At 42.4% G+C, this 125450-nt stretch overlaps 5 protein-coding genes across 7 annotated transcripts; 2 read left to right on the forward strand and 3 right to left on the reverse strand.

Annotated features, from left to right (window-relative positions):
• Positions 1–2486: 2486 nt before the first annotated feature.
• On the reverse strand, positions 2487–6992 carry LOC113034033 (AT-rich interactive domain-containing protein 3A-like). Of its 2 annotated transcripts, none has more exons than XM_026188317.2 (3): positions 6369–6992; positions 5586–6170; positions 2487–2855 (listed from the first exon to the last, which is right to left on the reverse strand). In XM_026188317.2, the coding sequence occupies exons 1-3, from the start codon at positions 6405–6407 to the stop codon at positions 2850–2852; spliced, it is 630 nt and encodes a 209-aa protein (XP_026044102.2). In that variant the 5' UTR covers positions 6408–6992; the 3' UTR covers positions 2487–2849. The 2 variants fall into 2 exon arrangements, with proteins under 2 accessions (XP_026044102.2, XP_026044101.2); XM_026188316.2 differs by having other exon boundaries at positions 2487–3602.
• An 11254-nt stretch (positions 6993–18246) lies between these two features.
• ptar1 (protein prenyltransferase alpha subunit repeat containing 1) lies at positions 18247–29700 on the forward strand. Its single transcript, XM_026188096.2, has 7 exons — positions 18247–18402; positions 23863–24032; positions 24257–24323; positions 26040–26144; positions 26553–26796; positions 28221–28576; positions 28890–29700. The coding sequence occupies exons 1-7, from the start codon at positions 18317–18319 to the stop codon at positions 29266–29268; spliced, it is 1407 nt and encodes a 468-aa protein (XP_026043881.2). The 5' UTR covers positions 18247–18316; the 3' UTR covers positions 29269–29700.
• A 7649-nt stretch (positions 29701–37349) lies between these two features.
• On the forward strand, positions 37350–81896 carry apba1a (amyloid beta (A4) precursor protein-binding, family A, member 1a). The gene is made up of 13 exons (XM_026186996.2): positions 37350–37471; positions 40989–42605; positions 52976–53074; positions 53156–53195; positions 56831–56976; positions 62420–62452; positions 65855–65941; positions 66377–66562; positions 66636–66815; positions 67060–67272; positions 73515–73634; positions 73737–73877; positions 81637–81896. The coding sequence occupies exons 2-13, from the start codon at positions 41067–41069 to the stop codon at positions 81706–81708; spliced, it is 2856 nt and encodes a 951-aa protein (XP_026042781.2). The 5' UTR covers positions 37350–37471; positions 40989–41066; the 3' UTR covers positions 81709–81896.
• A 9368-nt stretch (positions 81897–91264) lies between these two features.
• fxn (frataxin) lies at positions 91265–100962 on the reverse strand. Of its 2 annotated transcripts, XM_026188287.2 has the most exons (6): positions 100775–100962; positions 100613–100693; positions 99171–99262; positions 98956–99076; positions 97154–97251; positions 91265–91652 (listed from the first exon to the last, which is right to left on the reverse strand). In XM_026188287.2, the coding sequence occupies exons 1-6, from the start codon at positions 100865–100867 to the stop codon at positions 91514–91516; spliced, it is 624 nt and encodes a 207-aa protein (XP_026044072.1). In that variant the 5' UTR covers positions 100868–100962; the 3' UTR covers positions 91265–91513. The 2 variants fall into 2 exon arrangements, with proteins under 2 accessions (XP_026044072.1, XP_026044073.1); XM_026188288.2 differs by lacking the exon at positions 100613–100693 and having other exon boundaries at positions 100775–100952.
• Positions 100963–104924: 3962 nt separating this feature from the next.
• Positions 104925–115621, reverse strand: hmgcra (3-hydroxy-3-methylglutaryl-CoA reductase a). Its single transcript, XM_026186498.2, has 20 exons — positions 115364–115621; positions 114892–115065; positions 114702–114813; positions 114535–114622; positions 114367–114451; positions 114180–114285; positions 113548–113654; positions 113346–113462; positions 113106–113266; positions 112580–112833; positions 112345–112505; positions 110815–111009; positions 109731–109889; positions 109389–109546; positions 109194–109299; positions 108558–108728; positions 107315–107455; positions 106991–107149; positions 105929–106083; positions 104925–105216 (listed from the first exon to the last, which is right to left on the reverse strand). The coding sequence occupies exons 2-20, from the start codon at positions 115051–115053 to the stop codon at positions 105165–105167; spliced, it is 2649 nt and encodes an 882-aa protein (XP_026042283.2). The 5' UTR covers positions 115054–115065; positions 115364–115621; the 3' UTR covers positions 104925–105164.
• Between the last annotated feature and the right edge of the window lie 9829 nt (positions 115622–125450).

A 125450-nucleotide genomic window follows, 5' to 3' on the forward strand; every position in this document is an offset into this window, starting at 1 on the left:
ATGGACAGTTTTATGGTTGATTTAAATGCCAGGAAGAGGGGATTGAAATGATACTACAGACGGAGCTCGTTCCACAACCACTATCCTGCAGCAGGGGCAGATCTAGAAGGGTGGCATGGGGTGGCAAGTGCCACCCTAAAATGATCCCTTGCCACCCCAGTTTTGCATATGACAGTGTTGTTTATTAAAATAAGACAGCATTAACAGTTTGAGCGTAGTTACAGTCAACAGTGAATATAAATGCTAAAACTGAATATATTGCATAGTGTCCCCCCCCCCACCATCAACAAATGGTTCAGCCCATAGCAGGACGGCTTTTTTCTTGTTTTCAGTAGCAAGCGATGCTTATGATCGTGCCAGAGCACATTCTGAACAACACCATGGGAAATTAGGATTTTACACAGGTGGGTGGATGTTACACTCTGGAAAAGGAAGGAAGGTGAGTGTTATTAACCCTCTGTGGTCCACAGACACGCTGCACCTCCAGATCACATGACTGATCTAAGCTGGCATAAGCTGCAGCCACGCTGAGTCTCTGTTTCAGCCACATTGAAAGTTCGGACTTCAAAGTTTTTAAATTTTAATTACAGGCCAGTAAATCCAGAGTTATGATAAAATATATCAGCCACGCTTTTTTCTAAACACTGCCATCACGTTTGTGTGTGTGTGTTTTAAGCGTTTTCTAAGGACAGCACGAAAACAGTAAAGAAAGGAAAAAAGCCACATGTTTCCTATCGGTGGAAAAATGCACCATGTCGACCAATTTGAAAAAACAAAGTCAACATGTGGGATTTGGTTGTTTAGGAAGAGGGAAAAGTTTTAGGAGTGACGGTAACGGCAGCGAGACAGAGCGAGAGAGCGAGAGAGAGGGAGTGTGAGTTTAGATGTGGCAGATTTGTGACGTTTAGTGTGGAGTGTTTACTTAGTGTGTTGTGTTGTGTAGTCGTTTTGTTTAGTGTGTCAGTGAGGGCACTAATGAATGTCACAGAGGCACATTTGTAAACACTGTCACTAAGTAGAAAACCAGCGGAGTGATACAGCTGCTGTTATCAGGCCTGCAGGTTTGTCCCTGTGCTCTTCTATCTTTTGGTGGACAAACTTTTTTTTTACTGGCACACATCATTTGTGGGGCATCTTACTGCGACAACTGATTGTTCTCTTATTTTAGTTTTAGTAATATTTTTAAATGGTTGTACAAAATGAAAGAAACGGCAGGTGTATTGGCTGCATTTTTAGATAAATAGTTGTTTATATATATGGGGGGCGATCGTGGCTCAAGAGTTGGGAGTTCACCTTGTAATCGGAAGGTTGCCGGTTCGAGCCCCGGCTTGGACAGTCTCGGTCGTTGTGTCCTTGGGCAAGACACTTCACCCGTTGCCTACTGGTGGTGGTCAGAGGGCCCGGTGGCGCCAGTGTCCGGCAGCCTCGCCAGTGCGCCCCAGGGTGGCTGTGGCTACAATGTAGCTGCCATCACCAGTGTGTGAATGGGTGGATGACTGGATATGTAAAGCGCTTTGGGGTCCTTAGGGACTAGTAAAGCGCTATATAAATACAGGCCATTTACCATGTTTACAAAAATTTATATTTGCATTTACTCAACATGTCTGTGGGGGTTTTTTTACCGTAAAAAAATACTACTAGGATTTTAAGTTCTTTGTGTGATTTCAGATCAGTAACAGTATGTCAGTGAAAAAAAACAACTAAATTCAGTTGAGCTGAAAAAAATGACACCAAACAAGGCAAGGGGAAAAATAAAATGAAACAATCTGAGGGTGAAACACAAACATAAACTCAAAAGGAGTCAAAAATGTCCGGTTGTATTTCAGACCTCAGTGGGTTCATCCAACAAATCATGAAAAATTAGGTTTACATGTTTGTTCATGACGGTGCAGATTTCTGACATTTTGTGTCATTTAAGCTGCAACAATGTGACTGTTTTCTAACAAAAACAGTGAAACTTAAGTTAGACTTGTGTTTGTAAATGAAGCGCCCCATGTTGTGTAGCTTTCTGGATTTTATACTTATTGGGCTACATGTTCATTTATTATACATGCTATACAGAAACTCACATGTTTCATGTAACTAAAGTGTGTAATTATGTGGGCTACAGACAATAATTAAGTTATAGACTATATTTATATGAAAAACGTGTATACTTACTGCATTTGAATTATTTTAACCATATGTAACCACCTACATATGTGTGTGTGTGTGTGTGGGGGGGGGGGGGGGGGGAGGCTTTGATTTTGCCACCCCATTTGATTTCTTTGCCACCCTCATGTCACCCCAAGAAAATTTCTCTAGATCCGCCCCTGCCCTGCAGCTGTTTAGTTATTTATTTTTAACCAGGAACCTGAGGAGGAGCTCTCCAAGCATAAACTAATACATAGTCATTATTCACTTGTTATTCTTAATTGAATTAATGCTTTTTGTACATGTAAAGATTTTGAGCAGTCGAGTATTAAAAGAAAGGAGAAAAGATTGTGTTGCATTTTATCGTTTCCTGTGAAAAAATCAATGATCAGTTTATTAAATCAGATATTAAAACAAGTCCCGAACAGTAAACAAATGACTTTTAAAAATCTACGACAAACGCATTAGATATTATGATGAATACACAAATAAACACAAAGATTTTTAAAAATGCAGAGATTCCAGAGATGCACCGAGAAACTTCAACACAAGCTTTCTGTCCTCCGCTGGTGCACGTGGCACAAAACTCCAGATCCAAGTAAACTGGGAAATACGGTTCTTATCTCACGGTGCATCCTGCAGCATCCTGTGAAGTTTTGGTTTTCGAGTGCGCTGCGTACGTGTTTCTTCTTCAGGTCTTTAGGTTTTCGCGCCCCTCAGCACTAGATGGAGATTGAAAGAAACTACAGGAAGATGTGCTCTGCTGGTTCAGTCATCATCAGAAGTTCCTTTTTCAGAACAAAAGGAGTGTTTTTAACATCTCTGTGTGTGACATGCTGTGAAGCATCTATTTGAAACCAAATAATTCAAATATTTTTTTAAAAAAATAAACAATTTTTGTATTACACATACAAAAAAGTAATTTATTGATGTTTCTGCATGTGTAATACAAAAAGTAATGATTACACTTTACTTGTTATTTTTATTGAAATAATGCAGCCTTTTGAGCCACAGTGGTTACGCCCACTCTTCACTGTGTGCCTTCTCCCACTGTCACACTGCACACGTTCCCGTCCACTGTCTCATAGAGTCAAATGTCTGGAAACATAATATGTCAGAATGGATGCAGTGAGTTGTATACGTGACAGAGATGGTTGTTAGAGTACTTTGATCTACTCTGTAAAGTGATGTGAAAATGCCCTGTGACATAATCACTGGTCAACATCAGGCTACAGCTGCACAGCAACACTTGACTGATGAGCGGCTCTTCCTCTCACAGTTTATGACACACGCAGAGTCCGACTGCTGTTACCTGCTCGGCTGCGATCAGCACGCACTCGGCTTTAACAGCATTCTCGCTTCTTGACTAGATGTGTGCGTCTGTGCTGATGCTTTTGCACGATAATCGTACACTCCTCCAGAGCTGTGCTCCATCACGCTCCACCTCCGAGCACGTGACCTGACATCACCTGGTTGTAGCCAAAGGAAGAAATGTTTTGTTCTGTTTGTGTCAGCGTGCAGAACTGTGACGGTTCATGACTGACTTCAGTGCAGTAACACAGCACGACTCTGCTGTGTTATTAAAAATGTGTTTATATTAGCACATATACAAATGTAGTTGTTGCAAACAACACAAGTTTTAGGATTATGACAGGATCACCAGGCAAAAACATCATGTCTCACAATTTTTTCAACTGAGACTGATTCTGAGGCCGCACGCTGTTTAAGACTGTGAGAGCATTTAGAAGAGAAAGCCCAGAGTGTGGTGGGATTTCTGTTGTGTAATAGTGTGGCAGTGACTCGACTTCCAGACGGGGAAATCCCAGAACTCTTGTGTGGGCGCCAGACGGGAAAACTCCACAGTGCAGCTTCTGGCACGTCTGAGTTTCTGCCTAAACTTTGTGCGACATCTCTCTTTCTGCCTCACATCTTTTTATTTCAGCACTGCTCAGCAACTTCTTGTATCTCAGGAATTTCTTTTATTTTTCTGACTCATCTCTATAGAATCTGCTTCATGTCGTCTGCTGTTGTGTAATTAAGAGTTAAAATAAGCTTGAACAGCTGCCCGTCAGCATCGTTTGTGCTAAACACTATTCAAAGTAAAACAGTACAAATATAAGTGACGTTGACCTTTCTCTCCTCAGCGAGCCGTTATATTCATCCCACATCTCGTTCCTATTTTCAAAGACTCATTTACCGCCTGTGGTTCTGATTTGCGGCTTTGAGCACACTGAATATGTCGGCTCCACTCTGCTCGGCAGACACAACCATCGGTTGATTGTCCCATAACTGAAAGATTGCACACGAATAACCTCCACAATAATGAAACAACATACACATGGAACACGCAGGCTGTGGCCACACGTGCATGAATTTACAGAAAACAAAGAATTACTTCATAACAAATGAATGTGTTTCTTAAATGACCTGATTGAAGATTTACTCTATATGTGATCTGAAACATCAATATTATTATTCTGTGATATTAAAATAAAATCTGTAGTCACATAAACAAATCCTAGAAAAGAAAAAACTGAATAATGAGTGTCAGGTCACCGTCCTCCGCACACAGCTGTCTTCATACAGACGCTCTGGTTTCTCGTCCTTTAATGTGAAGCATAATGCAGTCACTATGTACGCGTCATGTTTAGGCGAAGCTGTGGATGATCCATCGTAAGCAAAAGATGACCTGAAACATCCACAATCAATCAGTCCATGACTGGGAGAGTATAGATGTGACTGAAGCAACTGGGAAACATAACGACTCACCTGTAACTGCTAACGAAGCGTAAACACACTCTGATGTCTTACATCTAACAAGACCGGATTTGTTAGTTACTTACTAAAAAAATTTTTCAAAAATTCTGCAGAATCAACTCATTTAACAAAATCTGAGGACTTAGAATCACTGTGGTTACAAACCCACCAGTTATGTTGTTTTCAGACATTATGCTGATGCAGCCTTTTCTCTGACAAGCTTAATGGTTGGATATTATTCATATTATATAATATTAATATTTTCAAAGTCACTAAATGTAAACGTAATAAATCCTGTGACCATCCAAAACTGTGGGTTACTTCCAGCCGTGGTTCAGAACAAACTGTGTGTAAAACACCTCAGCAGGTACGTGTGCTCTGTAGGAGCTTTTACAGCGTAAACTGTGAAGTTTGAAGCTCTGTCTGCAAAACAGCAGCAGCACACTACAGAGTGGAACATGTTCTGAGCCCAAACAACCACACACACACACACACACACACACACACACACACACACACACACACACACACACACACACACACACACACACACACACACATTAAAGTCTTCTATTTCCATACAAAACCAAACGTGTGTTCGTTTCAATAAATGAAAACGTGAAATGAAAGCTCCACAGAGGCAGAGCGAGCTCCGACAGGAGGGCGATGCGTTCAGTGGGTCAGTGCTGGCTTACCTGTTTGAACTGCTCCTCATAGGTCCACTCGTGGTTCTGCGACGCGGCGTGCAACGATGGAGAGTCTGCGTGACCGTGGGGAGCGAAGACTCTGAGATGCTGAGACACGCACGCTTCCTGCAGAGAGGACTGGTTTAACCCAACATCGTCCCCGACCTCGTCTTGGTCCATGAGATCCTGTTCTTCCGTGTCATCTCCCTCCCCGTCCCGGTCTTTAACGCAGATACCGGGGTTGGAGTTCCCGTCTTCGGCGCATATATGGACTTCCATGTGAGGAGGGGTCACTCCTGGGGGTGAGCTTTCAGCTCCGGCGGAGAGGGCGCCTGGCATCGCCAGCTGATAGTGGCGGAAAGCCAGAGCTTGTTGGTGGATCTGGGACTCCACCATACAGCGGAGCTCCTTCTCTTTCTCCGCCTGCCGGAGCTTCTCCTCCAGGGCGAGGCGCGCTGCCTGCTGGCGCTGCAGGTTTTCCATGACAGCCTCGAGTTTCATGCCGCCGCTGCCGAGCTGGTGAGACTGTGCGCCGGGATACGGGCTGTGGGGTGTTTGGCGTGGAAGGCTGCTGCCAGAGGAGAAACAGCTTTGCTGCAAGGGAAAAGCGGTTGGTCGTAAATATTATCACATCAAATGCTTCCTTCAGTAAGCCACGTGGTCGGATATCAGATTGTCATAAAGAGCATAGCAAGCGACACATGTTAGCCGCAGGTGAAAAGTTCTGTGAGCGCAGAAAACATGGACGGAACTGGATGTAAAGACAAAATAACATAAAGTCCGGACGCTTACCAACACAGACTTAGCAGTTACACGTGAGTTATCAACCATGTTGCCGAAACAGCCCAATCACGAGTCTTCTTTCAGGCGCAACACGAACATGCTCAGGAATAAATGCGTAAAGCGGCTCAGTCATAAATGCCGGAGCGCCCGCTTTCTTTAGGCAACAAGTGGCAAATGTAGTGAGAATGAAGCCTGGAGGTAGAGATCAGCGCGCCTGGTCCACCTGCAGCAGCAGCGCGTCAGCACTGAGAGCTGACCGCACGCTGTGATGCAACCACTGACACCTCTGCTCAAGTAACGCCAGGTTATTTATTTAAGCAGACATCCTGAAGTATGTTTACAAACTGGTTTGTGCAGTTTTGTTTTGTATTTTTTGTAAAGCTGAACTTCAACATGACAAAAAACGACTCAAGTCACGTGTACAGGCATTTAAAACCCAGATGTGTCAGTTTTACTGGGATCATAATACGCCTGTAATTTCCATATGATTAAGAGACAATAATATTGTTTTGATATTTTACAACAGATATTCATGTTTGAATATGTATTTCTGTGACGCGTTTTCCGCTCGCACCTGTGAAACCGAGCCTTAAATTTACTTCGTCACATGAATCCAATAAAAAGTCACGTGAAATAAAATCTCATGACTGTTTCCATAAACCTTTTTGTATTCAGAATTATTAATATTTATGTTGTACCAACGGGACATTTGTTTGTTTGTTTGTTTTTGCTTTACACAAACAAACAAACAAACGAACAAACAAAATAAAGTACAAAAAAAAAGATGTTGAGTTTCTGGATATTTCTTTTTGTATTTAAAAACTAAGGTGATTGAAAAATAATGAAATTTAAATAATTCTTTTTCAGTTATTTTTACAGTTACATTAAAGTTATGTTTTCATTAAGCCCTCTGTTTAATTGCATTTACCCAGATGGACTAAACCTTCAGCGCACCGCAGAGACAGACACTACAGACAACACAAGCTTCCTCTTAACATGTTACTGTGTATGAACGAGTGCTTTTACACACTCATACAGAAACACGGAGCTACAGCTTTAAAATAAAAATCCACCGTGTTGTGATTCACTGAGTCCTCCACTCAGTTTAAAGAGTTTGTCTGTAATTTATATTTTTACTGTTAGACGTTGACTGTTACACTCATTTTATGATTGCGATCATTAATCCTGTGGGATATTGCAAATATCCAATAAAGACAACCATCAACCTGAGAAAGGTGCCGTTAACGTCACAGTTACAGGATTTTCAGTTTTCTATTTAGAATCACTTATTTTTCTTAGTCATTTATTTAAATGTATCTTTTTCTCTTCACTTTGCTTTGAGCTCAGAAAGACTTTACAAGTCCATATAAGGTAAAGCTGTCACTGTATTAACTCTAAAATAATATATTGACACATTTCTCTAACAGAAAAAAGATGCAGACTTTTTCTCTTGATTTAATGCACATTTCTATCATAGTGATAAATTAACTCTATTTGAGTAAAATCCCACTGATTTTTAACACTGAATTGAGTTATTTGAAATTAACACTGGAGGTTCAAAAACTCTGATGGGAGTTGATGTTACTCTATACTGTGTTATTCATACACTCATCTCTAGTGAAAATTAGCTCTCATAGAGTAAAATTTGTAATTAATTTTACACAAAGTAGTGTTACTAAAACTCTTCCTGTAGTTTTACCTTTACGGTCAATTCACTGTTTTGCAGCATGAAAACCTGGTTTTTAATAATGCTTTTACATATAAAACAAGTGAGCAAAAACCACATTTAACAGCTTTATTTTTATGTCAGGCTCAAAATATAAAAACATCTCATGTAGTGTATAAAACACTTTAAAACAATGAATTTAGTTCGGCATAAAACGGCAATACAGAACGACATACAGGGAGGAATCTGAAATGCCATACTTGATTTGAAGAAGCAACACAGCTCATTTATGTTCAACACCTTCAGCACCATGTTGGGATGCAGTCTGACCCTAAATGCATGATAATGGTCATCAACAGGGTTTCCATCAGTTTTCTGCAGAGCAACACAATGTCATCTTTCACAACAATACTTTTGATCTTACAAAAAACGGAATCTCAGACACTACATCTGTACAGATGGTAAAGTCAGGGCGGTACTCTGTACCGTGTGTTATTATCCACTTAGCTGAAAACAAACTGGTAGACAACACAGCTCCAAGCAATTTCTGGACCTTCTTCCAGTGTCACCATCTTTCCTGGCTAAAGGACTCTAAATGCTTTATTTTATTACTATTATATTTATTTTTACTTGTGGTGTCCTGTAAAGGTACGCTCTGTAAGGCTGCATCTTTAGCCTGAGTATGAATCTCAAAAAACACTTCCTCCATTGAGGAGACAAAACTATTCACAGTAGGCTTAATCCAGCTGCCCTGAGCTGTGCAACAGCAGAGGCACACATATCCAAAGACTCTTATTTGACCTTTTCAGATGTTGTGGGTGTTTCTTCTACATTAGTTGACATCACCTCCCCTGTAGTACAAACTTCTTTAACTGCCACATCATGCTGTAGATTAACATCAGTGTCAGCCTGTTGGTCAAAATAGTTAAGGTGTTTGGTATTTAAATGTTTTCTAAAACCTGTGGTTTGGATGAACGTGTACATGTTGTGAAGCATGGTGTTCTAAGATGTGCCAAACACAAAATGGGCTTTAAACAGTTCATCAAAAGCACCAAGTGAAGAGGTAGACTTGCATGGTATGGCATTCTTGTCAAGAATAATGAAGAACCGGTGGATGTCATTCTTCTTCACCCCAACAGCAGGTAGCGTTGAGTGCTGGTAGTGACGGCATCAAGGTGCTCTTGGATATTTGTTCCAGTCTGAAAAGACAAATACAGACGGGCAATAAGAATCAAATGTTTCTTAAACTGGTAATTCACACCATAAAAATAGAAAAGAAACAAAGCTTCTTGAAGAGCACAAGACGTCTTTCTGCTTGAGAAGCTGACACCTTTCCTGGTCTCTAGCGGCCCTGACCAGATGTTGGAATCAGATGTAAAAGCAATGCTGAGAGGTCAAAAATATTTGTTTTTAATAAAGTTGAATCATCATCAACAACACATTTCAATGCATTGACAAAATGTTTGAGTAGACCCAAAATACAAAAGGACAGCTGTTCTGTGACAAACATTATATATGCTGTGAATGTGCTAATCAAAGAAACAACAGCTCACCAATGTCAGCATTAACTTCAGTGGCATCCTCAGGAGAGTCAGCAAGAGTTCTTCCAGGTCAGTGGTAGAAGGAAGCTTCCTGCCTTGTTGGATAATCTTTCTTTTGAATGTTGTTGGCCACCTCTCCAGCAACCTGCCTGATACATCCTCACCAAACATCAGTACAAAATCCTGTTCGATCTGTAACAGGGATAGAGAACAGAGAATCATATCTGCTTTCTGTAAAATATTCAAGTGTGTTTACATTGTCAAAGTAATGACAAATATTCACCAAGCCTTCGATATCTTTGAAACGTGGAGAAACAGACAGTATGTTGCTTGACAGCAGGAGGTCAAGGACCATGTTGTGACTGTGTCTTCATCAGCTGAATGTTCCATCAGAGCGATTGCTTCCTTACACTCATCCTCACTCAGCATCTTCTCTGTAACAAACTGCAACTCTCGTCTGACAGTCGGTCCACCACACTGGTTTTCACTCGATGCTCCATCTCCTGGTGCTACACAATATGAAACACAGCTTTATCAAAACTAATAACAACATTTAATAACCATTAATAATAAAGAACCACAGTTTGGAACTGTATTATGTATTTCCAGTGAATTATAAATGTTACCTCCAGATGATAATCGCCTCCCTTTAGCAGTGCATCTCTGTATGGCTTTAATCCTCCAGGCCAAGTACCCAGTGCCACCCTCGCCATCATAATAATGTTCCTTGGAGAGTGACATGTACAGACACTGATAAATGAATAAACAAAATAAGTTATGTAACAATGAACAGTTGATAAGGACATACATTTTAGCAGGATTTAAAATGTTTCAATGCGATTGTGGTTGTATCAGTTATTACTATGAGCTACTCACATAGCCATTTTTGGAGTACGGGCCACTGAGTTAAGGGAAAAAGGTTACAATTCCTCTGGCGTATATTTCTTTTACCTGCCGTGGTGGTGATGTCCTGCAAGATCAAAAGGAAAAGAACTAGTCAGCTTCCCTGGAATTCATAGAGATGAAGTTAAATCATATGGAGGCAGGTAGATGCTTGTATTTTGTCAGCAGATGCTTTATCTGTGGTCGTGTGTTTTTCGCTAGAACAATGTTATTCTCCCAGTGTAATGGAACATGTCTTCATTGTGTATTTTGTATTCCTTTTCTTTGTACAGTTTTACAAAAAAGAGAGAGAGAGAATTAATTTTCATCATTAAATCCTGCCAAACACAACAAGCGGCCTGTTTCTTGGAGGATGAAGTGCTGGGAATAAAGATTGTTAAGCTAGCTGTATAGCTGAAATTACGTTGCCTGCAACAAACTTTAGTGAGGACAGCATAACCCCACAGTGTAAGTTAGCTTTTGTAATGTAAACCAGAAGAGTGGCTTAGAAATATTTTAAGTAATTTGAACATATTTAATTTTTTGTGATAAACTTTGTGTTTTAATTTAATCATGCTGTACTTTACAGTTTACGACCTAGTTAGGGCTTTGTTTGAAATTTAATTTAAAGAATCCCAGAAACCCGTATTTGTTTTTTAAATGAACATAGAAATCACACTGGTCCTGTTGCAGGTTGTTGAGCTGTGTTGCTGCCATCAAATTCACAAAAACTAATGTTTTTCTTCAAATCATACATTTGTTTTTGTTGAAACAACAATATGTTTACTATGTTATACAGTAAATAAAATATGAGTTCATGGTGCAGTGGTTAGCACTGTTGCCTCACAGCAACAGAGTTCTGGGTTTGAATCCACCTTCAGGCCGGGGTCTTTCTGTGTGGAGCGTGCATGTTGTCTGCGTGGGTTCTCTCCGGGTACTCGGGTTTCCTCCCACAGTGAACAGGCAGTTAGTGGGGTTGGGTTAACTGGTGATTCTAAATGAGCCATAGTTGTGAATGTGAGTGTAAATGGTTGTGTGTCTCTTTGTGTGTTAGGCCTGCAACAGACTGACGACCTGTCCACTCTCCCAATGACAGCTGGGATAGGCTCCAGCCCCCCATCCTGAACTGGATGAATGAATGAGAACTATTTAACCTCCTAGGACCTGCGTCCACATATGTGGACATCACATTTTGGGTTATTTAGACCAAAATACTCAATTTTGCTCTACAGGAGCCTGATATCCACTCACGAGGACGTTATGCTGCTACTGTTCTATCGACATTTTAAACGAATATCCTCATATGTGGATCTCATCTTTCTTAGAAACAAAAATAAGTTAAAAAAGAAAAAACATCTGGTAATTCTTTGTTTCTACATTCATCGGGTCCCAATCAGCCCAAATATCAAAGAGAAATGAAAAATGCTGCCGTGGAAGAGTTCAGGTCTTCGGAGGTTAAGGTTGTGGCTCTGAGCAGCTCATCGCTGGGACGTTAAACACCCTGAGTTCGTGCTCTCGGCTCACTTTCTAAGTTAATAAGTGGAAGAGAAGGAATGGAGGGAGATCTACATTAATTGCATATACCAGGTCAGTTATTGTCCAACAGTACAAAGTAGGAAAGAGTGCAAATATACAGCTACAAATGCATGACTTGCAATTCAAAAGAGAAATTTGTATTCAGGCAGCAGATATAAATCAAAGTCAGACACTTGTAAGATGGCGAACATTTCGTCACTTGAGCGAGTGACCAAACATTTCTTCCACTGAAAACGTCCAGATGAACAGAATCAACTTTTGGAGATTTACTGACCTGGATGATTGAACGTGCATCAAGACCATATACATCAGGGGTGTCAAACTCAAATACACAGTGGGCCAAAATTCAAAACTGGAACAAAGTCGCGGGCTAACGTTAATATTTATTGGAAAAAAAATCTTCCTCCAGATTTAAGAATGAATCTTTTCTTATGGACTCAAACAAGTTTTTCTGAAAAACTGAATGTGGAACAAGCAAAGCTTAATACTAAACAATATATATATTAGCTGTATGATACCAGTAGGCCAGCTCTAATAATAATTTGGTATGGCGAAGCCATACCATGTAATTAGGCTGTACCATACCATGTAATGTAATTAGGCTGCGGGCCAAAGTTGGCCCGCGGGCCAGAGTTTGACACCTATGATATACATGGATCTCCCTTTGGTTAGAAAACCACAGTTTTCTGTAGCCAGCTACCGGCACAGAGATCCCTCTACCTTAGTGGTACCCATACTTAGAAAAGAGAATGTGCATCTATCTGATTGGTCAAAAACTGTTGAGAAGGGGGCGTGGTTTAGACTTAGCCACACACACACACCTTGACCTGTTACCCACTTTCATGAGTCTGAGGCAGCATCTCTGTGAGAGCTATTGTTTCGTGACCTTGCTCCGGTTCACTACCACATTCCTGCACAAACACAAACAACCGTCGATCATGGGAATGTATTTTATTCTGAGAGCGCAGTAGTGCAATTAACTATTAAAGTGATCTAAAATTAATTATAAGATATATAATAATTATAATATAAATATATACATATATATTATATAGAGAGAGACAAACAGAAGAAGACGGCCGTAGTGATCGATGTAGCGGTTCTGAATGACAGCAATATCAGGAAGAAGGAACACGAGAAGCTGGAGAAATACCAAGGGCTCAGAGAAGAGCTCGAGAGGATGTGGAGGGTGAAGGTAACGGTGGTCCCCGTGGTAATCGGAGCACTAGGTGCGGTGACTCCCAAGCTAGGCGAGTGGCTCCAGCAGATCCCGGGAACAACATCGGAGATCTCTGTCCAGAAGAGCGCAGTCCTGGGAACAGCTAAGATACTGCGCAGGACCCTCAAGCTCCCAGGCCTCTGGTAGAGGACCCGAGCTTGAAGGATAAACCGCCCGCAGGGGTGTGCTGGGAATTTTTAATTTTTTTAATATATACAAATATCTTAAGTTTAACTTACATATACACTGTATTTATTACTACTTGTATTCATTTGTTAATATAAATAATTACGTTTCTCCAAATGTAATTTTTATTAAAAAAAAAAAGCCCCAAAGCAAAACCTTAAAACAAAGCTGGAAGAAAAGTAATAAAACATTAATGTTCAGAAAAGACACATTCATTTTACAAAATAGTGAAACATAACATTGTGCAGTCTTGCAGTTTGGCACAAACCCTGTTTCGACTCCATAAAAATGAACAACATTTACAACATATCTGTAATATCCTGAACATTCAACACATCCACACGTGCATTTCAAGAAGCATCCTGACCTTCCAAGTCCCATTATTCATCCAACCCCAAACCAGTAACCAGGCAGACCTACACAACTGTGTCACTGGTAGCTGAAGACCAGTCAAATGTGGCTTGTGTGTGCATTTGTTCACAGAACATGACTTCTAAATATTCAAACTAAACCTTTGACATTAAATAGTAACACACATGTAACACGCGTCTGAAACGTGTCTTTTTAAAACAATTCCAAAGAGCACCTCTGACAAGCAGTGATGAATCCAAGAAGCACTCCTTTACAAACCCTGTGTTCAAGTTACACTTTCACAAAATGTTGAATCAAAGCTGATAGTCTAAAGTTTTTAGTCAGATGTTGTTTGTTTGATTGAAAGTCCAGTGTGGTGATACACTGAGGCAAATGGCAAAATAATGTTTAATGTTTAAAACACTTTTGAACTTGACTGTGCCCCGAGATCAGAGGCAGCAACCAGCCAATGATGCAAAAGCACAAATGTAAAATGAATACTACAGACCACTGTTATATAGTTATTTTAAAGGCTGATGTTGTGATATCAGCCTATCAGCCTGGCTTCATCGGGTGAGGGCCTCCAGCTCGCACTGGAGCGGTTCGCAGCCGAGTGTGAAGCAGCGGGAATGAGGATCAGCACCTCCAAATCTGAGGCCATGGTTCTCAGCCGGAAAAGGGTGGAGCGCCCACTCCGGGTCGGGGATGAGTTCCTGCCCCAAGTGGAGGAGTTCAAGTATCTCGGGGTCTTGTTCGCGAGTGATGGGAGAAGGGAGCCGGAGATCGACAGACGGATTGGGGCTGCAGCTGCAGTAATGCGGACGCTGCACCGGTCCATCGTGGTGAAGAGGGAGCTGAGTGTAAAAGCGAAGCTCTCAATTTACCGGTCGATCTACGTCCCTACCCTCACCTATGGCCACGAGCTGTGGGTAGTGACCGAAAGAACGAGATCGCGGATACAAGCGGCAGAAATGAGCTTCCTCCGAAGGGTGGCTGGCCTCTCCCTTAGAGATAGGGTGAGAAGTTCGGCCATCCGGGAGGGGCTCAGAGTAGAGCAGCTGCTGCTCCACATCGAAAGGAGCCAGCTGAGGTGGTTCGGGCGTCTGACAAGGATGCCCCCTGGGCGCCTCCTGGGTGAGGTGTTCCAGGCATGTCCCACCGGGAGGAGGCCCCGGGGCAGACCCAGGACACGCTGGAGAGATTATATCTCTCGGCTGGCCTGGGAACGCCTTGGTATTCCCCCGGATAAGCTGGAGGAGGTGGCTGGGGAGAGGGAGGTCTGGGCCTCTTTGCTTAGGCTGCTGCCCCCGCGACCCGGTCCCGGATAAAGCGGATGAAGATGGATGGATGGATGGATGGATGGATGTTGTGATACTGTTAGACCTGAAGCCATAGGTCTGGGGCACTTGGGCAAAGAAATGAGATAAGCTGTCACCACATCACCACCTAGTGGTGAGGCGGGAATGATGAACAGATGTGGTGTGCAGCAGCTGTCACAGTCTGGTCTGTGGTGGTCTGTGAGATCTTCAATCCGTTCATAATGCTGAACTGCACATAAAGCTGTAATATGTCTGGTTTATTCCAGCCTTGCAAAGCAAGCGCTTGTGTTTCACCAATAGAAACATGTGACTTCCTTTTTTAGTTTTCATGAAAAGAAAGATCAACATTCTTATCTGAATGAGTTGTGTAGTTGTAGTTGTGTAGTTTTTACAAATGAACTGTATTCATTGTGGAGGAAGTGGAGTCTTCACAGTGTCCAGTGTGAACATATATGAGGAGACTGTTGGCACCCAGGGAAAGCATGCAGGAGGTGGAACTCATGACCCTCGTTTCTATCAGCAAGCTTGCAAATTAAACACAGTTTAGTGTCCACTCTGACTGATCTGAACATTTTAATTATCACATAAAACTCTGCAGGGCAATGCATGGACAGCAGTGTGTGTAACAAAAGTGTGTTTCCTTTAACCAGGTTAAGCCCGTGGTAATTCTGAAAATGAAAGACAACGAGCATAAACGCAATAAAGGGAAAATAGTACCTGCTTTATTTTAACAAATTCAAAATGAAACCTCTCTCTGTTCTAATTAGTCCTTCAGTGTTAACAAAATTGACAAAGCTCATTGTTTCTACTATAAGATCCAAGTCTGTGAAAGTCTGAAGTTCAACACACACGATCCATTCAGCAGCTGGGACAAAGAAGAGATGGAGGGAGATCTACATTAATTGCATTCTAGGATTAAATAAATTACCCCCACAAATAAAAAAATATCAAATTTAAAATAATATCTGAACATGAAAAATATAATATCTTTACAGTCTTTATGTTTATAGGAGTGTAATACTAAAAAAACTCCAAGTTTGCCAATATACTGCTGTGCAGTTCTGTTCATGTTTTTCGTTTCTTTTCTGCTGTCTGCACTAAAAACAGTCTGTAGTGTTTAATCAAAGACAAAACACACTTTTTAAAACCACAAACAACATTAAGAACGGTCTGTTACAGCATGTTAATGTCTACTGTAAACCTTTTCTGTATTTATAAAATAAGAACTTCACAGCTCACGTCGCACTTCGTATCTTATCATTGTTTTTCTTTTGGATGGCAGGGTCAACCAACAATGTGGAGCATTTGTTTTTTTCATTGTCCTTTATCCAGGTAAAATCCTCACTGAGATTAAAATCATCACAACATATACATCACATAATAATATTCAGTACAGACAGGTGAACACAAAAATGTGGATCATTTGCAACAACAGTCATTAAAAATAGTTACACTGATCAAAACAGTGATTCTCTCACTCCTTTAAAATGGGCTTCAGCTCCCCATCACTGTAACCTGCAGTGGACACTGTTTGATTTAAGAGCAGGTCCTGATGACACAGTAAACCTAACCAGGCTCTATAAAGGACTGGGCTTTACTCACAGTCGCTTCATTATAGATGCGTCATGTTTGTGATGATTAAAGATCAGAATAAATCACAACAGTTAAAAGTATGAACTACAATCAGCGTGAATAATAAACAGATCATTTCTCTAACGCTGGTGCAGCAGTACTTTCATATGCTTTACTGTGCATTCATTCAGCAGGCCAGACAGAGACAGTATAACAGGGCCTGCAGTTTAATAACATCACATTATGATGATCACATAACAGAAGAGAAGCTCACAGATGAAGCCACCAAAACGTTTTTCAGTTGGACAGAGATTAAAGGTGTAGTAAGGGTGCGAGTGTAGAGTCTTCACCTTACGACACCTTGAGACAACTGTTGTTGGCGCTATAACAACAAAATTGAATTGAATTAAAAAAGGCAGAAGATGAAGGAAAGGTGCCAAAAGCAGTGGGAGGAAGAAAGAAAAGGTGCAGGAAGGAACAGAAAGAGGAGACGACGATATCACAGCTGTTTCAAATCGAAGGAAACACGTACGGGGAAATGTGACTGCGCTGCAGAAGACGGCACCATAGTGTACCTGCACTGTCACAAATATGAGACAGCTGATAAAAACCTTAATAATGTCAAAGTGAAACTGGGTCATATCCATTTTAAAAGAACACGAGAAATAAAACTATCAGGCCACATTTACATATTTGTTTTTTTAAAGACAGATAAATGTTTTGAGTAAAATCTGTAGTTTGATTTATTTGTTTTGTTTTTTGTTTATTTGTTTGTCTTTGTGAACGAGAGTTTATTCAATAGTCGAACCAGTGGGTGGCAGTAATGCACCTTTTTTGATATTTACCAACCAAGAAAAAGGAGTCGGTGCTGTGGGAGGGCAGTTTGGCATAAACTGGTTGGTGGCTGGATGGCCTCCTCATTCTGCTGATGCTGTGAGGGCAGTGCAAGCGCAGAGAGGGAGAGAGACGAGTGTTCAGCCAAATTCAACCTGACCCTGGGCGCAGAGTGGGAAAACAGAATCTACAGTTACAGTTGAGAAGATGTTGTTGTTAGTTGTCATTAACTGTGCAGCTCGAGTACATTTATCAAAATGATAAACAAAGGAACAGAGAAGATCTTTGGTGTAAACATATTAACAAAGGACTGGAGGGAGCCAGGACATCAGGAGCGAGGATCATAAGAAAGCTCGACGTTTAATCGCAAATGAACAAGAATTTAAAGGATTCATGAAACCAGAAATGATCTGTATTCAGGAAACTTGTCTCAAACCAACTGTTTGTAGTCGGAGGATATAGCAGTGTATGCAGAGGTGAGGTTCAGGGAGGAGGGGGTGTAACAGTTAGAATACAGATTAGTCCAAGTTTGGAATAGAAAGGACAACATCAACCCATGCAAAAGGCTTTCATCTGAACCAATGAACTTCATTTCTATTTGAATGGAAATGGAAACATCTCATCATGGTGTACGAATAATGATCACAATAGAACAGTAATTACAGCATTAATGGACAATAGAAATGATCGGAGGGGCACAAGAGTTAATACGAGAACAGGTTTGGAATCAGCGATTTGGTCAACACTCCACACCAGTTGGCGGCGGTAATGCACCAATTCGTTGTTTGCTAACCGCCAATAAAAACAACGAGGAAGAAGAAGAAGCAGCAGAAGAAGACGGTGCTCTAAAAATGGCGGAGTCGGAGGAGGAGGTAGACGTCTTGGTCCAGAGAGTTGTCAAAGACATCGCGAATGCATTCAAGAAGAACCCCAGCATGTGAGTACAGTCGGCTGCGAACAAACTGCGCTGGGCCCGCAGGCCTGTTTCACACGCAGCGGCTCCAAGGCTCGGCCACGGCTGATTCAGGGTTCAAATTATGGGCGTGGACTATTACCTGGAATCGGAACTGTCTAGATGAAGTTCACATTTAGACACTTAGTTTTGTTTGTTCTGTTCAGTGCGTGAGACACGATGTCGTGGGGATTACTGTTTACTTACAGTTAAATAACTTAAAACATGCATCAGCGGGATATTTCACGACTTTAGCGAGCTGAGCCATGCAGCTTTGAAAATGCGACATCCCGATCATGTTGATTCATTAATGGTGTTATTGTTTATTTCGCCGGTGACTGAACTGGGATGCTTAACAGTTGTTTATGATGGTACCGAAGATTTGCATGCTATGAGAAGCACGTGATGTCAGCTCGATCCTGTGTGATAGTATGTTAAGAACTTTAAGGCTGCAGCTATCAGTTATTTTGGCAATCAAATATTCTGCTGATTATTCTGTCGATTAATCGAGTAATCTGATACTTTTGTCTTATTAATGAGCACTAATCAATATCCCCAACAGGAAAAAATTAGGGCTTTCAAAACTACTCACTGGTTTAGAATTTGCTATGTTTTAAAAGGACTCGCACTGATTCTTCCCAGTAAAGGTTTTAATGGTGACAACAGGAACAAGTGTGGCTTTTTGACATGCTGCGAAAATGTGTGTAAAATGACATGTGGCTTAAATAAGATATCAAAGTACAGAATTTGAGACAAGGATTTTTAAAATGTGCTCGATGAAGCATTGCAGCTTCTAGTTTAGTGTGATAACCACAGATTTTCAGCTGCTTTGGGGGAAGAAGAACCCCTCAGTTTGGATGTGTTTGGTTCACTTTTAAGTAGGGATGGGTATTGATACGATTTTCACGATTCCATTTTCGATTCTGTTTAACGATTCGATTCTTTATCGATTCTTTTTAAAAAGGAGAACACTAAGGTCGATTAGCTCAGAACTTTGTTTTATATCTTCTCTTTGAACAAGATAGAAATGTAGGAGTAACATGGCCTTACAAACCCAGCAGTGACATCTTAAGAGATCCACAGCATACGGCTCTTCAATGGGTGTCACAGGGTCCCCAGGAAAAACATTGTAAATGTAAAATAATAAAATAAATATTCTTCTGTAGCAATAACAAAGTATAACATAAATTATTCTGTAGCAATTACACAAGAATATCCAGTAATGCCCCTGCCTACAATTAAACACATTCACTTACTGAAAATCATCTGCTGTGGCAAACGGGTGCAAACCTTTGACCACAAACTGAGTCACTGCTCGGTGACGTTCGTCTATCCCGGCCTGAAAGGAGACGCTGCCGGCAGACTGCAGCGAGAGCTGCCAGCATCTGAGCCAGACTCTGTCTCATCATGGTCACTAAATGCACAGTAATGGCAGGTTTGTAATAAGGCAGATCGCGCTAACATAATATGCACTGTTGTTGATTATTTACCTGCCGCATTAACGGGAGAGGACGTGCAAACGTTACCGCTGCTTAGGGCTGCTCGATTATGGCAAAAATGATAATCACGATTATTTTCACTGAAATTGAGATCTCGATTATTTGACGATATTTATTTAACCCTTTAAGACCTACCATAGAACCAAGTCCACCAGAGCTTATATTATTTTTTTACATGCTGTGTAGCCATTTGTGGGAGCATTTCAAGTTGCTATACATCAATACAACTGTTATAGCCCATATTTTAATAATATGTATGCATTAAGTCCATAGTAACTACATTAATTGCAAAAAAAGTGCAATAAACTACAAAAAAATTGAAAATCGTTTTTGTTTTTTTAATACATATATTTCTACTTGGAGAAATTTAAGAGTTTTATCCCTCAAAACTTTAAATACAAAAAAGTTGCAAAAAATAGTTTACAACAACAGGAAATTTATTTTGAGTCTCTTCATAATTTTATTTTGGAGATACACCAATTTTTATATACTGCAGGAAAAACGAAAACAATCCTATGATGCAAATTTGTTTAATTTATTAAATAATAATGCTCCATAAATAAAATACACCAATGTTGTTTTTGTGCATAACACAGAGCAGCTATCTGAACGCTGCTCCAACAGAGGTCGATTATCTTGTTAATAATTTCACCTCCTCACTACGTACGACTCTGGATACTGTACTGTAGTATCCAGAGTCGTACGCAGTGAGCAGTAGGGCTGGGCCATATCATACTGTTCACGGTGATACCGGTATAATGTTGGGCATCGATAAGAAAATGAAATATGGCGATAGAATATGGGTAAAACGCGCAGTGCCTTTGTTTTCATACGCACATGGCGGCGACGCAGAATGAGGAGGGCAAAAGTGGATCGTTGAATGAAACAATGAACCAGAACTGGTTTGTTAAAATGCTGCAGCTTCACTGGTGTGGAACTGGTTTAGCTTTCGTCCGTCAGATACACAACAAAGCACTATTTTTGGTAGAGCATGCTAGTGGGCCGTCATTATTACCGTGTGAAAATACGGCGCACTTAAAATCAATCCTTTGATTTGTCTGAAAGTCGACAGAGCCCCTTATAATCCCGTGTGCCTTATGTATGAACTCTGGTTGTGTTTACTGACCTCGAAACGATTTTATGTGCACGGCGCTCGAAAATCTGTCAAATGTTTCAGTGCGACTTTGCTAAGCTACGAAGCCGCACCGCTTGATGGATTGTCGGAGCGTTACGGCTATCGTAGGCGGAGCCTCGCGGAGTGATACGTACTGTGCTTCAACATAATATTACCGTATTGTGTGTGTATAACCTCTTCTTGGTAAATGGTAAATGGCCTGTATTTGTATAGCGCTTTCCTAGTCCCTAAGGACCCCAAAGCGCTTTATACATTCACACACTGGTGATGGCAGCTACATTGTAGCCACAGCCACCCTGGGGCGCACTGACAGAGGCGAGGCTGTCGGACACTGGCGCCACCGGGCCCTCTGACCACCACCAGTAGGCAACGGGTGAAGCGTCTTGCCCAAGGACACAACGACCAAGACTGTCCAAGCTGGGGCTCGAACCGGCAACCTTCCGATTACAAGGTGAACTCCCAACTCTTGAGCCACGAAGTGTTGTGGATATTATACATGGTTATGCTGAGGAATCGAGGAGGGGCCTAAGGGTACATCTGTCACCATCTTACAATGCTGTGATTGCAGCCATTCCACACCTCTCTGTGAATGGGACTCATGGACATTGATCAATGAGCTTTGATCGGTGGTTGTTGATCAATGGTCATGTGAATAATAATGATGACGCAACTGCCCTCCCAGCCCATTGTTCCTTCAGGGCTGGTTTCAGTCATTATGCAAACGTCCTGTTTATAAGATTGAAACCTGCAGTCAGCTGAGACTGAAGACGTCACCTGATGATGACGAAACGTTTCTCCCACAAAACGCTACGTCCAGGTGAACCGAATCAACCTTTGGAGATTGATTTACTTGGATGATTGCACGTGCATCAAGACATTACTGTTTTTACTTTTGTGTAACTTTTGTACTTATATATATTTTCCATCCAAATAAATGGAGAATATCTTCTTCACATGCTATTTTGAAGCTTAACTAGTTCAGCATACTTTGACCTAGAGATGGAATTCAAACTTTAAACAGGTCCCAAGACCTTGATCTACTAAGGTATTACTAGGATTTTCTCTTTTTACGGGTTTAGACAGTTTTATGACATTTTCAGAGACTTTCTGAGATTACTGCAGAGAACCTATTCAGCTCTATAAATTAAAATTCTCTGAAAATTTTAAGGTCTTTCTTTGTTTCGTCCATCCATCCATCTTCTTGTGCTTTATCCGGGGCCGGGTCGCAGCAGCCTAAGCACAGAAGCCCACACCACCCTCTCCCCAGCCACCTCCTCCAGCTTATCCGGGGGAACACCAAGGCGTTCCCAGGCCAGCCGAGAGATATAATCTGTCCTGGGTCTGCCCCGGGGCCTCCTCCCGGTGGGACATGCCTGGAACACCTCACCCAGGGGGCATCCTTGTCAGACGCCCAAACCACCTCAGCTGGCTCCTTTCGATGTGGAGCAGCAGCTGCTCTACTCTGAGCCCCTCCCGGATGGCCGAACTTCTCACCCTATCTCTAAGGGAGAGGCCAGCCACCCTTCGGAGGAAGCTCATTTCTGCCGCTTGTATCCGCGATCTCGTTCTTTCGGTCACTACCCACAGCTCGTGGCCATAGGTGATGGTAGGCATGTTGATCGACCGGTAAATTGAGAGCTTCTCTTTTACACTCAGCTCTCTCTTCACCACGACGGACCGGTGCAGCGTCCGCATCACTGCGGCCGCTGAAAACATCAAAACTACGAAACGACACACGTGGAACTAAATGGATTTTTGCATTACTGATTCTAAAAAGAAAAAAAATCTTGAACAGTTAATGTCCCATCCAAAAGTCTTGGATATGATTGATGAACCACAGAAATTCAAATATGGGTGCTTCTGAAATCACACCCTTTATTTTCTGCCCAGCTTTGAAACCTGCGAGCCACTCTGGTTTCATGCTTCCAGAAATAAAAATAATTCTGGAAGGTGGAGCGAGGACTTAGTAATACTACATAACCGTGTTAAAATTCAGACTGCTGATGAACGTGAACTGTAGTTTGTGTCTGTGGAAACACTTCAGCTCAGCATGAACGTCGGTGTTCGTTTAATGATGCACAAACTTTGAGCAAAGGACACTGGAGAGGCATGGCCGGCAGTGTGGTGACATAGTCTGTTTAACACCCCCCCAAAGTGTACAAGATCAGAAATAAGCAACTTGAAAGAAAACATGAGATCATTTCTTGGAAGTGACAAAGTGAACTATCCAGTGTGTTTTAAATGGACGACTCTAAACGGCTACAGATGTGTACAGGATCCATCGTTACATCATTAATCATCTAATAACTTACCTGAATTTGACCTTGTGTCAGATATCTGTGATGTATTGATTGCTATGTTGTCCCAGCAGTATGTTATTGTTTGTTATAACAGAGATGGATCCCAAACAAGCCGCTGCACGGTGACAGCTCTGTAGATCTCACAGCACTAACCACATGTTACATGTAAGCTGGGAGATGTGATTGGGCTGTCGAAGCTTCAGCTGATGTACTGCAACATGACCTTGTGTGGCAGGTTGCCATGTTTCTGTCGTACTGCGTTTATTTCAGCACTGCTTCAGTTTGATGAGCTTCAGCTCCAACTTTTGTTTTTCTACATTTTTGAAAAGTCAAATTTCAGCAGATTAAGTTCATTAAAGGTTTTTTTGTTTGCTCATTACTTTGGGTACTGCTGCTTGGTCCACTGGTTGATATGGTGGTAATCTAATTGTGGTCTTTCCTAATTTTCGACTGGTTGGTTACTGTAACGTTTTCCCTTGTTCACCCTCATTGTCACTCTCTGCTCCCTCAGTGATGAGATCGGTGTGATCCCGTGTCCAGAGGCTCGCTACAACCGCAGTCCCATAGTGCTGGTGGAGAACAAGCTTGGTGTGGAAAGCTGGTGTGTTAAATTCCTGCTGCCGTACGTCCACAACAAGCTGCTGCTGTACCGCCAACGCAAGCACTGGCTGGACAGAGAAGGTAGCTCGATAACAAAAGCGATCCCAGAGGTGGAGTAAAAGTAGTCTGTAACATTTGTTTTGTTTATTTAATGCATTTATTTTAAAGCTGATAAAGGTTTGAGCTTCCAGTCATGGTCAGTTAATGACCTCCTTGTTTTGTCCGGCTTAGTTTTAAACGTGTTTTATGCTCCTGTTTTTTCCACATCAAAGTGAAGCAACATCCTGTGTTTCCTTCTGTCCCAGCTTTAGTGGACATCACCTGCACTCTGCTGCTGCTGAACCCAGACTTCACCACTGCGTGGAATGTCAGGTACAGGATGAATGTTCTGATAAATGTGGTTATAGTGAGAGCGATGCTTTCCTTTCATCTTTTCCCTGCCTGTCACACAGGAAGGTTTTCTTGATGTCAGGTAACATTAGCTAACAGCAGAGGTCTCAGGTGAAACCAGACCCCACTCACGTCGTCTGTCAGCTGAGCTCAGTGGGTCACAAATTGGGGTGAGGCAGTGATAATGACGCACACCTTCTTTCACACCGAGGCACATCATCAATAGTGTTCCAACGACCCTCAAAAGGAACAATCCCCACTAGGGATTAAATACTGGGACTCTCCACCGCCTGGTTTTAGAACTGAAGAAGCTTCTTTGTTTAGAGAGTCCAGTCACTTTCTTTCCTTAGACAATCCTGGCAGTTTGGCATCCTCCTGACTGCTGCGTTATCCCACTGTGTCCGTACCACTAATACTAATAATGAATAGTGTCAGGATGTAAGGATCTGTCAGCACACATAACAAAGCTAATGCTTTTAACAGTTCAACTGTGATACATTTGTGTGTGATTGGGGCGGCTGTGGTGTGTCGACGAATCAGAAGGTCAGCAGATTGGTTCCTGACTCGTCCAGTCAGCATCGAGGTAACCCTGGGCGAGATGCCCAACCCACCGACGCATCCATCGGAGTACATGGATGGAGCATATTTGGATATGTGTATGGATGGACTGTGGCTTTCATAAAGAAGTTAAGAATAGATGAGTGATGGTAAATAAATGGCCTGTATTTATATAGCGCTTTACTAGTCCCTAAGGACCCCAAAGCGCTTTACATATCCAGTCATCCACCCATTCACACACTGGTGATGGCAGCTACATTGTAGCCACAGCCACCCTGGGGCGCACTGACAGAGGCGAGGCTGCCGGACACTGGCGCCACCGGGCCCTCTGACCACCACCAGTAGGCAACGGGTGAAGTGTCTTGCCCAAGGACACAACGACCGAGACTGTCCAAGCCGGGGCTCGAACCGGCAACCTTCCGATTACAAGGCGAACGCCCAAACTCTTGATGTGTGTGCGTCTTTGTGTAATGGGTCAGTGTGACTCGCAGTACAAAGTGCGCTGAGTGCTCATCTGAGTAGAAAGGCTCTAGAGTACCAGTCCAGTTACTATGTGACCATTATCAGTATACTGGTTAAACGGGGTGCAGGCCTAACCTGGTGCCTGGGTTTGAAACTGCTGCATGCCTTCACTCTCCTGTTTCCTGTCATCTCTTTATAGTTTTCCAGGATAGAAACAAACTCCAGAGTTTCATGTGTCAGACTTTCAGATCAACACCGACCGTGTGACCATCTGTTTGTAACAGAGACACATTTGTAGTTTGTTCAACTCATTTAAACCAAACGTGAACAAAAATCATTTTCCTGTTTGCAGCTCATCAAAGTCTGGTGCAACAGTTACCATTTTTATATTTATTCACAGGCATTAGATCATGTCCATTATGGGATGTCACGGATGGTCTTACTTAAGCACATCCTGCTTTTTAGAAGAGTCAGAATTAAAGCACGATCAGAGTCGTCCCCTCGAAATGACCTAAAAGATAAAACGAATGATGGAGACAAAATGTGGACGTTGCTCTGCAGAGTGTCAGAAACCATCTTTGATAAGAGATCACAGCATGCATGTGCTCTAACTGAATCTGTGGGTGATAGTCTTTATATTGATGGATTTACTGTCATCGTGCTTTCTTGTTATTGCAGGAAGGAGTTACTGCAGTGTGGAGTCCTTAACCCAGAGAAGGACCTCTACCTGGGCAAGCTGGCTTTGACCAAATTTCCCAAGAGCCCAGAGACCTGGATTCATCGGTAAAGCCGCTTACGCTTCTCCTGCTGTAAACACTCAGATGTTCCGAGCTGCTTTCTTTGTGTGGGGAGCTATTCAAACTCCTCTTAGACTACACTTTATTTTCAACAGTTTTCTAACAGTAGCACTGTTTGTGCTAAACACTGTAGGCTGAACAGGGAATATTTTGGCTCCGGGAGCTGAGGGCAGCTGCATTCAGACCTTGTCGATGTAAATGACTGGTGATAGATTTCCTGAGATCATTGCTAGGTGGAGAAAGGTGTTTTAATCCCGCTGAAAAACAACAACGATGTTCTAAGGCTTACAACGAGCACCGAGGCTCATGTGGGATGCTGTTCTTCCTGTAAAAGCAGTAACGGTGTACAGAGTGAGTGAAGCTTTGTAACCCAGCGGCTGGTGTCTTCCTGCAGACGCTGGGTGCTGCAGCAGGTCCTGAATCAGGTCTCTACTTTGGACCACAATAAGAATCAGCAGCAGGCTGAAGCAGTGCAGGCTGACGCTGAGAGAAACGAGCAGCTCGGTGACCGCTTGGCCAGGACGCTCCGCCAAGAGATGAAGGTGTGCTCTGACGCAGCCGGCCGCTATCCCAGCAACTACAATGCCTGGTCACACCGCATCTGGGTGCTGCAGCACATGGCCAGGGGCAATGTCAAGGTAGCATTTCAGTTACTCATTTAGCTTTTCAGCAGTAATTAGAATATTTTCTTCCCTCATCACACATGTTCTCTCTTTTTATTTAATGTAGTTATATTACTGATGCCTGGCCGTATAAAAGTGGAGCTGCTGTGCAAATAATGTGGTGTAACTAAATAAACACTCGCTAAGAAATTTAAATGAATCAAAATGATCCCAGCTGGATGTCATGTAGCACTCATGGTTGAAATCAGCTGGCACAGTCATCACAGAGGAACTCTGTGTAACTACATGAGTAAGGGAGGTTTCTGTCTTTAAACCAGTGGTTCTCAAAGTGTGGTGCGCAAGTTACCTGGGAGAAAAGTCACGCGGAACGAACATTTAACATAACATAAGTGTTTTTGCAGCAGTTACGTTAATAATATGCACGCCCACTGAAAAGCTGCAGCGGCGTGCGTACGTCGACAACCGCAATAAAGAAGTGGACTGAAAAGTGTGAACATGTGGGCGGGTCTAGAGCGATATGACCAAAATCTCATATCCCGATATAAGACATCTATCGTCCTGGTAACGATATAAATCGCAACAATGTAACATTTTCTGTGAATCTCGGGCAGCTCGACTTGCATGAAGTGTTTCCAGCTGCGCGTCGTGTAGCTGGAGTCGAGTGTTTTAACGATGCATGAAATGATACATTTTTAGACATAAGTTGTAACGGCGCCGTTTTCTTTGTGCGTATTTATTACACGGCGTGCTGCGGGGGAAAGCCTGTTCTAATGTTTGAGTCTAAGCTTTATTTTTTAGCACCTGGCGGCTCTTTTTTGCTTCTCATCCGTAAATAATCTGCATCTTTCACGTGATTCAGTTTATTTTGAAAAGTCTCAGCAGGATCTTGAGCTTTATTGTGAAAAGTTTATTTGGAACATAAACATGCGGACAGGCGGTGGTGTTACCGTCGCGCATAAAAACAGGCGCTTGTCCGTCTGTAGTGTGGTTCTATTAAATATAAGAGAAAGAGAGAACTTTATTAATATAACCACTACAGTGACATCAGAACCATGAACAAATATTGCTGTAAACAGTTTATTTTGCGACACCACGAAACAAACGATAGCGTAAAATGAAACGACAGACGTTTTTATATCGTCACACGATATATATCCTTATATCGAACAGCCCTAGTCGGGTCTGTCGCGCATCGTTGACAGCGGTGCCGACACCCAGAATTGGGGAATGACAGACCCGACCACATGGCTTATAGAGACGTATTTCTTGAAATTTTCTTATTGTCTTGTTCTTTCTGCGAGCTGTTGAACGGCCATTCAAGGCCCCCCACGTTCAACTTTATTGATTAGCTAATAAATGAAGTGAGAATCTCTCAGTTGGTTTGTTGATGTTCAGCTTCTGCTCCTTCACACGTACCTTTGTCGTCGTGATTCTGGCAGGTGTTCCACGACGAGCTGTCCTCTATGCGCCTCTGGGTGTCCATGCATGTCTCTGACCACAGTGGCTTCCACTACCGCCAGTTCCTCCTTAAGGAGCTAATAGCTGAAATCTGCAAGAGGCCAGCTCGCACCTCCACCAGCTGTTCACCCCAGCGTGGGTGCAGCACAGTCCCAGAGGGCAGCCGCCCACACAGCCGCTCTCACAGTAACGGAGAGCCTTCAGGACAAGAGGCGGGCGGCGAGGAAGACGGCCGCGCTGACTTCACTACAGTCCTTCAGCTCTTCCACCATGAGATGGACCTTTGCTCAGATCTGATCCAGTCCTTCCCTGGACATGAAACACTCTGGAGTCACAGGTGAGAGACTGTTGGTTCACAGCGACTGCAGAATGGACACAGACGTCATATTTAAACGAGGAAGGCGGGTAAAACCAATGTGTTGTCTGTTCCTGCTGCACAGTCGGTGGCAGGTTGTCGCTGATTGCAAACATCGTTTGTGAGAAACAAGTAAAAAAATGAATTGTCCTGATAAATCATTTAAATATTTCTTTTGCATTAAAACATTTTCACATTCTGGGGCTGTTTATCCCTGAGCCTATACAAATACGTTGTGCACAGACATGTTCAGCGTTTGTAATAATGATATTGATATACCCCCCGTGTCTCTCAGGCGGCATGTCTTTTACTTGTGGGACCAGTGGGTGAGGGAGCATCAGCGTTCCTACAGCAGAGGATCCGACTGCAAGTTGAACCATGTGACGGATCCAGACCCAGGAGTGCCAGAGATCAGCTCTCAGAGCTGTGCAGGCCACGGTGTGAACGGACAGAAGCACGCTGGTGAACCTATGGAAGTAGATGGGCTGTTCCTGCCAGACCCCCACAATAGTAAGAGACTGAAGAGAGGCGTCCTGCTGCCTTGCCCCCCCACCCTGCCAACTGAACTCAGCTTTGTAAGCAGTGTTTTGGGCGGCTGCTGTAACACCGAGCAGAGACACTTTGCCCTGGCCTACAGGAAGTGGTTGGATACGGTCATTGGGCTGCAGTCCTGAGAGAGATGCTGACCTCCTCCTTTCCCCACACTGAAGCTGCCTACAGACAAAGAGTTAGGATCAGCTTGCCTACACATAGTGCAGACTTAAACAACCAGTACTTCAAAGCCAGTGATGAGTTTAGAAAAGCGGGCATTGAGCAGCGGACTTGGAATCTGTTTCCTAACAATTAATAGGAGAGGACTGGATGTTCCTTCTCAGAAACATCTGGATCCTCTGAGCCAGTATCCCTTCAGAATGGAAATCAGCCCTCATACCACCTGTTGGCTCACTGTTATCTTCAGGTGTTTCAATACCTCAGGTACCTCAGATTTCTAGTTGTTTGTATGTGTGTGAGGTTTCATGTGCATATCTTCTTTCCCTGCTTCTATATATATTTAACAAACAAACATAAATCTTTTCTGATTGGAATCAGTCACTTACACAGCGTAACCACTTTATACACGTGTAAGGTTCTGTGTAGGCACGAGTTTGTGGCATCATTGGACTAAAGTCCAAAAATACTTTCCGGCATATTGAAGTGTCCTGGCGCTGAACTGGACTCTGGCACCTCGCCTGGGCTTCGGCTTTCAGCCTGTATAAGCATGAAGTCTGGTGAAACGGTCTTTAATAGACACATAAACAGAGACGTATGTGAAGCAAACAGTAAGCAGTGACTTGAGCAGGTATGAAGCTGCAGAACCTTCAGGCTTGCTTTGGCCTGCTGCAGGTTAACGACTTGTAGAAACTCTTCTTGTATCAGATCATCACTGCATCACTTTTCCGTCTTAGCTCTACTTTATATTAGACCTCCCTCAGTCGTCGGGTAATACTGACCTGAGCGTCAGCTGTAACAGCAGGTTAAAGCACAGCTCCTGACTCTGGATTTCCATTCTGAAGGTGGTAACACGTGTTACACATGTTACTACTCGCGGTTGATTTTCTACCCTTTAACTTCACTGGTCAGCAGCTCTCTTTGTAGCTGATGCAAAGTTAGAGTAACAGGAAACCAAAAAGCCAGTCGCTTGTAGAGAAGTTTGATTTGTGTTCAGAGGTCATCACAAACTCTCCTCCAACCTGAGCAGCAATGAACATTTATTGGTCCTGATGTTTGACTTTGGACGTTTGTCGATCTGTAGCAGAACATTCACCGGTGCTCCTGCTGCTGCTGCTGCTGTTACAACACTTTGATTTGTTACAGCTAGAAACTGCAACAAGTGAAAATTAAACAGCACTTTTAAAATGATTGGTGTAGTTTTGTTTAGCGAGGGTAGTCGGTCTACACCAGGGGCTCAAACTCGCGGTCCGGGGCCGCAGCGGCCCGCATACTGAGAAGAAGCATCAAAAGCACAACATGACTGACTATGAAGACGACACGAGCAGAGAGCACAAACCTGCTGAGGCTGTCGGTGACAGTCGCACACTGTGTGCACTTATTTATTCTGTTCTATACAAACACAACGTGCGCGCACACAGAGGACCAGTGTGTTTGGAAGGCTTCAGCTAAGTTTGCAGTTTTGTCTGATACAAGATCTGAAATTTAAAAAACAAACGAAACATTTTAGGAAATATTTGTTTGTTTGTTTTGTCCTAGCTGAACACTAACGTGTGAGACGACAGCGCCAGCAGCGGCTCTCCGCTCGTTTCAGTTTGACCCCCTGATCTAGACCAAAATATTGGTATTAACTATTTTTTCCCCGTTGTTATTTTCGCATCAGTGCCTCATTTGAAACAGTTTTAAAGCTCCGATGAACTTTTAACTTGTCCTAAAGACTTTTTAAAGGCATTTCCTGAAAGTATTCTGACTGAAGGAAGTGGACAGGTACAGTCTCACACGTACTCACACCTGCAGGAGGCCAGGTTTCACAGAATTACACAGTGTATGTGATGGTTTTTGTTTGATAGCATTCGAACTTTTAACATGAATGAAATCAAAAAGCTAAATGCCCATGTAAACACACGACTGCTACAGATGTTCAGGTTTGTCATCGGTACCTTCCACTCCGTCGATGTCGTTTCTCCTCGGGCTGAACTTTATTTCTTTTATGTTATTTATGAAAATACAGGTTTGTGTGAAGCAGAAAGGATGAGAGTGACATTTACATCTGAAGCATTTACAGAAGCTGCCTGATTTGTAGTGTGAGTGTGAGCTTGACCAGCAGCTACGTTTGCTTTTTAACATCTACCTGGTGACAGCGAGTTAAAGGCTCGCCACTTTTCACTGACACGTTGACCAAGTATAACACATTCTTCTTCTTCTTCTTTTGTCCATCAAAGTTTTTATGTCTTTTTAATGTATAACAAGAGTTACTGTTACTCTAACACGTAATCATTGTCAGAACCACAGCTCGCAAACGGACGCAAACTTTTGGCGTACACGCTCATGTTTGCAACGCTTTAGGAAACAGCTGCTTGCACTGACTGACAGAGCTCTGCTACATAGAAGGAAGTAACACAATGCACCTGTTTAAAGGAAGAGTCAGTAACACTACTTCAGCAGCTCCTGGGAGTGATGATTCATGCTACTATGCCTCGTCTTTTATTGTGAAGGGACTAATCCTCAACGTGTGTCTGTCAAACCTGGTTTCTGTTTTCCTTTTGTAAACGTTGCAGTTTGATCTTATTTTTCTTGTCTATCCAGTATTGTCATAGTTTATGGTCACCATAGCAACCATAAACCTTTGTGTCAACACACGGAGGCCAAATAGCTTCAATTTACACAGCTGATGTTTCATAACTCTGCCCTTGGACACATTGTTACTTTTTTAAAGGTCGTGTGTGTGTGTGTGTGTGTGTGTGATCACCTCTAAACACTGTACATAATCACAGCATTAATTATCTCAAAGCTTTTCCTCTGTCACGCACTCTGTCGTGTGCTAAGGAGGATGATAGGTGGTGATATCGTATCAGGCTGTGCGCTCAGCTGCTGACACGAGCTTTGATCCAAGACTATCTATGCAGAAATGTTTGTTTTAGAGGTTCAACCTGCTCCTTTTACTTTGTTGTGATACTCGCTAATGAATAATCCTTGTGGTCTTAATTACTATTTATTTCAGGAGTGAAAGTATATTATCTTCCAGTGCTTCTGTCATCTGCTAAACAAGATAATAAAGCTCATCTCTTCATGTCCACTGAACGCTCTGTTGTAATTACTGCACATATTTATCTGCATGTATCTCACATACGGTGTGGGGGAGGGGGTCCATTATTTTATGTTCATTATGTATAAAATGAAATATTTACATCCTTGATTTCATTTTGATTTCATTAGTATCCTGCCCAAGGATGTTTAGACTGGAGCAGTGAGTGTAGGAAACAACGCCGTCTCTGTCGCCTGCTGTCTGCAGGTCATGACCTCCTGCTCCACGTTAACAGATGTGGGTCAAACTAAAATAAGATCTCCTCTCAAATTTCTCCCAAAGTGCTTTCTGACATTATTAGTAGTTCTCATGAGGCTGATTTCAGGTTTGATTCTACTGACTGACTTGCTGTGAAACGGGCGCGCCGGGTCCTCATGAGCAGGATGCTGAGAGAAGGTCGAGCTTTACTTTCCAAAACCACAACAGTTTCAAAGTGACTGTGAGGAATTCACCAGTAAACTGGACCAAGTGAAGACGTACGTGTGTTTAGATGCTAATAAGTAATAAATACAAATGTACAGATCAGGTCATCCTGAGAAAAAAGTCCAAATGTTTAGATGTGTTCTTTTTTGAGAAGGAAGTTGAAATGCGATGATTACAGTTCGTTTCAAGACAAACTGCCGTGGTTGCTATAGAGGTTTTACACATGACGTCATGCGTGTGTCGTTCAAGAGCTGTCCGCCATATTGGACGCGATAACCACTTGGGGTCATCCAATAACAATGTTGCTGGTTGCAGCCACCCACCTCTTATTTTCTTAAAGCAATTAATTTACAGTCTGTCAGTAATAACGTCCTGAAAGATACAAGTGTTGGACTGAAAACGAGTGGAAAGTTTAAAAGAGCTTCAGAGAACTACGGCTCGGACGCTCTTTATAACTGACAACGTCTCAGTGCTTGGAACAGAACTGTAGCTGCGTGAGGAGACTGACACTGTAGGTTAAATCATTTGTTGTTGGTGGATCTAACGCATGGCGTGCAGCGCCTACTGAAAGGGATTACAGTTTGAAAATGTTCATCACATTGGTCAAACTGTTTTTCTCCTTGAACACATTGTTTTACTTCATCATGCATTCCCGTGTGTTCTCCTTTCACCTGACTGTGCGACTGTTTTCAAACACGTCACCCCAGAAGAGGCGGGCACAAAACAGCCTTCAATTCAAGCAGACCTGGAAGAAAAAGGAACGTAATGATGAGCAAGGAGCAGCTCACGCCGCTGCTGGCTTATCTGGACGGCCTGACAACACAGCGTTAGTTCAGGAGATTCAACAGGAAGAAGACCACCTCGCTGTGCCCTGTGTCTGATCCTCCTTCGAGATACTCTCAGAGTGTATCAACTCAATCCGATATGACTGTAAATGACATCAACCAATCAGAGAATGCCAAAATCTCAGGACGGAGAGGTTTGATTTACCATCTCGATACGAACAGCAGATGTTCCTGCTTCATACACGATGCAGATAAATGCTTTACTGGTTTACCCGAATACAACGTATTACTAACAGTATTCATGTTTATCAAGACACACCTGGAGGATATTCAATGTCAGCCTATCAGCAGCTCACCTGCATACTACTCAGGCTCAAAGCAACCGTGCAGTTCCTTGGATTCGTGTTTGGGGTGCATGCTTTAAAAGTCTCACACATTCATCACACTGGGATTGATTTAGCCTGAGCGGGAACACATACAGACTTCACTGCCTGTGTGAACTTTCCTAAATGTATTTCAGTCATTGACAGGACAGGACCACAGACTGTCACATCACAAACTCCTAGCTGGTGATGTGGTACCAACAGATTCAACTTTCAGGAAGCAGCTTGGATAGTGGAACCTGAGAACGCTCAAAACTGGCATCGCTGTGCTACAGGAGCCAGTCCCTGCAGCTAAACAATGGAGTTTACCACACCTGACAACATCGTACGCATCGCTTGTGCAGTGACTAAGTTTGTAACAACATAATATTTCAGATGCATTTTATCTCTCAGATAATTGTGAAATCTAAAAATCTCAATGTATGTTCCTCAGTTTGGTGTTTAGCCCTGAACACAAGAATGTATTTTGTAATTCTTGTTATTTCAATAAAAACTATATTTTTGCTTCTTGGAGCTCCATTTATTTCATTACAACTGTGCAAAGTGTAAATAATATCACAGTAATATTTCTAAATGTAAATGGGATCCTGACCTCAATTAGCAGAAGTAAGAAGTCTAAAGTGTCCAAATCTGGTCATAGATGAGGAGTAGCCATCCTGATTTTATATAAAGTCCCATTTGAACCATTTGCAGAAACTAAAGATGAGGATGGATGGTATGCTCTAGTTTCTGGGAAAACTGAGGGAGGGGAAATGAGCTATTTGGCTGTATGTGCCTCAGCAGGTAATGATTTCCGTTTTTACAGAAATATTTTTGATTTACTGGTTGGTTCAAGAGGTATTGTCGTTTGTGGAGGAGACTGGAACATACGGCTTAATCCCAGATTAGACTCCTTCACAGCAGTCCCTTCTCCCTCCTACATTAGAAACTCATGTCAGAATAAGTGAGTGAACCTCAGGAGAGATTTAGGGACCAGACTACACTCACACATGTGCTGCATTCCAGGACGGACTTTTTAATTTAAGAGAGACTGTCCCAGAAGACCAAACTGCCAAATAGGATGTATTGACTTCTGTGATCGTGCACCTCTACTGTTACCGCTGCAAATGAATAACAATCTAAGAAATGGATTATGGAGGCTGAATACTGATGTTTAAAACAACCAACACTTTACAGGAAAAATGAAAGAAGAAGAAATCAACAGAATTATGGTGGAAAATGACAGAGGAGAGCTGGTCTGACTCAGGTCATGATTTTGTGTGTTGTCGTTGCTCGTCACACCTGAGGGTGGCGCTGTTTGCTCTCTGTTACTGTCTTCATTGGTTCAAGGTTCTTTATTATTTGTCACATGCATAGTTAAACAAGTATAACACACAGTGAAATGTAGCCTGACACGCTCCTCGACATGTGCAAAAATGGGGGGGGGGGGGTGTAGAGGAAGAACATTATATATATATATAGTATATATGTAGTATATATGTAGTATATATGTAGTATATACACTGGGTGAATGTGCAGTAGTAGCAGCAAGCAGGTGAATTCTGTACATTAATATGAATAGATTGTCTATTGTGTTTATAATCACAGAATTTCATCAGGGATTATTAAAGTATCCTGATTCAGATAATTCCCTTTTTTAAATTTAAGACATTGCCTATTTGTGAATTTGTTTGGAAAATGGTCACAGAATGAGTGGACGTTAAACATGAGATTTATTTTAGTGTTTCATTTGTTCCTGAGCAAACTGATTTAGCTGACATTCATCTACAGCTCATAACTGGATAGTTTGATTTCACTTTGTGTTACTGAAGAGCTTCTTATGTGTGGAAATGAATCTTTCACTCATGTTTGTGCTCTAATGTAGAAATGAGCTATACTTGTTTATACAACTTATTTTGAATTAAAATTAACATTAAAATGTTTTAATACACAAAGAAAGTGTGAGTATTTTCACTGAGAGGAGCAACAAGCTGTTAGAAGCTCGTTAGACACTGAAACAAATCATACCTCTCTAACAATATCAACTAATAACAGTAATGAACAGGACTAAAGGCAGAGAGGTGATACAATAATAATAAATTCATATAGTTTATATGGCACATGCACACGTGTTAATAAAATGTTAAGATAAGATAAGATAAGATAGAACTTTATTAATCCCTCGGGTGGGTTCCTCTGGGAAATTCGACTTCCAAAAAGCACAGCAACGACCGAAGTTACAGTTACAGAATTGTTATATATATATATATATATATATACATACACACATATATAAATACAGAGACAAATATAAATAAAATATACAAAGGGGATAAATAGAATAAATAGGAATAAAAAATAAAAATACAAGTGAAGTTAGTCAGTTCAAATCATTATTTAATATTTATTTCATTTAAGTAGTTTGTTGTCTTTTTGGTTTTGAACTCATCGTGCAGGCGCAGACAGGCCTGCTCGCCTCTCCTTATAAACAGAAGCTGTCTCTACCTTCACCCACACCTCTGCTGTCTCACCTGGGCACACACAGCTTCACAAACAGCTCAAAGCTCATTTGCATCTATAGTCTGTTGGTAAAGGTTCACAAAAATGTCACAAAGTATATCAGCAAACATAAACACCCATCAGCACCTAAGAAGAAGCAAACATCAATGTTACGAAGTCTGTCGGTCTTACAGTTGTAGTGTTACAGCTGAGTCACAGAGAACACACAGAAGTGACAAAGAGGCGCAGCTTCTTTGATTAAATATATATATTAAATATTATATATTATAATATTATTATAATATGTGTATAATAATATATATTATAATAATATTATAATATATATATTATGTATATATATATATATATATATACATATATATATATATATATATATATACATAATATATATATTATAATATTATTATAATATATATATTATGTATATATATACATAATATATATATTATAATAATATTATAATATATATATTATGTATATATATATATATAATGTATATATATATATATATAATGTATATATACATAATATATATACATTATATATATACATTATATATATATATATATATATTATAATATATATATTTATATATATATATATATATATATATATATATATTTCATACATATATATTATAATATATTATATTTATATTTATTATATTATAATATATATATTTATATTTATTATAATATTTATTATAATATATTATGTATATATTTATATATTTTTCATATATACATTTTATATTGACCGGTGTGACTATATGAAGCTTTTTCACCCAGACATTGTTCTCTTTTAAAAACGCATAAACTTCGTTATTTGTTGTGCTTTATAGTAACGTGACGGTGGCAGTGAGCGGAAGGAGATGCTGAACGGCTGCGGAGCACGCGCGCGCACACACGCACGCACCGCTACAGGGAAGATGGAGGACGATGTGGCCGCAGCGCAGAGGACCTGCATCCTTTAGCAACATCACTCCTGTGAGCAGGTTCGTGTTCAGGACCGGGCTGTTCGCTGTAGGCCTGACCCACCGGGATGCGGACAAAGCAAACGTCTCCGGGCTGGGCTGTTGTTCTCATCATCATCATCATCATCATTATTGTTGTTGTTATTGTTGTTCTGTGGAGCTTCGCTACGCGGTCTGTTCACTGAGGAGTGGTTCGACGGAAAACTGCGCTCCGTAGATGAAACGTCAAACCAGGATTCAGAGTGAAGGAAAATGGCAGTGTCTTTGTGAGGCTGTGTCGGACCCACGCAGAGCGGACATGAATAAATCGGCACATAGAGGCCCTGTTGTCTCCAGGTGCAGAGCCACGGCGGGGCTAACCAGTCCATCCAGCTCGGTGCGACGGGTAGATGGTTCTCGAGGTTTCTTATTGCGTGCTTCATTCAAAGCAGGACTTCAGCTGAGCTTTTGTAAAAGCAGAAGCTGAAATCAAACAGATGTTTTGCTGATGTAGTTGTTGACAGGAAAGCTGCTGGTTGTGCAGAAAATTCAGAAAACCTGGATGAAATTGGAAAATGTGGGTAGTTTTGCTTCATTCCTGGTGAAGGTGACTTCTACCAAACATAGGAACGACTACTGTAGTGTTTTAGACAAAGATAAAGTGATGCTGGAAACATTAAAGGACAATAGTCCCACACATGGAGCCACGTGTGCGTGGCTGTCTGTGCGTGAGGAGGAAATCTGAGGCCAGCTCGGGGTGGCTCATGTTCCCAAACACAAATCTCATAACAAATAAGACACAGTGTCAAATCTTTATGTAAGAAAAAAGTGCCCACAGGACTGCACCGCTGAGATCAATGCTTCTAATCCTGTAACAGTGCGTACAGGCGCTTGTAGTTTGAAGTGTTTTCTGTGTCATTTTGTCAGTCGCTCACATTGCTGAGGAGGGATTTCAGCTTACTCTTTTTCACACTGTTGTTTCAGTTTGTTGAGCTTTGCAGTCATTTGTTTATGCACACATGGCATTGATCTGAAATCTGGACGTAGGCCTGTTGCAACACTTGATTCTTTTTCTTTTCAGATATTCTGTTGCAGATTCTGCTGGTGTCTCAGCGTCTTTGGCCCAAACTTTAGCTGCTGAATAGACGATCTCCTATCTGATCATACTTTGGTATTCAGTGAGTGAATCATATTCAATCATCACCCCTCCTCCTCCGTGCTCGACAGCTGCTATGAGGTTTTTGTAGCTGTTTTTTGGTTTGTCCAGATACAACTTTGCACACCTAAACCTGCCATGTTCTTAGAGAGGAAAAGCTTTGCCATGGCAACCGTTCCAAATAAGACAGACAAGTTCAGTCTTTGTGATCGTACTGTGGTGAACTTTAGCATTTAACATGCTAACAGAGGTCTCTTTATACTTTATCTAAGTATCTTTGAAAACACATTTTTAAAATGTAGATCATCGTCCTTAAAGAACAGAGGAAAAGGCTCACAGAGGCCACTGTACATCTTTAAAATACAAACACTGCTGATTATTAGATCTGCCATAAATGTAATCAGAAAATAAACATACAGTATCTGTGTTTGTCCACCCGAGTTATACGTGTTCGTTTCAGCGTTCATGAAGACAAGAAATTAAAAACTAATATTTAACATAAGCAACGTAACAAGCAGACCAAATGTATAATGAAACCTCTACAGAGCTCATTAAGTCCTGTGTATATGTGTTTTTATAGCTGGGTTACCAGAAGGGTGAGCCAAGAGGGGGATGGAAAAGAAATGAATAAATAAATAGTAAATAAAATGGAAATTTTCCCATTACAGGAATCTGGAACTAACCATCCACGAGTATGGGGCTGGGGCAATGCTGGGATGCCAGCAGTCTTATCGTGAGAAACCATTTCCAGATCTTTTTTAATCCATTTCCAACAGTATAGTGGTTTCTTGGGGTTGTTCCAGACAGGAGTGCATATGAAAGCTACTGAAGGAGTGTTGGTGAAATTTCCACCCGGCTGTGGATCATCTTGTTAATGATTTCAAACAAGGATGCTGTTTGATGGCCTGAGCAGGAATGCTGAAACTGAAAAGTCTTTACAAACTCTAAGAATGTATTTTTGCTTCTGTATAGTTTTATTCATGCGTTCCTTTTTTAAAATATTGGGATTTTGACTACATGGACACTGGTAAGTGCGTACACTGTGGAAGTTACTCATTTATACTTTTAAGTAATGATGTTCAGTTCGGCCAGGCTTATGTCTCAGTGGGTAACGTGACAGGTAGTCACAGTATTACAATTTCAAACTTAGGAAAATACTCTTTAAAATAGTTTTCGTTACCATGGGGAAGATTTAGAGTGGCTTCTCTTATATTTAAAATAACCACACTGTGGAGGGACAAGCGTCTGTTTTTATGCGTACTTTCGTTACCAACAACGACGGTAAAACCATCGTGTGGCTCCACCCTCCGCTTGTTTATTTTCCTCGTAAACTTTCACAATAAAGCTCAAGATCCCATTGAGACTTTTCAAAATAAACGGAAATGATCGACATTATTCTGTAACATCAAATTTCTGAATATGCATCAAACAGATGACCTCCAATAAAAACACGAGGTAAATGGCACTCACAGACGACTCCCAGCTGAAAACACTTCACATAAGTCGAGTTGCCTGAGATTCACTGAATTTACAGAAATTAAACTATTTTGAGATTTATATCGTTATGGGGATTAGAAATGTCATATATGAGATTGTGGTCATATCGCACAGGCCTACCAGTGGCTACAGAACTTCTTGTGCTTTTCTGTTTGTGGTGTTGGATTCTTTTCAGCATACTTTGGGCTCCGTGACAAGATTACCAGAGGAAAAGAGGGGGGAGGGGCTTCCTCGTACCACGTCATTGTTGTAGAAAAGATGTTCACTCACTTTGGCTCTGATATTTCTGAAACAAAGGTTTAAAAGATACCGAGCTGTGGTAGGACATACAATGTGCTTTTACTCACGTCGAAACCTTTTTAGTTTAAGTGGCTTAATTATATTTATATTATGTAATTATTATAATTTTATATAATTAGAGATTGTTTTTATTCTATTGGATTTTAAGGCTCTTTGATGAAAGTGGTATTGATAGAACACATGCTTACTGTTACAGGAGAACATTTTGACAGCTAATATTTGCAGCATAGCTCCTTTTAGTTCCTTCAAACTGTTTCAGGTACTTGGGCAGAAACAGCCAAAGCAAAGAGTCCCAAACAGACTAAGGTATGGTTACCTGTTAGATGGGGCGCTATTCAATCCTTCTCTTTCAGAGATAAGCAGATACCCACACAAAGTATTGGTCTGTACAGATTCAAGAGAGAAAAGTGAAAACTGAAGTTTTAACACGTGTTGGCTTAATAAAAGTGTGAATCTTTAGCTTGTCAGTTACTGTTTTTGCCTGTTAACCATGCAAGTCCTCGCCGTATCACTTCCAGCGAGAACGTAGGAGCAGACACATATTTCGCTCATGTTGTTACATTTTTGTTTACTCACATTTTCTTTCTTTCTGTTTACCCATTGCAGTCGTTTCCAGCAGCCTTCGCTCTGTTGATGATGGATTCCTAAGCCGTTCTCTGACACCACTTTACCAACCCGACAGCCATGAACCCCCAAAAGACAGAGTTTGTTCAGGACGTTATGGAGGCGATGGATGGTCCTTCTCGCCATCAACACCACCCCAGCCTGTCCCATAACCACAGCAACCAGGACAAGCGCTACAGATGCTGTGAGACTTCAGCTGGTGTCACAACAGAAATGGCCAGTGGTGCAAATGCTGAAAGCCGAGTTGGGATGCTACAGCACCACAAGCCACAGGAGGAGCAAGACGCGGAGCTGCAACATGGAGATCAGTCTTCTAAGCCCCACGAGATCCAGCCCATTCCCCGACCTGCTGTGACACGTTACCGCAGACAGGGCGACAGTGAGGCCCGGCTCAGAACTCAACAACAGAGGAACAGGATGAAGCAGCAGAGGGAGGCGGAGAGAGCGCAACAGGAAAGGGAGCAGCACGCTAAGATGACCAAGGAAGCTGAAGGTGAGAGGGAGGATTCTATGCTGGCCCGCTCAGCAAGTACTGAGAGCGGCTTTCACACCCATACTGACCGTGCAGAGGGAGACGATATCCCAGTGATGATGTCTCTGGAGCCTGAGGCCCAGCGAGAGTCCGAGGATGATGCAAACAGCTACAGCCTCCCGCTGCGGCCCGAGGCAGAAGAGTACACTGAAAGTGCAGAGGCTGAACAGCAGCATCTCCATTCACATCCTAACTATGCTCTTCAGTTCCTGATGCTGCCGCGTGAATCCTTACTTAATATCCAGAATTCCCAAAGAGAAGATAAAGCAGAGGAGACACTGAATGGTGGCTACTCTAACTGTGTCTACACCCAATCCTACAGCCAATCGGGGGCGAGAACCTGTGTCTCATCCAGTCAGGACTTGGAAAGTTTAGATGCTGGACTTGAAGCGTACTCTGAGCCATATGACACGTATTCGCTCTCTGAGCATGTGTATGAGGAAATATGTGACGCTCCAACCTCAGTGTCAACTTCTGCAAGTGTGGCAAACGATAGAGAGTCTCGACAGCAGGCGGCGACCGGCTTGCAGCTGTTGCAGAGCGGGGCGGGAAAAGGCGATTACCATCAGCAGGAGGCCGTGGGCTCCCGTCTGCGGCACTACGATGAACGTTCAGATGGTGAGTCGGACAGTCCAGAAAAGGAGGCAGAGTTTGCTCCGTATCCTCGTGTCGACAGCTGCGACCAAGAAGACGATACTGATAACAGTGTTAACGGGGCTAAAAAAGGCTCACAAAGCTTTGATCCTGCTGCAAAAGATTCCACAGACAAAGAAGAAAAACGCCAACCGGACAAATTCTCTCACAAAAGCAACAAGACTGCCAGTCGAGGGAAGTCGGCCAAGCAGCAGGCTGAGACTCCTGTGAAGGAGCCAGTGAGGAACAGTGTGGAGAAGAGGGATGCTATATCTTTAGCCATCAAAGACATTAAGGAGGCCATAGAGGAGGTGAAGAATAGAACAGTCAGATCTCCTTACACACCTGATGAGCCAAAGGAACCCGTTTGGGTAATGAGGCAGGACTTAAGCCCCACTGCTGAATGTGACCTGCCGACATCACTCGGGGCCGATGTAAGTACAAAAGCTCTGACTGTTATTCATCAAGTTATATATTGTCCAGTATTAACTGTTCTTTGGATGTGAATGAAACTCGAGCATCAGGAACAAACAGAGTTGATTTGCCTTTTACGTTCAACATGTCCAATCTCACTTTCTTTGACCAATCCTTGCTGATGAGATGACAATGTGCCGATCAGTGGTGCGTTTGGGTAGTCCGGGTCTCTCACTGAGCGTGCTCCTGTGACCGGCCAGCACGTCATGGAGTGGGTGGGAGGTGTTGTCCAGCATCGTCCTTATGTTGGACAACACGCGCCTCTGTGGCACCACCCTAAAGACCTCCACCTCCATCCCCATAACATTACTGGCTGTGGCCATTTGCGAGCCTCAACCTGCTGCCCCAGCATGTAACCGCATCGAGGAAACTAATGCACAAAATGATGATAAAATTTAATTCAGTTTTATTTATACAGCACCAAATCACAACAACAGTCGCCTCAAGGCGCTTTATATTGTAATGTAGACCTTACAATAATGCAACAGTCATATAAGATAAGATAACTCTTTATTGTCATTGCACAGTCATACATAGTACAGTAGTACAATGAAATTGGAAAAACTGTCCTACGTCGGCACTACATATAACACAACACGACACGATATGACACATCACAACACAGTATATTAACTTAGTATAAAAAAGAAGAATAAGTGTATGTGTATTGCACACTGTTATTATTGCACATTAATTATTATTGCACCTTGTTATAAATATAAATATTATTGTTATCGTTTTAAACATTGTTACCTCCCCCTAAAAAGTCCAGGGAGGTATCCAGTCAGGTCAGCTATTTACATTGATCAGGGCTATTGCCCTGTTGTAAAAGCTGTCCTTGAGTCTATTTGTTCGGGACCTCAGCAGCCTGAACCTCCTGCCAGACGGCAGCAGCTTAAACACCCGGTGTCCTGGGTGTGTGCAGTCCCGTAGGATGCTGCGTGCCCTCTTGAGACAGCGAGTGCTGTACAGGTCCTTCAGGGAGGGAAGAGGATGTCCAATGATTTTTTGGGCCATGTTGATGACCCTCTGGAGTGCCTTTCTGTGTGCTGTGGTGCAGCTGGAGAACCACACACCGATGCAATATGTCAGCACACTTTCAATGGAGCAGCGGTAGAAGACGGTCAGCAGCTCCTTCTTCAGGTCCATTTTTCTGAGGATTCTCAGAAAGTGGAGACGCTGTTGGGCCTTCTTTAAGACCGCAGAGGTGTTAGAGCTCCATTGGAGGTCTGTGTCTATGTGCACACCCAGAAACTTGAAACTGGAGACCCTTTCCACGCACTCCCCGTTGATGCTGACAGGCTGCAGCTCGGACTTCCTCCTTCTGAAGTCAACTACCAGTTCTTTTGTTTTGGTGGTATTGAGGTCCAGGTTGTTGTCTGCACACCAATCTGACAGCCTCTGAACTTCAGCTCTGTATGCAGTCTCATCTCCCCCTGAGATGAGCCCCACCACAGTGGTATCATCTGCAAACTTGATGACTGTGTTGTCTGGGTGGGAACTAACACAGTCATGTGTGTACAGAGTGTACAGTAGGGGACTCAGTACACAGCCTTGTGGAGAGCCGGTGTTGAGGCTGAGGGCTGAGGAAAGATGAGGCCCCACTCTAACTCTCTGTACACAGTCTGAGAGGAAGTCTCTGATCCAGCGGCAGGTGGTGGAAGGAAGTCCAATTTCCAGCAGTTTATCTATTAGTCTGTCCGGGAGTATCGTATTGAAAGCAGAGCTAAAGTCAACAAAGAGCAGCCTGGCGTAACGGCCCTGCACTTCCAGGTGAGAGATGGTGGTGTGGAGCGTTGTAGCAATGGCATCTTCAGTTGATCTGTTAGCTCTGTATGCAAACTGGAGCGGGTCGAGTGTGGGTGGCAGGCAGTGACCCCCTATGAGCAGCACTTTGGCGACAGTGGGAAGGAGAAACTCCCTTTTAACAGGAAGAAACCTCCAGCAGGCTCAGGGAGGGGCGGGGCCATCTGCTGACAATTTTATCAAAGAATAAAAACAAGATGAAAAAATATTCTGGAGAGACGAGATCCAATCCAAACGAATTAAGTTGTGTAGAAAAGTGGTAGAAAGCTGCATCCCATTCTCCCTGTTCCCTCCCCGGGGGAGCGCCGTAGACACGGGGACACATTCCACATTTGAAGGGAAACCAGAAGCTTTTTAAATGAGCAAAACTCACCAGTAAAATCACAGCAAGCCTTAAACTTCATGTTTTAGTCAAGCTTCAGTTTTATTCACAGCACGAGTTACCTGGAGGTGCTTTAGATTTAGTCTTCTACACTCTGATGATCATTTAAATGCTCAAATTATGACTCTGAATCACAACTTTGGCTAATAAACATGAAATGATGTAAACAGTTTTATGGTTAAATCTTTATAGTCAATGACATAAACACAAAAGCTATGATATAAAACATGTGTGCATGGCTCTAACGGGTGAGAATAGGGCAGAGTCCCTGTTTTAGATGTGTCATTGCATAATGACTTTTATGCTAAGGTGAAAATATTCTGAAAGTGACAGCTGCTGATTGAAATGAATTGAACGGCCACATGTTTAGTTTGGAGCAAATAAGCCCCACGAGCTCCAAAGATAGAAGCAATGATTTTGTGAGCTTTAAACAATTTGTAATCAAATGTTGGTGATGGTGGACGAGCGCTCCAGTACTGAGGGAATTGTTTCCCTGTCGGACATCCTTCAGGCACTGGTGCTCAGTCAGTCAGTAAGGAGGAGGTGGGTGTAGGGCTGAGTGGAGCCAGGCTGAAGGCCCCAGAAACCCCTGAAACACCAATAAAGAGCTAGACTGCTGAGTGGACTCCTGCACTGAAGAGTGAGGCTTGTTCCTGAATTTCTTCTTTGTTTATTAACACTGATCAGCTGCAACATTAACTCCACTCATTTGGGAAGTAAATAGTGAGTGCAGTGTGTTGTACTAGATTCTGTTAAAACGAGAAATCATCACAGATAAAGTGTTTGGACTTTTTTGCACGTTATCGCTGTGCAGGGTGTAATTCAGAGAAGCTTGAGAAACATGTGGTCATCGTGCCGTGCATGCCTGTCCTTTAATCAGACCGTGCAGTGCAGGCTTGGGTAGTGTTGAGACTGGTTCACAGCTGCAGGAAAAAAGTGCCAAAGATGCTCAGTGAGTCGTGTTAAGATGACTGGTGGCTATAGCCATCTAACAACCACCCCACACTTAACTGCAGACCAGCCAAAGGTCCTCAGGAACAGTTCGGTAAACAGCTTCCAAACTTCCCAGATCCCAGTCTACTCAGTGACCCAGTCCACCAGGGCTCTGCCCTCATTGTATGATGCCAGATAGAACAGGACACCCAAGGGTGCTGTCTCCATTCTGCAGTGCACTGCAGCTGTTTTGGTTGTGTGACAGAGACCTGCTGACAGCATTGGGTCGGTGGTTCTTGTGTTGTGGTTGATTCCAGTTAACGCAGGTAAACCTTATTACGTCTCTCTCTGTGGAAAGTGTGGAAAGGTCCACAGAAAGAGACGGTAATAAGGTTTATCTGCGTTCTAGTTGGTTTGGCTTGAGTTTCAGGTCGTGCAGTTACAATCATGCTGCTGTCGTCACACGTTTGATGCCAGCGTTAAGGGATGCAAATCACTCTGTTTGGTAGCAAAACTAGACATCACCTGATGCCGTTAAAGAACGCGATGGCCAGTGCCGATGTAGACTCAGTGTCCGATGTTTACTGGGGCCTTTATTTTCATGTACTGTACCGGGTCAACGTGTACTGCAAATGTGCAGGCAAGAGAAACTACACTGTTTTTACTGTTTCTATTTGTCTGGCTGCAGAAAAATAAAGAGACACTGAAGCAGTTTTACATAGAAAAACAGGAAGTCCAAAGGAAGAAGGAGGTGAGGGCAGCAGTGAGGAGGGTGATGGCTCAGGGATTCCCATGATGCATTGTTTCTCCTTCTGTCCCCTTTTTCACTCACCACGTGTTCATACATCAATCTGCATTTAATTCTGAGTTATTATTAATCTCTGGCTCTCGTCCACAGCATGTCTTTAGTCCCGTCTCCCTCCCCTCAGCCTGGTTCTGCTGGAGGTTTCTTCCTGTTCAAAGGGAGTTTTTCATTCCCACTTTTGCCAAAGGGCTTGATCTTTATTACTGTAGGGTCTTTACCTTACAACATCAAAGGCTTAGAGGTGACTGTTGTCATTTGGTGCTACATAAAGAAAATCGAATTGAATTGAGTTAGTGAGGCGGTGGGCCCGAGTGTGAGTCCAGGACCACGTGTGTCCAAATGAATTAAAGAACTCATTCATTCATTACAAATTGGAAATATCCCATTTATTTAATATTTATTAATTTATTAATAATTATTTAATATCATTTAATAATGACATGTATATTAAATAGAAATTAATTTGATTTGATTTGATCCTTTTAATAAATTGTGTATTTAGTTCCAATTTCCGTAATTATTTCATGGTTCCTGTGTTCGTGTCATCCTCACCCATCAAACACTGACGGAGTCAAAACCTTTTCTTTGTTTTGTTTTTTACCCAAACTGTAAGTCACGTCTTCAAATACCACGGTTTCTTTGAATACACTTTTTAAATATTCAGTTTGGTGTAATCTTCAAATATCTGGTTGATCTGGAGCCCGTTTGCCAAAGTGTGCCTGTGTTTTTGGAGATGTCCGTTCCCACTAGTGTAACAGCCGCCTTACTGCTGACCCTCACCACTTAAACCAGAGACATGTGACCTAGTGTGTTGTTGCTGTTCGTAGATATACAAAAGACTGATGTGTGTCCTGCCCAGATATAATGAAAAAGATCTATTTTTTAAAAATATATTTATTTATTCCTCTGTTTTCTAAACATGAGCTCTCTGTTATAAATTCCTAATAAGTCTATTAGAATAAAATCAGATTAACTTTTGATTTGTGTGTGTGTGTGTGTGTGTGTATACACGCATAATCTTGTTATTAACAGAGATGATGTTGGTGGTTTTAATCATGTAGTCGTCTCACTGTAAAGCTTAATTTTACAAGATGCTGTGTAAAATTAATTAATATGAATTAATATTAACTGACTTTGGTCCTGATAAAATATTATCAGATCTGGACAGGATCTGGTCGGCTGTGTACAAACACACTCTTGACTTCCGTGTGTGTGTTTTGCAGTATCCCAAACATTAGATACATACTGGTTCAGAGTGATGCTCGATGAACCAGTTCATGCGTCGGGTCTAAAATCTCCTGAAACCCTGCAGTTGATCTAAATGTGACAGCGCTGACACAGCGTCTGTAATAGTGCAAACAAAGACCACTTGGGAGCCGTCCTCCTCAGCCACGCTTTTATGGCAGAACAAATCAAACATGGGTCACAAGACTTTGGACTTTCATTGACTGAACCCGTGTTTTGATATCGTTTGTTTTTTTCACACGAGCACTTGTAGTTTTATGAAGAATTCGAGCACAGAGAATTTATACTTGTATAACTACGCATGTGACGAATAAAGAACCTTGAACCTTGAAATGACTCCCACATCTCAGAGGTGCAGGAGTGCCCATGTAGGGGGGGGGGTCAGATCTGTGTGTGTCCTGTGTTCAACTGGAGAGAGAGAGTGATTTTAAGTTTTTGGTCATTATTATTCTATAAATGCATTGATTGCCAATATTTACATATGGCGTACTGACAGTACTCTGATCTTTTACAGCACTTAAAACTCCTCATGTTTTGGTAGATAAGCATCTGAGGTTGGTTAAATATCAGGCAGGAGAAAAAGGAAGAGGGTGGTGTAACAGAGCAGCATGCTAGGAAACAAGTGAGATGGAGGAAGAGGATCTGGAAGAAGAAGAAGATGCAGCTGTATTGCTAATGGCGATGAATCCAAACAGGATTTTTATCCTACATAAAACTATCAGGTATAGTGATGGTGTTCTCTGCTTCTTCCATTCCTGTTGAAATGATTTATTTATCGTGGGTTAGAGTGAGAAAGGTAAGACTGGCTAAATAATTCAGTGTGGATCGAGTTGCAGCGTGACCACAGCTGTTTCCTATGTAGATAAAGTCAATGTTTGATCGCACTAATGTTTTAAATGTCACTTTTTCAAATATCCACAACAACAGTTATGTTGGAATACATTTTGGTGACTGGCACGAACACGATGTCCTTACTGATCCACGTAGATACACTCGCAGTGTTGATCCCATGGTGAATCCTGATATCCCGGTGAAACCCGAGCGCCTGTCGGGTCTGTCTGATAGAGCTGTGCATGTACCCACACGACGACACTCTACAGGCTCGTTCATCTGTGGAACTTCACCAGAATTAGTTCTTTTATTGAAAGTCATGGAAAATTTTTGGATGTATCAGGAAGAAAAGTTTGAGGAGGAACAAGCAAAGGAGAAACATCCAACTCTCCGACATGATCAGGATGAGGTATGTTTGGTGGAATAATCTAAGAGTATTTCTGATGGAAAGATTTGTGTTTTCTGCGAACACATGCAGGACGTGAGAGCATTAATGTTCGTTCTAACAGTGTTTTCCTCCAATACTTTCACAGGTATTGAGTGTTTAACAAAAATGTACTGATTCAAAATGTTAGTGAACACAGACCCAGCAAGCATCCTGCAAAAACTAAAAGAGGATTGAACACCAGATAAAGTTGTTTTAACAGTGTTCAGATTTAAAAGTCAAATCTTTGGAAGAAGAAAGACACAGATTTAAGATTTTTAGGCATCTGTAGGTGAATATTTCCTAAATGAAACTAATGTGCACTACTGTGAAAAGCATTTGTATCCTTCCTGATTTGTTACTTTTTTGCTTAATTGTATGATTTAAATGTTTCAAATCATCAAACAAATGTTAATATTAGTCAAAGTGGTGATTTATTCTGCTGATCAAACCTACCTGTGCCTGTGTGAAAAACAAATGTTCTAATACAAACCCAATGCCACCCCCTCCACAAATGCTTGTCTCACAAAAATACCTGAACATTTTGCCGAAAGAGATTTTGGTGATCCAGTTATTCTCAACAACCCTGCAGTGTGGCTGAATTTAAACTAATTTATGTTGCTAGGTTTAAGGGAATTCAACAGTTTTCCCTTAAAAAATAAAATCCTCATTTAAAAATTACATTTTGCATTTATTGTGTTATTTGTTTGATGATCTAAAGCTTGAAGTGTGACAAATATGCAAAAAATCATGAATGAGGCAAATCACTGTAGGTGTGAATAAACAAGAAGACTAAACAAATGAATCTGTTAAACTCAATAAGATATTGTGTGATTTTAAAACTAACTGAAATGTAAAAATATGCAGAAGTTACACAGAATAATCATTTTACATAATGTTGCGTTGCCACCGAGACGCCAGCATGACCAGCTCCACTGCCATGATAAATGCCGTAACTCCAATTCCCAGGTGCTGCCAGGCGGTGGTGCTGTTCTCAGCTGTCAGAGTTCTGTATAAATGCATATCATATCCAAATATACTGGAGTTTTAAGTTTGCGTTTGGTCCTGAATAAAGAAGATGGTGGTGAGTGAGTATTCGTTGTAACAGTTTCACTGTCACTGCTCACAGCGACATCTACAGTTTGCACTTCACTCCAGATCAGACCAGAAGTAATCAGTAATTAGTAACTGATTACTTTTTTCAAGTAACTTGACCAACACTGGGAATGATCACTCCATTCAGCCAGACTGAGTGTACGGGATCCATAGACCTGAGCTAGCGGACCAGCAGAAGATGAGCAGCCTATGGAAGGCAGTCCTGCTGTGGACTATGAATGCTGCTCTGTCCCAGAACTTTCTGGCCTTGACGAGGCAGCAACTGAAAACATTTAGTTAAAAGAAAAAACAGAAGCATTAAGATAAAAGATGCAGGAACTCAAAATTCAGTCGGATTTGCTGGATCCGATGATAGCGTTAGAGTCGACTCAGTGTCAGCCAGTACACCCGAGCTAGCGAGAGACGTTACACAGTTTAACCCAGCTCACCTGTAATATTACTCTGTGATGTGTGACCATCACTTTATGTCAGGGGTGTCAAACACAAATACACAGTGGGCCAAAATTCAAAACTGGAACAAAGTCGCGGGCTAACATTAATATTTACTGAAATATATTTATTCCTCCAGATATAAGAATGAATCTTTTCTTATGGACTCAAACAAGTTTTGCTGAAAAACTGAATGTGGAACAAGCAAAGCTTAATACTAAACAATATATATATTAGCTGTATAATACCAGTAGGCCAGCTCTAATAGTAATGTGGTATGGCTTCGCGGGCCAAATATAACTAGGCTGCGGGCCAAATTTGGCCCGCGGGCCAGAGTTTGACACCTATGGTTTATGTGTTTCGGGGGCAGTTTGAGCAGTCTCTCCACCACCTCGTTCACACATCAAGAAAAACTGCTGAGAAGGAACAAACCGTATCTGCTGTCCATGCAACACACATGGTTTGCAGCTTTTCTTACTGCATAATTATTATTTGTGCAAAAGATATGAATTCTACATTCAACTTTTTACTGCAATTTTGAACTACACAAAATGTCATATCTGTGTCTATTTTTTTATTTTTTATTACTTACATTTTGTTAGTTTTTTATAAACTTCTTGTCCGAGTGTCTCTTTTATCCTGATCAGAGGCCGTCATTGCGCCTCCATGATGAGCTCTTGTATGTTTCTATGAATAAGAAACGAACAACTGAAGGGTTTTGAAGATGTACATGAAGTGTGCATTTAATTCTAATGGATTCTATTATTATTTTTATTTTTTTATTTAATGAATACTGTTAACCTGCTTCAATGTGAATTCTGAACCTGCATTGTTTTAATTTCCTGTGAATCACTTTAAGTTTTGGGTTTTCTTCTGCCGATACTCTTTGATGGTAATACCAACACAGATCCCCTGACAGTTAAAATGAAGGTTCGAGTACCTATCCCTGCAACCAACACTAACTGCTGACATTTGAACGATCAGCCAGAGAAAAAGAAAATGTATTAACTGATTATCTTTAAAACCTAAGGAAGTAATAATCCACACATACTAACTGTGAGAATAAAAAAGGTGGTGAAGAAAAAATACTGAGATTTAATGATGATTTCATGAAGTGCTCAGAGACTCCATGACTGAAAATATTCCTGGACTATATGCTGTCTTTCGCTCTCTTCTCTGTCCCCTCACACCCAATCAGTAGTGTCAGATGATTGTTGAGCCTGGTTTCATCCTGTTTCTGCTGTAACAAAACTAATTTCCCACGTGTGGGTAGGGATGGGTATCGTTTAGGTTTGATCCGATACCGGTGCCAAATCGGTACTTTTGAAACTGTGCCGGTGCTTAAAGAATGGAGAACACAAAATTGGTCCTAAAACCTCTCATGTTCAGCTGTTTTTTTGTAAAAAGATAACAATGTTAGCCTTTTCTGCAGCTATGGGGCATATATGGTATCACTCTATCAAACAAGAAGACAGCCGCATGTAGCTATGATGGTGTTTGCTAGTTCACCTTACATGCATTAACGTAATAACGTGGTTAGCCTACTCAACGTAAATTACACACGAACAACATTAAGCTCCTCACGCAGAGAAGAACGGCTGCTGCTGCATCATCATCCTCATCATTTCTGCTACAGTGGCAGGGCTAGGGGCCAGGACTCTCCTCTTCGGGTTTTTGGGGGATGTTGCTAACTCCGGGTCCGATAACAGGCACCACACCCGCAGTAGATGTGCTCGGTGTGAGGTCTCGCAGCAAGCTATCAAATACGGGGCATTTAAAAAAACGCTATGCGTCACCAGGTGTTTCATCAGATTCGAGGTGTTACCTCCTTTGACAGTATCACAGTATCAGCTTAAAGCACTTGTTGCTGCTGAGTTTGCATCTTTTGCTGTGAAGTACAGCCAGACTTTGACCGCATTGCCTTGGGCATTTTTAATCTGTAGCTCTGCTCTAAAAGAACGTACGTACCTGGCCCCGCCTACTATCCTCGGAAACGTAAAATGATTGGCTAGAATCTAAAGTGTATCACAGCTCAGGAAAAAAAAGCACCGAAATGTGCGCTGCTTTTCGGTCTGGTTACTACCGTTTATGTCAGAACACCGGTACCCATCCCTACGTGTGGGACTAATAAAGGTTATCTTATCTTATCTTAAAAGGGAGTTTTTCTTTCCCACTTCCAAATTCTTGCTCATAGGGGTTGTGTGACTGGTCAGATTTCTTTATTAAACTGTAGGCTCTTTACCTTACAAAGTTAGCACTGTAAATAAGACTGAACTGAATGTTGTTCTACGTAGTAAGAAATCACAGATCTGCATTAAAATGTGTTTGTTATTGTGCTTGTTTTCATTCTCTTTTGCAGTCGCCTGGTTCAGCGTCACCTTCTCCACCAGGAGCAGAGTCCTCCAGTCAGCACCTGCTACAGCACGACAGCTTTGAAACCTCTCCCACCAGTAAAGAGGTGAGGTCAACACTGGATTACTCGTTCAGTAGTCAACTCACACAGTTAACAATTAACATACTTTTGTCTTTTCATTTACAGTCCAGGAGAAGCCTTGCGTCCTTTCCCACATATGTGGAAGGTGAGTTTCAAATTGCCCCATAACTCCATGATATGAGATCATTTCATATGTCAGTCATTAATGGCCCAGCCTGATCTATGGGAATATGACCACAGATACAAAGAAACTGATCTTTCTCTGAGGGACTCTCCTTCAGTGTTAGGGTGAGGAGCTCAGTTGTAAGCTATTCCAGCTGGGCATGTCCTACTGGGAGGAGCCCCCAGCGTAGACCCAGGACATGCTGGACAGATGTGCTGGTAACAGCTCAGTGTTTGGAGTAAGAGGGAGGTCTTCTTAGGCTGTTGCCTCAGCGACCTGACTTCAGATAAGCAGAAGAAAATGTCTGCATTATTTATTGTGTTGTTTAGCTTTTATTGAAGTGGTTGTCATGAATTTTCCACGACATAATGCACAGTGCACCACACTTTTCAGTTGTGATTTATTCGTTTTTTAAATTATTTAAATGATTTTGTTATTTTGTTGTACTTTAGTAATACGTGAACATCTTCTGTAGTAACATGCCATATTGAACGCCTGCACAGTTAAGCAGCATCATTCATCACTGAAGAATGCGATTCATGGTTTGAAATGCCTTCATTCGTTTTTGATATTGTCCATTAAATGGTTCTTACATTTAACTCAATATCTGAGTGTTTCTTAGTTTAGACTAGTTGGTTAGTTTTTAGTTCTTTCTGCCTCCCCTCCTCAGCACCAGCGTCACCCTGTGTGACACACGGCCCGATGTTGAGCCACTCTGTCGTTCCTGCTCTGATCTTCACACAGATCAACTGGAGCAAAATTCAGCCATTATACTCATTTCAACACAACAACACATTTTCCCGTATGTATGCTGCATATACATTTGCACGCTGTAGCTCAGTCACACATGAATATCATGCGTCTTCATAATTCCAGCCTGACGTCTCAGTTACACAGGAACAATCACAGTGCACTCTGTATTATTTCCTTTTTAAATCATACACGTTAAAGTCACAGAGTCTCACATCTGTCTTTTACTCCCACACACAGAGAGCCAAGAACACATCATAACTCAAACTGCATTGTATTATTCATCATATTGATCCGTTTATTCGTGACTATACTTTGATTAGAATCAAGCTTGATTAACTATTAAATAACATGCAGATAAACTCTGTTTTAACATGACATCAGTTTAACCAAAAACCTGGATGTTAAGTGCTTTGATTCCACTTTTGGGCAAAGATGAGTCAAACTCTTCGATACCACAGGGGAAAAGACCAAAAGTTAAAATGCTTTGTTTTCCAGTTTTTAATAAAAATTACAACAATACTGTCACAAATAATTTGTATTAGGTGTGAAAGTGAGAGAACCCAAAGTGCAGGACAAGTCCAAAGATTTCAAAAGTCGGTAAAACAAAGGATAAAATACTCCAGGATGGTGCATCAGTGTGTGAAGAGGCATCTCTGGGAAGACTCTGGTGGCTGAAAACTTGTAGAAGATCCCTATTTTCAGATTCCTGTCCATTTCTAACACACACTTCAATAACAGTGTCATCCAAGTATTTCTGGATGTGGCAGGATTACAAATTGTACTTAAAGTCTTAAAGTGTATACAAGGCGAAAAGGAATTTTCAAGGACGTCCTTGAAAAATTAAAAACATAACTCTCATATATTCAATTAAATTTATTTATAAAGCACCAAATCACAGCAACAGTCGCCTCAAGGCTGTATTATTGTAATAATTGGGGGCGCGGTATGAAAAGAAAAAAGAACTCTTAGACACTGCTGGCATAACGGACATGTTTTTGACGGGGCGCCCACACAAACGCAAAGCAGGAGATGAAGCATCGCCAACTATGTTTCCAAACCAACTTCCTTCCACACCAAAGACTAGAAAATGTGGTGAAGCAAATCTTCCCTTTGGCTTCACCTGCACAAGTGCCGAGGTAGGTCTCCCTGCAGGGTTGGGTTTCCCTGTGAGCAGCGCTGGGCTGTTTAAATCACGGACAAACAGGATCCCACATTCTTGATCTTTAGTTCACAAACACTTGTTGTAATGACTAACTACTCCTGACATGTTGGAGATGTTTGCTCTTTATACAGTAAAGTTACAGCGGGATACAAATAATATCAGGCTGATCCTGACACGATTTGTTCAAATCACAGACAAACAGGATCCCACAGCTGTTTATGTTTTTGAACCCATTTTGCACAGAGAGGCATTTTTTGAAAAATGTATTGACAGCAATGTTGAACATTATTACTCAGGAAAAAACAACTACAGTAAAATAATGACACTGTGACGCCTCTGCCTTTGTAAATGGAGGGACAGTAACTGCGTGTAAAACCTGCAGACAGTCAGATTAACAGCATTTCGTCTCTATCTCCATTCTGCAGTTCATCTCATGTAAACAATAACGTGGCCACAGCGTGACGTGAAAAAAGCGCATACCTTTGACGTTGTGTGACGAACACTGTATTCCTCGTCCACACGTAAACGCAAAAAAGGGTTTTAAAAAAGCTCAGTTTTCGGTGATTCGAAACGCCGTCTACGTGGACGAAACAGCTGCGTGTTCAAAAATACCCGTGTAGGTGCGGACGTAGCGTAAGAGAGTTAGTAGTTTCTTTTCTTACCACCTGTAATTTATTGCAGTTTACTTGTATTTGCTTAATTGTTTACTAAATGTTTGAGGTGTGAAATAAACCACAATGGAGCAAAATATGTGTGTGTGTGGTTGGAGGATGTGTTTGCGTGGTGGTGGTGGTGGTGGGGGGGGGGGGGGTGAACATTTTTCTTGTAAAACAAAGGGGGGCCCAGCAAAAACAGTGTGGAGCCACTGGTCTGCCACGTACCGACAGAGCAGAGCAGCTACATGAACTCTGCTCCCACAGAGGTCGATGATGTTGTTACATTTTGGAAACATGGATACTGTTGCAGTGATGAGAAAACAAATACACCCAATCAGTCTCTGTTCTCTACCACAACATTTAGCAGCAATGACTTTAAATATTTTTTCTGTATGACTTTACGACACGGTTACATCATTGTGGATCTTTAGTTCATTGTAGCTTGCTGGCATTTGCTTGTGAACAGTTCTTGAGTTGAGGTCAGGACTTTGCCCGGCCTATAGCAGCATCTTTTCTTTATCAGCCGTTCGCTGACCCTGCTTTGGCCAAGCATCAGCTATTGGACAGATCGTTTCCCGTCTGATTTCAGTATACAGAGGAGTTCATGGATGACTTAGTGACTGCAAGCTGCGTAGTTCCTATGGCTACAAATCCCAATCACCACTGTGGCTGGCAGTTAGTGACTTTATGCACTGATATGCTGTGTGTGGTTTTGCTAGATGTGACCAAACATTTCCACTTTGGTTTGTTCAGCTCTGACTGCTTCAGAGCCCCAAACTGTCAGAAGTTCTAATTTTAATGATGGGGTTACACTTGCTGTTGATCATTTAATCACGTGCGCGTCATTATCATCATCTTGCTGTACCCTGTTCATTCCTATGGAAGCAGTAAGGGTGCTTAATGTTTCCTCAGGACTTTAATCCTATAAAAAGTCAAACTCAGCCTGAGGAGAAGCTGTTCCTATCTGAAGGAAAATCACTTATGTATAGCCTTTATGCGTTTTTGTGTATGTGTGTATCATGTAGTGACTCTGTGTCATACTCCAGTTCCAGGTCCCTGTGACCCAGATGACCTAATTGATGGAATCATCTTTGCAGCCAACTATCTTGGCTCCACTCAGCTGCTGTCAGATAAGACACCATCGAAGAACATCCGAATGATGCAGGCACAGGAAGCTGTCAGTCGGATTAAGGTAAAACACACATAGTTCAGGCTCAGACACACTGTAGTGTGAAGTTGTCTGCACAGAGTCCCAGACTCAGTAATTCAGTGTCTGTGTATACAAACCAGCCAAAACATCAAAACCACGAGTAACATTGTATCGACCTCGCTCCAGAACAGCTCTGACGACTTGCAGCATTGTGTATTTATAGTTCAAAACTTCAGCATGAGAAAAAAATTTATTTCCTACGTGCAGAATTTACTGCGTCCACTTTCCAGGAGCACAAAGAAGGCACCGTGCACATGAAAGTGTTGCATCGCAAGCATTGCAGCAGCTCCAAACCCCTGCATGCAACTCTTTACTCTCAAAGTCCGGTTTGTGCAAATCAAATGACTTTTGACTGTTTGAAGGGCAGAGTTGTTTATTTACAAACATTCACAGTGTTCATAGAGAGACCAGCAACAATAACATCCAGCAGTGGGGAAAATATCATTCCCTGTTTTGATAAACAGTGAAATATTTTTATAATTTATCTGTATTTGAAAAAACAAAAATCCCTATGAAAGCTGATCAGTAATTTATTGTTTGGGCTCCGTGATTTAAAACTATGTTCTAATAACACAAGACCCAACATGAATCTGGGCAGCACCGAGCATGATGATGCAGTGTTGACTGAAGCCTGTGTCTGGGTGCATGCTCAATGTTTCAGGTAAGTAGATCCCAAAACCTTGACTCTGTTCATCTGGACCTTTGGGTCCTGTTGATGGGTAACCAGGAGGACCCAAACTGCATTAAATCAGGCTTCTTAGACAGCCGATGGCTGGACCCACAACACGCACTATTTTGAAAAGTAAAATATATAATCTGCCTTCATAAGTTCCAGTATTAAGCATCGTAACTGCTTTATAATAATAAAGCTTTAACTTAAACACCTCCCTGACAGCCTTATGGGAATTAAAAAATAACTTATCCCATGTAAACTGATACCTGTTTGGATCAGAACATATAGAAAATACCACCTTTTCTGTCAGGGCATAGGAAGGGGATAACAAAAACCTAGAACATGTTCTTTAAGATGAAAACTTTACTTCAGTTCAAGAACTTATATCAAATTATGGAATCACAACAGGAAATGTCTTAAATATCAGAATCTGAAATCTGTCATACAGAAAAGATTTAAGCCCAAATAACTGAATCTGTGCAGATTCTGTGACCTCCGGGGGTCCAGAGCCAGCTGAGGTCAGCAACTCATGTCAGGGGAAGCCCTGGGGAAAATCAGTCTCCCAGACTCGAAGCCAACATTAACTGTATGTATTATTATATCCCTGGGCTCTGAAGGAGCAGGAGAAACTCCTCTACAATCCATGGAGCCAGAAAATGTGGCCTCGGGAGAAATTGATGATTTCTAACTTTATCAATCCGGAGTTAGCAGACAGTTTATAGACTCAGGAATGACTGACACACGGTTATTAAGTCCCGGCTCAGAAGGAACACAGTCTTTTTGATTCACCACATCTGGAGATGACTGCCCATGGCATGGACATCGCTTCCACCGAGAAGGAGGGGCTGGAGAGGCAGGGGAAACTGATGGTGATGTGGAGAAGTTCTGATGTGGCTGCGCCCCAGTGCTTTATAAAAAGCCTGTGCTGGTGTGTAAACAGTCATTATCACTCACCACTTGAAATTGCTCAGCAAGCGAGGGGTGACGGCAGCGTGAAGGCTGTTTTCTCCGGAAAGAGGGAGGATCCTGCGAATCGCCTGATTCGTCCTCCTGCAGGCTGGGCAGGTGAGCGGTTGCAGTTGGGGGGTGGAGATGCAGTGTATTAAGAAGAAAGTCCTGTATAAGCAGGTGAAGAGAATTCAGTAGCCAGGGGAGACCAGAAACCAGTCGCTGTAGCCGGCTAGCTAGAGCGAGACGATACTCCTCCTCAGGAAAATCCAGCCACTGGTTGCATAGCTGATCCACGTCTGATCCAGCTCTTCAGACGGCGCGAGTGCTGCTGGGTCCATTGTGTGGTTGCGTCGTTCTGTCATGAAACGGCTGTGGCAGGCAGGATGTAGGACCCAAAATGCAGGACACACTGTCCACAGACAGAGGAATAAACTCAAGGAGGCTGCTTTATTGCAGTGGCAAAACATGCACAAAAAATACTTGCAAAACCAAAAACTAGGAACTGGGAACTAAATGCAAAACACTGCAAAACCAAGAAACTAGGGCCGGCGATCTCAGGGGGAACCACACACAGCATGAGGGGACGATGCGACACTGACTGAGAGAAACACACAGCTAAAACACACAGAGGGATGACGAGGGAACGGGACACAGGAGGAGAGCACAGCTGGGAGTAATCACACACAATAAGACCAGGGGAAGCCAAACTAGACACACTGACATGAGACACAGACTTACAAAGTAAAACAGGAAACACAAGACATAGACGCAGACAGCTGACAGGGGAGACAGAGCAACCATGGAACACAGTGGGAAAGAGGACTCGAATGCAGGCATTTACTGGAGTTGTGAGGGAGGTTTATTGCAAAAGGCAAACACAAGAAGTTCACAGACAGTTTCCAGGAGACAAACACAGATGGACCAGTAACGAGCACATGAAATACACACAGAGGGACACTGGGAAATCACACACAGCTGTGAGACACAGCTGGACCTGATTAACCTGACGACACAGAGGAAACACTAACACCAGGGACCAACAGGGGGAGCACCAGCCCAGAATCCCAGAACCAGAACACAAATCATCCCAAAGCTAGAACATGAGTCCACAAATGATAATAATAATGATAATAATAATAATAATAATACACCAAACCCCAAATCACTGCGTCCACAGACTCAGGGCGAGAATACAAAGAACACTAACACAGAAACCAAAAGACTAGAAATGATAAATACTGACAAAATCAAAGTTCAGTAATAATGCAAAACTCAAACTGACTGACCCAGGACTGTGACGGTATGAGTGTTAGAGCTAAAAACATTTATAGTTTTCAGTTGGGTTATGCTTTAAAGAAACTGATCAACTTTAAACCAATGGGGAATAAGCAAATGCTGAGTGCATGCAGTTAAAACCACTCTGCAGGTGAGAGAATGAATTTTATAACTGCTAGAAGTTGATTTGGTCAAACAGGCTTAAATAATATTACCACACATGACTGATTGAATGATTGGGCTGCTGAAATAAATGGGCTGATTAGTCTGAGAATGTGAGCTCGTTAACAGGGACTGTCAGTATGATCTGAAATATATGGAGTCTGGATTTAGTGCTAACAAAAGAAAATTTCAGCTAAAAGTAAGATGATTGCAAAACAGCAAGAGATAAGAGGTTCGTCATAGCCGAGTGCTCGGGGTAAAATGAAGGGACTGCAACAACTCGTCCCCATTCCCTTCATTTTACCCTTGACATCTTAAACTGGACTTTACCTTTCTGATTCTTCGACACTTGTGCGAATATTAAAGACACAAACGGGAGAAATTTGCGTGCTGTTGCTGAAGCAGGCTATCGCCTGCTCCCGGTGGCAAAACTGGCTGATGGGAGCATGTTAAGGTTTGCAGATGAGAGAATGGAAACAAGCTCCTGTGCAACTGCCCAGTGCTAAAGCCAGAGCTAGATTGCCCTTGCTGACAAGAGAACTGCTTTTGCTGTGGCTTTTATATGAGTGTTTCCAGGACGGTGATGATGGCAGGACTGTAGATTAGGCTGCAAGCATTTGAAGTGATTGATAAGCAACTAATAGCATGGATGTGACAAAGACATGGACATGACTGCACAAAGACATCTGCAAAGGAGAATGACAGACGTGCAGTAAGATTTAACCTCGGCTCCCCGCTCTATGTCAAGTGATGGGGGTACGTGGCGGGGTGTGGTTTATGGCTCGACTGCAGGGGAGGGGTTGAGCAGCGGGTTCGGGGTGTGGTGTCAGGGGAGGCTGATCTCCATCATCTCATCATGTCTCCACTGTTTGAGTTGGGTGCTGGGATCTTACAGGGAGAAGAGTGGACAGAGCAAGTGACGGAGTGTGAGCCCGCCAAAGTGGCTCAAGAGCTGCTCGACTACTGGTGCACACAAAAGGCACTATAAATAAAGCACTGTGGGCTGTGGAAGTTCACACTACATGAGGTGTATTATTTACTATCAGTGTTGGGAAGGTTACTTTTAAAATGTATTCAATTACAGATTACAGATTACATGCCCCAAAATGTATTCTGTAACGTATTCCGTTACGTTACTCAATGACAGTAACGTATTCTGAATACTTTGGATTACTTAATATATTATCATGCTTTTTACAACAACGTGAATGTACTATTGCTGTGTGATTTATTACTATTACTGAAGGTCCGCGACTCCGAACTGTAGTAAAGGGACCTCTGACTAATACGGCGGGGTCCCTGTCGGCTCGTAGCCGAAAAATAGCTTTACTTTGTTGTGTGGGTCAACTTTGCTAGTGAGAGACAGAGAGAGGCGTTGAAAGGCTGCTCCAACGGAACTTGTTGTTTTCGGAGGAAAACAGGAACACGGTGTACAGTCGAGTCTTAATAGCTTACTTACAACTGGGCTCGTCAGGCACTCTTCTTGGCTGCAGTGGTTATTATTATATTTACATGCTTCCAGCTCCCGTTTTTCCTCGACGACAACTCGTACCTTTCCACTCCCCTTTTTCTCCCTCCTCGCGCTCACAGACCCATAATGTGTATGGCAGTCCATTCTCCCTGCAGCACGGACTACACTGCCCATGATGCTACATTCTTTAGAGCTATGCTTGTAGCATTCTGCCTGTTAGCTTAGCACAACAACAACGAAAAGGCGCTCTCTCACCCAGGAAACACACAGTCGCAGAGAGAGAGAGAGCGTCGCCCTGTAACCATGGCAACCGTAACACTGCCGCCTGGAACAAAAGAACGTAGCTGTCAAACAAAACCCAAACAGTCCTGACCCGCGACAATATGAAACAGGAAAGTACCGCAGTGTAATCCATTTATTTCAACAAAGTAACTGTATTCTGAATACCACCTTTTTAAACGGTAACTGTAACGGAATACAGTTACTCATATTTTGTATTCTAAATACGTAACGGCGGTACATGTATTCCGTTACTCCCCAACACTGTTTACTATATACAGGGAATAAATATTATGCATCCAATTCATTATCCACAAATAAACAGTAAAATCTCCATATGGATATTTTCCATTGCACATGGTTAGCATGCATTGGGAAATCTAGGGAACCGACTGCATTAAATCAATTTTACTGTGCTGCTTACAAGCCTGGGTGACTTAGACAAGCCTTGTTTGTTAATCATTAATATTCTGTATATATATAGAGGTTGTTGAAAGGCTGGAGCATTAGCCTTTTGGCGCACCATTGACAGTTATTTAATACACAAATCCATGTTTTACTGTATATTGACCTAACCCGTGATTGTCCTGTGTGCTTTATTCCATGCTTGGCAGATGGCTCAGAAATTGGCCCAGAACAAGAAGAAGGTGCAGTACCTACATGTCTGTCTTATCCTTATCACTGCTGAGTGCAGCTTTTCATGTGTTTTACTCTCTGTCCTGTTCAGTGTCTATATGATTATCGTTGTCCTTTGATACTTTTAAAATGTCATTCTGATGAATTATCGTTTTGCTGAACCTAAATGCCAACGTTGCATGTCTTATGTTGGACATTGGACACGTTGGACTGTCTATGTAACCTGGAAAATCTCATTCTTGGTAAAATAGAAAAGTTTTTGTCATGTAAGAAATCCATGTGTTCGATGCAGGTAACAGTCTGAATCTTCTGACACGTTTGGGGTTTGTGGGGTTTGGCCTTGTAAGCCCTGTTATTAGTTAGTTATTATTTATCCAGAGAGAGACCTGGCATCATGGCAGCTAAAGAGCACGTGGCCACAACTATGATCTGTGGTATGTGCTCTGTGTCTCTTTTTAGGAATCAACAACCTGACTGCAGGTCGCACAATAGATGACCTGCATAATGTTGAATTAGAAACATTATAATTTAACATTTGGTCCCAGTCTTTGTCCTGAACGGAGCATATATTGAATGTACTTAACATTAGACAGCAACAGTATTGCCTCATGCCTCATTCACACCCATTCATACAAGCACTTTCTTCTATACTTCAGTGCTGCTTGGCTAACATTCACACTCCGATGGATGCATAGTCGAGACCACTGTTTCCCAGAGGTGTAGGAATGCGACTTTGGCAGGAATGAACTGCACTGAGTAGGTTACAGGGAGAGAAACCTTTGACGAGCAGAAACCTCTCACCTGCAGTGCAGCTCAGCTCTGACTTGGGATGATCGTGTTTCTGGATGAAAGTGTGGAGAGCTTTAACTCCACTGGCTCTCGTTTTGTTCCCAGATGCCTCTCGCATGATGAATGTGGTAACGCTTTGGTCATCATGTAGTGCATACACGAGGATTTCATTCTCTGGGTCACTTGATGTAGATACCCATACTGGGACAACTGTAGAGGAGTACATGGTGTCCATGCACTGATCTGTTTGATGTAGCTTCATTTGTTCCTTCCGTTGACTCAGCGTTTTTTGAGTTTTTACACTCTCCCCATGCTCGTCACTGCACTCTCTCTCTTCCTTTTTGTGATCTTCCTGTAAAACTTTGGGTGTTTTCCTAAACATGTTTCACAAAGACTTCTTCTTTTGCAGCTTTTTGACTGATGTCCTGGTTAAAAACATCCAAAGCACTTTTTCTTTTTTTTGGACAAATATTTGACGTCTCGAACTGTTTTTTCCTTGAATTTCAACATGTCTGAAAACCACTGTATCTTCACAGAAGGTTCACCTCTTGATTTCCGTTTTCTCTTCAGAGTTCAGAACCTTCTGTGTCTTGCAAAGAAGTGTTTAGCTTTATTTCTGCAAGTCCACTTTCTATTTTTTACTGTCTGTTAATGGATTCATTGTTCTTTTAGAAGTGCTTTTATGATTCTTTTTATTGTTCATTAAAATAGCAAATAACAAATGAACTTAGACATTAAGTAGATGAGTAAAGGTAGCAAAGAAGGCGAGACTTGGTGGTGGAAGGAGGAAGTACTGGAAAGTATTTAGAGGACGAGGCTGACAAAGATGAATAGTCAGGAGTAGTTAGAGTCTAGAATAAAGACAAAGGAGGCAAAAGCACTAGAAAAGGCTTATCATGAATGTGAGACTAGACGGTGTGGAGGGCAACATGAAGTATCAACTTGCTTGAGAACATCAGTTTAATTTAAGTTGATGATGCTGATTAGATTCACTCACTCAAAAATGACTTGTGTCAGTTGGCTTGACAGAAAGATTTAGGTCCAAATGATGTGCAGCAGGAGGATTAAGGATAGGAATAAAATTGTAGTAACTCCAGCAAACAACAGTTCATCATCCACAAATAGAAAAAAACTCCATGAGCACATCAAGCAGGAGGGCACAAAAACCCAAAACAACATTCAACAGCATGAGACTGTGCGCCGTGATATTCATGGGAGAATTTCAAGAAGAAACCACTGCAAACTGCAGGCATTGTTGGATTCTTTGCTGCTTTAGGACCCGGATGACTTGCAGTAATTGATGGAACCATGAATTCTGCCCTGTTAACAGAATGAAAATGTCCAGCCAAGAGTTTGTGAGCTCAGGTGGAGCAACGATCACAAGACAATGAACCAAAATACACCAAGAAGAAGAGATGCTTTGGTCTGACTTTAAACAGGCTTTTCATGCTCAGAAACCAAATAAAGATGCAAAGAAGGCTGGGCCAATCTTTGCGTGATACAAAAGACATGCTGTAAATGCTTGATTGCAGTTCTTGCTGCTGTGGGTGGAACAACAGTTATTAGATTTAAGGGAAAATGACTTTTCCACATAGGACCAGACCTGGATTACTTCATGATCTTAAAGGAAACATCATTTAAAAACTGCATTTTGCATTTATGTTGTTTATCACTGGTTAAAATTAACATTTTATCGATAAAACATAAATAAAACAAATAATATTCAAAAACCAAAAAATCATGAAGGGGCAAATATTTTTGGCAGCACAGTATATGCCCTCGTTTTTTCTTAGATGGGACAAAATAACTCATGTGATTTGTTGTAGTTTGTAGTTTGTGGAGTTTAATTATACTGCAGGATGAGCACAGGCTTATTTATTAATTTCATGTAATAAAATCAGTGAGATTTGGCAAGTGCAGGAACCTAATTTGTGTCGTGAAACTAAAACGATTAATAAATATTAATGATTGCTCAGTTTTGTCATGGTTCGGGGTCCTTTTGAAGCGTTTTGAGTCCCTTGTGTTTCTGTTGTGTTATGGTCCATTATTCTTAGTGGTATCCTGAGTTTATTCTGTGTTAACCTTTGTACATTTAGGCTCCCTCGCGTTCCCTCGCGTCTGCCTCTCCTGCATCATGTGTCCTTTTTTATTGTGAAGGTCCCGTGTTTTCATGTTCACTCTGTTCAGTCTGGCTTCCCCTGTCTTGTTATGATTATTCGTGTCAGCTGTGTTGCCCGTGTGCTCCCACGTCCCTCGTTATCTGTGTATTTATGTCAGCGTCTCCCTCAGTCACGTGTTGCTCCGTGTCCCTCGTGGCTCTCCGTGTTTCCTGGACCGTATTATTGTTAGAATTTCCCGGTTTAGTTTTGTATTGGTTTGCATTCAGCAATAAAGCTGTGTTACTTTGCGTTCACGTTTTCTTCTGTGAGTTAGTGTTTGGGTCCTATTCCTGCCTGCACACAGCCGGTTTGTGACCAGTTTAAACCCAGAACTTAAGGCAGTGCACTTCTCTGCTTTTACTGACCACTTTAGCTGTTTGGTCATGTTTGCCTAATCGCGTGTGCTGTACTGGTTTTGAGACATGTCACCGTGTCTAATGCTGCTTTCTGACTGTGTTTGTGCAGGAACCTGAGGGTGAGCCTCAGCCTCTCACAGAGGTGGATCTTTTCATCTCTACCCAGAGAATAAAAGTGCTCAACGCTGACTCTCAGGTACCCACTCACACTGCAGGCACACGTTTCCCTTTCATCTATATTACCGTTTAATTTTTTGCATATTCTGCAGTTTGTGTAGTGTTGTGGTAACATCTGTGTTAACATCAGATTAATGGTCCGTATGTTAGATCATTGGTAATAATGTTCTCTGAACAGATGAATCAAAGATGTGGTTGTTTTGCAACAGTTGACATGTTTGGCGCCTCATATTACTGTGATGCATAACAGTGGACAAAGCAAGAAGCTCATGTATATCGTTTATCTATCATTTTTATATGGTTTGCAAACGTTACCTCACTTTCCTACACCCACTGTTTATGGGGTTTAAATGCAATAACATATATTGTTAGATTCTAAAGTACTTACAACAAATGCAGAAAATCTGCGTCTTGTACACATGAGGAGGGCTGTAAATGTTTCTATGCCTTTAAGGAAACTATGATGGACCACCCTTTGCGGACTATCTCCTACATTGCTGACATTGGCAACATAGTGGTTCTGATGGCCCGGCGCAGGATGCCTCGCACTGATTCTGAGGAGAACGTGGAAACCTCAGAGCCAAGTCAAGACAGCAAACGCCAGTATAAGATGATCTGCCATGTGTTTGAGTCTGAGGATGTGAGTCCAACAACATACTTCTGTCTTTGAAAACTTTTTTTCCAATATCTTCTAACTCTGCCATGTCCTCTAGGCCCAGTTAATTGCCCAGTCGATTGGACAGGCCTTTAGTGTGGCCTATCAAGAATTCTTACGGGCCAATGGCATTAACCCTGAGGACCTCAGCCAAAAGGAATACAGTGACCTGCTGAACACTCAGGACATGTACAATGATGACCTCGTGCACTTCTCCAAATCTGAGAACTGCAAAAATGTGAGAGGGCTGCATGTATTTTCAAACATTTCTGGTTTCATAACAGTATTTTTTATTCTGCTTTCCATCCACAGGTTGGCATAATCACGTCTGTACTGCTGAATATGTAGTAGAGATTAGAATGACAAATTAATATGGCATCCTTTTTTCATGATAGTTCAGACAAATGAATTCCAATGAAATGTAATTTAAAATGATTTGTTTTTGTTTCTCTCTGCCTGTCGACTGCCTGCTGTGACCACAGGTGTTTGTAGAGAAAGCTAAGGGGGAGATTCTGGGCGTGGTCATCGTGGAGAGTGGATGGGGCTCCATCCTACCTACAGTCATTATTGCCAACATGATGCATGCTGGGCCAGCTGAGAGGTCTGGCAGACTGAACATAGGAGACCAGATCATGTCAATCAATGGAACCAGTTTGGTGGGACTGCCACTGTCCACCTGCCAAAGCATTATAAAGGTATGTATGGTATGTGCACCCATTGGTGGAGGCTCATTTCCAGCTCTCCAATCTCATTTGGCTTCATGCTCAGCACTCTGTGCACCATTCAGTCTCTCCATCTCCACACTTCCTCCACTCATGTGTAATTCCATGAGATACAACAACCCATCCCCTACCTGAGCGTGTTCTCCACCCACTGCTTGCTAAGAATCTTTGCCTCAAAAACAGAGGTGTTAATTCCCATCTCCCTGCACTGAATTTGGCTGCAGATAAGCTGAAGGTCACCAAATGATAAGACCAGCAGGACCACATCATTTGCAAAGAAAAGTAAGATCCTGAAGCCACAGAAACAGAAATCTCCTCATTCTTGGCTGCTCTCTATTATATTCTCCATTAAAATTATGAACAGAATTGGCGACAAAATACAACCTTGGCATTCACAGGGAAAGAGTCTGACTCTAGCAAAGCAACCATGCTGATGTTACAGCTGTACAGGGACCAAATAGTCTGAAGCAACAGGATTTATAATCTATGCTCCCAAACTAACCACAGAACATTCCAGCAACATGATTATGAGTCTGCACCAAGACCACAGAGCACGTACAGACCAGTTGTGCAAGTGTCCCAGGACTAGACAGAAGTTGCTCCTTCTGAACTGAGTTTTGACAAAGGGACACATTCTCCCCTATGAAGGGCATAGGCCTTCATAGGAAGACTGAGTATGATCTGCTGAAGTTAGAGCAAGCATTTCATATCTAAGAGAGACCATCTCCACATCTGCCAGTCCAGAGGAACTACCCCCAATTTGGGGCAGAGGTGTATCCAGTACAACTTCACAGCATTCAGAGCTTTCCTGGAACTTAGGGGTCTAATACCTGGCGACACGTAAAAGCTGCAATGACGTCTGTTGAAGCAGCTTATCTTTACAAATGTTGGGATTTATCTTGTGCTTGAAGATGCTCTTTGGATTCAAAGTTCTCTCCCGGTTTCATTGGTCAGATGAACTTGTTTAGTTGTGTTTCTTACCTGCTAATTACATTCACAGTAGTGAGTCACTGTGATGCTAGAGACTCGCTAGCTTAGCTTGTAGCCGACTTACTTGCAGCATTAGCCTCTTCAGCGGTCCCTTGACATTGTGTCAGATGTTTAGTTACTCCTCAGCCTCATTTAGTAATAACTATATTTGTAATGAATGTAACCTGTTTACAGTTCTAGAGGCAAGGATCACAGAATTGGAGAGTCAGCTTCACACCTATGAAAAACCTACAGCTAGCAAGGGCCCTGTAGTCGGTGCAGCTGAAGGTAGAGCATCAATACAACATTGGACTGAGCAGCTCTCGTTTCTATAAATCTGATCAAATTTATTAAAACGTGACTATCCACAGTTGGGACCAGGAGTTCGAGTCTTACACACCTCTTTGCAGCTTCTCTTGTTATGTCCATAAAACCCCATCCTCTGAGAGACCATGTCAGCTCCCAGACCACCAAAAAACAAACCTAACATAAAAAAATCACACAGAAGGAACTATATAGTATCTACCACCAGAGATGGGCAGTAACGCGTTACTGTAATCTGATTACTTTTTTCAGGCAACGAGTAAAGTCAGGGATTACTGTTGCAAAAACGGTAATTAGATTACCGTTACTTTCCCGTAGGAACGCTGCGTTACTGCGTTACTAAAACCGTGATTTTTTTTGCGAGTGTCTCACGACAGTGACGTAAGCGAGTGCGACGTTCGTGACAACAGCTGTGTGCAGATCAACAGTGGATCACATATCGAGTGCAGAGAGAGTATGAGCGTGCAGCGTTTAAAGCGTGGAAGTACTGACCTTACTTTGAGTTTGATTCCATAAAAAGTGACAAAAACATTAGTGTCCGCTGTGCGTGGGAAGAAAACTTCTTTTTACAGCGAAAAAACCCCTAAACTTCCAACAAGCACCGAGTAGCTACGACGTAATGGGAAACTCACAGAGAAACTCGCGGATTCTTCCACTGACCGCGGCACACCTGCACCAGGGTAAACCTCCGCCTACCCCATTCCTGCTTTACAGGTGAAAATAGAGCAACAGGACCGCTGAGTCTTTGACTTTATTTATTTTCTGCTGTGTTTTACTTGCATCTATTTGAAAGACTGAGTGTAAACACAAAAAATATTTTATTTTATGAGCTGGAATGTGCAGAAAATAGGTTTAAATGTTAAACTAATTTCTTCCAGTCAGAGAATGTTGCAGATAATTAAATTTTTGCTTGATGCATAAAGTTAAAAGATTAAAAATAATAAAACAAGTTTTAAAAAGAGACTTTTCCATTTGATTACATTTTGTATGATGGATTATGTAGAAAAAGTAGAATTGGGCTGAAAGATCTATCGCTTTATCACCTCTTCAGGTTGTAAATCGTGTCCTGAAGGCATGTAGTAATAGCCCATTAATAGGCAGATAGACAGGATGAGTTTGAGCTGTCTTACAAGCCTTATTGTGCACATCTAATAATGTACAATATACACTATCATCGAAAAGTTTGGGCACACCTTCTCATTTAGTGATTTGTCTTTATTTTCATGACTATTTCCATTGTAGATTCTCATTGAAGGCATCGACACTATGAATGAACACATGTGGAATTATGTAGTAAACAAAAAAGTGTGAAATATCTCAAAACATGTTTGATATTTTAGATTCTTCTAAACATCCACCCTTTGCTTTGATTCCTGCTTTGCTCACTCTTGGCTCTCTCTCTGAGCTTCATGAGGTCGTCACCTGAAATTGTTTCCAACACTCTTAAAGGAGTTCCCAGAGATGCTGAGCACTTGTTGGTCCTTTTGCCTTCACTCTGAGCTCCATCTCATCACAAACCATCTCCATTGGGTTTAGGTCAGGTGACTGTGGAGGCCAGATCATCTGGTCAGCACTCCATCACTCTCAAATAGGTCTTACACAGCCTGGAGGTGTGTTTGGACTCATTGTGCTGGTGAAAAATAAACTAAATGCAAACCTGATGGGATGACATGTTGCTGCAGCATGCTGTGGTAGGCATGCTGTTAACTTGTTATTTCTGAGGCTGACTTGAATGAATGTATCCTCCAGTGTCATGAAAAATACCGGTGGACTCAGAGAGCAGAACGCACAGAGGCACAGAGTTGAAACAATTTGTTTACAGTGAAGGGGATGAATTTTCAGGGTCACTGTATATACAATAAAATGTGAATGTGGAGCCGGGATGTGCAGGTGAGGAGACGCACACCGGTAGCGCACTCGATCTGAGTGGAACAGGAGAATTAGGAGGGTCTTGCCCGAAACTGAGAAAAGCATAAAAGAGACTTTACCGAGAGTTGGAGAGCTTACTTGGTACTGTTTGCCAAAAACCTCCAGAAGGGAAACAAACCAAACGAGGCGACCGGGAGAAACAGACAGACGAAAATCCTGGTGAGGAAACAAAACTCGGTACAGTCACCAGCGAAAATAATCCACAGGCTCCAGTAGGCAGGCTGGCAGATTTACAGGCACTCCAGAAAAGTCGATACTCCGACACTAGTCGTCTGTCGGGCAGCTCCTAAAGAACGCTTCAGAAGAAAGTGTCTGAAGGGTAACAGGTGTGCCATGTTCTTTGAGACGTGAGACAGTTTTAACGTAGCGCTTGATGGTTTTTGTGACTGCACTCAGGGACACATTCAAGGTTTTATCAATTTCCCAGACTGACTGACCTTCAGTTCTTAAAGTAATGATGGGCTGTTGTTTCTCTTTACTTAGCTGATTGGTTCTCGCCATAATATGAATTCTAACAGTTGTCAAATAGGGCTGTCAGCTGTGCACCAACCTGACTTCTATACAACAAAACTGATGGTCCCAACCCCATTAAGAAGGCAATAAATTCACAAATGAACCTTGACAAGGGGGCTACTTTCAGAAATCTAAAATATAAGACATATTTAGAATTATTATTAATTATCTCTTTGCTACATAATTCCATATATCTTGCTTCAAATACTTGATGCCTTCAGTTTGTATCTACAATGTAGAAAGTAGTAAAAATAAAGAGAAAACATTAAAAAAAATTTATATACATATATATTAGGGGTGCAACGATACACAAAATTCACGGTTCGGTTCGGTTCGATACTTTGGTGTCACGGTTCGATATTTTTTCGATACAAAAAAAATGTTCATGCCTTTTTAATTTGTCATTTATTAAAATTATAAATATATATTTTAACTCAAAAGTACAGTTTTTAAATTTAACCCTAACCCTTGTGCGTGTTTTTTATTTTGACAGCGAATGCGCACCTGCGGACCACTTATGTGCAGCCCTGGTTATTTAGCTCATCATATTGCAGCCACAGAAATTCTTTTGTCCATGAAACCATAAAGCTGCACTTTCTTTTTGCCTTATAGTCTGATTTGTCATAACTTCTCCGTTTTGTGGTAAGCTTTTCTTTGGCTGTCACTTCTTCACCCTGACCTGTCTTATTTGGCTCAGCAGAACTGAAATATATATCCTGCTGCTTTTACACACGCACTCACATAAGCTCAGCGATTCTCTGCGCGATCAACCTCTCACATGTTTAAGCTGCGGGAGATTTCACTTGTCATGTTTGCATAGTAAGCTAACGATTAATAAGACGATATCAGAGGAATTGGTGCACAAATTATCATCACTCACAGATCAGTGCTGTCGCTCTCTATACACAGTTCGCGAGATTGCAAAGTGAAAGCAAAAAACAAGCGCAAATTCAAACACGATTTCAATATGTCACATATTGACAGTGGCTCACCGATGCCAATGACATAATTACCCAGCTACATTTCTGAAAGAATGCAAAAGCATTGACATATATTTTTCCTACAATAGCCCGACGGGCAGGGCAGAGAGATTTTGGTAGCCCGACTGGAAAAATCGCTAGCCCCGGGACGTCGGGCTAGCGATATTGCGAGCCCTGTATCTGATTGAGGAATCACTCATCTTTGGAAAAGAGAGTTTATTACAGAGAAATGTCTCTTTCCAAAATAAAAGCTATACTATCCGCTTCTTCTGGGCTATATTCTTAGCAGGATAAGGAGAATCATGTGCTAACAGCTGTCTAAATGACTCGGCTAAAGTTAGTAGCATGCTTATTGTTTTTGTCTTTGCACTAGGATGATGTCGGTGTAAATGTGCAGTCATATTCGTTGTGTTCCCACTAGTGCTTTCAGGTTAATCTCGTTGAAATGACCTTAACGCCACAACACGGCGAATCTCTGTTAACGAGCTACCGCCGATCGCCCCGTGCATGGGGCTAGACGGCCAACACGTTAACGAGTTAACTGCGCTAACACACTAATTCCCACCCATGTAATTGAGCATTGCATGGCACATCCAACATACTGTTTTACTTTAGTCCATGACTCGCTTACCTTCAGGGTCATACGTCACATGAAAACCAAAATAGTTCCAAACGCCAGATCTGAATGAGGGTGGGGGAGGTCCATGTTGTAAGGGGAGCTTAACTTCTGTCTCACTAGCTTGCCCTGCGCTCTTCCTTCTGACGATGCTGTCTGTGTTGAGCGCTCAGTGAATCTGCGTTCGACTACTCCGCCTAGGCTGCACTGTCGAGCCTAGGCGGAGTAGTCGAACGCAGATTCACTGAGCGCTCAACACAGACAGCATCGTCAGAAGGAAAGTTGATAAAATAAATTACAAATTTTGTATTGTTCGATACATATGCGTACCGAACCGAAAGCACTGTATCGAACGGTTCAATATCGATACGAATATCGTTGCACCCCTAATATATATATATATATATATATATATATATATATATATATATATATATATATATATATATATATATATATTAGTGTGTGTATATGTAAAACTACCAGTGCAGGACTCTGTGTTGTGTGATCGAACACAAGCGTTCAATTTGTGGCTTGGACCGCACCATTTACACACTGGGGCATAAACCACTCCGAGTCTGCTGCTGGGCCTTGCAAAGCAAACACAGTAAACACTGAGCCAAGATGGTGCCTGGACGAATGAGAAGCTTGAACTACGGTGTCCTGTATGGGACAAATGCTCGAAATCGCTGCCTTTTTCCCATTATTTAAGCTGCCCTGCAGTGACCACTGCATAGGAGAGAGCGCTTGCTACCACATATATGTGTGTGTGTGTGTGTGTGTGTGTGTGTGTGCATATTATGTATAATATGTATACATACATTATTTGCTGCTGAATTTAATTCATCCCAATACTTGCTCTTTCCTGCTTCTCTTTCCTGTAGGGTCTGAAGAACCAGTCTCATATCAAGCTGAATATTGTGAGATGTCCCCCAGTGACTACTGTACTCATCAGACGGCCAGACCTGCGCTACCAGCTGGGTTTCAGTGTCCAGAATGGCATTGTGAGTAGTGTCTGCTCTGTTACATGATAACTGCAATTTTGTTACATTTCTTGAGTGATTTTATTTGTTATTTTTAAAGAAAAAGTGACATCTCTTCAACAGATTTGCAGCCTAATGCGTGGGGGCATTGCCGAACGGGGCGGGGTCAGAGTTGGTCACCGCATCATCGAGATCAACAGCCAGAGTGTGGTGGCCACGCCCCATGAAAAAATTGTCCACATCCTGTCCAGTGCTGTGGGAGAGGTAAGACATTGCATCACATTATACATAACAAGGAAATCAGGATCTTTCGATGCACAACAGTTAAAAGTGAAACACTGCAGTCTATTGTGCCTAAGGCCTTTCTGGGTGGTGCATTTGTGGGTTTCCTCTGGGTACTATGGTAAATGGACTGATTCTTATATAGCGCTTTTCTACTCTCCTGGAGTACTCAAAGCTCTCTATATAACATGCCTCATTCACCCAATCTACACTCAGTGCTTTCTAAGTACACTCATACTCCAATGGATGCATCGGAGAGCAAGTTGGGGTTAGTGTCTTGCCCAAGAATACTTGGCATGCAGACTGCCAGGGATCGAACCACCAACCTTCCGATCAGTTGGTGACCTGCTCTGCCTCCTACAGCCACCCTATAGGTACTCCGGCTTCCTTCCTGGTCCAACGACATGCATGTAAAGTTAACTGGTTATTCTAAATCGATCATAGGTATGAATCCAAGGTGCACACAGCACTTACATCTATAGGATAGAGTACTTTATCAGTATGTGGGAAAAAGCTTTATATACACTGATCAGGCATAACATTATGACAACCTGCCTAATATTATTTTAGTCCCCCTGTTGCTACCAAAACAGCTCTCACCCATTGAGCCATGGAGTATCTGGCACCAAGATGTTATACACCACTCTGCATTGAATAATAACTTATTATTAATCTCTGGCTCTCTGCCACAGCATGTCTTTAATCCTGACTTCCTTCGCTCACCACAACCGGTCATGGCAGACTCTTCCTGTTAAAAGGGAGTTTTTCCTTCCCACTGTCACCACAGTGCTTGCTCACAGGGGGTCATATGATTGTTGGGTTTTTCTCTGTTATTTTAGGGTCTACCTTACAACATAAAGCACCCCAACTGTTGTTGTAATTCAGCACTGTATAAATAAATAAAATTGAATAAAACTGAAGTGAATAGATTCTTTAAGTCCTTTAAGCTGCTAGGTGGGTGCCTCCATGCATCAGACTGGATTGCCCAGCACCTCCCAAAGATGCTTGATTGGGGTCAAATGTGGGGAATTTGGAAGCCAGTGAACACCTCAGACTCACTGTTGTGCTCATTCCTGAACCAGTTTTGCTTTGTCTCAGGGCACATTGTCCTGTTGAAAGAGGGCACAGGCATGAGGGGATACCATTGAAGGGTATTCCCTTTCCATGATCTACAGTGGCTTGCAAAAGTATTCGGCCCCCTTGAACTTTTTTTTTTTTTGTCACATTACAGCCACAAACATGAATCAATGTTATTGGACTTCCACGTGAAAGACCAACACAAAGTGGTGCACACGTGAGAAGTGGAAGGAAAATCATACATGATTCCAAACATTTGTTACAAATCAATAACTGCAAAGTGGGGTGTGCGTAATTATTCAGCCCCTTTCGTCTGAGTGCAGTCAGTTGCCCATAGACGTTGCCTGATGAGTGCTAATGACTAAATAGAGTGCACCTGTGTGTAATCTAATGTCAGTACAAATACAGCTGCTCTGTGACGGCCTCAGAGGTTGTCTAAGAGAATATTGGGAGCAACAACACCATGAAGTCCAAAGAATTCAATTCAATTCAATTCAATTTTATTTATATAGCGCCAAATCACAACAAAAGTCGCCTCAAGGCGCTTCATAGATACAGAGAAAAACCCAACAATCATATGACCCCCTATGAGCAAGCACTTTGGCGACAGTGGGAAGGAAAAACTCCCTTTTAACAGGAAGAAACCTCCGGCAGAACCAGGCTCAGGGAGGGGCGGGGCCATCTGCTGCGACCGGTTGGGGTGAGAGAAGGAAGACAGGATAAAGACATGCTGTGGAAGAGAGACAGAGGTTAATAACAGATATGATTCAATGCAGAGAGGTCTGTTAATACATAGTGAGTGAGAAAGGTGACTGGAAAGGAAAAACTCAATGCATCATGGGAATCCCCGGCAGCCTACATCTATTGCAGCATAACTAAGGGAGGATTCAGGGTCACCTGGTCCAGCCCTAACTATATGCTTTAGCAAAAAGGAAAGTTTGAAGCCTAATCTTAAAAGTAGAGATAGTGTCTGTCTCCTGAATCCAAACTGGAAGCTGGTTCCACAGAAGAGGGGCCTGAAAACTGAAGGCTCTGCCTGTCTAGAGATGCTTTTTGAGTAAAGGTTTAACTACAGCCAGCTTGAAGGCCTGTGGTACATAGCTGATTATTAGAGATAGGTTGATCATATTTAAGATCGAAGAATTAATTAATGGCAGGACTTCTTTGAACAGTTTTGTAGGAATGGGGTCTAAAAGACACGTTGATGGTTTGGAGGAAGTAATTATTGAAGTTAACTCAGAAAGATCAATTAGAGAAAAAGAGTCTAACTTAACATCAATGGTACTAAGAGTAGCTGTAGATAATATTACATCTGTGGGATGATTATTGGTAATTTTTTCTCTAATGATAAAAATGTTATTTGTGAAGAAGTTCATGAAGTCATTACTAGTTAACGTTAAAGGGATGGTTGGCTCAAAAGAGCTCTGACTCTTTGTCAGCCTGGCTACAGTGCTGAAGAGAAACCTGGGGTTGTTCTTATTTTCTTCAACCAGTGACGAATAGTAAGATGTTCTGGCTTTGCGGAGGGCTTTCTTATAAAGCAGCAAACTATTTCTCCAGGCTAAATGATGATCCTCTAGATTTGTGACACGCCATTTCCTCTCCAGATTACGAGTCATCTGCTTTAGGGTACGTGTTTGAGAATTATACCACGGAGTCAGGTACTTCTGATTAGAGACCTTAGTTTTCACAGGAGCTACAGTATCCAGAGTCGTACGTAGTGAGGAGGTGAAATTATTAACAAGATAATCGACCTCTGTTGGGGTAGCGTTCAGATAGCTGCTCTGCTCTGTGTTGGTACAGGGCATTGAAGATGATAACAGTGGGTGGACTATATTCTTAAACTTAGTTACAGCACTTTCAGAAAGACATCTACTGTGATAAAGTCTACTCTTCACCGCTGTGTAATCAATTATTGTAAAAGTAAATGTTATCAGGAAATGATCAGACAGGAGAGGGTTTTCAGGAAACACTGTTAAATGTTCAGTTTCTATGCCATATGTTAAAACAAGATCTAGAGTGTGATTAAAGTGGTGGGTGGGTTCTTTTACATTTTGAGAGAAACCAATTGAGTCTAATAACAGATTAAATGCCATGTTGAGGCTGTCATTTTTAGCATCTACATGGATGTTAAAATCACCCACAATAATTATTTTATCTGAGCTCAGAACTAAATTAGATATAAAGTCTGAGAAATCAGACAGAAACTCTGTGTAAGGCCCAGGTGGACGATAGATGATAACAAGTAAGACTGGTTTCTGAGTTTCACAGCTGGGGTGGACGAGGCTAAGCATCAGGCTTTCACTGAATTAAAAGTCTGTCTGGGTCTTTGGTTGATTAATAGGCTGGTGTGAAAAATGGCTGCCACACCTCCCCCTCGGCCTGTGCTTCGAGATTTCTGGTAGTTAGAATGACTCAGGGGTGTTGATTCATTTAAACTAACATAATCATCCTGCTGCAACCAGGTTTCTGTAAGGCAGAGTAAATCAATTTGTTGATCAATTATTAAGTCATGTACTAACAGAGACTTGGAGGAGAGAGACCTAATATTTAATAATCCACATTTCACTGTTTTACTCTTTGGTTCAGATGTGGATACTGTATTGTTCTTTCTTTGTAATTGTTTATGTTTAAGTTGTTTGTTGCTGGTTTTTAGTTTGTTTTTTGTCTTTTTGGAAGCTGACACAGTCTCTATGGAGATGGGTTTTTGGGGGGGTAGCAGGAGGAGAGAAGCTGCAGAGAGGCGTGTAAGACTGCAACTCTGCTTCCTGGTCCCAACTCTGGATAGTCATATTTTTGGGGGTTTAATAAATTTGTCCATATTTCTAGAAATGAGAGCTGCTCCATCCAAAGTGGGATGGATGCCGTCTCTCCTAACAAGACCAGGTTTCCTCCAGAAGGTTTGCCAATTATCTATGAAGCACACATCGTTTCTGGGACACCACTCAGACAGCCAGCAATTTAAGGAGAACATGCGGCTAAACATGTCACTCCTGGTCTGATTGGGGAGGGGGCCAGAGAAAACTACAGAGTCCGACATTGTTTTGGCAAAGTTGCACACCGATTCAATATTGATTTTAGTGACCTCCGATTGGCGTAACCGGGTGTCATTACTGCCGACGTGAATTATGATTTTACTGAATTTACGTTTACCCTTAGCCAGCAGTTTTAAATTTCCTTCAATGTCGCCTGCTCTGGCCCCTGGAAGACAATTGACTATGGTTGCCGGTGTCTCTAGCTTCACATGTCTGAGAACAGAATCGCCAATTACCAGAGTTTGACCCCCGGCGGGTGTGTCGCCGAGTGGGGAAAAACGGTTAGACACATGAACGGGTTGGTGGTGTACCTGGGGCTTCTGTTTAGGACTATGCTTCCTCCTCACCGTGACCCAGCCGCCCTCTTTCCCCAGCTGCTTGGGATCTGCCGGGGAACAGCTAGCGGGGCCTACGCTATCTTCGGCTGCACCAGCTACAGGGGCCTGGCTAGCTACGGGTGAATGAAGGGTGCGAAGCCGAGTCTCCAATTCAGTAATCCTGGCCTCCAGCGCTGCAAATATGCTACATTTGTTAGAGATATCATTACTGCTAAAGGAGGCCGAGGAGTAACTAAACATCTGACACAATGAGCAAGAAAGTGCAGGAGGGACAGGTGAAGTAGCCATGGTGCTAACGAGTCGGCTACGAGCTAAGCTAAGCTAGCGAAACAGTACAGAGACAGTGAGTGAATACTTTGGCTATAAATTAGGTAGTGAGTACTCAGAAAGTGTGCTTCGGATGAAGCACGTGAAGATTATACTATGAAAGAAGAATGTATTTAAAAGTTTTTAATTAAATTGCTAAGCAGATAAGCTACTCAGAAACACCACTGTGTTTGAGCAGGAACAGGAAGTGATACTCTACCACAGAGCGAGCGAACACCAAGTGACAGCGCCAACAACTCATTGCTTCACCTGAACACAGCAGACAGGTCAGGGATAAAGTTATTGAGACATTTAAAGCAGGCTTAGGCTACAAAAAGATTTCCCAAGCCTTGAACATCCCACGGAGCACTGTTCAAGCCATCATTCAGAAAGGGAAGGAGTATGGCACAACTGTAAACCTACCAAGACAAGGCCGTCCACCTAAACAGACCTGGCATCTTTCCTGTTTCTTTACACCTGTATCCACTGGATCCACTGCACACTTGACCTTTTCAATGACAGCTGCTGCTGCTGGAGATCGAGCTGGTCTGACTCGCCTCTGGGTCTTGGGAGTGACAAGACTTTTGCCCAGTTCTTCCAGGAAAAGCCGACGTCGGTACAATACGCTGGCATTCCAGTTTTGGTTGATTTCAGTCCACAGGACATAGGCATTGTAAGCTGACACATCCAAAATGTTGTAGAAAATTACCAAGGGCCAACGAGCTGTGTTGCACTGGCAGCTGTATGTTGCTGTGACTTTGTCAAGATTGTCTACTCCTCCTTTGGAGCGAGTTGTAGTCTTTGTCTTGAAAGATCCTCTGTCTCTGAAACACCTTCTTCTTCATCACTATCCCAGTTCAAAAGCAGTGATAAAGCTTCTTCAGTCGTCATCCTTCAGGAGCTCATTTTAGGTGTGTTGAAATGACACGAGAACAGTGACAAGAACAGGGGAGAGAAAGTTTCTCACATACACACCTGGGTCTGATGTATATTCAGAGGCAGTCAAAACAAAGTACATCAAAGACAAATGTTTATTTTGGATCTGAACAGCTTTTTACTTGCATAAAAGTGTGCAGGTCAAAATGACCTGCAACATCATCTTTGTATACAAACACTGCAAAGACATCCCAGGACCAAAGTGTCCATATTTTACACACCAGTTCATGACCCCAGATAAGGAAAAGTCATAAACCTTCAGTACTTTGGTCAACACAAAAACTGGAATGGGTCAAATTGGGTCAAACCCTAACCTTATCCGTAACCTTAACAAGCACTTTAATGACTTCAAATAGTGTTTTCCAAAGTGATTGAAGTAAAATGAATGAACGTGTAGATTCCAAATGGTTCTCATGTTTCCTCATTTTTCTGATCTCGTCATTTAGGGATGTGTCGGGTGCCTGGAAGCGTAATATGTTGACGATTTGTCACCTAGCATAAAATATTACGCTTTTGGAGTGAGAACGTGTTGCAGGATTCAGGATTCCAACAATGGCGGCAGCTCCTTAGTTTTAATATTACTCTTATTAAACTTTTAACATATTTTGAGAATGTAGCTGTGTAAACTTCAAATATCTGCTCGGTTTATTAAGATATCACATATTTGCCAAAGTCCTGCAACGTTTTCGGAGACGTTGTTACCCACCAGCTCGATAGCTGACCAGGAGGTCAAGGGTCACTAGAGCTGGCAAAAGCAGCAAACTTCCAGCACATCGTTTTCTGATTAACTGATTAAACAGAAGTGTGAGATGGTCGAGAATTTACGCCAGTGTCCTGTTATTAAACTCCTCCGAGACAGCGGTGACGCAAATCTGAAGGCTAGACCGTCCAATTTCACAGCCTCGCACATCGTTGTCACTGATGAGGCCAATCACCGTGGTGTCATCTGCAAACTTAATGATGGTGTTGGAACCATCAGCAGGTCTGCAGTCGTGGGTGAAGAGGGAGTAGAGGAAAGGGCTCATCACACAGCCTTGTGGTACACCGGTGTTCATCGTGATGGTAGATGAACAGCGGTTATCCAACCGGACATGTTGGGGGCGGTTGGTCAGGAAGTCCAGTAACCATTTGCAGATGAGGGAACTGATGCCCAGGTCTGTCAGTTTCCTGATGAGTTGTGAGGGGTGGATTGTATTGAACGCTGAACTGAAGTCTATAAACAGCATTCTGGTGTAGGTGTTGTTGTTGACCAACTTATGGTGGTTTATGAGGTTGTTGATGAGGCCCATGTTGCTCTGATAGCAGCCTTCAGCTGGTCTGTATCGTTGGGTCAGGTGTTTCTCCTATTCCTTTTACTCCAAGACCCCATGTGGTCACGGTCAACAACAGTGCCATTTGACAGTAGCTTTAGGACACTGTGGGTGGGACTTTCATGTGCCTTTTTTACAACCTTGACTTCCAATTAAAATCCAAAATTTAATTTTATCTGAAAAGAGGACTTTGGACAATTGAACAGCAGTCTTTGTGGGGTGGCTGTAGCTCAGGTGGTGGAGCAGGTCAGCTGCTAACTGGAAGGTTCGATCCCAGGCTCCACCAGCCAAATATCCTTGGGCAAGATATTAACCCTATGTTGCTCTCCGATGCATCCATCGGAATGTGAATGCGTATGAATGTTAGACAGTGAGCACTTAACAGTGTAGAATAAGTGCCTGTGTGAATGGGAAGTAATTGGGTGAATGAATTAGTTGTATAAAGCGCTTTGCTCAGAGTAGAAATGTGCTATATAAGAACCAGTCCATTTACCACTCCGTAGTCTGATGTTGTTTGTGGTCCACGAGTGGCTTGATGTCAGGATGTAGCCCCTTTTATTACTTCTGCACGGTTCTTGACAATCGTTTCAGGGCTTCAGGCATCTCTGATTCTTGGGCACCCTTTCCTACCCGAATTTCTATTACATACCATTATACCATTAGATATGTAATGATATAAATAAGAACCTTTATATCAGAATTCCATGATGATTACTTTGTTCTGTTCTGTCTGCTTTAGATTCATATGAAGACCATGCCTGCTGCTATGTATCGCCTGCTGACCGCCCAGGAGCAGCCTGTTTACATTTAACCCACAAACTGACCTCACAGATCAACTCCCTCAGCCCAGCCCGGACCTCATCCTGTATAGCTGATGAATTGTAGTGAGTTGTTAAGATTGTTCTGTTGCTCAAACTCATCTAGCTGCAACACAAAAACCAATATTATCCATGTGTATGTAGGCTTTTATTATTACAATAAAAAGATGTTCACACCAGATACATTTTCAGTACCTAGTCGTGCCCCAGAGTCTGCAGAGTTTCTTCATGGTTTACTGTTGATATTTTGAAACACAATATATAGTAACGTGTATTGCCGCTTAGTTCATGAAACTAAATCAGTTTCCTCATTGTTAAATTAGAGGAATGATGTTTGTTTTGCACAGTAAAAATCTTATTTCCAGTCTTACACATGAGTCACATCCAGACACAGTTGTGGGCAAAAGTTTACATACTTTCATGACATTGTGGGTCACTAGATGCTTTTGGTAGCCATCAACAAACCTCTGGTGAAATTCCAGCTGAATATTTGATCACTCTTCTTGCCACAATTAGTCAAGTTCATTTAAATTGGTTGCTTTCCTGGCATGGACCTATGCTAGGCCCAAACATGCTGAGGAAAGCTATTCCAGAAGTAGATGAAACATTACTTGATGTTGTCTGTCTTCATGCTCAATCATCCAGCTAAAGAAATCCCAAAAAGTCTGGCCGCAGAGTTTCCAGTGGGAGAAACGTTTCGTCATCATCAGGTGACTTCTTCAGTCTCAGCTGACTGCAGGTTTCCAACCTTAGAAACAGGACATTTGCACAGTGACTGACACCAGCAGCACTGAATGAACACTGGGCTGGGAGGTCAGCTTATGACCATTAGTATGCAAATTGCCATGACCGCTAATCAACAACCATTGATCAGTGGCCATGAGTACCATTCACAGAGTTGGGGAATGTCTGCCATCACAGCATTGTAAGATGGTGTGTAAATCTACAGTCCTTTGCGCTTTAGTGAGTTCCTTTAAATTTGTGAGTATTGATCAATCAATCTGAATACTATTAATCTATAATCTATAATCAGCATAAGTTATTAAACATTATGTATAGAGAGTGAGAGAGCCTGCATGTACGTATACTTTTGACCCAGCATGGATGAGAGAAAATCCAAAACAAATTCAAACTTTTTCACCTCATTCTTATATTTTTTAAACTTTAAAGGCCCAAAATAAATGTAACGTTCATGCACATGATGGCTGTATGTAAACCTCTGAACATACCTGTATCTGCTACTAGTACCCCGAGTTTCACCACAGGGCACTGCCGATGTCTAGTTACATTTTCTACACCAAACCCATGTATGAAAAAAACCCTCGTTTATGTAGAATTAAGTTACGTAGGTTTCACTTTGTGGGCTCAGTCGTGTTTCGACTCTCAGCTCAGAATCACAGTATTTTGAGCAGATTATTCTTGTTTATTACCAAAATTTAATGGTAAATTAACTCATTCCTATATAGCACTTTTCTACTTTATCCCAGCACTCACAGCGCTTTATACAACTTGCCTCATTCATCCATTTGTACAAGCACTTCTTTCTGGGGGTTGTGTTCGATCTAACAATTGCACACATTCATACTCGGTGGATTCCCCGGAGAGCAGCTCGGGGCTAGTATCTCGCCCAACGATATTCGGCAGACAGCCAGCGATTGAACCATGAACATTTCAATTAGTAGATGACCTGCACCACCTCCTGAGCTACAGCAACCCGAAATGATCCGTCATCACATTTTAAAATGAGGTAAATATAACCTCAGAGGAACAACAAACCATGACATGTTCCAACATCATTATTCACTTAATATAAATTCAGCCCAAACGCAGAAGCATGTGTGAAAAATTAACTACTGTTTCCTGTAGGAATTAAGTGGGTAAATACACCTATTTATCCTGCATGAGCATAATCAGTGATTATTGATTATCAGTAGATTTGATCACCTCTAGAAAAGGAAAAGTTTTAGCAGTTTGTGGATCTGGAGCACTCAGTTATCTAGTATCTTCACTGCCATGGAGAAAAGACATCAGCAGTTACCTAAAAAGCAATTATTGCCCACAAGGCTCATAAGAGCATTTCCAAACAGTTTCAAATCCATCATTCTACAGTGACAAAGACTTTTCACAAGTGGAAAACATTCATGGCAGTTTCCTGTCGTCTCGTCTCAGTGGATGTCTCAGCAAATTCATTCCAGCTCTTGCAATACTCAGAGCTACACTCAGACTCCACGTGCCTCAGTTAGCCACGTTAAATATAATACAGTAAGAAAAAACACGGAACAAGTATGGCATCTTTGCATTTGTTTCCGAGAAAAAGAGCCTAAAAAGAATATACCAGCATGGCTTAGCTTTGCAAAACTGCATCTGAACTAACTCGTTGGCTTCTTGTGCAGCAACAAGACCTGGGCACCTTGCAATCATTGAGTAAACTCCTCGGTATACCAAAGTATTCTAGAGTAAAATGTGACAAAGCAAATGTGAAGGTGTTGCAATGGCCCAGTCCCACCTCAAGCTGGGTGAAATGCTGTAGTGGACCTTAAGAGAGCTGTTCATAACCGACAAAGCATGGAAGCAGCTGTGTGAAGGACAACGAGACACCTGAGTGACTGATGACGTGACACACAAAAGATTACTAACGTCTTTGGTTGCTTAGGCAAAGCTCTAGACTAACTCTTTTTGCCACGGTTGCAAGGCGCACCAGCACCAACGTTAGGCGCACCCAAATTTTTCAACCGCATCGCTTAACACCGCAGTTTTACATGTGCACTTTTTTTTTTGGTGGGGGGGGGGGGGGGGAATTGCTGTCTATACAGACAACACTGATTTGTAAATGATTAACTAACAATCTTGTCAACACAACGTTACTGAAAAAGTGCTTGTGTTTAAAGAGCGTTGACGCTCTTCGGCAATATTGTAGACAATGTTAAACTTAATCATCACATCGGCTCCTCTGACGACCTGTTTGCTGCTGAAAGGCAGCGGGGGGAGGGGACACTTTTATCGCAGCATATAATGTGTTTCTGGATACACTGCTGCTTTTTCAGCATTCAGGGGCTGATGGCTCCGTGTCAGAGCTGGCTATGAATTTCAGACGGATCAGGCCTTAACAAATAAGTTATCAATTGTTCTTTTCATCTTTCCTCATTACTGACAGCTACATCCGCTTCTGTCGGGCCTAGGCTGCTCACTGGGGCTGCGTATCGTCACTGATTTCTGTAATCCATTCGATTCGATTCAGTTTTGCCTCAAATAGTCAGAAATATTATAATTCTGATCATTTATCAGAACTGACACTGTGAGACTTCATCAGAGGTCTGAACATCACAGCAGATGCCTTTGTGTCAAAGTAACTGAGAATAAAACAGAAATCGAAGGAGATTTTCCTGACCTGGCTTTTTATAGCAGATAACCTTAAAAATATTCTGCAATTTTGCATAATTTTAAAAAGTATAAATTTCTTCAGTATTGAACAGCAGAAATGAGTCTTTCTTGTCCGAGGACATTTAATTAACAAAAAAGAAAAAGACAGCGCTGTAAACAACGGTAGACGGTGGGTAATAAGCCAATGAATGCAGAAAACAGAGATTTGAGACGGGAAACTGTTCCTGAAGTACAGAGAGAGAGCTGTGTGCTGGAAGCAAAACAGCAAAGGTCAGAGGGAATTAATGACGACATTTATCAAATGTGAAACATAGTTTGCTGCTTCTTTTGCTGCTGGTTCAGTGAATTTTGGTTGGAGAGAAATAAAACCTGCAGCATCAGAATCGAGCACAAAAAGACGTAAACACAGAGCAGACCCGACGCATCAGAGTCGGTGAGCTGCCGGCTTTCAGCCCCGACGGCCTGTCCGTGTTCGGGCCGTCAGGTGAGAAAGTCGAGAAAGAGAAAGCTGATTCTGATGCGTGGGGTCCACGCTGTGTTTACGTCTTTGTGTGGAGTCCGTTACCAGGGCCCTATTTCAGGAAGCCGGTTTAGTGCAAACTCTGAGTAAGTATACCCTGAGTTAACGAAAACTCTGGGTTTTCGGTTTCACAAAGCGAGTTTAGATTAATTCTGAGTGAGTTACTATGACGACACACTCCGTGAAGCTAACCTGCCCCCTAGCAGGTTTACTTCAACTAACCCTGACGTTCGCCGCCTCTTTGTCAGAAACCTGACTGTAGGAAGTCTCAGACATGGCGTGCTCCTTCCTTGAAGAGCCAGTAGATGTTGAAGCCCAAATTCTCCGCAGAGCTCTCCGCCGGGAGAGAGTGATTAGAGCGCGTTTGGACATTTTATCATTTCCTGATGATTTCCTGTGTGAACGTTACCGTTTTTCAGCACAATCTATAATTTATTTGAATAACATCCTCAGGCCTAATATTGCTCATGTGACACATCGCGGACATGCTCTCAGTTAATTACATATTATTTGTATCACACTTCGGTTTTTTGCAAACGGGAGCTTTCTGTATAATATTGGTGACGCTGAGCACGTTTCCAAGGCTACCGTCTGTCGGGCAGTTGCACTGAAACGTCTCCTGTACTCGTTTGTGGTGTTCCCCGGTCATAGACCCACAAGATTTATCAAAGAGGGATTCCACAAAATTGCAGGTATCAGGATGAACAAAACTTAATTCATGATGTGGTGATACTTGAACTACTACTTAAATTTTACATTTATTCTCACGGTTCCCAGGCGTGATTGGCTGTACAGATGGCGCTCACATTCCAATCATTGCTCCTTCAGTAAATGAAGGAGACTATGTGAACAGGAAGTCTTTCCACAGCATTAATGTACAGGTACATAGTTCCCTGTAGCATTTCAAACTAACAAATTATTTCATTATAGTAATGGATGCTAATTTGTGTTCTCTGCACTGTGAAGATCATATGTGATGCTGCCAACATTATCACAAATGTGGAAGCCAACTGCTCAGCCTCTGTGAGTGGTGGTGGTGGAGGACCCCCACCTGTTTTTCGGGCCTCCGCTTTTTTTCTGTTGGCTATAACGGGTCACATTTGAGCATACAGAGTAAGCAAATATGTACTTGTAATGTGCTCAGATAATTTCAATAAGTGCTTACAGAGGGGAAATTAATGTAGCCTCTAACTGCAATCGATTTACATCGGACAAACAGACCAAGCACTATGGCTCATAATACAATTACACCTTACCTGTTTGGACTATATTTTTATATGTCATTTTTACTTGCTGCCAGGAACGTTTGGGGCCTGTTGGGTTGCACCTGCGCTCACATCACGTCACATCACGTCACAAAATAAAATAAAATATAATAAAATAACATATGATAAAATAACGTGTTAAATGGGTGGAAATCCCTCGATCAATGTTTAAATTAACACTCACGCATTGACTCTGTCGGCTATGTTTTGCCATGCATGCTCCCTTTCTTTTGCAGCTGAGGCTGTGTTACTTTTTTTCTGCAAAATTTGCATGTTATCGGCATATGCTGCCATCAGAATTTCGGCCTCAAGCGCTGTAAGATACATTGACCGCGCCTTCTTTCCCTCCGTCTCCATGGTGACTCGCTTAATCTGTGCTCCACTAATCAGGGCTTTATGTATCCTCGTGTGCGCGTTTAACTTGGGGTTAAAGCAACTCCGCGTTGACTGAACTAATTGTTATCAGCCTTTCTGAAACCGAATATTCCGAGTTGGACAGTTCGGGGTTACTCAACCCTGAGTATCGTTTTTCACTCTGAGTTTTCTAAACCGGCTTCCTGAAATAGGGCCCTGCTCTCATTTACTGTTTGGTGGTTGTTGAAATAGTTTTGAGAGCTTTAACCTGAGATTCTGGCGTTTCGACATTTATATTTAAAAGTCGATTCAGGATTTAATGAATCGATATCGCTTTATTCAAACTACTCACCTCTCTATCTGCCTGCACTTTCAAATACACACAAAAGGACCACGGCCAATCACAGAGGTCCCGCCCCTGACTATCTCTGATTGGGACACACGATAGGGGCACGATGTGTGTCAGCTGATGACCACACGGAGACTCAGAGTTGTGGACACACTCTAGAGCGCTGCTTAGGTCGTTCTACAAGCTCGAGTATACTTAACTTTTTACACATTGCTTCTGCATTTTGATTTTTATTAAATAAATCAATTTAAATTAATATGAGGTTATGTTTCTTTATAGTGATGACAGTCAATCTATGTCAAGCTTTTTCCCTAAGATGGATTTTATGCAAATACATTGTATAAATTGCATCTGTATTAATTATCATGAAATAATGAATGCAGGTAATATCTGTGGGCAGATATTACCTTATGTCTTACCCTGTTACCCTTGAATACAGAAAGAAAAAAACAGTACCAGTTTCTGTTTCATTTTGGCTTTTATATCAAACAGTCAGCAATGTACAAAGATGTCTGTATAACGTAACCCACAAATGTGACGACTGTGGCTGTGTGTGAATGTACAAGCAGCAGCAGGATGTACAACTGTCTGTTTTTGGTTTGAGGGGACTCTGCATTGCCTAAAGAATGTACACTATACCTTGCTTGTACAAAAACAATAAAGAAGCTCAAATATTCTACTATTCAAAATATAAATATGAATAAAGGATTCTAGCCTCTGCCGTTTTGTGATAAGTGAAATAAACAACACTTCTTGCAGCCTCTCTATACACCTGATTGATCACCATCCCAATCACAATGTTTCCATTAGATATCTCGGCTAAGGCTGACCAGTCTCCTGTTCCCAACGAGCTCCACCATGCTTCGGCTAAATCTGTCATGTGCAGACCCTTCAGCTGCTCACTAGGTTTGTCTTTAAAATGAACCAAATATATTTATGTATTTATTTATCATTTTGGAGCGCTGTCTTTTGCTACACTGCTCGGGGTCATCAACACAGCACATTGGCTGTGCTCTTCACTCCTTAGAGGAGCTCTACAGTAAAGCTGCAGGGACACATCACACCCATATATCACCTGTTCCTGCTGTTATCCTAAGAGAGGGGTTACGAGACAGTAAACAAACAAACAGCACATATACAAGGTTTGTTTTTATTATAGGCAATAAATGAAAACACCTCTCTGCCTTTAATTGTTAGTTATTATTAATCTCTGGCTCTCTTCCACAGCGTGTCTTTGTCCTGTCTTCCTCCCCTAACTCCAGCCAATCCCAGCAGATGGCTCCGCCCCTCCTTTAGCCTGGGTCTGTTGGAGGTTTCTTCCTGTAAAAAGGGAGTTTTTCCTTCCCACTGTCGCCAAAGTGCTTGCTTATTGGGGGTCACTTGAGTGTTGGGTTTTTCTCTGCATGTATTATTCTAGGGTCGACCTTACAATATAAAGCTCTTTGAGGCGACTGTTGTTGTGATTTGGCGCTGTGTAAATAAATAAATTGAATTGAACAGGGAACAGTACGCCTGCCTTCACAGACCTGTGAGGCAAGCTGTGCAGTCTCTAACCTGTACAATCAGCACACACGCACAGATGTGTCTATATTGCCAAACATATTAACTTACCCATACAAATCACTGATTTCAGGCATTCCAATCATTCCATGCCCGTATGTATGTGACTGGATGTTCATATGTAATGGAATTTTCTATGTCACGTGGAAAATAAGACAAATGTAATGAAGTGGTTTTTCATGAAGTAATTTGTGCCTTAGTTAAAAGTGGGTAAGGTGAGAGTATAGGGTGTGGCTAGATATCAGGTGATTCTGTATAAATGATGATGATTGGATGTCCAGATAGGAGGTGAGAGAGAGGGAGGCAGATGTGCAAAAGAGTATAAAAGAGAAATATTCAGAATATTCTGGTTGTTTTTTTCTGTAGTTCTTTCAATGAGCTGAAGACATCATCTTAAGACATCTTGAGGGTCCACAGTTAAAAACTACAGCATGCAATGCCAGAGGAGCCCCCACCACCACCCGCCTTGGCCACCAGTGTGTCGGTGGCCAAGGCATGCTGGATGGACAGGAACTGGCAACTCAGGGGTAAGACGCTTGTCACTGCGGTTTGCACATGGCAGATATAGCAAGAGCCTGACACCACTGTGCTAGAAGGGTTTGCTGCTGCTTGCAGTGATAGAAGCGGAGAAACTGGCAGTTCGGTAGTAGGGACGCTAGATGCTGCATGCAAATAGGGGATGAAGGAAAACCTGGCAACCCGGTGCCTTTTAATTCATTTGTCTATGCCAGGGGTCGTCAACCCTAGGCACGCATGCCACAGCTGGCACGCGAAGGGTGAACTGATGGCACAACCATAGCTGGACTGGCCATCGGGCGTACGGGGCATTTGCTCGGTGGGCCGATGGTGATTTTTAGTTTTTATGGGCTGATGAATTATTATTATTTATTTATTTTTTGTAACGGTATAAGCAATGAAAGGTGTTTATACACTCACATGAGTCCTCAGGTATCCGTCTGAATGCTGGACACTGGGAGACCTGTGTCTCTGAGTGGGAGACCAGAGATCACATTAACATGTGTCTCTGTATTAACAAACATGCCATATTGGCCCAGTTTATTTTTCTTATCATTGTTGTGAGGAGACCATAGATAGCATTTGTATTTTCTGTTGTACAGTTCATTTGCTGTTATGGATAAAAAGTCTTTTTTTGTTTCAAAATAGCTGATAACTATTCGCTGACAGCTGCCAACATCTGCAAACACATAATCCTATAGGGTTGTTCTATATAGTGTGTAACTGTTCATGTAGAGCGTTATTACATTTATTGCTAATGCAATCATATGGCACACTGACTTCTGAGGAAATTTTAGATGCACTCGTCATCAGAAAGGTTGCCGACCCCTGATATAGATCATAATCAAACGTTAAAATATTACACAAAATGTCATCAAACATCATTCATGCTGCAGTTCTGCAGAAACCTCTGAAACAACAAGTGAAACATTCATGAACTTAGGCTACGTCCACACTGGCCCGGATAGATACGAAAACGGCATTTTCGTCTGAAAGCGCTCCGCGTCCACACTAGTGTTTTCAGTTGTTTTCACAGAGTTGTGCGTCCACATTGAAACGGCCAGAAAACACTTATGTTCCAGTCTTACGCATGCATGAAACGCAAGAAGATTCGACCGGCCTCATTTCTGTCTGCCGCTTATTTACTTTCCTGAGTTTTTTAAATGGACTCACAATGAGGTGGAGTTGTTGCTGCGAGTAACACAAAAGTACAAAGTTGCAAAAGCGAGTGAGAGTTAAAGAATTAGAAGAAAAGCTCTCTGGAGCAGACTGATATTAATCTTTAATAGGGCTGTCAGACAAAACAACTGCTGTATAATGCCCTCCGCTATCTTTGTTTAATTGGTCACATGACTGCATCACATGACTAACATGCGTCTCCATCTGTCTCCGTTTTCACCGTCCACACTGCAACACGAAAGCACCGTCTTCAAATGTATTCGTTTTCGAGAGCGTTTTCCAAACGCTGCGTTTTCGGGGAAAACACCGTCTCAGTGTGGACGGGAGGCCAAAACGGAGAGAAAACGATGCGTTTAGAAACTCCAGATGCTTTTCAGATGACCTGGATGACTGAGACTCTACAAAGACATGTTCACAGACAGAAGTGACAGGTAAAGCATTTAATTACTTTCATTGAAAAACTCACAGAATTGGATTCCAGTGGCCACACTGACCACAACTACTGAACTCTTACAAGACTTCAAGACGTCATTCAGCTGAAGAATGAAGAATGCAACAGAAACAGCATTTCATACAGAACTTCATTATTTACTTTAACAGATGGTGTGTATGCTGCACAGAAATTCAGATGTGAGTCACTGAGTCTGTGAATAGTCCAAGCATTTAACAGGGTTTTAGGAATAGGGCAAGCCACACAGGTCAATGTTCTTATTAAAGATAATGGAAAACTCCTTAGAAAGCAGCTGGTGAAGGCTGATGCCATCATGAGTATATACCCAGCGTTCACCTGTCCAGCCGTAGCGCTTGGGTCCGCTGTAAGCACAAGAGAAGAAAGGAAGAGGGAAGTAACATTACTCTATACTGACTTATAACAGATTCTTATTATACCAGTTTGTCAACAGAGAAATATATATAAATTTTGTCTGGCTGAGGGGGGAACGCTGGCTGACTCTGGAGTTCGAGTCTCCGGAGGGAAAATCCTGGCGGTTTGAGGCCCCAGGCTTGTGTTGGGTACGGTCCATCACAAGAACATTGGCTCATGCGCGCTGTTGGGGAGACGCCGGCCCAGACCTGTGTTCGGTCCAAGTACGTCACAGGACAGCTGTTCGGGTACACTGTCGGAGTCCATTTCTGCGTACTACAGTGCGCAGAGTGGCGGTGTTCGTTCCTTGGTCCGTAGAAGGCAAGGAACCTCACGGGGGACGCCTCGTGTAGTAATGGGAAACTGGATCCAGTAGAGCGGCAGGCCTTCACCAGGCGGCCAGAGACAAAACTCAATACGTGACTGTATGGTAAGAACTGAGTAAATGTGTGGTGTGTAAGATGGCAGAGAATGGCTGTGTGAGTTGTGGAGAAAGGAAAAGAAATGTTGAACGAGTTAATAGGTTGATGTGTGCGTGTAAAAAGAGTGAAAAACAGGGTCAAATGTTGAAAATGGGGAACAAAAAACAAGGAAAACAAACAAACAAAAAAAGAGGAGTGTAGTAGAAATGTGTGTGAAAGTTGTTTCCAACTAGCGGGAGAAGCTGGTACTGCAGGCCACACACACACACACACACACACACACACACACACACACACACACACACACACACACACACACACACACACACACACACACACACACACACACACACACACACACACACACACACACACACAATTAGTAGAATTGTTGATGAAAATAAGCAATAAAATTAGGGTTTTGTGTCTCAGTGCGTCACTTGCAGGTGAAGAGCAGACCCGGATCAATTTTCCACGTGCAGCAGTCGGAAGAACATTATAGGTTAACATCATTAGAAACACTCCAGCCAAGTTTTGGTTGAATTATTTTACAGCTTAACTTCCATGTGTTTGTCACCCTGAGAACACAAGCTCCAAAATCTCTCCCTGAAGACCAGAAATGCAGTTCCAGAACAACGAGATGGACCTCAAGAGCTCACAGCAGTGAAGAAAAGGTCCAGCAGCAGCAGCTGTGCCAGACAGCGGCAGCAAGGAGAAAAATGGCATCATCACGACTGGATGGATGGATGTGCATTTCCAACGAACTGCACCTTCACTGTGTGTGAATGGACCTTTGAAAGACTGCCTGAGTTGGAAATTTACCACTTTTGGAGCAAAATGAGACAGTGGAAAACAGGACAAAGCTGAAAGACAACGGACTCTCACTGGACTGCTGCAAGGAGATGAGACCACAGTGGAAGGAGCAGGGAGGACATGGAGGAAGCTGTTTTAGTGTGGGAATGAAATTTGGGTTTATGAAACTGGGAAGAAAGAACGACTGCCTTACGTGGAGAATTGAAAAGTGTCTGGAGCACCGCAAAGAGGAGAGGTACACAAAATTACACAAACAGAAAAAAGCATTAATCCTACTAACACAAACACACATGCAATGAAGCTCATGAAGATCAAACAGTATTTTAAGCGTTTCTGTTACCATCATCTTGTCCGGTTCACTTAGCAGGTTAAGAAGTGATGCACAGACTAGTGAACTAGTATTATATTGGGCAAAAATGATTGAACCATTGCAGGGGTGAACAGAGTGCTGCAGGGGGTCAGATGAGTGGAGACTAATAGATTATTGAGGTTCTTGTTCCTGATGTGTGGGGGAGGTCTTATCATGACGCACATCTGGGTACATGGAAAAAACTCATCATCTAATAGGATATTGCTGTTGTGTGAGGTGTGACTGGTGGATGAAAGTTTTGGGGATTTATTGATGCATTTTCTTTTGGTACCACTTTGAACCTGCCAGTTTTGATCTATCATTCTAAGAGAGTACGCTTAGACAACTTCTAAAACTAGGCCTTCATATTGTTTTTGATTTTAACAGTGCACTGAGATTTTTTGTTTGGCAATTTTCTCTTTTTCAAGTAGGCCTGCAAGATCGGGATCGAAAGCACTACACGACATGTTGATCAATCGCAAGTGAGCTTCTCCAAAATGAAAATGGGCTCGGGAGAAAGCCACTTATTTGGGACAATCAGAAAACAAGTCCCTGCCAAAAAGGACTCAGCGAGGTGATCCAGTCTAAATCTTCTTTCTTTTTTGAAATGGCGTCATTGCTGGCAGTAGAAACTTATTGCGTCACGAGAGGTTCTACTGTCAGCAAATAACAAATGGGGACTGACTGGACTGACAAAAGCTTGACTGAGTTGACACCAGTATGCAAGATTGCACCTCCACCTTGACCTGACCAAAGGGTGGATGTTTGTATGTTTCTTTTTACAGGAGCAGAAAGGTGACAGCAGCAGGTTGCATGGGCTTTTGGGCCGTGCTGACTTAACCTCTTAAATGCCACTTTCTGTGTCTGTGAATTTACCAGCAGTGTCTTATTCATGACCTTGTATTGTTTACAGTGCAGAGGTCACTGTGAGAAAGTGTGCATACAGATGCGCTGCGCTAACATCCACATCACTTTTTCCACAGCAGAGGGTTGATCGTGTGATTTACAGCAGGACACACTGCTGGCTAATGTCTTTTTTTCTTATGACAGGGTTACAGGCCTGGAGTGAAGCTACTCCAGGGGAGAGGCCCTGGAAGTTTTAAGAGACAATGCACAACTTCATTGTGCATGTGAGAGCTTAGATTGTGGGGATGATTAAAGATGAACAAAGGGTGGTGGGAGAACAGTGAAGTGAGGATACACAGTGTGAAACTCCTTTAAGTGAACAATAATGTTGATGTGATGAACAGAATGTCAGGAGAGAAATTCTGGTTTTAATGTGATTCTTGATTTAAGAATCAAAGGGTGGGATTGTATAGGAATTTCTTTTACTTCTGTATTAATCACATTATTTTGTTGTATGATGGATTCACATGTCTCACACTCATACAGTAAGACAAATGGTGGGGGTGTAGTAAGGAAGTTGGGGGAAGCAGACAACTCCACAGGAAGAGTCTTTTGTCTCTTCGAGGACTCTGGGAGGCAGCAAGGGAGTGTGAACCTTATGGTGTGAAGCAGCTGTGCACTGCCTTTTGTTCCTGGAGAAGGTTTTTAACTGAGGGCCATGCTGGGCTCAGGGAGACTCTGCTGACCCTGCGGTCATGCAGGCTCTCCACCAAGCCTGGTTGTCTGTTCTTTGTGTGTTTGATTAAAGAATGTTAGCTGCAGCTCACCGCTCGTCTGCAGGCTTTATTTAATGGAAAACTTCCACAACAAAGGTGCTGCGCAGTATCTTAGCTGTTCCCAGGACTGCGCTCTTCTGGAAGGAGATCTTAGATGTTGTTCCTGGGATCTGCTGGAGCCACTGGCCCAGTATGGGGATCATGGCACCAACTGTTCCGATTACCACTGGGACCACCGTTACCTTCAGCCTCCACATCTTCTCCAGCTCTTCTCTGAGCCCTTGGTACTTCTCCAGCTTCTGTTCCTTCTTCCTGATGTTGCTGTCATTCGGTATCGCTACATCGATCACTACGGCCGTCTTCTTCTGCTTGTCTACAGATACTATGTCACCACCATGTTGTCCGTCTGGATCAACTTGAAAAACCATTTTAATGTCTTAATACAATGTGAGCAAAAATGGAAAATAGCTGAATCCATGTTCTCGGTTTTGATGTATGCAGAGACAGAACAATAGAATATCCCACGTGTGGGACTAATAAAGGTTATCTTATCTTATATCAAGTCGGGATGTATTTTGTTCTGATGTTGAAAAGAAGATTGCATCTCTAACAGTTACACTAATAATGCTTATCTTCTGACTTTTAAGGTCTCAACAATGTATTACAATGATCACTTAAATGCATTTAGTATTGAGGATGGATTGGAAACAAACTGGATGATTTACTGTTTGAATACATTTTTGTAAATTAATCTCTTACATTTTTAATGGGTGTTTGTCATTGATGGCTGTGGTGGGTACAGTGGTTGTAAATACGTTTAATTGCAGTAGTAGAGATGTCAGAGATGAATGCGAGTTCATTGTTATCTGGCAGTGATGACACTGGTGTTAGAAAATCAGTGCTGTTCAGTGTTAAATTAAACACCAGGTTTAGTGTAAAGTACTACCAACACTAATCAGTGCTAATCTTTTAACACTTAAAACTAGGGCTGTGCGATATGACCGAACTCTCATATCCCGATATAAGACATCTATCGTCCCGACAACGATATTTATCACAAAAATTTACATTTTCTGTCAATTCTGTGAATCTCGGGCAGCTGAACTTGCGTGAAGTGTTTCCAGCTGGGCGTCGTGTAGCTGCAGTCGAGTGCTACGTAAGTTGAAACCGTAAACACTCTGCATACTATTTCACGTGATTCAGTTTATTTTGAAAATCTCAACAGGCTCTTCAGCTTTATTGTGAAAGGTCCATGTGGAAAATAAACAAGCGGACAGCGTCGTTGTTGCTAACGACAACGCGTAGTCCTTCGTCCGTCTGTAGTGTGGTTTTTTAAATATAAGAGAAAGGGACAACTTTAAGAAACTCTACAGTGACCATCAAAATGATGATAAAAAGTTTATTTTGCGACACCAAGAAACAAACGACAGACGTTTTTATATCGTCATCCGATATATATCGTTATATCGAACAGCCCTACACACAGTGTAGAATATTGTTGACACTGCTCCGTGTTAGTGTCATAAACACTAGGTCAGTGTTAAAAATATAACACGTTGAAAAGTGCTCATTTAAACTCAAGTGTGGACACATACAGACACGTTTCTAGTGTTAACTTTAACACTCAGTGTCAATTTCACAGTGGGGATTTTGCTGTGTAGAAGAAGAGAGGTCGGCACTATTGGCTGATGTGCAAGAGAGCTACAACTAACAGGTGGTGACGGAGAAAATGGAAAGGACTTTTGCTTATAGGTGGCGTGATTGTGCAAGAGGCAGGGGCGGGGTTATTTAAGGTCAAAGGTAATTCTGTTCAGCTGCTGCTGCTGAGAAGGGCCAAACGGTTTCTACTGTGCTTAATGTAGTCACCTGTTGTGTTTGTGTGAATGGAAATGTCAGGAAAACCAGACATTGCAAAGGAAATAAATGACACATGAATGTGGTGAACTGTGAGTGCATGTACTAACAATTAGCAACCAGAGCGTCAAAATACAGGATTTAATCACCACAATAATGAAATATTTGCATGTCTGCGTTAATCAATCAAGCGATTTATTACTTAAAGCTGACCAGATTGGTTATGTTGGTAACACATAAGTCACTTATTGGCATCTTAAGAATCATTTAGAATTATAAAAAACAAAACAGCTGAGTGGAAAATGTTGACAGAACTGTGTAAACTGAACAGAGACATTGTTGGGTTCCAGTTACTCATATTACCATGAAGTGCTACAAAGCTCGAGTCTCACCTGGTAGGAGAAGAAAGCCAGATTTGTTTGTTTGGCGCCTGTTTGTTGATCACATAGGTGCCGTGGTCTCCACCCAGCTTCACTGTCAGAACACCACTCTGTCAAACAAGAAACAGAAGAAAACGATTCTGCTTTCATCCGTTAACAAAGCAATTTTGACCAAACATCTACATGGAATATAACTAATCTTAATTTTATTTAACATGTATGTAAAGTTTATCGCAATAAACGTAAATTGTTTCACTCCCTTTCTGTTTGATTTTGGTGACTATGACTGAAAAGCTTAAAATGACTGTAGCAATTTACCCGATGTGCTATCAACGCCTGGGTTTAGACAGAGATACAACGATGTATCGTCTGCATTACAGTAATAAGAAATTCTGTGTTTTCTGAGAAATGAAGCCTGATGGGAGCAAGTAAAGGGAGAATAAAACAGGAACTCCACAAGCGAGTGTAGCAGGGTAACACGTGCATCTCAGAGTATGTTCTGCTCTCAAGAGGCAAACCATCTTACAGCAGGGCCTCGAATGCCGACGCACGTCTTCAAATGGTTTAATAGGATTGTGTGATCAACTGTGTCAAACGCTGCACTCGGGTCTAGAAGAATTAAAGCAGCCGAAAGCATTGAGCACCTTCAGTAGAGCAGACTGTGTTGCTCTGAAGCCAGACTGAATGTATCCAGAACAGTATCTGAAAATGACAGAACTGACGGGTCCAAACCAGCAGCTTGTTTAGAAGAGGAACAGTTCCATTTCAGACGCTGCTGCTAACAAAGGATGTTAGAAACGTGATGGCGACTGTCTTCTCTGAGAAATGGTGTAGGTAACACTTTCACAGGGCAAGTGTCATGTGCATTACTATATCAGTAAGATGGGATAATGAGACTGGTTTGAAGTAGGTGAGAAAGGAGGAACACGTAGGTGGTTCAGAAGGCTCTGGGGACGGGAGCAGAAGACGTTCTCTGATAGGATTCATTTTTCCAGTGAAGAACCTTTAAAATCCTCACAGGTGTGTGCGGCGGTCTCAGACGTGGTGGGATGCAGGACAGAGCTGATTGTGTTGGACAGGACTTTAGGATTCCCAGACTTCTTTGTAATAAAATTCATTTACTCGTTCTGCCTGATAGTTATTCAGACAATCTCTAAACACAACGCTGAGCTTTCTTCCATTTTCATTCTGCTTGACAGCACGAGGGACTTTATTTACCCAAGGCTGAGTTTCTAATTGATGCAGTCTGTGCATTGTTGGTACAAGCTGAACTAAAGCATGCAAGCAGCTCATCACGGTTACTGCGACAAGGAGAGGTTTCATTCAAAGGTGGTTAAAGGAGATTTCAGACGTCATAGGCTGCAGAAAAGAGGCGGTGTGGGTTTGTTTAGGAGATGAGTGAGGGATGGGGATATCAAACATTATGATTAGATGGACACATCAATCACCTCAACACTGATCACTGAAAGCCCAGATGACAAGATGGGGGTTCTTAACCTTTTTTTACCTCGGGGCCCAACCTTTCCACTACAAAGTGGCCCCGGGGCCTCATTCAGATATTAACACTATACTGAATAAACTTTTGGTTTGATTTATATTTAATAACTAAATCAAATCTACTTCATTTTAACAGCTAAAACCTTGTCAAATAAATATGGTACAATACAATAGTGTTTGTGGCAGCCTCAGTGTAATTGTATGTTCATCATTTAGTTTCTGTAAATAAGCATTTACATCATTCTGCCATCATTTATTACAGCTACCATTAAAGTTCACTTCACAGTTAGCAACCCTTACAACATCCATAGACTTACAGAGAAGAGAACATCATAGTCGGCCCCAGTAAAAGCTTCATCTGTGAGGTCTTCAAAGTAATCAGCCAGAGCGTCTAATGTCTCATCGGCCAGCTTCTCATATGCTGCCGCAGACAGTTCACTTTTGGAGAATGACACAAAGTTATAAATGAGTTCAAGTAGTCAAAGCTTAAGCAATGCTTAAGGAGAAAAACAAAAACCAAAATATTGGTTACCTTACATGCACGAGGGTGACTTTTTTCTGGCTCTGTGAATTCAGGTAGATGGTTTTGCTCCACCTGCAGCCATTAATTCTGCTCCCGAACCACTGAAATAGAAAAACACCAACAAACTTGTTTAATTACTCTTCTCCTTCATGCTCAGCTGGTTTCTGACATGTATGCACCTTATAGAGTATTTATGGCCAACTTTGAAAGTTACAGTTTGTTTTCCCATTTGAAGACAGATGATGAAATCACTCGATGCGAAACATTTGTGACACGCACTTTATCCTTAATAAAGTGTTGAATTTGGAGGTGCAAGGCACTCCCTGATTTTGGACTGAGACATAAGCTAATTCTAACCGTAAACTTTGTTTACTTCTTCAAAGGTTCTGTGGGCCCTTCTATGAACTCTGAGCATCAGGTCTTTCCATAGATTTTCCAGTTGGATTCGGGTCAGGTGATTGGCTGAGCCTGTGGCAGAGTTCAACTTTGGTGTCATCTTTCCAGAATATATTCTCCCAGTATTTCACAGGCTTGTTCCAAACAGATGCAACACACTCATGCAATAAAGAGGATGTTTATTGTGTTACAACATTACTCATTTAAGCTGAATTTTCCATTAATATGGTTTATAGCAGGGATGTCCAAACTCCGGCCCGCGGTCCATTTTTAATTGGCCCGCAAGTAATTTCATAAATAGAATAGAATAAGGCCGCACTTCAACTTTTGCCTGAGTGTATTGCACTTCTTAGTTTTAACACCAGGGGGAGCTGCTGTTGATCAAGTCAGTTGCTCCACCAAAAACGACAATCACAGAAGAAATGTACCCCAAGTTACTAAACAGGTCAGGACCAAAGAAGCGAAAAGTAGAAGAGTGAGTGCAGAAAATTTCAGACACGGTGGGAGAGTGAATGTTTCTTCAAAGAACTCAAGTGTGTCTGTTTGATCTGCACTGAGACTGTGGCAGTTATAATGTACGACGTCATTATGAAACCAAACATCAGGCCTGTGCAGCCGACACTGGTGCTGAGCCAGAGCAGACATTAAAGCTCTGCTGCAGGGTCAGCAACAGTATTTATTTCGTGCTCAACAGGTCCAGGAAAAGGCTCCGATAGCCGCTACACCATCAAACAGTCAATATCTGTAATAATATTCAACTATAGAAGTAATAATATTTGAACAACTCCTCAGTCAGGACGGAGAGTTTAAACAGGCCTAAATTTGATACAGTTCATATTGATTTGTCACATAGTGTGTGTGTGTGTGTGTGTGTGTGTGTGTGTGTGTGTGTGTGTGTGTGTGTGTGTGTGTGTGTGTGTGTGTCGTCTCTGTAAAAACCAGACCGAACATTTGTAGATAAACTGGAGATGGTCGAGAAGCTCGGTGACAACTACAACCCGTCATTAAGTATGTTCAGTTTAAACTAATCACCAGCGAGTAAAAGCTGAACTTACGCTGTGCGACGGCCGGCAGGGGGGATGCAGCGTGCGGTTAATGAACGGACGAAGCCCCGGGAGGTGAGATAATCTCCAGAACTACAGTGGACATAAAGGTCACTGTGAGTGTGGCTCGTATCTACCATTAGCATCATGTTCAGCCATGGACGCAGCTCGTACCTGGTTCCACAGATGCTTCTTCCTCTGCTGCGTCAGCAGGTTGAGCTGACACACGTGTGAGTAAATCCGCGGTGTCTTACAGAGCAGACGCATGGTGACGGTCCCGATAAACAGTCCCGGTGTGTTGACAGCCAACGCTGCTTCTTCCTCGTCTGCGGCTTTCTTTCTTTTTCGTCATTTGTTGGCGGTTGGCAAACAGCAAAATGGTGTATTACCGCCCCCTGCCGGTGTGGAGAATGAGTTCGTCTTAAACTAAATATGGCCTGATAATACTCGAGTCCATCTCCACTTCCATATCACCGAGCTTCTGGATCAGCTGCCTTCTTTCAGCATCATATTTCTGACAGTAAAACGTGTTTTCCTCCCATTACTTTTGACATCTTTCTTCCATTTTCTGCTGTGTTCTGCTCTTAATCTCTGTCCTGCTAACACTGATAGCCAATCCACTGATACCCATGGTACCCATAAGGTGGTGACTCTGAGCTCCATGTCGTTGACTCTGTACAGTGTTTGCTGAATCTCTATCAGAATGTCTGACCTGCTGTCTGAGTCACTGTCTTGTAAACTAGCCAATGATGAGTGTGAACACATCACTGATCTTACTGGTCTTGCGTCTTCAGTCCACTGGACAGCTGACAGAACTGAAACGATTTCTGTGCACTAATAAACTGTCACCGATCCCTTTCCTTACTTTGACATGAAACTCAGGAACAATAAATATATCCCGCTTTGCTCGCCTGTCTTCTTTGATGCATCTGTGTAGATTTTGACATAACTGTAACACCGCTCTATATATGCCTGCACTGTATGTGCGTTTAAAATAAAAGCCCTGTTCCTACAGCATCAGAGAGCACTCAGGACCTTCTTACTGTGAGGCAACAGTGCTGACCACACCACCGCGTTGCCATACTTGTATCATATTCATATGGCATCCCAGGTCGTATCCTCAGAGACTGCGCATACCAGCTAGCTCCTGTGTTCACTGAGATATTCAACATCTCTTTATCTCAGTCGGTCATCCCCACATGCTTCAAAGAGTCCATCATTGTTCCTGTCCCGAAGAAACCCCACCCTGCTTCTCTCAATGACTATCGCGCTGTAGCCCTCACCTCAGTAGTGATGAAGTGCTTTGAACGCCTGGTCAGAGACTTCATCATTTCTTCACTACCAGACACACTGGACCCACTACAGTTCGCTTACCGTCCAAATCGTTCCACAGACGATGCCATCTCTCATCTCCTCCACACATCACTCACTCACTTGGACACTAGAAGGGGGAATTATGTTAAAATGCTCTTCATAGACTACAGCTCTGCATTTAACACCATAATTCCCTCCACACTCACCACCAAGCTGGAGCATCTGGGACTCAGCTCATCTATGTGTCAGTGGATCTCCAACTTCCTAACTGGCAGACCACAGGCAGTAAGGATGGGCGGACATGTCTCAGCCTCCACCACTCTCAGCACTGGAGCCCCCCAGGGGTGTGTTCTGAGCCCCCTGCTGTACTCTTTGTACACATATGACTGTGTGGCCACTACCAGCTCCACCACCATCATCAAGTTTGCTGACGACACCGTCGTGGTGGGCCTGATCTCTGATAACAACGAGACGGCCTACCTGAAGGAGATTAGGAATCTGGAGAACTGGTGCCAGAGGAACAACCTCCTTCTAAACGTCAGTAAGACAAAGGAGCTGATAGTGGACTTCAGCACTAAGCAGGAGAGGAACTACCAGACCCCCGTCATCAACGAGTGCCCAGTGGAGAGAGTGGACAGCTTCAAATACCTCGGAGTTCACATCACGCAGGACCTGTCATGGTCCTGTCACATCAACACCGTGGTGAAAAAGGCCCGTCAGCGTCTCTACCACCTCAGACGCTTGAGAGACTTCCAACTGCCCTCCAAGGTGCTCAGGAACTTTTACTCGTGCACCATAGAGAGCATCCTGACGGGAAACATCTTAACCTGGTTCGGGAACAGCACCATGCAGGACAGACGAGCTCTACAGAGGGTTGTGCGGTCAGCTGAGCGCACCATCCGCTCCGAGCTCCCTGACCTGCACTCAATCTACAGCAGGCGGTGCTGGACCAAGGCCAGGAAGATGGTGAAGGACCTCAGCCATCCCAACAACAGACTGTTCTCTCTGCTGAGGTCAGGAAAGCGATTCCGCTCCCTGAAGACCAACACAGAGAGACTGAGGAGGAGCTTCTTCCCGCAGGCGATACGGTCTCTCAATCACACCACCACACAGTACTGACCCACACATACAGTTCTTACACACACACTGGACTTTCTGGACTTTGTTTCACTTCATTACTTAAATCACGCTGCTGTTATTGTGTATATATTTATTTATATTTCTTCATACATTCTTATATAGTTCTATATTGTGTATTTTGTTGTACAGTTATTTTATTTTCAACTTTAATTTATATATTTTATCTTATTCTTCCCAGTTAAATTTACCCTTCATTCTAATTTGTGTTGTACAGTTATTTCATTTTTAACCTTAATTTATATTTTATTCCTTCCTAGTTAAATTTACCCTTTTTAATTTTTCATATTTATTTCCTATCTTATTCATAGCCTTTTCCTTTTTTTTCTTTAGGTCACGAGCAGTTGTCCAAGCATTTCACTACATATCGTACTGTGTATGACTGTGTACGTGACAAATAAAATTTGAATTTGAATTTAAAAACTATGGCTGTCATAACCTTTAGTTACTTTCCCATCATAAAGCAGGGTTCGACATAAGGTGCATCACATCCCTCCTCCCTGCATCAGTCCTGCAGGGTCCTGCAGTCCTGTGGGCCCCGGCTGTTGGGACTCTGCAGGATCTCGTCACACTTTAGTGTCTGATGTACATGATTTAAGAATCCTCTTTTGCACACTCTCAGTCTTACTTACTCATTGTTGCATTTAACTTTTATCACAGCTCAGTCAGATTGGATGTGGAGCGTCTGTGAACAGCAGTTTTCGAGTCTTGCCACAGATGTTCGGTGTGATTTAGACCCAGTACGTGGATATTCTTTGATATAAACCATTACATTGTCTGCTGGAAGGTCAATCTCCACCTCCTTTGCAGCCTCCAACAGGTTTTCTGCCACATGTTTAGCTCCATCCAACTTGATTATCTAATTAGGTGACTTCTAAAGGCCACTGATATCACTGGGTTTTGTTTAGGGGTATCAGAGCACAGGGGGCTGAATACACAACACAATTTTCAGATTTTCATCTGCTTAAATTACTTAAGGGATCCAGAAAATGGAGCTCTCAGAAATGAGGAAAAGAAACAGACCAATGAGGAGGCTCGTGGATGCAGTGATGAAGGGCATGCAGTGGGTGAGGAAGAGGGTGACGACCTTCTGTGGGCGACCCTACAGAGAGCAGCTGAAAGAAGAAGAAACAACAGGCCAACTGACTGACCTCCACCACCAGCACCATGAGCGATGTGTGATGGGGTTTGTCATGGTCCTGAGTCTTTGGGGCTGGGGAGGTGTTGCTGTTCTGGTTCTCTGTACGGGTTTGGTCCTGACTTCATCTGAGTCCACTGATTCCCAGCCTGGGTCTCTCTGCTGTTTCCCTGTTTTATTTTGATAGTCTCCTCTCTAATTCTAATCTGTGATTTTGCTTCCTTTGATCTGGATTAGTGTCAGCTGTGGGCTGTTCCCTTTGTTGTCCGTTGTGAGCTCCCTCGTGGTGCGTGACCTTCTGTCAGCCTGTAACTCAGCTTCGTTCCAGTTTTGTTGCTTTGCCATTTCCAGCACATAAAGCTGTGGTTAAGCTTGTGTGTTATGATTTCTTCTGTGGGATCCACACATGTCTGCAGCAGCAATGCTAATGTTGCTGTCACGTGTGCGATTATGGTCAAAGGCAGTCAGCTACTGTTGCATTACCACATGTGCTTTTACTTTTGTGCAGTATTGTAGTGTTTGTGTCAGGATGTGGACACGTTTTTATAAAACCAGCCAAATGTAATCAGTAGTTCTCGAAGGCTGAAGTGCAGACTGAATGTTTAACAGCTGAAACGTGTCCTTGTTAGACAAGGAAATGAAATAATTATGAAGCATAAAGTGTGATAAACAGCATGTCTCACACATCAGTGACCCGTATGATGGTATTTGTATTCACAGCTCACAGACTGGACGTAGGAGGGGAGGCATTTTAATTTGACTCCAGTGGGCTGTAAAGCTTACATCATTCTGCTGAAATAAAAGAAGTCATGAACTGATTGTTCATGTAAACATACGGATTCATCCTTTAATGTCAGAATAGAAACTGCTGAGCAGAAAGTCTCTTTGATTTGAATCGTCTTTAAGGTCAGTGATGAATCACTCGCCCCTTTCCGATTGGCCACGTGAGTTTTCCCAGCAGACCCAGCTGTTCTTTCACGATGCTTCCCTGGTGCACGTTCCTGCCTCCTGCAGGTTTACCTTCGACCTGTGAACAGAAGAGTCAGAACAGGTGCCATCATGGCGTCGTTGCACCAAAACAAAGACAGAATAGATTCATTAGATCTCTGTGGTTGGTAGAATTAAATAATGATTATTGACATTCACATTTTAAATATAACACAATCATTGAAATGAATTATTCATTATTACAATTCATTATAGGGAATTCTTCTGATTTGGACAACACTGTGACAGCCCTGCAATATCAGGAGCAGCTCAATAACACAAATCAGTCTGCTTGCTTCAGTGAAGTGCAGCGCTTCTGTTTGACTGGCTGTAGATAAAGAATCATTAGGTGAGAGTTTGTACAAACACAAATACAAATTAGTCTAAGAAGGTGGTTCCCAAACTGTTTCTGCAAGGCCCCCCTTTGTCCTACGAGAACCCCCCCATCGAGACACACACACACACACACACACACACACACACACACACACACACACACACACACACACACACAGACACACACACACACACACACACACACACACAGACACACACACACACACAGACACACACACACACACACACACACAGACACACACAGACACACACACACACACACAGACACACACACAGACACACACACACACACACACACAGACACACACACACACACACACACACACAGATTTTGTTTTTAAATCCCATTGCAGTTTATAATGACGTAACTCCAACACTGGATTACAGGCTCTTACCTGTTGTGGGTCATGTGACTCTTGACCAGATGCCCAGCAGCCAGAGCAGCCATCAGTGAGAGCTCTCCAGCGAGTACGGTGGCACACACGATCCTGGCCAGCTGTCGGGCGTTCTCACCTGGACAGTCCTGACTGGCTCCTTGCACACCCAGCATCTACACACACATGAACACACAAGTTATATGGCAACCAAATCCTTCCACGGATGCAGCTTTGAATGAAACAGTGCTGCTAATCCATTTATCCATGTAAGGATCTAAAAACCACACGACTGTGACATGTTTGTGTCACTGTGCACCAGCACGCCATATACCTCTGCTCACACTTGCACTTGGTCCTATTTTTAGTTGTGACTCACTGCAGACGCACAGGTACAACAACAGACTGTGCAAACTAAAAACAGTCGTCATGGAGACACGGTCCAAGCTGAAATCCAAAATGTTTTGTTTTTACGGACACTGCTGGACATTTAACATCTGCATAAAGTAAATGTGTGGCGTGTTCACTGTGTGTGTTTAATAAAAGGTGCTCGGGGACACGTGTCACTGATTTGTAATCGTCCAGACAGACACGAACTGGGAGGGAAGCAGAAATAAAAACTGTCTTTATTGAATCAAAGTCTTTTTGAAAAGAGCTTTGAAAGGATTGTTGAGGAAGCTACGCCTGCTTCAGTGGAACGTCATTGTTTTCACTTTTCCTGCTGCAGATGACCGACTGTAAACGGGTTTGCTTTGTTTCTCTCCCGTCATCTTAGCTAGCAGCCTGCTAAACTCTTTTCACGTGACTCACTGATCTACTGTCACAGCAGCGAGTTACACGACTGACAGTTTTTACGGCCTCTTACTTTGTGCTCACCCTGCAGGCTTCCCTCCTGCTCAGCTCTTCATGCACTCAGACCGTGCACCACGCATCCATCAGTCATTGTCATTACTGACACCTCTAACTGAACAATATTACATGATCCTAAACATCTAACAGTTGTGTAACCACTTCAAAATGAAAAGGACTGCCCAGTGTTAACTGTTGATCTTCGGTTGCTTGACATGCTTGATGTGCTCGTACCTGCAGACAGGCCTGTTGTGGAGGCAGGTTGGTCCCTCCTCCTACAGTGCCCAGCTCTATAGATGGCATAGTACAGCAGATGTGCAGGTCGTCTCCTGCTGGGCCTGACGGCTCCATGAGGGTGATGCAGTTACTGCTGCCTACTGACTGAGCTGGGTCCTGTGTGCACACACACACACACACACATTAACACAGGACACACACACACACACACACACACACACACACACACACACACACACACACACACACACACACACACACATTAACACAGGACACATGGGAATAGCTGTGATGCACAGCATTTCCTCACAGGTCATTTACCTGTCCACATGCTATGTAGATGGCTGTGACCAGGTTGGCTGAATGTGCATTAAAACCTCCGATGCTTCCTGCCATGGCTGAACCCACCAGGTTCTTGTTGATGTTAACTTCCACCAGAGCCTCTGTGCTTGTTTTCAAAACCTGAAGGGAGCGAGACCGAGACAGCAGCATGAAACGCTGTCGTCCTTTTACAAACCATCAAAGCGATTCATGAAAAGTGCAGCCACGGTTTGCTTCCAATGAGCTACATCAGAGACCTGACAGGTGGAGCTGTTCTCAAACAGCGAGTCGTTGTTAAATGACAACAGGAAATACTTTAAATACTTTTTAAAATTCAAATCTTTTCAAATGAAAATAGAATTTTAGATGTGAGTGTAGTGTTTCGATTAAAGACGAGTCTCTGCCAGAAAGATGTTCTTCATGTAGGTTAAATCATAAACACCTTCATTTACAAACTGCATGCTGTCTTTGTCTAAAGTTTACATTCGTTTAATGATCGGAAACATTGGGGTGTGACAAACATAAATACACGAGGGCCAAACACTTCTCACCCCACTGTGCACACAGTAGTGATTCTTTGTGACACAGTACTGCGTGCACTCTCACAGTATTGTGTTATAAAGAATGTGATTCTGAAGTTCAGTGTTTTGTGCCGCAGAAAATAAAAAAGCACTGAATGATTGATCAGATCAACATGTTTGACTCAAACTGTGGAGGAAGATCCTGTCAGACTAAGAACAGCAGAGAGTTTAAATATCAGCGTCATTTTTCAAGTCCTCGAAACTCTTCTGGACATTCAAATAGTTTTTTTCCTGTGAACAAACTGTGGTTCAGCTCAGCAGGTCCCCCAGGAGGACACTGGAGTCTCCAGATGGGACACACCCAGTGACTCATAGGTAGCACAGGTAAAGAACTCTAACTGCACCTGGTGGGTAAAACCACACAGTTGTGCTCTGTGACGTCATCCTGTTAGAGAGACGATAAAGGTCCATCAGACTTCTGAGTGTTATGATCAATAATTTTGAACTTAGATCCTGTTTCTTCAGTTTTGTGTGACAAATTGAATCCTGTTTTCTGTCAGACTGTTTTTAACCCTTAAAGTTGTGCTTAGATTTAATGCTTCTCTAAAAAGCAGAGTCAGTACGTGCATCTTCTAAAGTGAAAGTTTGCTTCACTGCAGGTTTCTGCTGAAACTCTATTGGCAGACAGTTAGTCCCAGTAAAGGTTACACAGTGCTTCCTACCTCTCTGACCACCTTGGCAGGGATGGTGGCTTCGCAGACAGCAGACTTTCCCCGGCCCTCGATCCAGTTGATGGCAGCTGGCTTCTTGTCTGTGCAGTAGTTCCCACTAACAGCCACCACCTGCAGCTCTGGGAAGTGCTGCTGCAGTACCCTCAGAGCCTCCTCTGTGCCCTGCGGGTAGATCAGATTCATCACGTATGGTTGCTACGTCATAAATGCATCTGACACAGCGACGCAGGTTCATGTTGAGAAACGCTGATCCATCTAAAACAGTGTTTCCAGAAGTGCTGAATAAGAACCTTTGTTAATCCAGTATGAGTGAGCACTGGGTGATGGTGTAAGTAAATGGTAAATGGCCTGTATTTGTATAACGCTTCACTTAGTCCCTAAGGACCCCAAAGCACTTTACACCACATCCACCCATTCACACACACACACACACACTGGTGATGGAGCTACATTGTAGCCACAGCCACCCTGGGGCGCACTGACAGAGGCGAGGCTGCCGGACACAGGCGCCACCGGGCCCTCTGACCACCACCAGTAGGCAACGGGTGATGTCGCAGAAATCCCTTTAACAAAACAACACGTGTGTTTCTCCACATTAAACGAAGCTGCAGACACGACCACAGTTACCTTAGAGATCATGTTCATCCCCATCGCATCTCCAGTCTTTGAATGGAAGCGGATATAAAGATTTCTCCCTGCCAGACCCACCAGCAGCTTCTGAAGCCTCGCAAACCTGCAGACAGCAGTCCTCCATCACACAGGAACAACACACACTGCAGACACACAAACAGACACACAAACACACACTGCAGACCAGTTTACCTGCTGGTGTTGTCAAAGGCGGCTTTGATGGCCTGAAAACCGTGGGTGCTCTCCAGCCAGGCTTTGACTTCAGCAGCACGGCAGGCAGAGGGCAGTCTGACTACAGGGCCCCGAGTCATGCTGTCAGCCAAGATACGACTACGGGCTCCCCCACCCAGCTACACACACACACACACACACACACACACACACACACACACACACACACACACACACACACACACACACATATATATGGTAAATATCGACACATGGTTCACAGTGTTTTCATATACTGCGTTCATGCTGTAACTCGTCCTGCAGCACATGCAGAGTAGCAGTAACAACACATGCAACACTCACTGCGATTGCTCGACAGCCGCGGTTGGTGCTGGCGACCAAGCAGCCTTCTGTAGTTGCCATGGGAACTTGGAACTGTTTCCCATCCAGAAATAGTGGTCCAGCCACACCCACAGGTACGGGCACATAGCCAATCACGTTCTCACAGCAGGTGCCGACAACCTGGGAAACAAGGGCTGTGTTCAAAATAACTTAGTGACATTTTATTTTAAATCTAAGAATTGATGTTTGGACCAAAATAGTTTCTCAGAAAATTAATACTGTACTGGGAATCACCACCACATCCCAGTAAATAAGGTGAGAGAAAAGAACGTGAGAACTTTATTAATCTCAGAGGAAATCATTTGGTCACAGGTGCTTCAGGACAGTAAGAACAGCAACTAAAATAAGTAACACAGATACAGCAGAGCAGCTGTAATCATAAATGTCCCAACACATTACACACAGCTAACATATACAGTGGGTCACGCTGAGACGGCCCGCTCATTATACTGACTGTGTACTTTTCAGTGTGTACAGTTCTTGTAGTGTGTACGTGTGCTCCTCCTGTACGACGTGATGCTCCATCATGTTGTCACCTGTGCGACTGTAAATACACCTGAGCTTTCCTCCCACTGCTCTGTGGGTCAGGCTGCAATGCTCTGTGTTCATTAATGTTACAGTTATATTAATAATTATAAATGGTAATGATCAGTATAACTAGGCTCACATGGTCAGATGTTGCAGTTACAAGTGTTTGTTTTAATAAAGCTTCTGTTGAGTTTTTTAACCTTAAATGACCTTTGACCTTTTGTTTGATCTGTTTGGTGCCTGTTTTCTTTGTTTTACCCAGCGCTTTGTCACTTCCTGTTTATCAAAACAAACTTTACTTTATAAACAAGACTTTGCTATGATGTGTGTGAACAGTCATTACAGTTGTGTGGTGATAGCTTATAACAAAGAATGTGTAACAGGTACAACACACTACTAAAGTCTTCCTCCTGTCCTTGCCCCGTGGTAAGGCCCTTTGCTTGAAATGTTGAGGTAAGTTTGGAGCAGTTCAGGCAGAAATTAGACGACAACAGAGGAGAACGTAGTTGTGTCTCACCTTCGAGTAGTCATAGTTTGTGTACGGTAAAGAGGAGAGCGCAGAGGAACAGGGAAGCTTGGTTGATAACATTTTTCTTCTAATGGCCACGCCTCGCTCTGTGGTCTCCATGATGGCTTCCAGTTTGTAGGCAGGGATGTGTTTAGAGCTGACCAGGAGCATCACCTCAGCATCACTCAGGAAACGAGGGCCCAGCTGCAACAACCAGACTCACGGTCAGTTATAGTCTGCGCAGACCAGACACTGGGGATTTACTTTAAATACATGATAATAAAATAATATACAGTAAGATAATAAAATAATATACAGTAAGATAATAAAATAATATACAGTAAGATAAAATAACTAAAAGACTGAAATAATTCTGAAACGTCTTCATAAACATGTCATTTTCCCCCCACAACAAATAAACATTATGGAAAACAGGTCATAGCCAGTTCATTAAATGATGATGACTGTTGGCATTGACACCATACATGCTGCTTATATAAATATCTACACAGTCCTAACTCAGCAGTAAATGCTGTGGACTACATGCACGCTGTGGTCAAACATTCACTAATTCATTGAATTTCATGGTAATTTGGTTTAATGTTACTTTGTAAGCTGCACGTCGGCCACATGATTCCTGCATCATTGGCAGAGTTTATTTAAAGTAGCTGCTGTGTGTATGAGTACTTTTGACCCCGTGTTTGTACTTTTACCACACAAATGACAGAAAATTCAAACTTGTGAACCAAATTCTTGTTTTTGAAAATCTTTCCAGTTGGAAAAAGAACAGTTCAAAGACATCAATGCGTCTGAGGTTACCGTGGCGTCCGTGACGAGTGTGTGTAAACTGCAGCTCTACAATCACTGCAGATCACACCTTTGTGCAGGTATTTTCTCTTTAAGTAGAGGTGATCTGTTTAACTTATCAAACTGCAACTGAACGAGGTGGAGGTAGGCGGGGTCAGGTCTGCTTTAAAGTGAAGGCAGTCCCATCTTGTAGCTGCAGTTAGCTGCTCTTACTAAATCAAAAGTTGAAACTTTTTGTGGGCTTGTCAGTCTTCCTGTGATAAAGCTGAACCGTTTCAACTGAAAGGGAAACGACATGAGTCAGAAAAGATGAGGAAGGACAAACATGTCAATGGCCTCCACCTGGAAACACTTCCTGTTTGGGGGCCATTGTTTTCCCCTCTTCTCCACATTCACACCAAAGCCGCTGAGGCCGACACCCTCGACTACCTACCTGATGAGGTCAGTAACTTGATTCTATACTCTGATTGAAACGAGCTCCTTTCATTACCAACAACATAACATGTTATGTCAGCATAAGTGCGTTCAAAGCAACATAACGACCCTGAAGTCCAGCACATATACAACTGATGCCTGAGCAGATATGTGTGGGAAATTATTAGCATTCTTTAAAAGATCACAACTGATGGCAACAGTTTTAATATCGCATGATTCGAAACAAAGAAAATGACTCAACGTTTGTGAACGAGTTTTTCGAAGACGGGCTTCAGCGATTTGCGTCTAATGGCTGACCTTAGGGTCGTTGAGGATGGTCACACAGTGGTTCAGGTCTCTGGGCTTTTGGGGGAGCATGTTCTCCGTGCTCTCAGACTTGGATTCTTCTTCCCTCGTTACAAAGAAGCTCCTTGGATGATGATCGTTGTCGGCAGCAGACAGGGGCCGGATAACCTCGTCTAGGATAACAAGGTTGAATTTGATAACAAAGCGCTAACAAGTCCGTCTGTTTTACCACTATCAGTAGACACACCTCTCTCCTCCTTATGGGCGGGTCCTGGAACAGCCATGGTGTGAGCGGGGGCGTGGCATCGTGACGTAACTAGATCCTCCCTGCAGCAGGGCTCAGATGGGGATGGAGGATTTAGGGTGTGTGTGGAAAGGGAGATGGGGTTCTTCAGTGACAGCGTGGATTCCATCTCAGCCTGTTCAAAGAAGATGTACTTGATAGCCAGCAGCAGGGCCAAGAGCAGACAGATCATTTGCTCTATGTCCATAGTTATCATCCTGTAAGGTAAGATGAAGAGGAACATGTTTCACTTCACAAAAGCACGACAACAGGAATGTCCAGGAAAACTCTGCAATTCCATTATGAACACAAACACAAAGCACAGGTGACCCTGACCACCCATCTCTTCACAGAACAGAGTTTTTGCCCTTTATGTCTCACACAGAAAGTCTCATACGTTCAGCAGCTCAACAGCATGTGCAATGCTCCATGGGGCAGTTATCACAACTGTGCGAACGTTAAATTAAAACAACTTAAACTACTGCATCACCTCGTGAGGTAGAACTGCCAAAGAGGTTTATCCGGCTCAATTCTCCTGGGTGAGAAGTGGTCCAGCTCCATGCCGACCCCGAGCATGTCCACTGCAGAGTTTATGGACAATGGTTCAGCAATCCAGCGGCTGTGAGCATGAACCATGGCCAGGCCGAGAGACTGAACGTGGAGCAGAGACAAACATTACACAATTCTTCAAATAAAGACAAAGACACTAAGTAACCCGTTAGAAGCTTACCATGATCATTTTGACCCTCTGTGTTACAGGATTGGGTTTGTTGTCCTCCTCCTCCATTGCTCTGGACAAATCGTTGAGCTGCCAGATAGGATGGCCCCCCTGACTCTCGCGGGACAGCTGAACGAACAAATAACAGGAACAATCAAAGAAACCCGCACAAACATCAACATGTCAGACACATGCAGGAAAGCTGTGCCCTTACCTCCAGCAACAGGGAAACACATGCTGGGAAGAAAGTCATGAACACAAAGTAGTTGGCCAAGACAGACATGCATCCAAAGCAGCACATGATTTCCAACTGCCTTACACCTGCAAGACACCACACAGATATCCGCTCGACAACAAGTCACACCTCTATAGCATCATAATCACAGAAAGGCGTTATTCACTTTCTACAGCAACACTCAGTTTCTAAAGTCTGTCCACTATTACAACAGCAATGATAAATTCAGCGTAGTGTCCAGTTTGGTGACCTGTGGGGGAAGAAACCACACCTGGCACTAATGTGCAGTCACACAACCTTTGATCTGATTACTAATGTAGTTATGTCCAAATGATTTCACATATAGAAGAAAACTTGTGATTAATAGTCAAACATGTGGGAAACTCAACTGGTGCTAAAGTGACCAGACATAAATACACGACAGCTTCCAGCAAGCTGTGAAAACAGATGATTCAAACAGTGCTTACTTCACAGCAACGTAAAAGTGGCTTCAGGTTACATGTAAAACAGTATGTTTGTGTCTGACATCGGTTCATGGAAACTGTGGAAAACAAGCTCAGGAACCCACAAGCTAGTCTCTCCTAATGCGAACACCCAACAGGAGCACATACCTGACATGGTTCCCACTCCGATCACTAAGCATTCCACCAGAGCATCCAAAGTAAAGGCAGGTCCAAGTACCGCCATCCCATGAGCAATGTTATCCCTCACTTCATCCTGAAAACATATGAGTGACATATCAGTTTCTCCGCTGCTGTTAGGATGTGGCAATAAAAACCAAAATATAATAGTGCATACCTGAGAACTGGAGCTCAAGGCAAACTTGGCGAGAGCGCATGCTTTGGAGAGGTCGATGAGAAGCAGAAAGAAGGGCAAAGCCTCACTGAAAGACAGGATCAAACTCTTTATCGCACGTTTCTGAAAGAGCTCCTGAAAAAAGGATCTTTTTATCGAGTGTGTCCTTACTTGAGGCCAGTGAGCTCCTTATCAAGAAAGTGAATGACAACTGTGCTGAATACAAAGCTGGAGAAGATGGTGAAAAGGCCAGCGATGCCTACAGGAAACGCAGACGGAGTCAGGTCAAAAGGGAGAAACATCACCGGCATGTCCTACAAACACACGAGCACTGATACCTAAAATATATTTGGACCCCAGCTGTCTCAGGTTCTGGAACTGGAAGTAAATATAGACGATGGCGATACAACGCGTAATGGTGAGGATGATGACGTCACTGCTCAGAATCTCCTGCAATAATAAAAAACAATAGAATTAATAGAATAAAATCGCACCACTTGTTATTATTGACACTGATCCTTTGCTCACCTCTGTTTTGGGGCAGTCGAAGTTCCAGCCACATATCTGGTCATTCCCAGTGAACATGTTCATGGACATCATGCAGACAGTGAGGGTGACTGTCCCCACAATCACCTCCCAGGGGTGAGAGGCCACCACGAGCCCGTGGGCACGGAACACGCGGGTCAGCATGCTGCAGCGGGGCTACAACATAACACATGTAAACCGAAGAGCTTCCCGAGGATGCCCGATGATAATCTGACAGTTTGAAACGGGATCGATTGGTTTGATTTCTACAGCGTCTGGTCAAAAGCGCTTAATACGTTAAGATAACAGCCCGTAGAAATGGTTACTGACAGGGTTCGGTTTTACACCACAGCTATTTTAAAGTGCTAAATAAGAAACTTTATTTATACGATTTCAATAAGTCAATTACTCATATAAACCTGCAGGTTATTGTTATTTTGCTAGTAAAATGTCGTTGTGTGAGTGACTGACTTACCTGGTAAGAAGATGATTATGGAGGTCCGATTAACAGCGCGACGTGCAGGAGATGTGAAGCTGCAGATTACACTGCGCTTCACCTCCCAGTGTCACCACACCGATGGAACCATGGCACGCTATGGTGTCATGCAGCACTTCCACCTATCAGCTCCGTCTGACGCTTCGCTAGCGTCGTTGCCCCGCCCCGTTTCCTAGGCGACAGTAGTACTAGGGCATGGCTAAAGCTAAAACGACTAATCTCGCCACACACACCAGGCTGTATGTAAAGATCACGGCATGTTAGTTAGCTGTCAGGCTTTAGAGTCCCCCTTTTATTTCTTTTAAATAAATTAAAACAAAACCTATCAAAATTTTAAACGAATATCCTCATTTTTGGCTCTTATTTTTCTTAAAAACAAAAATAAGGTTAAAAAAATCTGGTAATTCTTTGTTTTTACATTCATCGGGCCCCAATATGACCAAATATCAAAGAGAAATTAAAAATGCTGCTGTGGAAGAGTTCAGGTCTTAGGAGGTTAAATAACACATTCTAACCGCGATGTAGTACCAATATAGCGGCACCATTTGAATCCAACGGACCGGGGTTATGGAGCGACCCTAAATACAGGAGGGAGACATGAATGAACTTAGTCCGCTCATACCTGAAGTCTGAAGTCTTTGTTTTTTATTTTAAGCAAAAAAAGTTGACGAAGCTCTAAAGCTTTTGACGTTCATATATATATATATATATATATATATATATATATATATATATATATATATATATATAGCGATCTGCTGGAGCGAGTGGCTCCAGCAGATCCCGGGAGTAACATCGGAGATCTCTGTCCAGAAGAGCGCAGTCCTGGGAACAGCTAAGATACTGCACAGGACCCTCAAGCTCCCAGGCCTCTGGTAGAGGACCCGAGCTTGAAGGATAAACCGCCCGCAGGGGCGTGCTGGGTGTTTTTATATATATATAACACCCATATATATATATACATACATATATATATATATATATATATATATATGTGTGTGTGTGTGTGTGTGTGTGTGTGTGTGTGTGTGTGTGTGTGTGTGTGTCAGATTACAAAAGAGCAAATTCACTCTTTCTTGCCACAAGAGCTAAATAGTAAAGTCAATATGAACTGGCAGCTACAGCGTTGTGTTAATCCGACTGGATTCAGTTTCCACTTCATGACATCAGTCTTCACAGTCACTTCCACTTCAGCTGATTTAGGTTTGGTATTTCATTTTGCAGTATTTCATTAATCACTGTCCTGTTTACAGTTTTTGTCACTGCACTGTAGTGCTCTAAATGTAATGTATTTCATATATATAATCTTGTGTGTATGTTTGAATAGCACAACAGAACATAAAATGTGGGGTCCCTATTTTATCTGAAATTACAGTATAACTATATTTACCTACTAATACTAAGGTATTTACATTAAAAGAAGGGAATAGAGTTATTTTACCTTATCTAACATCCAGGTGTTTAACAGGAAAGGAGACACAAATTGTAAGGAGTTACTGAGTAAGTACTGCTTAGGTTTGTGCATATTCTCCTTTGTCCCACAGGCCATCAGACTGTTTAACTCCTCTCTGGAGGGGAGAGGGAGGGGAAACAGGAGGACAAAGGAGGGAACAACTAAGCTGTAGTGCCTCTTCACCTCACTGTGCAATACTTTTGTTAACAGTCAACGGTGCAATAGACCTCAATACTTGAAATGTGCAATTCACTTGTATTTTTATTTTTATTCCTATTTATCCCCTTTGTATATTTTATTTATATATGTCTCTGTATTTATATATGTGTGTGTATATATATAATATTCTGTAACTCTGTAACTTCTGTTGGTGCTGTGCTTTTTGGAAACCGAATTTCCCAGAGGAACCCACCCGAGGGATTAATAAAGTTTTATCTTATTCAATTGTCTTTTTATATGAAATATAAAAATGATACATTGATAGTTCTCATTATTATATCTGAGCCTGTTTTTATTCACCTTTAATGAAAAACAAAGAACATGAAACACTTCTTAACCGGAAAACGAGCTTTAACTACACAGTGCCAAACAAAACAATCCTTTTTCTAGAGTAACTGTAAATGCAGTAATCTTAATTACTGTGTAAGTCATTTTAAGTACTGGGAAGGACACACAGATTATACTGTAAGTAATTTTGTTGATTTATTTTAATTGTCAGTGAGCCCTTCATTTCCGGGCTCAAAGGTAATTGGACAAATTAAATAAATGAAGATAAAATGTTCATTTCCAATCCTTGGTTGAAAAGCCTTTGCTGGCAGTGACAGCGTGAAGTGTTGAGCTCATGGACATCGCCAGATGCTGGTTTCCTCCTTTTTAATGCTCTGCTGGGCCTTTACTGCAGCGGCCTTCAGCTGCTGTTTGTTTGTGGGCCTTTCTTCCAAAGGTCAGTCTCAATGCTCAGCTCAGTTAAGATCAGGTGACTGAGCTGCCCACACAAGAATTTTCCACTTCTCTGCTTTAATAAAGTCCTGGGCTTAAGCCCAGGTTGTTTTGTCAGAAGCCCGGGGTCTTTTGGAGTGTAATTTTTTCATAGTTAGATGCCTGGCTGACAACTGTATAAAGCAAAAACTACACACAATATTCGAAGCACATAGTGCACACTGTGGGAATTTACGACTGTGCGTGAATCCCCCCTGATATTGGTATGATCCGAGCTCAGGCACTAAGCGGGGGGGGGGCGGGGCAGCTGCTGCCTGCGAGTGCGCTGTTGGAGAAACGCAGCCAGGCAGACAGAGGAGAACTGAAGTTCGACCAGGTACCAAAGCAAATCATTCGTACTGTACAAATAATGTAAATATGACGGTGAATCACGAAAGATATCAAACTGATCACTTGACCAATATTACGTTACTCGCTCTTCAAGTGAATCAACAAACGGCGAAATGAAAAGCTGAACAACAACAAAGCTGTTTCTTTAGAGAGTCTTAGCTTACATGTGTTTATTTCATATTTTCAGTTGTTTCCCTCCACGGCTAAACAAAGCGTTTCAGTAATGCACTGATATACAAGAATGGACATAAGGAGCTTCTTTCAAAGAAAAACTCAGGTAGATGTTATTTTATATATTATGCTTTGTATGTTGTTCAGTATAAAATAAATAAATATTGAAATATCTTTTGAATTAGTTAAATGTCAGAATAAAGAGAGACAGAGCTTCTATTTTTTATCACTTTCATCAAATGTAGGAGTACATGTACACTAAGTTTAATGTTAATTAATAAGAAACTGCAGACGATTCCATCCTGAGCTGAAGAAGCTTCTGATAGGTTCGTAGAGTCCATGTGAGTAAACTGGTGGCACAGCTGTGGATGCATATAAGGCAAAACACAGAGCCTGTTTCTGTGACATGGGAACATCAAGAGATGTCAACAAAACACCAGGAAGAGAACTGTGGAGCTCCATAAGTGTGGCTCAGTTTGAATACAATTTGGTGCCATTTACAATTAAGAAATACAGATTTTCTCTCTTTACTCTTAAAGTTAACAAATATGTTTTTATATTTATCAACCTAAAAAAAATAAACATTTAGTCTAATTTGATGTTACAATTAAAAAAGTGTTTGTGTGTAAATATCTGGTTTCAACTGTATATTTGACGATTGTCAGCACAAAGAAGGAGAGAGGAACACACAGAGAGAGGTGAAACAAGAGTAGGTGAGACTCACATGTTAGTCAAATGGTTGTTTACCAGAAGTATCACCGTATCACAGGTCCTCATGTATCTCGTACCTAGTGTTTCTTTTTAGGTTTACTATTTTTCAAATTCTGTATTTATTAAGTTCTGCAGGCTTGTTTGCACAACAAGGATAAATAATTATATAAACTTTTCTCAATCTAAATATTGGACTTTGGTAGAATTAAAAAATAAGTGTAGTGCAGGTCTATGATGATTTTTAGTGCTGCTATCATCTAGTTCTGATTCTGGTTCTGTCTTGGTTAAGTCCTCAGTAGTCCTGATTTTGAACTGTTGTAGTCCTGTTTTAATTCCGGATCAGTTCTGGGTCTGGTTGAATTGGGGTTTAGTCCCTGTGTCTTGATACAGCCCTGATTTTGTTCTGCCTAGCTGCTTAATTAAAAACCTAGCTTAAGGTGTCCTGTATATGTGATATATTTTTTTCCTATATGAAGTCATTCTTTTTTGAACAAAACTCAAAACAGAGCCAATTAATCTTTCAGTCATTTCTACCTATTCTACCTATTCTAAAAAAAAAAAAATCCCACATGCATACTACCCTTTAGGGCTAAGCCCCAGGTGTTTCAAATGTCTGGCTCCGCCTCTGCTACAGAGTCAGTTAATAAAGTTGGAGTGAGACATTGAGACCTCTCCTGTCGTTATTACATACCTCCACATTGGTGACCCCCACATTGGTGGCCTGGAAGCATCGGCTGCTGCCGGACTTCCACCTCCGCCGATGGCTGCGTTTGCTGTAGCGCTTAAATTGCCGGATTTTTGGCTTCACGACCCTCCTTTATGGTTCGTGCACGTAGAAGCTCAGTTTGCTCTTCGTGGAGTTTCAGCCGACGATACTAAATACCAGAGGTGGGACCAAGTCATTGTTTTGCAAGTCTCAAGTATTTATCCTCAAGTCACAAGTCAAGTCTCAAGTAATGTCAGGCAAGTCAGAGTCAAGTCTCAAGTCACTGGTGTAACAGTCCGAGTAAAATCACAAGTCTGAAACTTTGAATTTCAAGTCCTTTCAAGTCTTTAAAAAAAAAAAAAAAAAAAGCATGTTGCAGTTATATGCTAAATGTAAATGTTAGACCAGCGGTCCCCAACCCCCGGGCCTCGGACCGGTACCGGTCCGTGAGTCGTTTGGTGCCGGGCCGCGAGAGTTGAGGCTCAGGTGTGAAATGTATGGTTTTCAGGGTTTTTATCGTTTTTATCGTTATTTTGTTATCGTTTTTATCGTTTACTCTGGTTTCCTGGGTCTTTCACGTGTGTTATGAATAAATTTTCTTTTTTTCGGTACCGGTACTAGTTTTATTTTGTTGTATTTATCCGCGACACCTTAAAGGCCGGTCCGTGAAAATATTGTCGGGCATAAACCGGTCGTGGCGCAAAAAAGGTTGGAGACCGCTGTGTTAGACCATGTAATTTTTAAATCTGTGTTTTTCTCAACACATGACAAAATAGTGAACTTAGAAAATATACACAAATTGTGAAATTGCACCTCTATAAAATGCAGCTCAATTAAACCTAGCTCCAAGAATAATTTTCACCGACAGTTCTGAGATAAGCTGCATGTTATTCTTGGATGCGGTTGTAGGACCGGCTTTAAAATCGCATGACAAAAATATCATACACATTAAAAAAAAAACTGTATCTCCAATGGAGCCTGGACAACATTTGCTAGTTAGATGAAGTCAGCTATCTCATCGTAGCAAAAGAGAAGCCCCGCCTACTGTTCTTTATGCAACTTCAACTGTCGGACAAAGTTGGAAGTTGTTCCATATCTTTCTGTGATTCTCTTCTTACATGTTTTGCATGTTGCATTTCGGTTTTTTGTTGACTACTTAATAATTTATGTACCTGAAAAAAATAACTCTTTGCAGCATTTTTGAGCGTTTTTTTTTTTCTTTTAATAAAAACATCTGGTTAATTTGATTGGCTGTGCTACAGCTCACGCACACATATGTACGGAGTGTGGTTTGAATAAATGAATGAATGAATTGAATTAATGGTGCACACTTTCTATATAATATGCGTGTTAACTTTTATATTTGGGTGAAATATCAAGTCTCTTCAAGTAAACCGGTTCAAGTCCAATTCAAGTCCCAGGTCATTGGTGTAAAAGTCCAAGTCAAGTCACAAGTCTTAGAACATCTAAAGTCATAAAATTAATGACTCGAGTCTGACTCGAGTCCAAGTCATGTGACTTGAATCTACACCTCTGCTAAATACCACCATGTGGTGGCCTCACTTGACCCGCTGTCAACCCGCTGCGTGATGACTCTCCTCCGGGACCCCCCAGCCCAGGCAAGTACACCGCCCTCAAGGCGCTGCTGCGGCGTTACTCCCTCTCTGATGCTGAGCGGGCCGAGAAACTCCTTTCCCTCGCGGGCCTGGGCGATGGCACCGCTCTCGAGCTCATGGAGAGCATGCTGTCCTTACTGGCCACGGATGACGGAGGATTCCTCTTCCAGAGCGTTCTCACTCCCGAGGCGTAACATGTCGACGTTTTGTCACGTCCCGCGGCGTTCCTGAGGAACGCGAAAGGAGACCTTCGGCGTTCTTATGGTACGCGGCGGGTTATGGCTGGAATCCAGTGCAATGACGCTCCCGCGGTAATAGACGTTCCAGCCCTGTATTCCAGCCCTAAACCTAACCTTATCCCTAGCCCTAACCATAACCTTATTCCAGACCGTAACCAGGACTTTAATGATGTTAAATAGCGTGTTTCTAAGCGATTTGAAGAAAAAGAGCGAACATGTGTAGGTTCAGTCCAGACGGTTCTCATATTTCCTCTTTTTCCGAGGTCGTCATTTAGGAACGTGGTGGGTAGCCGAAAACGTAATATGGTGACGATTTGTCACCTAGCGTAAAATGTTACGCTTTGGGAGTGAGAACGGGTTGCCTCTTCACCTACCTCTTTCTCCGACAGCTGCCGGCTCCAGTGCGCGCTGGCCTTACCAACTCCCCGCTATTGGCCACGAAGGATTACCGCTCCCTTGCGGAAGAGGCGGATCACATCCTCCTGGCTACCAGGAGTTTCGGCGTCCAGGCGATTGTCCCGGACTTATTGGTGGGTAACTGGTGCGTAGAGAACAGTCCAACCCTGCCAGGAAATATGTGCTGGGGAAGGAATGGTATTAAGACACTTTTTATACTTTTTATAGGTAACGAACAATTTCAGAAAAAGAACTGAGGGGCGTACAGGAAAAAGTTGAGTCCAAGTTGTGTAAATGGACATGGTTGCTACCCCAGCTGTCATATAGGGGTAGGGCTCTGATTGCCAATAATCTGGTTGCCTCGTCCCTGTGGCACAAGCTTGTGGGGTTGGTTCCACCTGCTGGGCTGTTCAGCGTCTCATTGTGGATTTTTTCTGGTCCGGGCAGCATTGGCTTAAGGCATCTGTACTGTTTCTTGCCGTGTCAGAGGGAGGTCAAGGACTTGTGGATATCATGGCCAAGACCACTGCGTTCAGATTACAAACTGCTCAGAAGCTGCTTTATGGAAGTAGTTACTGTTGGCTGCCCTTGGCTCGGCTGCTTCCCCAGAAAGCTGGATATCCTGGACTGGATAAGCATCTGTTTTTGCTTAAAACAGCAGAGCTTGATATGATGGGTTTAACACCTTTTTATCATTCAGTGTTGGATGCTTGGAAAACGCTGAAGATTTTCCGTGATCCTGACCCTAGACCTGGCTGGGGATTTTTGAAGAACCATTGTTTCACAATGACTTTTTGTTTGCTGTCATCACCTACAATAAGGACCAAGTTCATTCAAGCTGGGATTGTGAAACTGGGTCACCTCGCAAAACTATCGATAGAAAGGATGTGCAACCTTACTAACATCAAGTCCACCAGAATCTTAAAGAGGATCCTGGAAGACGTCTGGGAGTCCTTACCTGTGTCACTGAAACTATTTGCTGAAAATTGCAATCTAGCTGACCAGTGGCATAATGGGTACGAGTACGTATTTCCAGTACTTTCAGCTGCGCCAGCTTTTGATGGATGGCATGAGGAGAATGGACTGGTGTCGGGTGTTCTCAGTTCATGTGGGAAGAAGCACCTGTATCAGAGTTGTGCCAAGGTGCTGAACTTGTGCTCGGGGGGTCAGGGAGTCGAGGTGGACACAGGTTTTTGGTTCAGACCTTGCCCCGAAGGGCAGATGGAGGGTCCTGTATAAGCCACCTGTTGAGAAACAGGTTGGTGACCTCCAGTGGAGGATTATACATGGATTTATAGCTACGAACAGACACACAGCTAGACCCGACTACTAGGGGTGGATGTCTATTTTGTGAACAACAGGAGTCGCTGTCACTTGTTTTTGTCCTGTGTGAGGTTAAAAAGCCTGTTTAGTTTATTGCAGGAATGGGTGGAAGCCCTGGGTGAGCGTTTTTCTATGGCAGTTTTTGTTTTTAGTCTTAAGTACAGAGCTTTGAAAAAGAAGACTCATGTCTTAATCAATTTCCTTCTTGGTATGGCAAAGTTCGCAATTTGGAAAACGAGGAAACATGAAATGCTTGGACAGGGTTGGACTGATGCAGCACTTAGTTTTAAGGGCTTAGTTGCATCGAGATTGAAAGTGGATGCTTTTTATCGTGTTGTAATCTACAGATGTTTACAGATTTGTGGTGTATTAGAGATGTTTTATGTTCATTGAGGGAGGATGGTGCACTTGTTTTGCATTTTTAGAGTGATATTATTATTCAGTGTATTTGTTTTTGATAACTACACGTGGATCTAAGTGTGTGTGGTTTTTGGGTGGTGTTTTTGTGATGCTTCCTTTGACTTTGTGAGCGTTTTGTTTGTATTATTGAATTGTGATATGAATAAATGTGTTTGTTAAAGGTCAAACGTCTTTCTTTCTTTCTCAGGATGTACCAACCTGTAGAGTTTGCTACTCTAATATTTGTGGAGCAGGGAAATTATTTTACTGCTATTGTTAAATAATCATCATTATTACCATTGCATTAATAATATAATCTGGAGTTTATATTGCATTCAGGGGTTGAACAGTGTGTGTCTTTCAGAAAGGCTAAAAGTCACAGGCTGACAGGAAACAGGCTTGCAGAGAGTTTGCAGAAGCAGGAAGTTATTTTGAGCAGCAGGCTAAGACGAGGCTTTAACAATGTAACAGATAGCTTTAAGAAGGCCTTAAGATGTTATGCATACAGTTATTATGTTGACCTTGTATTTCAGGTGCAGTTATGACTATTTTATACACAATGCATATCTGTGCTTATTAAAGAGTTGGAGCTCGGTCAATTAATTGGGGGTTGGAAGCTTTGTTCGGCGCGATGTCCGGACAATCTATTGTGCAAGTGACTTGGAGCCATAGAAGGAATTGCAATACATGCTTACAAAACACTTATATCAGGTCATTTTATATTAAGGTTTTAGTAGAAGTTCTTGGTTAAAACATTTATTTAGTAGAAGACATACACATAGTCTCAGTGAGCCTCTGGTCTGGTGAAAGGTCAGAAGTGCAACAGGTGAATTGAGAAAGAGCATTTGAGGGCGAGACACAGACAGTTAGTAGGTGAAGAGGTGACACAAAGAGCATGTGAGGTCAACACACACACACACATGAGTTAGATTTATTTAGAGGAGAGATTTGTTGTCTCGGCAAGAAAGAGGAACAATTCACTTTAAGACAAGAACGGAAAGTACCAGCCATGAAAATAGAAGATGATCTTCTGGGTTAAAAGTCATTGTGGTGTTGATCTGATCTATGTATAAAATGTATCTGTGACGCATGAAGGGGCGTCAGTAAATCAAACCCTGATGCTATAAAATATCTGTTCATGCTTTGATTAAGTTGAAGACTACTTGCTGTCGGCGTACAGAGTTGTCTTCCCACACGTGTGTATTCATTAAAAATCATTGTTTGACCAAGAGCTTCTGGACCAAGGGTGGTTTGTACTCTCCCTCCTCAATTTTGAACCTTAACATTTGGGGGCTCGTCCGGTGGTTGAGGAGGGAGAATTGGAGGTGTAGATGGAGAAATTTGGTCTTAGGTGGTCTGACGGGCAGACATGAATTCCAGTGGTCGAAGTGAGTGGGCATAAGCCGGCTTATCCAAAAGGTAAGGCACTACCTGTTGAATTATTTCCAAAGTGTGCCAAATTGGATATGATAAAATTTAAGTCTACTCACTGAAGTTACTGGTGGATGTCTGTTTTGATTTTGATGAAAAATCTCATGAGTTGAAGCAGTTAGAGTTCTGCTAAGAAGAAATGAAAGCAGTTAAAGTCTGCGAGAGCAGTTAGAGTCTGCCAGGAAAAGTTTAAATACTGGGTTGAAGTCCCAAAGAAATTGAGTTAGAGTCTCAAGTAGTTAAATACTGGGTTGAAGTCCCAAAGAAATTGAGTTAGAGTCTCAAGTAGTTT

Source organism: Astatotilapia calliptera, chromosome 12 (genome assembly GCF_964374335.1).
Source record: "Astatotilapia calliptera chromosome 12, fAstCal68.1, whole genome shotgun sequence".
Classification (NCBI taxonomy): domain Eukaryota; kingdom Metazoa; phylum Chordata; class Actinopteri; order Cichliformes; family Cichlidae; genus Astatotilapia; species Astatotilapia calliptera.

Excerpts from the sequence above, each read along its gene's own strand:
- LOC113034033 (XM_026188316.2), bottom strand. The coding sequence starts at position 6,407 with ATGGTTGATAACTCACGTGTAACTGCTAAGTCTGTGTTG. Across the intron at positions 6,171-6,368 it reads TAACTGCTAAGTCTGTGTTG|CAAAGCTGTTTCTCCTCTGG; the intron begins GTAAGCGTCCGG and ends TTTCCCTTGCAG. Across the intron at positions 3,603-5,585 it reads ATGAGGAGCAGTTCAAACAG|GTGATGTCAGGTCACGTGCT; the intron begins GTAAGCCAGCAC and ends GGCTACAACCAG.
- ptar1 (XM_026188096.2), top strand. The coding sequence starts at position 18,317 with ATGGCGGAGTCGGAGGAGGAGGTAGACGTCTTGGTCCAGAGAGTTGTC. Across the intron at positions 18,403-23,862 it reads TTCAAGAAGAACCCCAGCAT|TGATGAGATCGGTGTGATCC; the intron begins GTGAGTACAGTC and ends CTGCTCCCTCAG. Across the intron at positions 26,797-28,220 it reads TGGCCAGGGGCAATGTCAAG|GTGTTCCACGACGAGCTGTC; the intron begins GTAGCATTTCAG and ends TGATTCTGGCAG.
- apba1a (XM_026186996.2), top strand. The coding sequence starts at position 41,067 with ATGAACCCCCAAAAGACAGAGTTTGTTCAGGACGTTATGGAGGCGATG. Across the intron at positions 62,453-65,854 it reads TGGCCCAGAACAAGAAGAAG|GAACCTGAGGGTGAGCCTCA; the intron begins GTGCAGTACCTA and ends GTGTTTGTGCAG. Across the intron at positions 73,878-81,636 it reads TGTCCAGTGCTGTGGGAGAG|ATTCATATGAAGACCATGCC; the intron begins GTAAGACATTGC and ends TGTCTGCTTTAG.
- fxn (XM_026188287.2), bottom strand. The coding sequence starts at position 100,867 with ATGCGTCTGCTCTGTAAGACACCGCGGATTTACTCACACGTGTGTCAG. Across the intron at positions 100,694-100,774 it reads AGAAGCATCTGTGGAACCAG|TTCTGGAGATTATCTCACCT; the intron begins GTACGAGCTGCG and ends TGTCCACTGTAG. Across the intron at positions 97,252-98,955 it reads ACTATGATGTTCTCTTCTCT|AGTGGTGTTCTGACAGTGAA; the intron begins GTAAGTCTATGG and ends CTTGTTTGACAG.
- hmgcra (XM_026186498.2), bottom strand. The coding sequence starts at position 115,053 with ATGCTGACCCGCGTGTTCCGTGCCCACGGGCTCGTGGTGGCCTCTCAC. Across the intron at positions 109,547-109,730 it reads GCGGCTGTCGAGCAATCGCA|CTGGGTGGGGGAGCCCGTAG; the intron begins GTGAGTGTTGCA and ends GTGTGTGTGTAG. Across the intron at positions 107,150-107,314 it reads TCTACATAGCATGTGGACAG|GACCCAGCTCAGTCAGTAGG; the intron begins GTAAATGACCTG and ends GTGTGCACACAG.